Source organism: Vipera ursinii (assembly GCF_947247035.1).
Source record: "Vipera ursinii genome assembly, chromosome: 2".
Classification (NCBI taxonomy): Eukaryota; Metazoa; Chordata; class Lepidosauria; order Squamata; family Viperidae; genus Vipera; species Vipera ursinii.
Genome location: NC_139513.1, coordinates 95,611,170 through 95,726,371, shown reverse-complemented (window position 1 = coordinate 95,726,371; position 115,202 = coordinate 95,611,170). Strand labels below are relative to the sequence as shown.

The 115,202-nt window shown below is 37.4% G+C and overlaps 1 protein-coding gene across 1 annotated transcript; it reads left to right on the top strand.

The window, feature by feature from the left end:
* Positions 1-44,702: 44,702 nt before the first annotated feature.
* On the top strand, positions 44,703-100,263 carry NSG2 (neuronal vesicle trafficking associated 2; the record flags this gene model as incomplete). Its single annotated transcript, XM_083351574.1, has 4 exons — positions 44,703-45,200; positions 65,157-65,276; positions 98,850-98,960; positions 100,072-100,263. Exons 1-4 carry the CDS (start codon positions 45,072-45,074, stop codon positions 100,261-100,263), a joined length of 552 nt encoding a protein of 183 aa, XP_083207700.1. The 5' UTR covers positions 44,703-45,071.
* Between the last annotated feature and the right edge of the window lie 14,939 nt (positions 100,264-115,202).

Here is a 115,202-nt window from a genome sequence, read left to right as displayed (position 1 = left end):
ATGTGAGGAAAAAGAATGAGACACTGACATTTCTCCCTGTTTTCTTCTCAGTCTTGTAATTCTTGCTACACTAAACAGAGTTCCTTCTGTGCTATATAGCATAAGGAAAAAGACTCTTCGGCAAGAGCTGCTTTTCCAGTTTGAGCTGGGAAATATAAAACTATGGGCTTAAAGCAGTGGGCCCCAACCTCTTGAGTGCCTGGGACTGGTTCTGTGGAGAAAGGTTTTTCCATGGACCAGTGTGGTTTCACATGCTACCTGCCTCCCCCACATGCGTGGATGGGGCTTCTCTCATTTGCATGGCCGAGTTTCTGGTGCGCTGTGGACCGTTATCATTCCACGGCCCAGGAGTTGGAGACCCCTGGCTTAAAGTATCAGATGAGATCTTTCTGTACATCCTAAGGCCTTTAAAGATACAACTGGTGATATATAACAGGAAATCTTTGGGGAACAAAAAGACCGAAAAATTTCTGTGTAGGAAGTCAGGTTATATTCTAATGTTTACCTTTTCCACGAGGCCTTTTATTTTATTTTATTTTGCTACTTTAATTATTCTTGGGTTTTTAGCTGATATTTTATTCGTTATCACATTGGATTTTAGGTATATTTTGATTAAGCACACAGGTATTTTCAAATAATATCCTCTGTAAGCCGCCCAGAGTCAATGTGAGTTAGTTGAGCAGTTGTATGAATTTTCTTAATAAAATATAAATATTACAACTTATTATTATGCAATTGAACCATAACAGGCCTGAACTGAAGGTAGCTGCAGCTTTTTCTGTACACCCCTGCATTTCTTTTCTAAGATGATTTTAAATAAAGCATGAAAGCACAAGGTAGAAAGATTACAGGTGTCCTGGTAACCGTTTAAATTTCTTGACAAATTTATAACAAGAGTGATTTTTAGAAAGCCGATCTAGAGATGCTATCTAAAGTATGCAACACATAATTTGTATGCACCATTTATTTGATATGAAAGCCTTGATATTTTTACTGTTAAATGTCTTTATAAAACAAGCTTGGCTAGTTTTGAAAGCACAATTGGTGTATTCCAATAATAAAATATAAGGGGAAAAACTATCATGGCCAAAGTTCACTCTGATTTTGAAAATACCAGTAGTTTAAAAGTATCATTGATTTGTGGGGCTGTTTGCATTGGGTTTTAGCATTCATCTTTTAAGACTTAACAGGGATTTCAAAGTTGTTGTTTAATTTTCTAAAAGATTAAGGTGGCTGGAAGCTGATGTGACAACACAGAGGTGTTTTTATCTGATCTCACTGGTCCTTGGCTCTGTGTGAAAAATACTCCAGTCTAGCTGAATACAGACTTAAAAATATTCCATTTAGTGACCATTCAAATTTACAATGGCACTGAAAAATGTGACTTATGACTGTTTTTCGCAGTTACATGTGTCACAGTTTCACAGTCCCATGATCATGTGATCAAAACTCAGATGCTTGTCAACTGGTTCATATTTATGACCGTTGCTGTGTCCCAAGGTCATGTGTTCACCTTTTGGTACTTTCTGACAAGGAAAGTCAATGGGGACACCACATTCACTTAACAACTGGCTCAGTTAACATAATTTTGGGGTTCAATTGTGGTTGTAAGTCAAGGACTACCTGTAATAAGTTTGAACAAAATACTGTTGTTTGCTTTAACAAACCCCCTCCTCTTTGGTTACTATGAACTGACATGCACAAATAAGTATATCTACATATAGGATTTATTTTTAAAAAAATTAATCAGCTCAGAATAATTAAAACATAACCATTTTTCACATAATTTTTATTATAATTATGAATGAAAAGAATAAAAGTCAATACAAACTACAAAAAATACAAATCAAAAAGGGCAGAGCTCTTTTGTATATCCAAAAGAAATAAAAAAATAACCACATCAGTTTCCTGTTTTAATATCTGTTCATTTCCTTTAGGGAATGTCATCCATCAAATCGATTTGTATTACATTTAAATCCTTCTTCAAATTAACTTCATAGACATCCATTGCAGCTCGTTCTTGTTTTACAACTTTATTAAAACATATTCTGTCAATTTGATCAAGCATTTAATCCATTCTCTCCCCAAAAACGACTGAGAGGTATTCAAATATTTGCACTAAGGTTTTCTACTCCATTGTCCTCATCCTCTGGTTCAAGTATTGAATTTTCAAAGTCTCTGCTGAAAAATATTTTTCCATGAAAAATAATAATAATTCAAAACTATAATTTCACTCTGTCACTCCACATGATGTTAAAACAGCATTCTGCAGTTTACTCATGATGAGCAGCTGTATGAAGCTACATGGATTATCTCAAGGACCTCTCCCTTAGGCCAAAGAGTTACTCCAGCTCAAATCCAGCATCCATTGGCAATTCCCCTTGCAAAAGCCATCTTGCTAGTCAACAAAAGCCAACAAGACATCAGCTCTCCTTGGTGCTTACAGGAAGTACAGTTAAAAATTATATTCCAAAATACAGACCTGGTTAATCTACGCTTAATGATATAGTTAGAGAGTGGATGCTCTCTGGTGAGAGAGCTGTGACACAGTGGTTCAAGTGCAGAACAGGAGCTCACGTTAAGACTTGGAATATTTGTTCTTGTTCAAACATACCTGGGATGGTGGTGGTGGAGTCAGTACCCTTGTCTCCCCTCTGGGAAGGTGGGAAAGCTCAAAACTGTACTTCTACTCAGTCCTGATCCAGATTTAATTTTAAACTTAAAATTCTCCAAAATTTATTAAGAGTTTTGTGAAATGCGCAAGGACCCATTAAGTAATGTTCTCAGGCGAAAAGATCCTCCCGAATGTACTACAGACAAGTTTATACAGTCAATTTCACAGAAGGAATTTCAGATGGTGAGATCTTTGATCATTTATATATTTCTGAGCAAGTGGAACATCCTTCCAAAGGTTACCTTTGCACATGCATGTCGTAATACTGCCATTTTTGTAGTACTATTTTCTTATAGGGTTAGCCACATTATCTATAGCAGCTGTTCTGCAGTTGGTATGCAGTTCCATCGCACCTGAGCTATGTAAGCAAAGCGCTCTATTCAGTGCTGTTTCAATTGCCTTTCCATCTTAAGAATAAAGTCTCTCTGGCTAGGGTTTCATCCTTTTTATTAGAACTACCCTCCTCATGAATTCCACAAATCCCTCTGGGTTCATCCATCTCTTAAACTCTGTCTCAATGTACAAAAGGACCCTGTCAGTGGTGGGATTCAGCCAGTTTGCACCAGTTTGGCAGAACCGGTAGCTAATTTTTTGTTGCCCAGGCTCAGAATGGACTTCCGGAAGCGGCATCCACACGGAGAACTGGTTGTTCACATATTTGAATCCCACCACTGAGCCCTTTGTAACTACAGTGACCATACATCCTTTATTATAAGGGACTGTCCTTGATTTCAGAAAGCTGTCCTTTAGATTTATCTTTCACAATTCACATTTGTCCTTTATTTTGATCATTTAACGTTTATTGTACAGATTGTTCCATTAATTCGCATCTATTCATATCCATGTGAAATTGTTCTGTTCCAGCCTATGACCGGCCCTGTTTGAATGTCAGGGACAACCTCTTTTTATAGTCAACAGGCTGGAAAAAACCCAACCAAATTTATTTACAAATAGTTCAAACAAAAGTTAAATGAAAAGTTCAAACAAGACTTAAACCAAAAAGGTTAAACAAGAGTTAAACAAGAATAACAGACCAGGACTCTAGCAGAAGATCTTCAAACCGTTGCCTTCAGCAACCAGCACCTCCCACACATTCCCCTTTTATCAGCAGTCTCAAGGCGTGGCTTCTCATTGCCTTCTCCCGAGTTGCCTCATTGCTTTCCTCTGTTCTATTCTGCTAGATTGCCTCCTGCTCCTAGCGTCCCTGAACAGAGCCAGATGTGGATCGTCTTCTTCCAATCCCTCATGCTCACACAACTGAGTCTGAGGAGGAACAAGATGGGAGGGGCCAGGCTGAAAATTCTGCAGTGCATCAGACCCTTCCTCTGACACCAAAGGCTCTCCAAACCCCTCCTCCTCCCCCTCTTCAAAATTATCTGACTCAGCTGCCGGAACCACAAGCTGACGCTGAAACAACAGAAATATATAGAAATTGAATAGTCTTTTTAAAATACATTTACACAATCTAAGAAAAATCTAAGAGCAAAACCAAAATAAATTTCACAAAAATATTCTAATAATAATATTTAAAATCAATTAAATATTATTATTAGAATATTTTTGTGAAATTTATTTTGGTTTTGCTCTTAGATTTTTCTTTGTAAAACAAAGTTAAAACATAAACTGTTTTATTTTACCCTTATGGACCTCTTTCAGATTTATCCCTTTTTTAGGTTTGTTCTTTATTTTTTCCAGAAAAATATGGTCACCATAACTATAATTCAACTTATATTATCAGGGATAAGGCATGATACAAATACTGTAATATGCAAATAATGCAAATGTGAATTAGATCTGTTATTTGGAAATTGTCTAAAACATGAGTACAACTTTTGTGGTATAAACCAAAGTAGTTGATGTAGTCATTATATTGAATTGAAATAGGCCTGCTCTGATTGGTGCGCATATAAGAGATTAGCATGGTCATTAGCAAGGAATGCTGGGAAGTGTAGTTCAGAAATATCTAGTGAGCTACCTGAGCTACATTCCTCAGTTACTGCTTTGATGAGGAACTATCTGAAAATACGATGAATATTAGTTGCAAAGGATATTGCACTACTTAAACATTTTAAATTTATGCGTATAATCTTTATAACATTTTCTATTAGGTTAGACCAGGGGTAGGCAACCTCGTCTCTTTTATGACTCATGGACTTCAACTCCCAGAATTCCTGAGCCAGCTAGTTGAAGTCCATGAGTTTAAGACCATGAGTCATAAAAGAGCCGAGGTTGCCTACCCCTGGGTTAGACTATTTGTATTTTTTTTCCACAAAGGGAGCCTTCCCCTTTAAAATGCCATTTTGTACTAGTGGTTATGGTGCATGAAAACCATCCATTTTCTTTGATTTTTTTTAAGGGTATCCATGTCAGTACAAACACACACATGCACATGTACATACACACACATGCACACATACACAAATGTACACAGAGATCTCCTTTTGGAAATGAAATGGGAGTAGATCTCCACAAAATAGTATCTCTTCTCATTGCTTTAGAACAGATTGCTCAGAAGGAATTGCTAGCCAATAAATGCTTATGAAGCTATGCCTTAACTGCTCTTTATTCAGCATCCTGAAAGCTAACTCTGACAACAGTCCCAAAGGCCCATTGCCTGCCTACAGGAAATCTGAGACAAATAATGGCCGCAGAAAAAGAGAGCCAACCAGAAAACATTGCCTTCTTTTCTTCAGAGTAAAATAAGCCAATTCAGTTTGTCTTTATGAAAAAGAGGGCCTGCAATGAGGCTGCGTATTCAGCTGCCTTTAAAGACATAAAATGACATTAAGTAATCTCGCCATATCAATGGATTAGGGAAATACCATTCATCATGCATTTCCACAATGTGATATAATGGATCTCTGCATAATCAAAGGTGTTATTGCTTTTAAGTGGGTGTGTGTGTGTGTGTGTGTGTCATTTTTTTTAATCTATTGGTTTTTTATATTCAAAAGGAGCCAACCTATCTGAATATATGAAATTAATGGCATTATACTCCCTCTGCTGGGCTTACTATACAATTCTACTATTATATATATTTTTTTCTCCAGACATATGTTAAAGGTAGGATTAATTTTTTTTATAACTGAAAATATTCTCCTCTGTGAATATTGATTAAATACTGATTTCTAAAGGAATGTAAAATAATGCAAAAAAGTACAAAGTTGAGAAGGACAGTTGCAGAGTTTTGTTTCTTGCTTTACTTTATGGGGTATTGTTGATTTCCCTGGTTTTTTTCTTGTAAAGATTTCGCAAAGGACTCACTAAGGTTTAATTTTTAGGTGACTAAAGCAGAGAGAACTGCAGTGCTCAAGGCCCCAGGTTAGAAACTGGGAGACTGGGAGATCTAGTGCCTCTTTAGGCTTGAAAGTCAGATGGGTCATTTGGGGGCAGCCATTCTTTTTCAACCCAATTCACCAAACAGGGTTACTGTTGTGGGGAAAACAATTAGGAGAAGCTTATTTACAAAAACAAAACAAAAAAACCCAATAAAGGTGGAATGAAAATAAGTAAATAAATAAATAACCCCAGGGAAATATTTCAAGACTACCAATTCTTTGAAGCCCAAAACTGGAGCAGAACAGTTGAGATAGGCCAAGCAGAATTATTCATATCAGTTCTTTCACATTAGTTTTTATTTAATTTGACAGCAGGGGCTTGGCTTCATTGAGGACTGAATTGAAATACAGGTAGAAGGAAAACCTTTCTCTTCTCTCTAACGATGAGAAAGTGCTTAACATATATGGCAGCCTAGGCTTATAGCGTTCTGAAAATGGAAACTACAATGTGGGTGAAGACAGGCATATTCATTGAGACTTTCAGGAGGTAGTCATTTTGGATTGCCCATCTGTGAATTAAATCCAACCACCCTATGCTGAGAGTCCAAAATGTATTTTGCTTCAAATTCCTACTCACTATTTACTGAGATGGAAGTAGGTGATAGACCAGAGATGTACAAGAAGCTGGGTAAAAAATGAATGGATTTAAGGTGGTATGAAATTGAAGTGGAAGGTATCAGATTGATGGTAGTTAAAAGGACCAATAAATATGGCAGCTGGCTTCTTAGGTGACTACTTGAAGCAAGAAACTTGGTGGAAAACCAGGTGAGATCCTCCACAGTGATGTGGGGTCAAACAGCATAGGTGGAGGACTTTGTCCCAAATTAGATGCACAGTCAGGAGTTCTATCTATGTTATCATTTCTTATTGATGTAGCATGGTTGATTGACAGTTGTAGCATCTAGGATATTAAATCATGGATTCAGATTTTCCTAATCATTACATGGGTGATTGAATAATTCTCACTGGTAAGGAAATAAGGGACAAATTGCCAAGTTGTCAGATTCCCACTGAGACAAGAATAAATGTGGCTAGAATATCTTTATTATATTATGGGAAATGATAGCCATATAAGACAGTTGTCCATTTCTAAGTGAGCCAGAAAGATAATTCAGAGTTTATATCTGGCCAGTTTTCAAACCCTTCATGTTCCCTTGCAATCTTGCCTCTCAGAAAAGGAAAGCTGGAGTTATTCTTATTTTGGATAAGTGATGCTTGTTTATATTCTCTACATTCCATCCAAAAGAATGGAAGAAAAATTAGACTGGAATCTTTCAACTATTAATGAGCGTTGGTGTGATTTACACATTAGGTGATGTCAATATATTGAGGCACATGGTTGAGATCTGGCTCTAAGAGCTATATATGTTAATTACGACTTCAAATTGCAGCAAAGGGGCCACCATGAAAAGGACAGCCTATCAGCTTTATCATTTATCAATTGCACCTCATTATGTGGGATAGCATCAGGGCAAAGATCTTCCCACCAAACACTGCATACCATTGTCCTCTTGTGGATAAATGTCATAAAACAATCTCTGCTGACGTATGGAGTGGAAATATTTGATCAATATCAAGTTCAGCTTGTCCTGCCCTTGTTCCTGATCCATGAAGATGTCCTCACCTGGTAGAATTTTATCCACCCGCTGAACAAGCAGCTTCTTCAACATGAAATACTTATTAAGCATTACAAAGCAAGGGAGACACACAGCTGAGCCTATTCCTTTGTGGATGCTGTTTTTTGCAATGAACCAATTCAATGCAAAGAAATCTGCACAAAATCAGAATCTGTCGGTAAACCCTGGTGGAATTTAACTTCTGAGAACATTAGAGCCCAGTGTAGACTTCCTTTTGCAAAGGTGACTAAAGCAGAGAAAGCCACAAAGTGGATTATGTTGTTCAATGATTACTCTACCCAAGTAGCACCAAGCTTTAAAATCCCCTATAAAGGAAATTTAATAGGTGCAGTCACAGTTTGGCTTCTATAGGCTCCTTAAATTCTCTATATTGCCAGCATTTTATTACTGTAAACTAGATGAGCATGTGTGCTCATTCCAAGGCTGCTGCATTAATTAATTACAATTAATTAAAATAATTCTTCCTGTAACATGGAAGGGACTGTGATTTAATCACAAACTATGCAAACAGAACCACATCTGTAATGGCTAACATCTTCAGATTCATTTGCTCAGCCTTTCTATTCATGCTAAATTTGTAGCAATCCCTTTGCCTCCAATTTCATCCTATCCATTTTACACAAGTCATATACTACCACACCTGTTTATAATTTCCATTTCTGTATCCTTTTCAGTTACAAAATTGTAGAAACTAACTTCAGTCTTCCTTCTGCTATATTTTTGCAATACTAGCAAAGTCTTCACTGAGCTATTCAAGCCTCCTCTTTCTCATATGTCTACTGCAGATGAATTTTGTCTCCTACACAACTCATTGTTTGTAGCTAATTTGCTTGTCCCAGATATTTTACTTATATGAAACCAGTAAACAAGCTGCTTTCAGCTTTGTGCCCATGATATTAAACATACACAATGCACAATGTTGTGTGCATTGGCAAAAAGTGGCAGCCATGGCATTTTTTTTAAAAAAAATCCATTTATATCCCGCCCTTCTCCGAAGACTCAGGACGGCTTACAATCTAAAGCACAATGTGCTTAGCAATAGCCTTCATTCAATGTATATACCTACTTATTAGGGCTTTTGGGGGGGCCCCCAAGCGGCATTATTACAAAGTCAGCTTATTGCCCCCAACAATCTGGGTCCTCATTTTACCTACCTCGGAAGGATGGAAGGCTGAGTCAACCTTGAGCCTGGTGGGATGCGAACCTGCACTAATTGCAGGCAGCTGGTGTTACTTCAGGAGGCATTAGCCCACTGCTCCACCAAGTGCTTTGCTCATTCAAGAAACAACAACAACAACAAAATCCACAACATGACTATGATTAGAAGAAGGTAGTCACAGGCACTAATTCATCAGAAATCTGACTGTCATCCTTTGCAGTTCCCTCAGATGAACTCTATACATCTCACTCCAAAAGATCGAATATCGTATTTTATTTTTTTAAGCAATGCTTGTATTGGTCACATCCTTATAATGTTGGAGACAGTTAATCTACAACTAACATACTAGACTTTTTTTTTAGTTAAAATGAAAATGGAGAAAGAGAGAGAGGAGAGAAGAAAGAGGAAGAGACAGAGAGAAACAGTCAGGTAAAAAACAGGCATTAAAGAGATTTGTTTTCTGAAGAGAATAACATATTTCATGGGATACTTATGAAAGTTAATTGGATCACTAGGGGAAGGCATGAAATATTTTTTGTCTGACTATCTAGAATATAAAAGTCAATCAGAGCTAATACAAACATCTTGATTCTATTTTAGGGTTTAAAGGGAGAAATGTGATAAACTGTATATACTCAAACATATAGTTTGGCCTGGGCCGGCTTTGAGTCTCTCTCTCTCTCTCTCTCTCTCTCTCTCTCTCTCTCTCTCTCTCTCTCTCTCTCTCTCTCTCTCTCTCTCTCTCTCTCTCTCTCTCTCTCTCTCTGTGTGTGTGTGTGTGTGTGTTGCTATGGAGAGAGACAGATGCAGAATTTCCAGTGACAAATATAAAGCGATTTCAAATATTTAAATATTTAAATTCCCAGATTGGATTTTCATGCATTGTTCCTTTTTTTCCAAACAGCAATCAGTTAAAGAATGTAATTGCTGGTGTTTTCTTACCAGGATGACAAGTTTGCATTTCATAAGGGAAAAATATGAACACCTGGTTCCTTGGGCAGAATTACCTGTTTGTCAACATACTAAAAGACAGATAGCAAGCCAGCCCTACCTACTTGTTTCACCCCACTCCCTTTTCCTGGAGGGAAAAGGTTGTCCTCTGTTAGTTTACACATTATTAAAATGATATTTTTTTCTGTTCTTTTGGTCATCTCTGCATCTCTGGCTGCAAATGTCTCCTGACATTGGGTAGCATTAGTATGACAGAAGGACAACATTATTAAATAATGAAGGATACAGTAATTACTTTATATTTAATCTTCTTAATTGACATTTACAATATAAATTAAACCAAATTTAGGGTTTTTTATTTCTCATGGACTCTCCCACTTGTTGGAATGTGACCTCTGGAATGCCCTTCAGAATCCAAGCATGGTCTTCAGTCTAAAAAAGGTTGCACACTTCTGTGCTACATGATCTCATTTTAATGGAATGAATTTCTTCTGTGCTGCGAAAAACAAATCCCTATCACTCATAGCGAACCATCCTGCTATGTTTTTAACAAGCTGAGTTCATGCCAGCAAACCATTTTACCTGCAATACATTTGCCATCCAGGAATCCCTTTGGGATGGATTTGTTACAATGATCTCTCTTCAATTGCAAGACTGCAGTGAGATCTCTTGCTACAATTCTCTCTGGTTTCACAGTTAAGAGTGCCATCTCATGGTCTGTTCTTAAACAACAGTTTGTATTCTATTAGTTATGCTTTTTATTTATTTTTGTAATTTTTTTTTAAAAAAGAGTACATTCTATTTTAGGGAACTTAAACAAAACAAAACTTGTGCATGTAACTGTTATGTTTTAAATATCTCAGTAGACAAATCAAGGCATTGGTTAACATGGAATGCACCATCAAATATGCAATAAATATCCACTTTTGACTTTTATTACAAAAATAAATGATGGCTCTGCAGCTGAATAATTTACATTCATGTGAAAAAAGCAAACATGTGATAGGTAGATGGCTGAGAAAAAAAATAGATTTGCTTACGTCTACTATGCTGTTCTGTGTGTTTGACAGATAACTATCTATCCTCTGCTTAAATCAGTGCAGCAGAGAAGAACCCAAAAACCTCAAAAGGCAGACAGTTCCAAATATGGACAGATATTATCAGGGAATTTCTCCTTGGTTTTAGCCCAAATCTGATTCACTTCAGTTTTCACAGGGCATAGTTTGTGAGGCTAGCAAAGCTCTATTTGAGTGAAAAAGCTGTCTACTGGATTATTCACCGGTCTCCTCCTAAAAGTCTTTTTGGTTGGGAATACTGACAACTGTGATCTCATCCCTCTCAACAGTTGACATCGCATCAGACATGGCATCAGTGGTGGGATTCAGCTGGTTCGCACCACTTCGGCAGAACAGGTAGCTAATTTTTTGTTGCTCAGGCCCAGAATGGACTTCTGGAAGTGGCACCCACACAGAGAACCGGTTGTTTACTTATTTGAATCCCACCACTGCATGGCATCAGACATTTGGTGAAGTGTGTGGACTTTGTACTTCAGCAGTGTTTCTCAATTTTGCAACTTTAATTGTGTGGACTTCAACTCCATGCTGGCTAGGGAATTTGGGAATTGAAGTCCATGCACCTTAAAAGCTGCCAAGGTTGAGAAAGACTAACCTAAATGGGAGCTGGCAGTTTCACTATGCTTCTCTTAAGCCCTACTTGCATACGGAGTAATCATATTCAGCCCTTTTATTTTGCTCTTTCATTAACATCCTTTTATAAACCTGGACATTGTATGTACAAAATTGTGAAGCTTTAAGAAACATTTAAAACAATTAAGAGTTTATTGTCCCTTCTATGTTGGCAGCAGAATAAAAGTGTTAAAGCATCTGTTTTTCTGTGATTGGTTTTTGGCAGCCAGGTTCTCCATGAATATCATAAGTAGCCTAATATTCCTGTGTTTCCCAATCCATATCAGTTATTGGTCCCTGTAATGCGCTTTATTCCCTGAGTTAGACATGCTATTAAGGCTATTATTAAGTCCTAAATGTTTTAATTTCCAATATAATTTATTAGATGAGCGAATGGGGGATCAGAAAAAACCTATCTTGTTCTATTATGGATTAGCATACAGTCTTTTTATCTTATTCAGATATCTTCTGTTTGAAACTCTGACTCCTGGAGGATATTCTAAATGTCAGCTAAAAAAAATGTGGATGTTAAATGCTCTCCCTCTCATTTTTTCAGATACTGTAAGTTGCTTACTCATTGCTACTGCAGTATGAGTCATTCAGGCTTCCTGTTATTGAAGGAGTGTATTATTTCTCCTCTCTCTCATGCTGCAGGCTTTGCAACTTTTGCTCCCCCTGCTCCCTTCATGGCCTCACCCTGAGTCACCCCCATTCCTGGTTTATTGGTTCAGACCAGACTCTCCTGGTTGACCTTGTGAGTGAGCAGGCGGGAGAATGTGCCTCAGAGCTTGCTAGTCTCATATCAGTATGAAGCCCAGTTCTAGGCCTCGCTTTGGCCGGCAGCATTTTCCAGTAGTTTATGTCACCCATTTTGGTAAACACCACTGTGGCACAAAGATTCGTTCTGGTGGCAAAAGCCCTCAAAAAGTGGCCCAGGAGGATTTCCATTCCTGCCTTTCTGACAAAGCTTCTTCTGCCACTTTGGACAAAATAGATCCAGTGGGTGCCGCCCCTCAGAGACAAAGGAGGCACCCAAGCTTGAGAGCTGGAACAATACAAGTCCAAGGAAACCAAAAAAGAGATCAGCAACCACAGAGTGAAGGCCAGAACATCAGTATGGCCGAGCTCCCAGGCCAAGAAGCTCCTAAGCTGCCCCACTCAAGGAAAAAAGGCCTGGGAAGCAAAAGGAGGGTAGCAAATTCTACCATCTCTGGTACTCAGAATTGCATGGGTATTAGTACAACCTAACATTTATCTGATATAACACCCTTTCCCAAATTGCTGCTTTCCAGATGTAAATAGTTCTTAGGCAGCAGAAGCCAGTACAGTGGGGGACTGACAGATTAAGCTTATATACTCTGTTCTTTCTGTGAATAAGAACCATTATTTTAAAATACACGTATTCTCCACTCCAAATGGTTCACCCTTGTAGTGGCCAGTCAGTCCAGTTATTTATTTACTTAGTGTATGGCATGTCATACATGGACCAGCAGAATATATTAACATTTCACCTAGATTAGTAAAACACAATAAAATATAAGTGTTAAAAAGATCTATATTCAAATACCAAAGTCGACACCATCTAATCATTGAAGCACAGCATTGTTTATATTAAAAAAAAAATCAGACACTAGACTGGTTTATGCCCTCTGCTTGCAGTCAGTCATGATGTGATCTACAGACACACTGAAGGGAGGGTACTATGCCCCATTTATACAAAGAGTCCCAGCAGACACCGTGTGAGGTGTAAATCCTATTCAGGATTGTCCATTGCTGATGTGGTAGTTCAAAGCCTGGCATCTTTTTTTGTGGGGTAATAATAATAATAATAATAATAATAATAATAATAATAATAATAATAATAATAATAATAATAATATAATAATAATAATAATAATAATAATAATAATAATAATAATAATAATAATAATAATAATAATAATAATAATAAGTTGGAAGGGACCTTGGAGGTCATCTAGTCCAACCCCCTGCTAAGGCAGGAAACCCTATACCATTTCAGACAAATGGCTGTCCAGTCTCTTCTTAAAAACTTCCAGTGTTGGAGCATTCACCACTTCTGGAGGCAGGTTGTTCCACTGGTTAGTTGTTCTAACTGTCAGGAAGTTTCTCCTTAGTTCTAGGTTGCTTCTCTCCTTGACTAGTTTCCATCCATTGTTTCTTGTCCTGCTTTCAGGTGCTTTGGAGAATAGCTTGGCTCCCTCTTCTTTGTGGCATCCCGAGATATTGGAACACTGCTATCATGTCACCCCTCACCCTTCTCTTCATTAAACTAGACATACCCAATTCCAGCAACCGTTCCCTATATGTTTTAGCTTCCAGTCCCCCAATCATCTTTGTTGCTCTTCTCTGTACTCTTTCTAGAGTCTCGACATCTTTTTTACATCGTGGTGACCAAAACTGTATGCAGTATTCCAGGTGTGGGCTTACCAAGGCATTGTAAAGTGGTATTAGTACTTCACGTGATCTTGATTCTATCCCTGTGTTAATGCAGCCTAGCACTGTGTTGTTTTTTTTGGCAGCTGCAGCACACTGCTGGCTCATATTTAAGTGATTGTCCACTAGGACTCCAAGGTCTCTCTTACAGTTACTACTGTCGAGCAAGGTACCACCTATACTATACCTGTGCATTTGATTTTTCCTGCCTAAATGTAGAACCTTACTTTTTTCACAATTGAATTTCTTTTTGTTAGATAGTGCCCAGTGTTCAAGTCTGTCCAGATCCTCCTGTATCTTAAGCCTATCTTCTGGAGTATTGGCTATTCCTGCCAGCTTGGTGTCATCTGCAAATTTGATGAGTTCCCCATCTATCCCCTCATCCAAATCGTTGATGAAGATGTTGAAGAGCACTGGGCCCAGAACAGAGCCCTGGGGCACCCCACTACACACTTCTTTCCATGCAGTTCCATTGAGGACCACACGCTGAGTACGGTCTGTCAGCCAGCTACGAATCCATCTGGTGGTGATGCTATCTAACCCACATTTTTCTATCTTATCAAGTCGTAGGTTGTGATCTACTTTATCAAATGCCTTACTGAAGTCCAAGTAAATTATATCTACAGCATTCCTCTGGTCCACTAGTTTTGTCACTTGGTCAAAGAATGCAATAAGGTTTGTCTGGCATGATCTGTTTTTGACAAACCCTTGGCTTTTAGTGATAACTTTGTTCGCATACTTACAGTATGTCTGGGTGTTCAATCTGGTGATTTTACATATATGGTGAGCAAGGATGGGTTTGCAAGGAAATTTTGCATTAGCAAGTGAATTTTCCTTTTCCTTCTTGGTTATTACTGAAGCCTCAATAAGTGTTTCTCAACCTTGGCCACTTTAAGATGTCTATACTTCAACTCCCAGAATTCCACAGTCAGTGTGCTGATTGGGGAATTGTGGGAGTTGAGGTCCACACATCTTAAAGTAGTTAAGGCTGAGAAACTCTGACACAGAAAATATTGCCTACTTTGTTACAAAGAGCATATCCTCTTTACATTCTCAAACTTCTGTCCTGTGCTCATGCTAACTTGACTCTGAACTGGTTTAAGAAAATCCTGTCCAGATTGAGATACTTTGGCAACAGCTTGCATAGTAATTCAGTCCAGACTGCAGGTTACTGTATCCGACACTGCACAATTCCCTTCTTGCTTTTCCCTCACAGTTTGATGTTCCAATAAAGCAGTTGCCAGTAGCTTTCCTTCCTGTGAGTGAGTTTTAGGAAAAATATATATTTTATAGATATACAGTATATCTCATCTGTATTTTATTTCTATATATACACGAGGTTAAATTGAATTTATATATATAAATATAAAACAACAAAATGCACTCCCATGTGGCACAACAACCAGCTCTAAAATGAAAATTCTTTTTTTATAGCCCTGGTTATCTCTAATGTTTTCTAAAATACCTTTATTAGGAATGCCATTGTAACATTATGGTTAAAACACATTTTTAAATAGAAAGTTGCTAGTTGCTAATACCCAGCAGATTTTTTTTTTCTTTTAACAAGTATGATTTCTGTCGCTCTGCATGCAATAGCTATTTTCCCCTCAGTTTTTTTTAAAAAAAATTAACTATAGAGCACTGGAAAAAAAATATGAAATTTTGATTTTTTAAGCCTACAGAAAAGTAGCTACTTTGGAAAAGAAAAATAATAATTTAAACCACATTATTCATGAAATTATCTCATTTTTTCAAATATTCTTTTTCTAGGAAGATTTGTAAGGCTATGTGTCAGCTTAAAAAAAGACAAACTATAAAGTTGGATGATACTAGCTGAACTTATTCTATTTTATTTTATTCTATTTTTATTCTGTTTTATGTATAATAAAGAAATTCTCAGCTGACACTTTCCAGATCTGTTGAACTTCAATTTTGTTAGGTAAAGCTTAAACATCTAGTAGGATCAAGGTATAGATGATGGATAATAGTATAGCTAGCAACAGAAACAATATTTATTGATATTATTAATACCTTAGAAGTTCTGAAATCCAGCCAAACACACACCAAACCTTGCAAATTTAAAATTTATTTTAAAAATGATGTCAGTTACTGTTATTGATGAGTTTGGGACAATTGAAGGAGGAAACAATACACAAATTACTTATTCAGAATATAATACAATGGTCAGATGCTTCATGAAAGTAGAAAATATTCATAATTTAAAAGCTGAATAAGTTTCTTCTTTTTCAAATTAACTTCTAATATACTAAATAACAGAGACATACAACCTAACATTATATAAGCTGTCATATCAATCACTAGTTATAATCTAGGATGCAGGCATAAACAACAACCCTCCCCCTTAATTTTTAGCATATCTAAAAATAGAAATGAGCTGTTAAAAACTAATTTGCTCTAGAAAGTCAAAAGGTTATTGCCTTAGGCAACATAGTGAATCCCTCCCTCCATTTTACCTCATTTTGATTTTCATCTTCATTTTAGTTTCAGCTGCTATAGGAACAAAAAGCTGAGCAATATAAGAAAACTATACTGTCTCCTCTGGAAGGCATATAGTTGTGCTTTCAAATGATATGAAGTATTGATTTTTCAAAATAATTTTTTAAGATCAACACCTAAACATGCACCTCAATCATAATGAAAGAAGAAAATATATATTTTATACCCACACAATCACAGTAGCTTAAATTGAATGACAAAATAAATACCATTAAATTATTTTAATAGGGGAAGAGAATGGAGCAGATGTGTATGAATTCCCTACATCCAACGAAAACACTAATGAAACGATCAGGGAACAAAAGAAAAAGGTAGAACATCAGAATAATAGCAATAGTAATATGTTGAAAAATGCTTTGACTAGTACACTGGGTCTTAGTAATGGCTGAAAATGGTTTTCTGTGCAGAACTGAATTTGTTCATTGTATGCTGCTTTAGTATGTAAATAACATGTTAAAGTAATAGTGACAATTTAGTTGTGATAAATTTAAAATGCTGCCTACTGAAGATGGAAATGCTGATTTCAAAGTTAAGTTCCTTCCTCCAATAAGGCTACAGATCTATATGTGTTCTCCAGCCTCATTTTTATAATTTGAGGCACAATTTCCAAATATTTGGAGGCAGGTTATACACATAAATTGTGGAGTAAGTCCTGACTAAGTTTAACATAGTTAAACAATAACTTTTCTCTACCTAAACTTTAATAATAGGAAGGCATATTTTATTTTTCATCATAACTGTTTTTCTAGGTTCTTAGAAAAGTTTAATAAAAGTGCAAAAACTTTTTATTTGTTTTATTACAAATAAATCAACTCAAATTTCATATAGTCAAATGTTAGAAATACTTATTTTGAAATAAGAACAATTAGCCTTAGAAGAATGTTTTAAAAGCTTCTTATGTGGGATAAAAAAAAGAAGCAGGATAATGCCTCATACTTCACTATTAAAGGTAAAAGGTAAAGGTTCCCCCGCACATGCGTGCTAGTTGTTTCCAACTCTAGGGGCCAGTGCTCATCTCCGTTTCAAAGCCGAAGAGCCAGCGCTTGTCCGAGGACGTCTCCGTGGTCATGTGGCCGGCATGACTAGACGCCAAAGGCACACGGAACGCTGTTACCTTCCCACCTGAGTGGTCCCTATTTTTCTACTTGCATTTTTATGTGCTTTCGAACTGCTAGGTTGGCAGAAGCTGGGACGAGTAACAGGTGCTCACTCTGTTATGCGGCACTCGGGATTCGACCCACCAAACTGCCAACCTTCTGATCGACAAGCTCAGCATCCTAACCCACTGAGCCACCATGTCCCTTCACTATTAAAACTACAGCTCAATTCTCAAAGAGTTCATTTATTTTCCTTGGTGGTGATGTAATTGATAACCCATACAAACAGTGGTGGCTTTGAACATGTCCTTATCCTCGCTTAAAATGAATGTGAATTAAATATTTGATGTCATTGCAAGTTAACACATTAAAGTTAGTATATTACTATTAAAATGCTGAGGGATAATTTTTGAGTTACATTGTTAACACAGACCCAAACTGCATATTTAAAATTTGCTTATGAGGGAAACAAACCTTTTGAGATGAGCATAGACATAATTAGGTTTCTTTGCCAAGTATACATTTTTTTTTAAAATGGGCGAAAGATGGCTAAAAGGGATTCAGGTATGGTTCATAGGAAATGATGTAGAACTGGAAAATTCTTGATACATGAAGCAGTATGGTTCTGTCCATGTTTTTCACATATCTTTTTTCCCCTAGTCTGCAGTGTGGCTTGAAGTATTTGAAGTAATTTCTAAAATGGTAGAAGAAAATGGATACTTTAGAAACAGATTGATGTCTAATTTTCATTTTTCAGGTGAAGGTAAGTAGCAAGTAAACTCTTCACAAGGAGAACTTGCTGGATAACTGAGCATAATTTTTACAAAAAAAAACAAAACATTTGTTAAGAAGGACTTTCCAAATTAATTTTTATCTTACAAACTGAAAACAACACCCCCTTTTTCCTCCTTTAGACCAAAAAGCTGTGGTCCAGTTCAACTAAAGTTAAGCTTTATTACCTAACACAATTCTGTATCCTGTACTCTGAAACAGTAGAAACAACCTTGGTTTTCTATGTGATAACCTTTTAGTGTGCATAAAAGTGAACAGGTCAAATTAACTTTCATTGATCTGAGTGGAAGCCAACATATAGAGAAATTTAGATGGATTGTGTATTAACCTGAATTATTCCATAATGGCTTCCCAATAAAAATATCACAAGGCTACAGTGCACTTGATACAGAATCCTATGGATTTATTTTTCAAAGTAGGTTTCCCATGTCGTCCAGAACACTGGTTCTAAGTTGCTCAGGGAATTATCAAAACAATCTTTCACTAGAAATTATCCCTCCAGAAAATGGACAGCTGCAAGAATAAATGCCTGCTTTATTTGCTTAACTGAAAGTCTGCCTTTTCTCTGAATCTGAAAGTGATCTACTTAGAACTCCCTCCTTCATTCCTTCCCCCAACTTGTGGGGAATAGTGGGAATAAGAAATAATCACTGGCCCCAAATCTTCACTAGGAACTTTAGTTGCTAAGAATAATTATGTATCTGGATTTCTCAGGTTCAAGCCCAATACTTTAATAATTTTACTGCAGTGAGATGGATAGATCTTGAATTATGCCCACATTAATAGCATTAACATTTATTATCTCTTATCTAAATAAATACTGCAAAAAATGTTCAGCAACATTTGACCAAACAAGGTAGGATAGGGATGTTAAACTAGCTTCTTATTTAGATTACTATACTGTAATGGATTGATGATGGTTTAGAATTCCTGTTGGTACTAAGTATGGGAGCAAGAGTGCTGACAAGAAGTGAGTGATATAAATACATTTTAATAATCTTCCCTCATATGCTGTTAATTTCCAGTCCTAATTTAATATGTTTGCGCAGTAAAGTCCTTCATGGCTTGGAACTGTTATATCTGAAAGAGTGCTGCTTCCTGTATATCAATCAGAACAGAGCTGGAAGAGACCCTGGTCTTGTAGTCCAACTCAAGCAGGAGATCCTATACTATTTCAGACAAGTGATTGTCCGGTCTCTTCTTAAAAACCTCCAATGATGAAGCACCCATAACTTCTGACGGCAAACTGTTCCACTGGTTAATTGTCCTCACTGTTAGGAAGTTTTTCCTTAGTTCTAGGTTGCTTCTCTCCTTGATTAGTTTCCATCCATTGTTTCTTGTGCTGCCCTCTGGTGCTTTGGAGAATAATTTGACTCCCTCCTTTTGTGGCAACCTCTCAAACACTAGAATATCATGTCCCCCCTAGTCCTTCTTTTCTGTAGACTAGCCAAACCCAAATCCTGTAACCATTCTTCATATGTTTTAGTTTCCAGGCCTTTAATCAACTTAGTTGCTCTTCTCCTTCTCCTTCTCCTTCTCCTTTTTTTTTTTTTTGGTGACCAAAACTGGACGCAGTATTCCAGGTGTGGTCTTACTAAGGATTTATAAAGCAGTACTAATACTTCATGTGATTTTGATTCTATGCCTCTGTTTATACAACCATGGATTGTATTAGCTTTATTGGCTGCTGCTGCACACTGCTAGCTCATATTTAAGTGATTGTCCACTAGGACTCCAAGTTCCCTCTCAGTTACTGTTTTTGAGCCAGGTTTCACCCAATCTGTACTTGTACCTTTGGTTTGTTCTGACTAGGTGTAAAACTTTGCTTTTCTCTACATTAAATTTCATATTGTTGGATGGGGCCCATTGTTCAAGATCTTTTTAAATCTTGAACTTGTCTTCTGGGGTGTTGTCTATTCCTCCCAGCTCAGTGTCATCTGCAAATTTGATGAGTTCCCCTTCTATTCCCTCATCAAAGTCATTTATGAAGATATTGAAGATTACTGGGCCTAAGACAGAACCTTGTGGTACCACACTTCTTACTTCCCTCCACGTAGATGTAGTACTATTAAGGACGACTCGTTGAGTATGACTTGTCAGCCAGTTACAAATCCATTTGGTGGTGATGCTTCTATCCCACATTTTTCTAGCTTACCAAGAAGTAGGTTGTGGTCTACTTTGTTGAATGTCTTGCTAAAATCTAAGTATATTATGTCCACAGCATTTCACTGGTCTACAAGTTTAGTCACTTTGTCAAAGAATCAAATAAGATTGGTTTGGCATGATCTATTTTTAACAAACCTTTGCTTGCTTTTAGTTATAACTTTCGCAGATCTGTTTCTTGATTATCTTTTTCAGTATCTTTCCAGGTATTGATGTTAGGCTGATTGGTCTGTGGTTTCCTAGGTCTGTTTTTTCCCCTTTTTTGAAATGGGAACCAGATCAGCTCTTTTCCAATCCTCAGGTAATTCTCCCATGTTCTAGGATTTTTGACAGATATGTTATAATGGTTTTGAAATAATATCTGCCAGCTCCTTCAGAACTCTGGGATATAATCCATCAGGTCCCGGTGATTTATATTTATCAAGATCAGATAGGTGTTCTCTAACCATTTTCTTGCTTATTTTAATTTTTATTTCTAGTCTGTCTTTTACAGTTAGGTTTTGGGTAGGTTGGGCTATAGTTTCTTTTTGCATGAAGACCGATGCAAAGAATTAGTTAAGCAGCTCTGCTTTCTCTCTACTGTCTATTACTTCCTTGCCACCTTCTCTCTTAAATGATCCTACTGTTTCTTTAATTTGTTGTTCTTATTTTTCTTTATATGTTGAAATAAACTTTTTTTATTATCTTTAACTTTTGTTGCAAGTCTTTGTTCATTCTGAGCCTTTGCTTTCCTGAGTTCATCTTTGTAGATTCGGGCTATTTGCAGATACTCTGCCTTAGTTATGTGTTCCTCTTTCCATTTTTTTGTACTTGTCCTTTTTGTCTTTCAGTTTATCAGAAAGATAGTTGTGCAACCAGGCTGGTTTCTTCTTGGATTTCTTGTTTTTCTTTTTCAGTGGTATTGTGCTGGATGAGGCTTTTGTGATCATATTTTTTAGAGTTTCCCATGCTTCTTGAGTTATTTTCCCCTTTAGGATTTTCATCCATGGAATTTTTCTTAAGCTTTCTCTCAGTTTGTTAAAATCAGCTCTTTTAAAGCTTAAGACACTGGCTGGATTATATTCTTTTTTTTAAGCAATGCAACACACAAATTTATTAGCAGAAAATTTGACCCAGCAAAGTAGTTTCTTCTCCTTACAGCTGTTTCTTGAGTTATTTCTACTCCTTGCTCTTACCCAATCTTTCGTGGTCTTCAGCATTATGGATGGAACAACAGATTTTCTGGTTTGCAGAGAAACCTTTGAAGCTGCCAAGACTGTGAAAATGACAGGCAAATGGAATGCCAAGTGTTCTCTGAAGTCTGAAGATGCGGTGTGGGGTTTTTGCTGTAGGTTTTTTATATATATAAATAGATATTTTATTCGTTTTTAACTATAACAATCTCCAGTGCCTAGTGTACTGCATGTTGTCTTGGTTTATATTTTAACAAGAAAAAAGGACAATAATAATTAATTAATAATCAATAAACATTAAATTTGATAATTCCATAATTAATATATTAATTAATGATACATTTCTTTGATCTTCCCTTCTCCTGTTTGTATTCTTCTTCTTCAACCTTAGCCAAAATATAATTCTTAATATTTTCAATATATAAATGATTAGATATAGGCATTTTTTATATTTATACAAATAATAATAATCTCTCTATATAACATTTTTTTCAGCTTATATTATTCTCATAACCATCATCTCATTAATTCAGCATACATCCTATTTTTATAATTTTTGTTTGCTTAAATTCCCTTATATTCAATCCAATTCTTATCAGTCATAATTTCTTCATATTAGTCATCTAACTGCCCAAATTTTCCCATTTGGGTACATGCTCCCAATATTTTTTTATCATGATTATAAAAACACTATACTTTTTATCTATCTTATAATATCTAGATATAACATCCCTTTTAATCAGTTTATATTTTACTTATATATTAATAAAAGTTACATCAACCTGCTATTTTAACATTTCATATATTATAAAACATACTATATTTGTTGTGTTGTTAGCTGCGAAGTCGTGTCCGACCCATCGCGACCCTATGGACAACATTCCTCCAGGCCTTCCTGTCCTCTACCATCTTCTGGAGTCCATTTAAGCGCACGCCTACTGCTTCAGTGACTCCACCCAGCCACCTCATTCTCTGTCGTCCCCTTCTTCTCTTGCCCTCAATCTTTCCCAGCATTAGGCTCTTCTCCAGTGAGTCCTTCCTTCTCATTAGGTGGCCAAAGTACTTGAGTTTTAGCTTCAGGATCTGGCCTTCTAAAGAGCAGTCAGGATTGATCTCCTCTAGGACTGACCGGTTTGATCGCCTTGCGGTCCAAGGGACTCGCAGGAGTCTTCTCCAGCACCACAGTTCAAAGGCCTCAATTCTTTGGCGCTCAGCCTTTCTTATGGTCCAACTTTCACTGCCATACATTGCAACTGGGAAGACCATAGCCTTGACTATACGCACTTTTGTTGACAGGGTGATGTCTCTGCTTTTTAGTGTGCTGTCTAGATTTGCCATGGCTTTCCTCCCCAGGAGCAAGCGTCTTTTAATTTCTTGGCTACAGTCCCCATCTGCAGTGATCTTGGAGCCCAGGAAAATAAAATCTGTCACTACCTCCATTTCTTCCCCATCTATTTGCCAGGAGTTGAGAGGGCCAGATGCCATGATCTTGGTTTTCTTAATGTTAAGTTTCAACCCAAGTTTTGCACTCTCCTTCTTCAACTGCAACAAGAGGCTCTTTAGTTCTTCTTCACTTTCTGCCATTAGAGTGGTATCATCTGCGTATCTTAGGTTGTTGATATTTCTTCCGGCAATCTTAATTCCAACTTTTGATTCATCTAGCCCTGCCTTTCTCATGATGTGCTCTGCATATAAGTTAAATAGGCAGGGCGACAGTATACAGCCTTGCTGGACTCCTTTCCCAATTTTGAACCAATCAGTGGTTCCGTGTCCAGTTCTCACTGTTGCTTCTTGACCCGCATATAGGTTTCTCAAGAGACAAATAAGATGGTCTGGTACTCCCATCTCTTTAAGAACTTGCCACAGTTTGTTATGATCCACACAATCAAAGGCTTTAGCATAGTCAATGAAGCAGAAGTAGATGTTTTTCTGGAACTCCCTAGCTTTCTCCATGATCCAGCGTATGTTGGCAATTTGATCTCTAGTTCCTCTGCCTCTTCGAAATCCTGCCTGCACTTCTGGTAGTTCTCGATCCACATACTGCTGAAGTCTAGCTTGTAGGATTTTAAGCATGACTTTACTAGCATGAGAAATGAGTGCAATGGTGCGATAGTTTGAACATTCTTTGGCACTGCCTTTCTTTGGAATTGGAATGTAAACTGATCTTTTCCAATCCTGTGGCCATTGTTGAGTTTTCCAAATTTGCTGGCAAATTGAGTGTAGCACTTTTACTGCATTGTCTTTTAAGATTTTGATTAGCTCAACTGGAATACTGTCACTTCCACTAGCTTTGTTGTTGCTCAGCTTTTCTAAGGCCCACTTCATTTCACATTCTAGGATGTCTGCCTCGAGGTCAGTGACCACCTCATTGTGATTATCAGGGACATTAAGCTCATTCTTGTATAGTTCTTCTGTGTAATTTTGCCACCTCTTCTTAATCTCTTCTGCCTCTGTTAGGTCCCTGCCATTTTGGTCCTTTATCATGCCCATTTTTGCATTAAACGTTCCCTTCATTTCTCCAATTTTCTTGAAAAGATCTCTGGTCCTCCCTATTCTATTGTTTTCTTCTATTTCTTTGCACTGTTCATTTAAGAAGGCATTCTTATCTCTTCTAGCTATTCTTTGGAATTCTGCATTCAATTGGGTGTATCTTTCTTTTTCTCCCTTGCCTTTCGCTTCCCTTCTTCCCTCAGCTATTTGCAAAGCTTCCTCAGACAGCCATTTTGCTTTCTTGCATTTCTTTTTCTTTGGGATGGTTTTGGTTGCTACCTGTTGTACAATGTCGCGAACCTCTGTCCATAGTTCTTCAGGCACTCTGTCTATCAGATCTAATTCCTTAAATCTATTTGTCACCTCTACTGTATATTCAACAGGGATATGATTTAATTCATACCTGACTGGCCTAGTGCTTTTCCCTACTTTCTTCAGTTTAAGCCTAAACTTTGCAAGGAGAAGCTCATGGTCTGAGCCACAGTCAGCTCCTGGTCTTGTTTTTACTGACTGTATAGAGCTTCTCCATCTTTGGCTGCAGAGCATATAGTCAATCTGATTTCTGTGTTGACCATCTGGTGATGTCCATGTGTAGAGCCGTCTCTTGGGTTGTTGGAAAAGAGTGTTTGCTATGACCATCATATTCTCTTGACAGAATTCTATCAGCCTGTGCCCTGCTTCATTTTGCACTCCAAGGCCAAACTTGCCTGTTATTCCAGTTATCCTTTGGCTTCCTACTTTAGCATTCCAATGCCCCATGATGATAAGAACATCATTTTTTGGTGTTAGTTCTATAAGGTGCTGTAGTGCTTCATAGAACTGGTCAATTTCATCCTCTTCAGCACTGGTGGTTGGGGCATAGACTTGGACTACTGTGATATTGAATGGTTTGCCTTGGATTCGAACTGAGATCATTCTGTCATTTTGAGGATTGTATCCCAGTATTGCTTTTCCTACTCTTTTATTGACTATGAAGGCTACTCCATTTCTTCTGAAGGATTCTTGCCCACAGTAGTATACCTGATGGCCATCTGAATTAAATTCACCCATTCCTGTCCATTTTAGGGTTAGGGTTAGGGTTGACCTAAGATGTCAATGTTCAGTCTTGTCATCTCTTGTTTGACCACATCTAGATTTCCTTGATTCATGGATCTTACATTCCAGGTTCCTATGGAGAAAAAATCTTTACAGCATCGGACTTTCCTTTCACCACCAGACACATCCACAGCTGAGCGTCCTTTCGGCTTTGGCCCAGTCACTTCATTCTTTCTGGCGCTACTAGTACTAGCCCTCTGCTCTTCCCCAGTAGCATATTGGACGCCTTCCGACCTGAGTGGCTCATCTTCCAGCGTCATATCGTTTTGCCTTTTGGTACTGTCCATAGGGTTTTCATGGCAAAGATACTGGAGTGGGTTGCCATTTCCTTCTCCAGTGGATCACATTTTGTCAGAACTCTCTGCTATGACCTGTCCGTCTTGGGTGGCCCTGCACGGCATAGCTCATAGCTTCATTGAATTACGCAAGCCCCTTCGCCACGACAAGGCAGTAATCCATGAAGGGGATACTATATTACTTAAATTTCTTATCCTTGTTATAAGGCCCCTTTGTGTTCAAAATTCTCTGTTCTTTCAGTCATATTCAAACAAATGTTTATTCACATAATAGTACATCTGGTAGGGTGAGTCAAATCTCTTGTATCTGTCTCTGGTCTTCTTCTTTTGCTGAGTAATTTTCCAAGTTGATATAATCCACTTACCCAGCAGTTCCTGTATTTTTTACAAATGTTGAGAATACAAAAGATGAAGTAAGTAAGATAGATACTTTCTGTCTCCCAAACTTTGATGGTTCTCCTGATAATTCCATTTTTCTTGTTGTATCAGAACCTTGAAGATTTTTTCCTGTTTGTGTCAAATTGTAATTCTTTTCCTTTGTTGTTTCATCAATTTGATCATACTCTTCTAATTTGTAGTCTGCTATCTGATTTATTTGTGCCTTTGTTGTTATTTCCTGGGTATTTTTAATTGTAAATTTAGATTGGAAATATGCTTATTTAAATCATCAAAGTTGTTTCGGATTTCCTTGTGGTTTGAGTCTATTGTCATTTGTATTTGTCCTAACATTACATATATTTCCTCCTGGAAAGTATTTATCTTGCCTTGAAGTATTGCTTCTGGAGGCCCTTGATTTTCCAGGCTACATCCTTCAGGAGAAAATATTGAATGTAGCATCCTGTCATTTTTTGATAAGTATGTGGTACCAATGTTGTCTCCCCACTTCAAATAATCTTTCATCAATGTTTTAATTCAAAAGTCAATTTATCAGTCAGTCAAAATTACAGTTCGGTATGTTAAGCCACTTTAAATCCTTCCTACAGATTCTCCTCTAAAAGATTAGCCAAAAAGCCAAGGTTTTTCTTTTCCATAAACAGTTAGATTTAAGTTACAGTCCAGGTGTTTTTTTTCTTTCAAACACTTTTTAATCTTATAGCTGGCTCTTCCTTTGTTCCCAGCTGTCTTCAAGGTTATTTGCAATTCAAAGGAACAACTTTTTCTTTGTTTCTAGGCACTCTCTCAATATCTGAGTCCTTATTTTGTTAGTGACCTATTCTCTGAGTCTCCACTAGATGTCAGCAGTTATTTCTTTTTTCAGTTTTTCTTTCAATCAAAAAGTTATTTTTGTTATATATTTTTATAATTCTATTTAAAACATTTTAGGGTATAATCTTGACAGTTTTTTAGTTCCCAAATTTGTCCAGACTGAAGTATTTTAAATCAAATTTTAATATATTCCTTCCCTCCTTTAATATTAATTTGCTGCTTCTGTCTGTAAGGGAATGTGATACAGTCCCCTCCCTTCTCTTTTAGGGGTTTTCTTGCTTTGGAAATTTTTCAAGGATTTAGAGAGTAGATAGAAGAAAGAAGATCAGTAGTCTCACCAATTCCAAGCACGCTGTTCACCGATGTTTAGGTTTGTGCTCTGTGACTTCGGCTGCAAGCAGCTTGGGCTAGATGCTGATCTCATGCTAGCCTTTCTCCTGTCAGGTTTGGAGCACTTTCCCCAGATCAAATGAAGTGATTGCCATCACTTCGTGATCAACAGGGTACCCCTCCTTCATGGTCACCTTTCCGGGGCAACTTTGGACCCATCTAGGGTCCCCCAAGCAGGAAGAACCTAGCCGTGGGGAGCGGAGGACAAAACCGGAAGTCCTGGATTATATTCAGTTGCTTGTGTTTGCATTATATTGAATTCCAATATGATGTGGTCACTCTCAGCCAAAGTTCCAGCAATTTCAACTCCCTCCATCACTTGTTCTCTATTAGTAAGAATTAGGTCTAGCATAGTTTTTTCTCGAGTTCCCTCCTCTATCTTTTGGATGACAAAGTTGTCAGCTAGATTGATTGGGAATCTACTTGATCTCCCACTTGCTGCAGAGTTTTTCTCCCAGGTGATATCAAGGTAGTTAAAGTCTCCCATTACTACTGTGGTATATTTCCTACATACATTTGTTAGTTGTTTAGCAAAAAGGTTATCTATTTCTTCAGTTTGGTTGGGTGGCCTATAGTATATGCCTATAGCAATGGGACTCTTTTCCCCTTTTATATTGACCCATATGGGTTCTAGGAGGTTTTCAACCTTGGTTTTGTGGATTTCTGTAGAGACCTAGTGACCTTTTATATATAATGCAACTACACATCCTCTTTTGTTAGGTCTGCTTCTTTTGAACAATTTGTATCCTTCCATCAGGACATTCCAGTCATGTGTTTTATCCCACCATGTTTCAGTAATGGCAACTGGATCATATTTACCTTCATGTATTAGTATTTCAAGTTTACCCTGTTTGTTCCCTAAACTTTGAGCGTTCATGTATAGACATTTGAGTCCTTTATGGGTCTTGGGTATGTTTCTTATAACTCCTACTTTGTATCTGGGTTTTCCATCCTTTCCTTCACTCTCTTCTTCACTGTGTTGTTCCTTTTTGTTCTTTTTCTTTCTCTTTACTCCCTACCTCCTTAGTTATGTAGTGGTTTTTGCTTGGAATCAAGTTGTAAAGGTCTTGAAGATTGTCCCCCCCCCTCAATTTTCATTTAAAAACCTTCTGATAAGATGAGCCAGTAATTTTCCAAATATATTATTTCCAGTTCTTGTGAGGTTCACTCCATCCCTTGCCAGTAGCCCTTCATGTAGGTTATGCAGGTAATTCCATGGTGTAGGAAACCAAAGTTCTCTTGATAACACCAGTTTTTAAGCCAGTGGTTTGTTTCTAAAATCCTTTGCTCCCTCATTGGATTTATATTGGTTATTGAATATCATTGGATATCATTATATTAGATATCATTGGATATTCCTACCTATATCCTAAGGCCATTTCAAATGGCCTACTTTAGCCCTCCCTGACTGTCATGTGGGCGGAGTAGGCAACTAGCAGGAACTAGTCTGGAAAATATTGCCAGAAAGGCAATATTTTGGCTGTACCTTCCATGCTTTCAACTGGCAAGGGTTTAGAGAGAGAGGAACAAAGAAAATCAGTGTGGAACAGTTGGCTTGCAGAGCAGCTTCTGGCCTGGTCCTTGATGTTAGATTCAAAATCAGCTGCCTAGGGATTTGGCCATTCCAAATGCTCTTTTCCAGCTAGAAAGCCTGTGATTTAAAATAGAAAAGCCTAGATCACAAAGCGGACAGAAAAGATTTCTGTTGTCAACTGCCATTGCCTTGCCTATTTGACAAAGGCAGATTTTTTTTAAAAAAAAATCCCAAGCTTCTTAATGTGTTTATATCATGGTGACATTTTTAACTTTTAGTTGCTGCTTTTACTCTCTGTTATTGTACGCTTTACGGCATGATTTAATTTGTAAATTTTTGCAGTTTTTTGACATAGGCTGTTATCATTTTGTTAGCTTTTATTAACCTGAATTTTAAACTACTCAGATTTTTAAATAGCAAATAATGTACAAATACATTAAATAAATAAAAAGTAATTTCTTTAAAATTAAATGAGAGATGCACAGGAAATCTGCATCATAATGAGTGTTTGATACAGACTATAATAATAAAGTATCTCCAGCTGTAAAATTAGAACAAAGATGATTCCATATAACATATGTGTGATTTATTGATAAGCTGTTTGATTATGTATGCTGATTCTGACTTAGAAAAATGTAATTTTAGAAAATGTTTCATCTAAAAGTGGCCTGGATGCAGAATTTCATTATATGAAAACGAAGCAAAGATTAAAACTGACATTCTATTGATGTAGTTTCCATTAAAACTTTGTTGCTGCTGCACAATTCAAAGTAACACAATATTAAGCTTACCAACTTAATTGGAATTTCTAGCTTCAAAGTTTAATTAGTTTTAGGAAACTGATTTACCAATCCATTAAGTGTTAGCTGATTAAATTTATACTAACATATTCCCTCCCTCAATTTGTCTTTGCTCAAAGTAACATTTAAGTTTGTAAGCTATGTGAGAGCAGAATATTTATCAGAATATTGTAAATGAATGCTGATAGGTTGGAATGCTTCATATTTCCTTGAATTATTAACATGCTAAACAATACCAGCTAGCCACATTACAATTCTTTAATTACTTTATTGTATATGAAGTGCTTTAGAATGACTTTTATTCGTACTAGTACCCAGTTTTTAAAAAAAATAAATTTAAATTAATTGACAATTTTTATTATACATTGTAGAAATATATTAATACTACATTATGCCAATTATTATGCAAATATTTATCATAAGATCCTATTCATTTTGAGTTATAAGTAGTTTTCTGTTTGTTCAACAGGTTTACGTCAAGGTAAGAGTGAGGATCATTTTGGGCTCCAGATCCCTCCAAGGGGATTGTACTAGATACCCTACATTATGTGGTTTTTGTAGAAAAATGCCCAGTTTTGAAGGTTTTTGTTATCTCATTTAGAAATATCATGAGATGTTGGCTATTATTATTAATAATAATTTTAATAGTTTTAATTATTATTATTTACTGGTGAATAGTCTGGTCACCAAAGATACTGTGAAACAGACCAGTGTTATATATAGCTATATACTTTAGATTAACCCATGTATTAACCCATGTAACCCATCTAAATTCCTCAGCTATGCACAATTAAGTAAGCAAATAGTGATTAAACTGCATCAAAATTAATTTTAAATAAATTCTACTAAAATTCATGGGATTTTGTAACCCACCAAATTATTTGCATGTTTGAAAGTGTGTCGTTGATTTCAGTGAGATTTATTTACGATTAATTATGATTAGGACTCTTACTCTTCTATTGATTTTAGTTCTACCACCTACAATCCTTGTAGGATTGCAGCTTTTTTGCTGAATAACACTTAAAATTGGTTTCATTTGATTTTATCTTATGAAGACAGTGCATCATTCACTGCAGAACAAAGATTTTGCTTTCTGATATCTCATAGATTTTTGGCTACTAGTCATGATCTGTAATTTAACCCATCATGTTCCATTTTATAGAAATCTTCCGTTTCTGTAATTTCAAAATTTCAGTACCTATTGGCTATGCTGCACAGATGAAAGAAGCATATGAGAACATGGAACCTGTTGAAGCATATCCAGTACACTAAGTACAACTGGAATATCTGTGGAAATAAAAAAAATAGTGGCTTTGCTGCTTGGGAGACATATCAGATATACCAAGTACTGTTGTTACATACGTGAATGGAACAGTCGTGCAAGAGAGGCACATTACATTTTTTTTAAAAATGGCCACTTTGGTTCCAAGGCAGAAACACATGTCACGTGACATGCTTCTTGATCCATCAAAGATATTTTTGCCTCTTCACATAAAACTCAGACTGATGAAAATTTTTGTGAAAGTAATGAACATGGATAGGAAAGTTTTCATTATTTGAGCAGATGTTTCCAAGAATAACTGATGTCAAGATTAAGGAAAACATTTTTGTTGGTCTAGAGATCATCATCAATGACAAGTGATTTGAAAATCTGCTGGGGGGGGGCAGAGAAAATCTCCTGGAAAACATTCAAAGATCTTGTTGAGAATTTTCTTGTCAACTACTGTACTGTATAGAGCAGCAAACTACATTCAGCTGGTTGACAAACTTCGTACAGCATATAAAACCATGAAGTGCAACATGTCACTGAAGATTCATTTTCTGCATTCACACTTGGACTTCTTTCCCAAATATTTAGGTGCTGTCAGTGACAAACATGGTGAAAGATTTCACCAGGACATTGCCACAATGAAAAAATAGTATCAGGGCAACTGGAATCCATCAATGCTGATTGACTATTGTTGGATACTGCAGTGACATGCATCAGACACTAAGTACAAATGAAAATTAGCAGCAAAACACTTTTAGCCTCATGCAGCATGTCAGAAATGTTATGTGATTAAATACATTACAGTCATTAAAAGTTAATTTCATATTTCTCAAGATTCCTACATGATACAGACATTCTGAAATTATAGCTGCGTTCAATTTAAGGGGGTTCATCATAATCACCAAAGCTTTTTCAGGAAGCAAAACCTTTTGGAAAAAAAATTGTCATCCAGTGAACTAACATTTAACTAATTAATGTTAATTCAATTTGTGCATGATGAATATATTTACTAGTGTTTGATCTTTATTGTAATCCTGTTTACCTACAATATAGGTGCTATATAAATTCTGTGCAAGAGTCAAACCTCTTGAAATAGGGTCCCTTGTAGTTTCTCCTGCATTGCTTTCTTACAATAAGAATTATACTCTTTGAATGCATTTCTATATTTTTAAACTAAAAATTGATTTTATAGACATACAGTACTTCCACTTAAAACATGTTTTCATACATTGGTCGTGAAAGTAATAAGAACTGTTTTGTCAAAAATCTGTTTATACCTCTGTAGGAAAGAACAGATATGAGTAATTCCCCCTTCCTCTCCTCATTTCTCATCATTCTTTAGAAATTACATATTGGCAATTATCTTTGGCTATAATTTGCATTTTTTTAAAAAGGCACTATTATGTTACTCTCATTGCTAATTGTAGCTCCTTTTTTCCCCCAGAGCTTTAATTGTGGCTCATTTATTAAACTCTATTTAACTGAAAGCTCTTGATTCTAATGCCTTTTTCTAATTACTAGATTTTGCACAATATTGCACCAAAGAGATAAGTTTCCTATTGACCTGAATTTTTTATCAGCTACATTGTGAAAATAGATGGAGTAGTCCAAGTAGGACTGCAAGATACAGAATAACAAATCTGAAGATCTGTGCAGTTTTATGTGCAAAGTGTAAAGTGTTTTCTTATTTTTATCTAACATAATTTTAATAGCATACATTGTTTAATGGGGGTTATGAGAGTCATTTTCCACATAAAACAAAGTACTGTTCACTGTAGTGACTAAAGTGCTGGGCTAGAAACCAGAAATATGTGAGTTCTAATCTCAGGCATGGAAGCAGTTTGGGCGGCTTTGGGCCAGTCTTTCTCTTTTAGCCCAATCCACCTGATAGACACAAGGGATTAGGTATGTACACTGGCTTGAATTGAGCAAAAATGCAAGGCAGGAAAAGAAATCTAATCTATTCTTTTATATTTTCTCATCTGAAATTCTTCTATAGGTACGGATATAAATCAGAATTTGCAAAGTGAAATTCCTTTTACTGAGACAGTAAGTAAAAATTTTTTTGTTTCAATGACAAAATAGGATTAAGAAATTATTAGAAAAGGAATGACACATAATAAATCTTTTCCAATTTTGTTAGACAATATGGACTCCATTTGTTGTAGACTAATGAATTCATAGTATCCTGGACAGGGTCACTTTGAACAACTCATCTATTTATTTATTAGATTTTTATCCCACCTTTATTTTTTAAAAAAATAACTCAAAATGGCAAAATATATAATACTCCATCCTCCTACTATTTTCCCTATAACAAAAATTCTGTGAGGTGGGATGAGGTGAGAGTGAGTGAGTAGCCCAAAGTCACCCAGATGGCTTTCATGCCTAGGGCAGGACTAGAATTCACAGTTCCCCAGTTTCTATGCCAGCAGTTGAACCACTACACCAAAAGAGGAGGAGGAGGAGGAGGAGGAGGAGGAGAAGGAGAAAAAAGGCCTGTCTGAAAACTTTTTCTCATATGACTGCCTTAGAATCTAGGGATACTAAAAAGGTAAAGGTTCCCTCGCACATGGGTGCTAGTCGTTTCTGACTCTAGGGGCCAGTGCTCATCTCTGTTTCAAAGCTGAAGAGCCAGCGCTTGTCCGAGGACGTCTCCGTGGTCATGTGGCTGGCATGACTAGATGCCAAAGGCGCACGGAACGCTGTTACCTTCCCACCATAGTGGTCCCTATTTTTCTACTTGCATTTTTACATGCTTTCGAACTGCTAGGTTGGCAGAAGCTGGGACGAGTAATAGGCGCTCACTCTGTTATGCGGCACTCGGGATTCGACCCGCCAAACTGCCGGCCTTCTGATCGACAAGCTCAGCGTCCTAACCCACAATAGTAATATAATAGTATAGAAAAGAGTTGCTTTTGCTAGATCACTTATGTACATGAGAGATGCTAGTCTTCTCATTTTATTCCCAATCTAGCTCTTTAAATTGGCCTGGAGTTGGGGTGGGGAAACAAACACCACCCTTATGCATCCCTACAGGAGAGCAGATTGGACAATGGCATGGAATGTTGCTGACTGTGGCATTCTTAAGCCTACTTTCCCCCATTCATTCAGATCAAGTGTTCCAGGGCTTATTGCTGTTACGCTCTTTGTGCTTTCTCTACCTTGTTTAAAATATATGCAAATGTTGCATTTATACACTTTGGCCCATTCATTACATTTACTTGAAGAAATACAGTTACATTATTGTTTTTTTATATATAGTTCTAATTTTTAACTTATATTTTATATCTTCTAACATTCTATTATTCTCCACTGTAATTTTCACTCCACTTTTGGTACATCATGTTAGATCCTTTGTGCTCCTTTTTAATAACTGTACCACCCCCTTATTTTATAACAATAATAAAAAAATGGTTTGGTGGGAAACACTTCTTTTTGGCCAACCACATTTATTTATATTGGTCAGACCTACTTTCAGAGACAAATAAGTGTCTGTAATAGAGTCAATAATGACATTGGAATGCTATGCCAGTAGGAAAGTTGATATTATGGTAGAAAAGATTACATTATTGAACAGCTAGGTGATTTTTTTAAGCTGTTACAAAATGCTATGAGTTTGCCTTTTCATCCAAGGTGATATATACACTTTTATTTCAAATAAACTAAAGAGACTTTGGTTGATGCAATTTTTCATAATGGTTTCCTCAAGACATATTATTTATTAATTAGAAAGACATTATTATCTTTTATAATCAACCCAAGACATGGATATGTCTATTATGAAACTATAGATTCCAAACATGTATAATTTGAAATAATATTGTTTGTCATATTTCATTTTTTAATGGCTAACAGAAGGAGACTATCTAGTTAAATAGTTTCTCATTATTTGAATTTGTAGAATATAGTATTAATATTTGCTGAGTGCAAATCCCAAGGAATAAATTTGTTAGCTTATGGTAATTTTTCCTACTATACTTTAAGGGAGGAGTCTCTGCTAGTATCAAATATTACCATTTAGGGAATCCAAGATACATAGGCAAGATCAATTTTATTCCACACCTATTGGCCCTTTGAGGCAGATAAACTCAGGAAACAGATTCCATAAAAACGTTAGAAATCTACTTTATTGTTGTAGACTATATAGCAGAAACTTGAAAGCCAGAGTGTGTTTTCCTTTCCTTCTCTTTATAATCCAGGGATTTAAGGGGAAGTCCGCTTGAGTTTCTTTTTAATGGTCCTTCATTTCTAAGGCTTAAAACATTATTATTTTTCATTTCATTCAAAAAGCTCCTTTTCATTTCACCACTCTATGCAGTGGGTTGGGATGAGAAGTAGGATGAGCTTTTCCACAATATGTGCAGAATATTCTGCAGATATATGTTCTGCCATATATATCTGCACACATCAACGACTTTTAATAAATTAAGATTTGCAGACAGATAAGTTAAAGTCTTTCAACTTGACATATGTTGAAAAGAAAATACTTGGTGCATTTATTTGTTGTAACAAGATGTTCCTAACCAAGATATTTAACCTTTTTCTTTTAGGACGAAGCAATTTTTGGATGGGTATAGAAGAAAAAAGAAATAAGGAAAAGAAGATTTATTTATTGTTCTTATTTTCATTGTTATATACAATTAGCATCTAACCATTCAAGAGAAAAACAAAAGAAAGTACTGGAACATAAGTGCCATATAGTTTATACAAAACATGTACAATATAAAGTACAAAGTATGCATTTGTGATTATTGCACTTTTGATTACATTAAACTGTTATAAATTTTTGTTTAAATTCTAAGCAATGCTCTTTGTTAGTATTTTGTATAAATTCTTATATAAGGATACAATATAATATGGTTCTAACACTACTGAAAGAACATTTAGAATTTCAGAAAAAATAAGTCTGTGTGAAATAAATATATAAATTGAAACATCTGAAGTTTTGAATTAATTTTATTCCCATGCAATTAAGATTACATACTTGAATCTTTGTACGTTGAAAAATTTAAGTTGCAGTCAGTCATCAGTCTCAGCTTGCCATAAGTAAAGTTCAAGGTAAGTGAAGCAGCAAAGTGTGAATTCATAAAGGTGATGAAGTTGGGATGCAGTGGCAGTATTTTATTATTGCAGTTAGGCATCCCAATGTTATTCAACCATGTAACCTACTTAGTGTTAAAAGGAAGGGTCATTCTCCTTCCAATATTCACTGTCATGATATAACTTTTCATTGCTTCCTTGCTTCTATGGATTATTGCCTGGAAACCTCATGAGTCATAGTGCAAAATATATTACCTAAGAGTAATATGTTTCTTGAAAAACCAAATAAAAATGATCCTTTCCTGAAAAAGAGAACATTGTTACATTTCTATCCCTATCTATATCTTCATGTCTTCATCTTCAAGTTCGTGCCTTGAACGTAGAGAATGTTGTCAAAGACTTGATATTCAGCATCCATGAACAAAATACAGTTTAGATAGAGGTAATGCATTTCCATGGAATTCCCTGTTCTCCAGTAGTAATATATAAACCTTCTTCTGCATGAAATTTCTCTAAAATAGAGATGTGGTAGTTTGGTATTTTATAGTGCAGAAACTTAGCACACAATAAGGCCTAAAATAGCTGCCTGCAATATATAAACTGAACAAATAGGAAAAGCAAAAATAACCCATTTTTTAAAAAACAAGTTTGATTTCTTTACTCTTGCCCTTTTCATTTGGAATTTACTGTAATATTAGTTAAAAGTAGCGGGTGACTCCATAGTTAATTGACTAAATGCAAGATGTACTGTACTTAATTTCTAATTCCTGCTTTCAGATTATCAGATATTAAACTTCACCTTCTCTGAGAACTCCAAAATAATCAACCAAAAATAAACAAAATAGAGACACAAAATCCAGGATTTTCCATAAGGTCACTGAGCTTTCCTGAAAGACAACTTATCCCATTCAGTGCAGATTTTTAAAAGGTTATACTTGGATTTGAAGAAAACATCTACATTATAGTCACCTAGTTACTGTTACAAACTTGGGCCTTGGTCCAACCTAAAAGTGGAAAATCTATAGCTGTTAAATTGCTGTTTCCTGCACTCTGCAAGGGTAAAAATGTTGGAAGCTACCATTCAATAAGACCTTCTCATAAGAAAATATATTTGTGCAAGACTTCTGTGATTGAATTATAACTCATGTACAGCTTGGTGTTAGGAGAATTGAATGTAGCAACAGACCAGTGGTGGGATTCAGCCAGTTCGCACCACTTTGGCAGAATAGGGAGCTAATTTTTTGTTGCCCAGGCCCAGGATCGATGTCTGGAAGAGGCATCCACACAAAGAACAGGTTGTTCACATTTTTGAATCCCACCACTGCAACAGACAGTATATAGACTTAAATTTTCATTAGGGAACCCTACGAGATATTATTATTTATTACAAGATAAAAGTCTTTTTAAAAGATGTTGATTGCTTTAATCTGTCCTTGATATTAGCATCCCTCAGGATTTAAGCCTTGTATTAATTATGTCTAGTATATACTGTATTGTATGCAAACTAGGTTGTATGTGCTTAGATTCTATATTTTAAAACTGAATGTGGAAAAAAAACCCAACAATATTTTTATTTTCTGAACTGAAGTTTTTTTGAGTTCATGATGAATAGGTCTGATTAATAAGGTAAGAGTGATTTGGGAGAGAATTAATTGTTTTTATTTTACAAAGGTATCTTTGAACAACAAGAGGAGAAAACATTCATCTAAAATGATAGGTCCAAGTAAAAATTGCACCCAATCAACACTTGAGGTGCTTAATTTTATTAAATCCATACAGCCTCAGGCAATATATCTTCCTGTGGTATCTATGGCTATGGGAAGATTTTTTTCTACCAGAATGAGCTGCAATGGAGTAGAGGCTTTGAGTTGCAGACACAGGCAAAGTAAAATAGAGCCTAGTCCACTGCTACTCTGATTGTTAACAACTTTATCTTCCTCTAATGTCATTCACTGAACGAAATTTCCATACGTCTACCCACTTCAGAGGGATGCGGTGGCTTAGTGGGTTAAGATGCTGAGCTTGTCGATCAGAAGGTCGACAGTTTGGCGGATCGAATCCCGAGTGCTGCGTAACAGAGTGAGCGCCTGTTACTCGTCCCAGCTTCTGACAACCTAGCAGTTTGAAGGCACGTAAAAATGCAAGTAGAAAAATAGGGACCACTACATGGGAAGGTAACAGCGTTCTGTGCGCCTCTGGCATCTAGTCATGCCGGCCACATGACCACGGAGACATCCTCAGACAAGCACTGGCTCTTCGGCTTTGAAATGGAGATGAGTCGGAAACGACTAGCACATATGTGCGGGGGAACCTTTACCTTTACCTTTTACCCACTTCAAGAAAGCACATGGATTTTGATACCTTGTTTTGAGAAGCCTCCAAAAGGAAGCATCAAGGTCATAGATGTTTTGGATTGCACCCAGGGCATTATAAGTACTGTCTTTGCTTTATTTTGCCACAGCCATTCTTCTTCTACTTGCAGGTCTTTGTAATTTGTGATTTTTCTCCATTTATTTCTCTTCTATAGTATTCTGCTGTCTCCAGGTACTGCAATAATCACTATTCATATTTTTTTTTCTAGACAATTGTTAAGTCTGGGGTAGTCAAGTGCTTGTCTGCTTGAATTCTACAGTCTCTGAGCACTTTAATTTCTTCATTTGTATTATTTTGTCTATTTTGTGGTCCCATCAATTAGTGTTTGTAGGCAAATGGTATTTGTTGCAGATATTACAATGAACCAAATTTTCTAATTTGCCATTCCATTGTTTATGTTCAGTCTGAATGATTTTCTTGCAGCAGCTAACTAGGGGTCCACAATTTCTTCTGCTTCTTTGTACAGGTGGAATTTGTTGTCTGTTGCTGTCTTCTTAATTCAGACTTTATATGCATTTGTTCTTAAGGCTTGGTCTTGTGCAACCAGAATTAGTCCCTTGGTCTCTTTTTTCAATTTTCCCACTCTTAGCCATTGCCAGAACTTGTTATTATCTAGTTGTGTGTGTGTGTGTGTGCGCGCGCACTGGCCATTTAATACTCTTCCTTGTCATGTCTCTTTTCTATTTTTCCTTTGTTTTTTCTTGTAAAACAGTTTGGTCTCTTTTGTATTTAGTAGGCCTCCATGGTGTACTAACTTCAGTGCATCTTCTTCATTGTCCTTTAGATATTCTTCCAGTGTCCTCTTTATTCTTCCATTTTCTATTTGCAATATTCCGAACCCATCTGTGCTCCTTAGTGAGTAGTCAGTGTTGCTGAATGGATAAAGGACATGATTCGTTGTCATTATTTTTCTGATCCTCCTATCCAGCGCTTTTAGTTCAGCTTGAGTCCAGTCCACTATTCCGGCTGAGTATCTAATGATTGGATTTGCCTAGGTGTTAATTGCTATTAGTATTATTTTACATTTATTATAGATTCAACTCCAGTGGATACTGGGTGGCATATAAAATCAAAAAATCCATAAAAACAGATAAGACATAAAACCAAACAGATAACCTGGACTAAAACAATCTGAAAGGCAACACAAATCAAACAGAACAGCCCCATCCCAAAATATAATAATAACATCAGTAAAACTAGATAAGGTTCAATGGCATTTGTGTGTGTGTGTATGATGGACTTCACTGTCTTATGACTACCTAGAGACTCTAAACTTTTCCCCCACTTTACTCTTCCCCCTGGCTCTGCCAGTCTTTCTCCAACAGGACCTGAGGACTTCCACTTCTTCAGGTAAACTTATCTTTGGGTGAGTATGCCCCTTGAATTAGTTTGCCCTTGGCTTTAATTGGAAAACTTGGGGTTCTAGTAATAAAATCCAACAACAGAGAAGATCCTATAAACCTAAAATCTGCCACTATTCTTGATTGAAACCATGTGGAAGGAGGCTATTGGAAATACTTGCTGTGTTGAGCTGCATAATGTCAGCAGGTTTATTTTTATATTTCCTACAACCAGTGCTTTTTTTTCTAAAAAAAAAAAAAGAGGTGCCAGAACTCTCATCTTGGTAACCTTTTATTTATATAATTTTATTTATATATTTATTTATTTCTTAATTGGCTTATACTCTTTGATTGCGCTGTGCCCTGTTTGCAACTCTGCTACTTACTGAGAGAAAGTTGGTGAAATCGCTTCCTGGGGGCACAAAATTTTATTTTATTTTATTTTAATTCCATCTATATCCCGCCCTTCTCCGAAGACTCAGGGCGGCTTACAAGCTTAGCAGGAGGAAAGATTGACGAGAAGTCCACTTACCTGTATACTGGCATTGTGAAGATTCTGGATTTCCCTCTCAGCCTTCCTATCCTAGGAAGATCCAGCAGAGATTGACCAAAAAGTTCATCTCGGGTCTGAATTCCTACGCAGTGAAAAGGAGAGGACTTGCAACTTCTGGTTGTACTTATCCACGTTTCTGCACATGGTCAATCTCTGCTGGATCTTCCTAGGATAGGAAGGCTAAGAGGGAAATCCAGAATCTTCACAATGAACAGTCGTAAATGTGAAAAATGGTCATAATTCACTTTTTTCAGTCCCATTGTAACTTTGAACAGTCACTAAATGAACTGTTGTAAGTCAAAAATTACCTATAGATCTTGTATAGATATTTCAATTTTTAGCTGCATATTTGCTATATTTAATAAAAGCTTTATTTTAAGTAATATGCAGAATAAATAGAAAAAAAACCTTATTTAAAGTCTTTTTTTATTAAAGAGTTTTACAAAAACAAAATTTTACAATATATCCCCGAATCCCCCCCACCCCAAACCCGCCCACTTCCCCCCCCCACTTCCCAGAGCTAAATACAGGATTATAGTTATAATAATCATATTCTAAATAAAAATTATGCATAATATACAATTAACCAAATTCATAATGTGCTTTAACTCCCCTTTGACATAACTACATACAAAGTACCAATATCCCACTAAAATCTACTCATAAGCTAAATGGAACTTTTTGGTCCCATATTTGTTCTGAATATAATCTATCCATCTCCTCCAAACTGAAATATATCTTTCCTGTGAATGATCTTTCAAGTAAGCAGAAATCTTAGACATTTCTGCAAGATTCGAAACTTTAAACACCCATTCTTCTACAGTAGGCAAACTATCCTTCTTCCAATATTGTCCCACCAGTAACCTTATTTAAAGTCTTAAATACATTTACAAGAAGAGAGAAAATATGATTGGTTATCTATGGAGATTTTCAGTCATCCAGGTCATGGTTGTCCCAAAGGTGCTTTTTTTCAAAAGGCACCTGGACTTTGTTTTTCCTTGAAGATGTTTCATTTCTCATCCAAGAAGTTTCTTCAGTTTAACTAAATGGTGGAGAATGGAAGGATTTATATTCCTTGCAGCCATCTGGTTGTTAGCACTCTTTTAGAAAGTCACTGAGGCCACTTGGAGGTTTATCTGTGCCCTCAGGGTCAGTGTAGATGGGTGTGGAGCCTTCTTGGAACTGCTGAAAGGACTGTGTTGTAGACTGTGTTGCACAGGTTCAAGGAATAAGAAAGTCTAGTTGCCTTAAAAAAACACCTTTGTGATCGGTTATTCATATTTCACACATGCTAGTAAAACTGTAGAGCCAGTTTTAATAACTCAGTAATATAAAGATGAACAGTGCTTATGTTGGACTACTCTGGCACTTTGTTCATGGGCATTGTAATCCTGTTTTCCAAAGTACATTTGAAATGGATAGTTTTGGACTCTTAAACTTAACAGATCATCAAAGATAATTGTAAAAAAATAACAACTTGATTTGCTTAGATCAGAATAGATATATCTCCCCCATCCTTGAGACCCAGTTTGGTCTAGTGATCAAGGCACCAGACTAGAAACCAGAAGACTGTGAGTTCTAATCCTGTCTTAGGCATGAAAGCTGCTGGGTGATTCATTCTTTCCCAGCCCACAATGTCAGGCTTGAGTGATAAGCTAGTTGGTCCATTTCTATCAACCTTTGACTGACATTTGGAGGGAAAAAATATTGTCCCATTCTATGGGATTCTTAATCACAACATAAAACAAGGATACAAGATTCTCTGACACTATGCAGCATTTAGTGCTTTCATTATCTTTTATTGCATATAGTATATTGGTTCTGTTTGGATAGCTGTTAGTTCATATATAATATGCAATATAATATCTAAATTTCTCTTTGATTTACTGCTTCCAGGTTAATTATTTGTTTGCTTTCTTAATGGTGTTCATACCGAGATTTAACTTGCTCTTTCTCTAGGCAAAGCTGATAGCTTCAAACATAAAATGCCAAGTTTATATAAATTCATTACTGTTACTTGATATAAATGTATGAATAATTGATTTGGCAAGTTGTAATGCAAAGGCATTTCAAACTTAAAACCAGCCTTTTGAACTTTCTAAAACAGCCACGAGGGCTTCCACAGCTTTCAGGAGATAGTACAAGTTTTTCTTCTCATAGTTTTTTATTTCTAGAAATAACAAAGAAACAGAACTTTATATATTCTCCAAATGTGGTTCTGACCAACAAAATAAAAAGACAGTTCAGATAGTTTCTTTTCAATTGCTATGATGAACTTAACTATCATATTTGATTTAATGGCAATTTATCCTCATGAGAATTAGTCACAAGTAATTAGATTCAACTTAGTCTTCTTATCACTACATATTACTAATATTCAGATAACATTATAGTGAAAGAGCAGTATTTATCTGTCACTTCTTTCCTTCCTCATTGACTCAATCTTTTATTTCCTGCTATATTTCTAATTTATTACCAAATGTATACAAAAGACCGTAACTTGAGACATGAAAAATGGAAATCACTGTTTTTTCAGTTGTGCTCCTGCACACGGTGTGCATATTGTACATTCTCTATACATGGAGTATTCATCCTAGCTTTGGCTATTGGTTGGAATAAAGATCTTCAGAATGTCAGTTCTTCTTTGGGATCAATTTGAGAGTTATTATGTGTCTGTGCATGGATTATTCACTATCTGCACTTAACTGACTCCTTCTCCTCTTCTCACCTCACCTCATCTCACCTCTCCTACCTTCCAATGAAGAGTTGAGCAATGTAGTATTATCATTTGTGAGTGTGTGGTACTGTTTATAACCTTAATTCTCCCTCTCTCCCCTATTAATATTATTACCATCATTATCATCACTAACATTATCGTTATAACTATAATTATCATTATCAATATTAAATTTTGATGCCACCCAACTCCAGAGCAACAACTACTATTAATTTCAAGTTTATATAATTACACACATCCATATTTTTATTCTGTTCATTAGTTTAGCATAATAACAATGTACACCATGTGACTCCGTCAAACGTCAAGTGGACTTGGATCATTTATACCCACATGGCAGTGAGTCCTCAGTCTGACAACAAAGGCTATGTTTTCTATACCGTACAATAACATCTGGGAGGGGGGAGCATTCCAAATCACTGTAAATATTGGCAACAATATGCAAAGTACCTATTTCCCATATTCTATCTTCCTTTGAGAGAATTCTGAACCGTACAAATAAAGAGCATAATTGTGTCAGCTCTCTGGAATTCTGTGCTGCTAAATGGAAGAGCAGGAGGCTCTTTCCCACTAAAAGTTGGAAATAAAACTTGCTGCCTTTGCCAAATGTTTCCCTCAATTTAACAGTGACCACCGATCAATGATTAAGCTGGAATTAAGGAGAAATGCAACTCAGCAAGATACGTGGATAGCTAGAATGAATATAACACCAGAGGAAATATAATCCATGACATTCTTGTGTCTATTCCACTTTACACATAGGCTTTACAGGAGGCTTTTTCTTGTTTTAAAGACAAGCTAATCTTAATGTGTTATGGTCTGGTCTTAAGCCTGTATATTGCTTGAGATTGACTTGAATTCAATAGGTGGCTATTTAGAAGGGTATTAGTATACGCATTACATTAATTTAACATTTATCCATATTTGGATGCACATGCTTAGAATCATATTGTTTCCATGGTCCTCAGCTTCCAGAGGATGCTTTTTCTCAAGAATTGAAAAGTGAGCCTTTGGAAAATTCCGGCTTAATGATTCCTTGGTAACATGGCTCTGCCTGCTGTAGCTACTCTACATCTGCTCCAATCCCTGAAATCGTCACCTGTCCGTCAATGACATCAGAGCAGATGGGAGATGGACCTGGTGCAGCCTTAACACTCTGAGCATGCTGCTGGAAACGGGAAGGCCAGGCTGAGCTGGCCTACCGTGCTGCTCTGTGCAGACTGTAGGTGGCGTTGTAGATAAGCACCGTCTCCTTTTCTCCTTGCTAGCTCTTGTGGCCGCCCTGGGCGACGGCAGGTGGTGCCAGATCCCGCACGGAAGCCGCCGCCCCAGCTTGGGAGTGTTTGCCTGCCGCAGACTCGAGCGGCTGTCTCTGCGCTCACTCCTTCATCCTCTTTCAGTAGCGTTTGGAACCAGCCAGCTGAGGAGCGAGGCGCTGTCCATTCAGCACCACCGGGGGGTTTAAAAAAAAAGCCAGCTTTTTTGCGCAATTTCGTCGTGAACCTCCTTCCAAGAGCGAGGTGTGCCCTGCAGTAAGTAAATAGTGGGAGGATGATGGGGGTGGGGGGCGGGAGGAGGATTCCCCCCCCTCTCGATCGTCTGATTCTGAGGCATGTATTTGTGACCCGCCCCTGATTACTGGCGCAGATGCATCATGGCTAAGAAAGAAAGAAAAATGAGGACGAAAAGGGGCTCTCTTGAATATCCTTGACACTGTGTTTCGTTTGTTAATTTGTTCGTAGATTATAATTCATTCTGGAATGCATCAGTTGCCAGAGAAGAAGGGGTTGTTAAAGAATGATTGTTATTACGCATCACTTTTGAAAGGTTTTGTGTAGTTGCTATGCTTTTTTTAATTTTTTATTTAAAAAAATAATAGATGTAATATACAGATAAAAACCTGGGCCAAATGCATCCCTGGTTTAGATATTTTTCTGTTAGCAACAAAGGAGCTAAGCTAGGTTCACTCCTACAACCTGATCTTGAAATAAAACAATCCTTGTCTGGAGCTAAACCAACAGAAGCTTAGCTGAACTCTCTGGTGGGTGGTTTATACCTGATGATATATTCTTTAAAGCAAGAAATAAAGGTAAAATGCTTCTCCCTCTTCCCCCTCCCTCTTTCCCTCCCTTCCAATTTAACAGAGATATGCAAGTGGGAACCATATGACCTGCAGGGTGATTGAAATATGGCAAGCTGACATATTCTGTCCTTAATTTCCCCTCCTTTCTGTTCCATCCTCCTTCTTACCCCTTTAATACTGATCACCTCAATATGTTTTAGGTCTGGAAAGTGAGATCTAAGGATGGTGAAGCTGGGAAGCAATTTGAATGAAAAGAACAAGCAGCAGCCGTCCAATGAGGATGGTTTTCAGACGGTTCCTTTGATAACACCCTTGGAAGTCAATCATTTACAGTTCCCTGCTCCAGAAAAGGTAATTGAAAAACAAAACAAAATCTAAAGCAAAACAAAACAAACAGACAAACAAAAAGGAGAATAGGTAATATAGGCTTTCCAACGATTCTCTTCTATTGCCTTTCAGAAGCACAGAAAAGACCCATTGTTCTCTTTAAAGGGGTTGACTTTTGCTGTGTGCACCTGTCTGTTTTCAAAAGCGGAGCAGACCAGCATACAATAGAAATCTATCATGGCTAAAGCCTGAAAAATGGCAGAGTCTATTTATCCTTTTATCCAATAAAATAGACTGGGAAAAATAAACCTATTAAACAACTACAAAGAATTTGTGTATTTTAAAATCAGCTTTACAACTGCAATCCTAGTTGCTTATCTGACATGAATGTAACTTGCTGCAACAAATTCTTTTGATAAAGTATTGCAGGGAGATGTTTCATGCCTACATTTCTACACCCACCTCCTCTATTAGCTTATGGGAAGAGAATGCTTTTCTCAAGCAAGTGGAAGATTAGATTTTGAATGGGATCCTTAAAAGTCAGTATCACCGTTTACTTCTTGCTGAGCCATTATTTGAATACGGTCTGTTATCATCTAATCTGTACACATTATCTTATCCTTTATTATTATTATTATTATTGGAAGAGATAATGTAAGAACTTAAATGTTTCTCAAATTCATTTAATCTGTGTTTTATGTGGATAGAAAATCACTGCAGTGCATCTGTCTATTCAGTTCTCAACCCCAAAATTAGAAAACATACTACGTGAACTGAAGGCACAAACACAAAGATGAAAAGAGCAAATTAAGCAAGTTATGCTTAATTCGTCCCAATAATGTCGCTCTCCTGACCAAACATTAAAAGTTCTCTCTTTAATACATTATAATAAGTCATAATATCTTTTCCTATATAGAGGAATTCTACTAAGTAATTTGGTGACGCAGTGATTGAGAGAGAAAATGATAGAAAAGATTAACAATCCATAAAATTGCATTTATGATTGCAAGGAGTTGTAATGCAAATCAGTTCTTAGATTTTTTTAAAAAAAAGATTACTTTGAATGTTGAAATGTTTATGTGTTTCTCTCCAATAATTTTAAAAACGTATTTATCCAATTTATATGGACACCCGTCTATCCAAGAGCCTCTAGCCAGCAAGCCAAAAAGAATTACATTAAAATAGACCAAAGAAACAAATAAAAACATCTAAAATGACATTGAGGTCCAATAAAAACCCCAAACTACAAGACACATATTCCCATGCCATAGATCCCATTCTAATGTCCCAGTCCCAAAGCCAGGAGGAAAAGCCAAGTCTTCATGGCCTTGCCAAAGGCCAATAAAGGAGAGACTGCCCATGTTTTGGGGGAGTTTGTTCTAAACACTACAAAAATAATAATCTTAAGAATATAGAAAAGGTAAACAAGTCTGCTAATGATTATTACTCTTGATCATTATATAAAATTTGCAGAATCAGAACAATGGGCTTCTCAGTACTTTGCTGTGGAACACCTTCAGAAGCGTGTTGGTGCCTTTATGTCCTGCTTGTGGCCTTCATGATTGGCTACAATAGAGGTAGAATATTTTACTAGATAAGCCTCTTATCTGATTCAACAAAGTCTGCCTTGTTTTAAAATAAAAACATTTACACTGAATTTAAGAATAGTACATATTATAGACAAGAGTATTTTTTTTATTATTTTAATTCCATTTATATCACGCCCTTCTCCGAAGACTCAGGGCGGCTTACAAGCTTAGCAATTGTAGTATTGTTTATCGGATACACAGAATTTCTAATAAAACAGATGTAAGCTGTTGATCCAGTGGATAACATATTTTCCTTGGGTCATGGAGATCTGGGCCCATACCCTTCTTCAACCACACAATTAATTTAGGCAAATATTTATCAGTTTCAGGTTGGAATAAAGGGCGATATTAGTTTCATTTTATTTAGGCAAGGAACTCAGTTCACATGAATGAGAAGCTGGGGCAAATAAGTTATTATCAATGCAATACAAATCCTGAAAAGCCTTGGAAAAAACCCCATGTGGCATGTGCTATATCTGGTGATGCAGATGTTTTCGATAACAATTTCTACAATCTCTTAATGATGTTGGTCATAACTGAGCATTTTTAGAGTCTCAAATATCTGGTGTACTATGGATTATTTGAGCCTGTCTAGGGTGACAGAACAATTTCACAATCACTATCACTTTTGTTTCCTTTATCCAGACTTATATTACAGTACAGTATTTAAGCCAAGCACTGGGGCTTGGATTACTTATGATGAATAAAGACATGAGCAAAACTGAATTATACTGTCATTTCCCAACAGTTGCTTTTGTGAATGTGTCTGATTCTATTTGGCCTTTGGTCATGACTTGTAAGTCATATTATCCCTGGTTTGTAGAATAGGGGGTGCTAACTGAGAAATACATAGAGGTATATACCACAATGTATATAATTATCATAATTTTAAAATCAACACTTGCTAAAGGAGATGCACAAATATGGTAGATGTTCCAAGAAAAGAGCCTTGCAGGATATTAGGAAATGATTAACAAATCAACTTTATCTCACAATATTTTTATGAGAATCAAGCAACCTCAATTTCCTATATGGAAGCTTTGGAAATTAACAGTAATTTCCTACATGCAGTGTAGATGATTATTTTTTCCCCAAAGCAATAGTTAAAATTCTGTTACTCACACTTTTGCTATCTTCAAAGCATAAAAAAAAATCCATATATGCAAAGATAACTTATAATAAATACTGGCAGAGCATAAACTATATATATATATTCGATGATAACTCATCTAACCTGATATAGAAGAAACTTATATTTACCTACAAGTTTTTTGTGCACCCTGAGTTATATTTATTTATTTTTTTATTTTAATTCCATTTATATCCCACCCTTCTCCGAAGACTCAGGGCGGCTTACAAGCTTAGCAGTAGCCTTCATTCTATGTATATGCCTGCTTGTTAGGGCTTGTTAGGGCTTTCACATATCTGCAACTTTAACATTTCATCTATATTCAAGATCAAATTAGGCTTTTCTAAGAAGCTTTTAGTGAAGGAAAGCAAGCTCACTGATGGTGCTGGAAAGAAAAATTTAAATATTGTTATGTTATAATCTATTTTTTTAAGAAAACAAATGGGAGAAAATATCCTTCTGAATACTTTATTTATTCCTCTTGGAAAAGGCAATATCTTCTCAAAATCATTAAAAAATAGGGATATCTCAATTCCAAATTTGCCATTCTTTTGTCAATTGTTCCATGCATATATATAGTATTTCATACTATCTGTTTGAATATATCTGTGCTATCTCTATACGTGTTTATAGAGTACTCCAACTAAGACCATACAGAAGTTTATTTTCTAGCATACTGCCTAAAACAACAATAGTGTGGATGATGCCCTGTCTCTTAATGTAACATAACTAAAAATAATTAACCTGCTGAAACCCAACCAGCTCTTCTCCTTCTTTGTTCACAAGAGAATCTTAAAGATGGGGAATTTAGATTGTGGCACTGAAATAGTCAGACTAATGTTCATGAAAACACATTGCCCTTTGCCAAATCAAGAATTACCTTGTAGACAATGAGGCATCCACTGCTATGGTCTAGAAACAAATATGGTGCTATATCGGTATTTTAGTATTATATAGAAGAGAACCAGCTTGTTGCGGTAGTTAAAGGCATTGGACTAGAAACCAGGAGACTGTGAGTTCTAGTCCTTCCTAGGCGTGAAGTCAACTAGGTGATTTAGTCATTTTCTTTCTGGGCAATTTCAAACCAGCTCTGAGAAATGTTGCCAAGAAAAGTACATGGCCTCGTCCATGTAATCACCAGAAGCCCAGACCGACTTGAAGGCAAAAAGTCACCAGCATCATATAAAATCAGAATCTAGCATAAGGAAAGGAATCAGGTCTTGTCTGCCTTTGGAAATGTTTGATTATATCGGTGAAGTTTCTGGTATGGTGTAAAAAAAATGGAGGTAGTTTAAATGACATTGGACTAGAAACCAGGAGACTGTGAGTTCTAGTCCTTCCTAGGCATGAAGTCAACTAGGTGATTTAGTCATTTTCTTTCTGGGCAATTTCAAACCAGCTCTGAGAAATGTTGCCAAGAAAAGTACATGGCCTCGTCCATGTAATCACCAGAAGCCCAGACCGACTTGAAGGCAAAAAGTCACCAGCATCAAATAAAATCAGAATCTAGCATAAGGAAAGGAATCAGGTCTTGTCTGCCTTTGGAAATGTTTGATTATATCGGTGAAGTTTCTGGTATGGTGTAAAAAAATGGAGGTAGTTTAAATGACATTGGACTAGAAACCAGGAGACTGTGAGTTCTAGTCCTTCCTAGGCATGAAGTCAACTAGGTGATTTAGTCATTTTCTTTCTGGGCAATTTCAAACCAGCTCTGAGAAATGTTGCCAAGAAAAGTACATGGCCTCGTCCATGTAATCACCAGAAGCCCAGACCGACTTGAAGGCAAAAAGTCACCAGCATCAAATAAAATCAGAATCTAGCATAAGGAAAGGAATCAGGTCTTGTCTGCCTTTGGAAATGTTTGATTATATCGGTGAAGTTTCTGGTATGGTGTAAAAAAATGGAGGTAGTTTAAATGACATTGGACTAGAAACCAGGAGACTGTGAGTTCTAGTCCTTCCTAGGCATGAAGTCAACTAGGTGATTTAGTCATTTTCTTTCTGGGCAATTTCAAACCAGCTCTGAGAAATGTTGCCAAGAAAAGTACATGGCCTCGTCCATGTAATCACCAGAAGCCCAGACCGACTTGAAAGCAAAAAGTCACCAGCATCATATAGAATCAGAATCTAGCATAAGGAAAGGAATCAGGTCTTGTCTGCCTTTGGAAATGTTTGATTATATCGGTGAAGTTTCTGGTATGGTGTAAAAAAAATGGAGGTAGTTTAAATGACTCCATACTTTCTTCAGTGAAGCTCCTCTTTTGACTACAAAGCATTCCAGATTCAGTCCTTGTGATCTATGAAAGAGGCTAGGTTTGTCATGAAAAGGCCTCAGGCTATTTTGTGTTCAATGGGATATGACATAAGACCTTATCTAATGTCTCATCCTCCTCCAGTGCATTACTATATCTGAGTGAAGTCAGAGTCCGTTAGTACGTATAGCTGAAAGGTATTTTGCAGCTCAAGTTCTGATCACTATTTATTTTTGTCTTTTAATTTTCTTAGTTGACTGAAATATACATTTTGCATTTCTGGGAACTTCAGTGGCTAAGAATGCAAAGTAGAAAAAAATAGGTCACCCTGAATATCCACAGGGGTCAAAAAGTCAAGATGGCAGAACAACCATGCAATCAAAACCCTGACCATTTTTTTTAACATGCACTGCATGTACAAACCAAAGTAAAAAAATAAAGGTGGAGTTTCAACTGACAAACACAGCCATCATCTTGACTTTTTAAAACCTTCCCTGTAGATGCCCCAACATATCACAAATTTTTCCCTGGGATGTGGAGTTAGTTTATTTTTTCTTTGTTTTTCAAATAATAAGCCAAATTAAGTAAGTAAGCCATATTTAGAGGTGGGTTTTTTTGGCATCTTAGGTCTTGAGAACAGAATAAATTAGTTACCGATAAGCAGAAGTGTGGGTATTTCTTTTTTTTTTTCTTTTCTATCAAATTCCTGCTATGATTATTTTTTTAAAAGAAGTGAGGTACAAGCATGTGGCCTACTCCTAGGCCTGCTTTTAAACAATGTGATTCAGACAACTCTATACTATTTTTAACCAAGCAATTTTAGGTAGACATTTTGTTCTTTGTGAGAGAATAAATAATAATGCAGTCAATGAAGGAGAAATGAAAAGAAATGCACAACACTTTTGCTTTTTCCATGCAAGCTCTTAAAAGGAAGGGCTAAACTTTTATTGAATTTAGAGAGGGATAGAGTAGATTTGTATAAACCTGCCCTCTTAAAAATGACTGCTATGACTTTGAAATTGCATGTGTTGTTCTTCATTGACTATCTATACCTTAAGTCTGTTTGTTGTCTTCAGGAAACCTTAGAATTTATTTAAGCTATGAGGGGCAACATTTACAAGAGATTGGTTGCCTATTACCTTCAGGAGATTTTAAAATTAAATATGAAATTCATTTTTCAATTTTAATGGAAAAAATCTCTATATTCTTACTATTTCTTCAAAATATTCAATTCAAATAAAGACTTCACAAACCTTTGTGATCAGTTCAGTAATACCTTATTCCTTTTAATGTAGGGATATTGCCTTTATTATTCCCTTTTATGTCCTTTTAACCTAAAAAGATGGGAAATTAATCTTCCTGAAGTTAATCAAACAAAAGGAGAGCTAGAGGCACTACCAGTTCAAAATGTTTGTTTCCATTAAGTTTCACATTTCTATATTAAGAAATGTGAAGCTTGCTTAGTTTCAGTATTTGTTTGCACTTGTTATTTATTTGCAGGCTTATTCTAATTGGAATACCCCCAAGAGTAGAAATATAAAACTATACAAAGTAATACATGAACTCTAAATACTGAGTGAACTAGAGCTTTTGGCTGTTTTTCAGAATGTCATGGGGGAGAGAGATGCACAAATTATGGGAACAGAAAGGATCTACCATTTGGTCACCAACCTGTTAAGCTCCAGCATACTGGAGGAATGGGGACCTTAATAAGCCTTATCAAGATAGTCATATGAGATGGGCAAATTCAGTCCTGGTGAGGTGGTGTTTGAGGTGCTTTGTGTATGCTATGTGGGACTGTAGAGGTGGTGTTCAATATTTTGCACTGACCTTGGAAGCCTACTGGTATAATTCAGCAATTTTAGAGATATTACCTTGCAATGGTGAGGTTGGTTTACAAGTACATCCACACTCTGGGCCAACTGCAGGTTTTAGGACATCTCCAAATGATACCTCATATAGAATAGAACACATTAATCAAGCTGATCATGAATTAGCATTACTAAAAAATTCTGGTCTGGGTATGGTTGCAAGTGGAGCACTAGCGATGGCCTTTGGCCCTGATGTTGAAGCTGTATCTGTAAGCCCAAGAGGACTCTTAGATCACGAACCAATTCCTTCAGAAGGAACAGCAGACTATCCAAAGACCAAAGTTCTTGGACGTACAGAAAGTTTGGAATTTAACCTAAATTTAATTTGCCCCATCCAGACATTAGTTCAGACTTTTTGTTGCATTCCCAACTTAGCTTAAGATGACAAAAAGTATCATCATCACAAGTCTGATAGCATCTCACCCCAAACTGTTGAGTGTCTTTACTTAGAAGCTTCATATACATATTAAATAACACAGGGGGAGAGCCCTGTTTCCCCTCACATTGGAGCAACTATGGCTTCAAATACTGTGATAAAAAACTAGAACTGTCCATTATGGAAGATGCAGAACCATTGAAGAACTGTGCCTACAACCTCCAATCCCCATAACTCATTCGTATTGAAAGTCCTTGAAAGAAACAGAAGAAACTTTGCCGCAATGAAGTCCTGACAAGGGTCATGCAACAATGCTGTTTAGGTCCCCTGATCAGATCTTACTACTCTTTGATAGCAATTCACATACACATCTGAAGGGAAGCTGCCACCATCTTCTTCTCAAAGGGTCTCTGTGTGTTTGTGTATCTATATGTGTTAGAGAGAGAAAACAACCCTCTTCATATTTGACAATCTTCCTAATCCAACAACTCACATCCTATTTGGTTGCCTATGGGAACTAGCAAGTTCAAACTTGTAGGTGGCACAGTTCATCTCAAAGAGAACTGTATTTATTTGCTTGAGTGTAATAAGCTCAAAATAAACTTATCAAAAGAAACTCATATATAGAAGATTCTACTTGTATCCCACAGTATTCTGGTTTTAGCCTATTTAATTCATTTACTTAATATTTAATATTTGTACTTCTATTTTTTTGATGCTTGTAAGCCAACTAGAGTTGCTTGACAGTGAGATGGGTGGTATATAAATTTAATCAGTAAATGAATAAAATAAATAAACCCAGAAACAGCCTAAGACTCTGCCTTGTTCACCTTGCTGGATTCCATACAACTGGCATCCAAACCAGAGTACATGCAAGCAATTTCATTGATAAAAAAATCACACACATAATCCAGCACCCTTACAGGCATTTTATCATGCCCAATTTTTCACAAAAAGAGTCGAGGTAAATCTGCCAGTTGAAAGTAGTGCATAATGCAAAGAAGAATTGACATTTTACTGCTCTTATCACAAAAGTTGAAGCTCAGAGATGAACTCTTATTAAACTTTATCACATCTGCTTGTCCTCCACTTATTACATGACACTTTCACATAACGTATTTCAGTGAAATAAAACAAACTGCAGTATCTTACTGACATTAGTCATAAACATAAGGGCAGCATATCTGTCAGTTTTAGTGCATTTTGCACAATATGGCACAAGCATAAAGAAAGCCCAGTTTTATTCCAAATATATTTATGCTATTCTACACATAATAATATCTCCAGGCTACTCTTGCTCACATCTGTCCAACTTGGAGGTACATGCATGATCTGGTCATACTCGGGATATGGCTATACTCAGAGAATAAGGAGAAGACCAAGACAGTTAGGATGAGATGGAGTTAAGGAGATCCTTTATCTTTGCTTCTCTAACAACAGCAAGCCATGATCAGGAGATGTCAGGGATTAGCTGTAAGACTTCTATTGAGACATGGACCCATTAATTGCTGGTGGTAATTGCTGATTACCTACACTTGCTTAATAAAAGATATATTTTACAGTTGAAGCAAGCAAATATATAACCAATTATCAAATTCAGCATGAAAAGCAATGAAAACTAAACAAAACGAATCACAAGTATGCAAGAATTCAAAAGCATAGTAAAGAAATACACTAGTAAAACCAGCCAACCATGGCTATTTTGGGCAGGGGTTACAGCAATTATCCTGCAACATCTGGAGGCTGCTGGTTCCTTGTCTCTAATTGGTCCTTGGTTCCCTTATTTAAGAAGAGTAAAATAGTGCAGCCTGAGATAGAGCAGGAAAGATCCTCTCTCCATTCCTCAGCCCTCCAACCCCAGTTATTATATGTAATGTTTAGCAATTGGCTGCCTATGTGATAATATGACCAGAACTGGCATTCTATATCCAGTTTTGGCCACTAAATTACAAAAAAGATGTTGAGACTCTAGGAAAAAGTGCAAAGAAGAGCAACGAAGATGATTAAAGGCCTGGAGACTAAAACATATGAAGAATGGTTGCAGGAACTGGGTATGGCCAGTCTAGAGAAAAGAAGGACTAGGGGTGACATGATAGCAGTATTCCAGTATTTGAGGAGCTGCCAGAAAATTGAGGGGGTCAACTTATTTCCCAAAGCACCAGAAGGCAAGACAAAGTAACAATGGATGGAACTAATCACGGAGAGAAGCAACCTAGAACTAAGGAGAAACTTCCTAACAGCGAGAACAATTAATCAGTGGAACAACCTGCCTCCAGAAGTCGTGTTGCTCCATCACTTGAGGATTTTAAGTAGACAGCCACCTATCTGAAATGGTATAGGGTCTCCTGCTTGAACAGGGGGTCGGACTAGAAGACCCCCAAGGTCCCTTCCAGCTCTATTCTGATGGATTGATAGGTATTAAATTGGGTGGAAAAAAATATGCTTAGCAACTTCACTACAGAGCTTTGTGCAGAGATAATATTTTGTTATTCAGTTGGAATTCCCCTGAAGGAGATGGGATTTCTTTGGCTTTATACTCATTATGACAATATAAATTATGGGAAAAGGTACACCTTCAGATATTTGTCTTTGATGCAACTTTATGTCAGACCAAAAGGCATCTTCAGAGGAGTTTTGCTTTTAGGTTTTTTTTTTTGTCTTTAAGGAACAGTGTTTCTATTATAGGAGAATATACCCACAGGGATTCAGCTGTAAAGGCCATCACTTCAAAATGTCAAACATATTAGTTGGCAACTTTCTTCATAATAGAATAAAGAAAAAGGATGGAAGAACACGAGTGAAGACAACTCCCTCTCCTCCCACAGGTCCTTTATCACCAACTGCTTAGTGGGAAGAATGGCAGAGTTTTCATTTGTGTTTTCAAAGATATAATTTGCTGGGCTTTTAATTAGGATTGTTGATTATGCTTAATAGCCTTTGTACTCTGGAAAGTGTGATATAAAATAATGGCAATCAATATAAGAGAAAACAAGTGAGAACTGTATGCATTTTCAGTCCGAGGACAAGGAGATATTTACTTATTTGTCAAATTTAGATACCGCCCATCTCACTCACAGAGTGACTCTGAGCGATGTACAGTTAATAACACCAAAGGTTAAATCAAAGGTTAAAAGCCATATAAAAATACCGTGCATCAATAAGAAGAACCAGATAAAAACAAAAATAGAATAAGTTAAAAAAACCCACCCAGAATTGTTCCAATAGTGAGATAGATAGGTATACAGTTAATAAATAAATAAAATTTATTTATTTAAGAAAATTTATACGGCCATCCAACTCACTCTCAGTGACACTGGTGGTCTTACAAAGATAAAAACCTAACATAGAAACAATAGGAAAGCAATAAGCCTCTTGGTGATGAAATAAAAGTTAAATGGTGGGGCAAGGGCCATCAAGGCACTAACCATCCTCAGGGTGTGGGCTGCCCAGAGAGCCCCATGTAAGTTGTCAGAGCCAGGTCTTCAAATATCTTTGAAAGGCCAGGGAGTGGATGCCTGCCTCGCCTATGAAGAGAGAATATTCCAGAGAGCAAGGGCAATGGCAGAGAAGACATTTTTCCTGACTAACTGACAGGATCCATAACGTATCTTTCTTACTTGATTGGGTGAGGCAGACTGAGGTGATGGGGATGAGTCAGTTCCTCAGGTAACCTCAGGCCCAGGCCATGTATTTGTGTATTTCTCGGAAGCAAGATATTTTCCAACATAGGGTCAAGCCAGGTGCTAACTACTCTCAGAATTCTTTACCTTCCAGAAGTCCCTGGTTAGGGATGGTTATGATTCCACATTCTCTGAATGGCCAGAAGGAGATTTCAGTAAGCTGAATCCCTCTCTCCTGGACCTTTAAGAAGGTGCACAGAAACTAATCTTGCTGAAGGCCAATCAGCATGGATTCTGCAAAGGTAAACCCTATGTTACTAAACTAGAAAAAAAATTTTAGACTGTTAGGCACATGGATAGAAGTGACAGGTTGACACTGTATTCTTGGACTTTCAAAATGTCTTAAGTAGAGTTCCTCATCAAAGGATTCTGAGTAAGCTTAATAATTATGAGAGGGACCTATCTGTTATTTTATGGGTTACTAATGAGTTAAAAAATATAAAGCTAAGGATAAGAATTTGTGGGCAATTTTGTCAATGAGTGAAGATAAGAAGAATTTCTTCAAAGCTCCTTATTCTGATCAGTGTCCTTCAACTTCTTTGTACATAACCTTATAGTAGAGTTAAGCAGTGAGCTATCCTAGTTTGCAGATAATAGAAAACTGTTCAAGGTAGTAAGAACCGAAAGCAGTGGTGGTGAACCTTTTTGAGACTGAGTGCCCAAACTGCAACCCAAAACCCACTTATGCATCACTGGGTGCCGGGAGCATGGCCACCGAGAGGGTGATGCTCCAGCGACCTGATCCAGGCATCGGAGGCCTGTAAAATCAGCCAGGGATGGAGTGAAATCACTCTGCAGCCCTAGATATGGGCAGCAGAAGCATTTAGCAGGCCTCGGATGCCCGGATTGGGCCTCTGGAGCATCATAAAATCACCCCACGACCATGGATGCGAAGTCCAGAAGCTTTGAAAATGTTTCTGCTGCCCAACAAAAAATTAGCTAGCAGTTCTACCAAACTGGTGCAAACTGGCTGAATCCCAGCACTGGTTAAAATGCATCATAACTATTTCCAATAATGGGTCTGTTATAATTAAGATCCATCCTGATTTGTTAGAATTGTGATTCTTACCTCTGATTTTTCATTATTCAAAAGAAATTTGTAATATTTTCTAGCATGTCAGAAATTACACTGATTGTGGAGTCTTTATTGATCCATAACTGTTAGTTTGTCTAAGGTTTTCCTTTATTGAGTGATTATTATTTTAGCTGCTAAAATTAAGTAGGTGATAAATTGCTTATTTTTAAGCTTAACAATTTGACTCCATAAATAAATGCAATGGCCATAGTTGGGGTAGTGTTCAGTCCAATTCTCTGCCTGATAATAATATAATTAACACTTTTTGAGGATGTAATGCTTTATCACATAATCATCACTTCTTTTTAAAAAGAACCCCATATCATGCTGATGGTAATACAACCTAGGGAGGAAAACTAATGGTTGAAGGGTGGGTCCTTCCTTCCTTCCTTCCTTCCTTCCTTCCTTCCTTCCTTCCTTCCTTCCTTCCTTCCTTCCTTCCTCCCTCCCTCCCTCCCTCCCTCCCTCCCTCCCTCCCTCCCTCCCTCCCTCTAAACATTTACTCTTGATTGCTCTATGATTCTACCAAGATCATTCTGCAAATTATTTTAAAGAGGTTATATTATAATGTAAATGCCAAGTATGTATATCTCAGCAGGTCCTGTGAAATAGTATTAAAGCCGGAGCTTTCCTTCTCTTTAGCATGTAGCAGGAACAAAGAGGCTAAGAGAGTAACAGACCTATGGAATTATGAATCATTTTAAAAAGTGAGAAAATCAGAGGATACAATCTTTTTTAGCTGTTTTGTTGCACCCAGTTTGTTACAGTATACATGTCTTCTGCTATGAGCTGGGACACACATTTACATTAATTCATCATAACTCTTTCATTATACATGAAAAATTCATGCTGGATGCTTGACTATAATTGGGGGCTGCTTGTACTGATCTTAGCTTCACTTCTCATCTCCTTCTATAAGTTTCCTTTGGTCTTATTTTTATCAGATTTTTCCCCCACTTAGCTTTTAAATAATAATTTCACCTTCGTTCAGATTTCTGTTTTAAGAGTTCTGGGTAGTTAAATGCATCATCCCTGTTGCTTATTCTAGGAAATATTTTAAAGAAATAACCTGTGTGTTGTGAGTATCCATCCATCCATCCATCCATTTATCCACCCACTTCTTTAAATCCCATTACAGGACTGTGAAACTGACAAACATCTGCAGTATCAAGTGCAGATACCAATGGCACATTGGGATGATAAGTATTCTATGTATAAAAACCTATTTTTAGGGTCATGAGGGAGATCTTTATGTTATGTTTTAATGACTAATCTTTTAGTCAGGGTCTATAGAGTCTATCCAATGCAATTTAGGGACTGGATCCAATAGAATCTGGAGAAAGAAGTTTTTAACAGGGCAGTTATAATATTAGACTAAGAGTGGAAAGACTTAGAATCCCATCACCCTCACACCCACAGAATTTCATTGGGTATTGGGGCCAGCCTCTCTCAGCCCAACCCCCCTCACAGTTGTAGGGGAAATAGGCAAAACAAATGGCATAGATTATTTTTGGAATACAGTGGCCACAGTATCCTGAGTATTGAGAGCTGAATGGTTGTTATTTGGCCTTTGGTGACATTCAAAGTCTTGGCTGTCACCTTTAAAGCCCTTTGTGGCTGAATGTTTGGAGATCAGAGGGACCAGCAACTCTTCATAGTATTCATCTGTTCAATATCCTTTGTTAAGGTGGGGCTGCCTCCTCATTCTTTTGCTCAGAGAATGCCATCTTCAAGGATCATGGAAATGAGCCTTCAAGATTGTTACCACCTTCTGTAGAGAAACATTCTCCCAGATATCAGAATGGTCCCATTTTCTGCTAGTTGCCAAGAAGGCCATTAAAATGCCAGGCTTGTAAGTCAGAAGATGAGATATACTGTAGTTGCAACTATATCTTCCTGCAAAATTAATACCCAGGCACTAGAGTGTGTGTTGCTATAAAACAGGGGTGGGCTATTAATTTCCCAATGGACCACATGAGAAATTGGGACTGTTGTGGAGGGCCACTGCCATGTCTCCCACCAACACTGTTTTGTGCCTGCTGAAGACGCCCCGCTCCCTGCCAATGTCAAACCATTGCAGGCCAGATAGGGATAGTCTAGATGCAGACTGTAAAATGAAAAGGTCTTCTATGAAATATTTTTTGGAAGTTTTTTAATATAAGTAAAGTCTTGCCCTGCTTTCTGGAAGTCAACAATGCAGTAATATGAATTCAACAGAGAAAACATATTGAAAGAGAGAGAGACAAAGGAAATAAATTTGAAAATGAATCAGAGATTGCAGAGAGGTCGTTCTGATATAATGCTTTCTTTGCATTTTATGATTAGAGAAGGAGGAAGGTATATCCAAGGACTGCAGATGTGCAGAGTCGAAAGGGAATGAATGCTGTGCTTGACTTGTTTATAAAAAGAACACAGATGCATTTGCAGAGCATTACTGAGCTTAGTGCTAATGATCAATTTTCTTTAATTAATGATCCAGGCTTTACAAAGCATGGAGAAAGTAAGTATCAAGGTCCAATCAAGAAAATAAATGGAGAACAGGAAAGGAAAGAGAGATGTCACCGCACTTAATGGAAGCAGAGCTTTTTCAGTTTAGTGAGACAGTACTTGTTGATACAAAACAGCAGGGGGCCACCTTAAGAGGATCACATTTCATTTATGCCAAGAACTTTCAATATAAACAGGAAGACCAATCAGGCCAAACTCTTAATTAGAAGTGCTTAGTTCCATGTTGTCTAGCCAATGATTGGAATTAATAACATTTTGTCACCTTATTAGCATAATTTGATACTTTCTTTAACAAGCTTCCCAAACCTCTCCTCTACTGAGAAGTCCAACGGTTTTTATTTTAAAAATACTTGTCATTACTTTATCCTGTTGCACCTGTGTTGCTTCTATACTGTATTATGTAATATTTATTGCTTCATTGGTGAAGTCTCAGTCTCTTTAGTCACATGTGCTGTTAAAACTGAAGAGTTATTTATACATACCGATAACTTGTTATTGTTAGTGTGATGAGTCCTTCGGGAAAGGGCGGTATATAAATATAATATAATAAAATAAATAAATAAATGTGGATTAGCAAAGTGGAGCAGCCCAGATAGCTTGCAAATGCACCTCATGGCATTTGAAACAGACACACCTTTATTTCTGAGATGATTTATGGGAGGAAAAAACCAATCTGAAACCTCAAAGAGGAAGATTGGAGAAGCCAGTGATTTATTGATGTGTGGCATCTCCCAAAATTGTCCCATTTTTACATCCGAAAACCTGTTCTATACTATAAATGAGGTAGGAGGATCTGATATCCTGCGTCTACAGGATCTGATGCTTTCATCAAAATGATAAAAACACCATTGTGCTGTTGACATGCAAACTCCACCCTTTGTGTGCATGCTCATTATGGCAATGCAAAAAGCAAAGCACAAGTTGGACTCCATTTCCCAGAACTCATCGGCTTTTGGGGGGCTTTATTTCTCAGATCTCCCCAGAAAACCAAGATGTATCTTGGAACTATGTGGGGAGAAAGGCTGCATAGCAGCATTCCAGTCTAAGGCCCCCAGCCAGGTGCCTATTCAGAATAACAAAATAACAGAGTTGGAAGGGATTTTGGAGGTCTTCTAGTCCAACCCCTTGCTCAATCAGGAGACCCTATACCATTTCAGACAAAGTGATGGAGGCTTTTCCAAACTGTGGGTAGGGCCCCAGCCAAACTACTCAGCAGATCCTTGTGGAAAACTCTGAGCTGTCTTGAAACCCAACGGGGTCCATCAATTACCTTGTGCTGGCGATCTAATATGTTCTCCCAACATTTCTCAGATAAAAATGGTTTGCTACTCTGCAGGATCTGATGGATTATAGAAACTAGAAGGGTTCTTCAAAAAATGAAACAAATCAACAGTGATAATAACAGTAAGTCTGAAGGTTATGTTCTGGGTGCCACATCTCTTTCAGAAAATAAATCTATTTCCAAAGACCTTCTGCAATAACCAACTCTTCATAAACCTCCAGAAGGCCATAAGGGTTGGTGGAGCAAGGCCATAAGCCTTGGTGGAGCAGTGGGCTAATGCCTCCTTAAGTAACACCAGCTGCCTGCAATTAGTGCAGGTTCGCGTCCCACCAGGCTCAAGGTTGACTCAGCCTTCCATCCTTCCAAGGTAGGTAAAATGAGGACCCAGATTGTTGGGGGCAATAAGCTGACTTTGTAATAATGCCACTTGGGGGGGGGGCGAAAGCCCTAACAAGCAGGCATATACATAGAATGAAGGCTACTGCTAAGCTTGTAAGCCACCCTGAGTCTTCGGAGAAGGGCGGGATATAAATGGAATTAAAATAAAAACAAAATAAAAATAAAATAAATCTTACAAATGGTTCTTTAGAAAGGGAGGCCCCCACAGAGAATATTTATTTATTTCCATGTCTCCTTACACCAAATAAGTTGGGAGCTTTAGCAGGCATTATCTGCTTGCCTGTTTTGTTCAGGCAGTTTCTATCCAGGCCCAACACCATATAAGGACTTAGAGGTAATAATTAAGATTTTGTGTTATATGCAGAAACAATGTATTGCTAGTAAAGATGGGCAATCAAACTTCATGCTCCCAGATACCAGAAAGTAGGAAAATAAATTCACATGGCATTCAAGGTGCTGGTTATCACCTATAAAGCCCTACATGGCCTGGGTCCGGGATATCTGAGGGAACACCTGCTGCCGGCATCAAATGCCCTTCGCCCAGTGCGCTCCCACAGGGAGGGTCTGCTCAGGGTCCCGCCGGTAAGAGACTGCCGGCGGGTGACACCCAGGGATAGGGCCTTCTCGGTGGGAGCGCCTGCCCTCTGGAACCAGCTGCCGGTGGAGCTGAGAACTGCCCCCGACCTTCGATCATTCCGCCGGGGCCTGAAGACCTGGCTCTTCGAGCTCTCGGGCCCAGACTGAGGAGAAATTTTTAATTTGGGGTTCTTTTTAACTGACTACAGGGTTAATTTAATATTTTTTAATTTGGTTCTTAATTTTTGTATTTTGGATTTTTTAATTTCCTGTAAACCGCCCTGAGTCCTCAGGGAATAGGGCGGTATATAAATATAACTAAATAAAATAAATAAATAAATTTCTTTTACTATTTACAGGACAGTGTTTCCATTTTATGAACTGAAACTGTGGTCAATGAATCTATATCAAGGAATTTTGAAGCAAATACTTTTTTTTTACAAATAGAGCATCTTATAACAAAGCACGCAACTTTCTCCTCTTTATATTGTTCATCTTCTCTTCCATATATTTATGAAACTAGTGTGCATCTGAGAATTCAAGGAGTGTGTTCCATTTTCTACTCAAACTTCATCTCCCTAAGAAGCAGAATTTACATTAATGGTATACTACACAGATACTGTAATGCCTCTCTGTTTTGAAATTAAACATTAAGGCATCTTCTTGTAAATATTCAACAAATAGAAAAGTATTGATTTTTAAAATAGTACACATTTTGTCCTTGTTACAAAGCTAGGTAATTTGGCCCATGGTTCTCTCTTCATCCTTGTTATAGGCATCACACCCTTCTTATACTCAAGTTGCACCAAGATTTTCTAGGATTAAAACCATTGTTATTTTGGGGAAGAATTTAAACTTGCTTCTATTCAAACTTATCTAGGAGTAAGTCACATTGATCTCAATGGATTTTCTTTCTGAGGTAATGGCCTAGGATGGTGCTGCCAATAAAACAATGACTTTTGAGAGCAAATGGATTAAAGGGGAGTAGTGAAAAGCAGAGTCATTTACAAGAAATAATTAGCAGTCTATTCTGCTTAGAATTTCCAGCAGAAAAGTTCTTTGTCCTGAGATATTTATTATTAAGGGCAATGACTATAATCTTTCTTTCTTTCTTTCTTTCTTTCTTTCTTTCTTTCTTTCTTTCTTTCTTTCTTTCTTTCTTTCTTTCTTTCTTTCTTTCTTTCTTTCTTTCTTTCTCAAAGCAAAACAGTTGAGACCTGCCTTCTTTCATGTGTAACTCTTGGAAGTAAATATCAAACATATCATTTCCAGTTCTATTTTGAAGGAACACACATATATTAAGATGTAAAGTATGGATTCTGAATTATCAATGACTTTGCCAGCTGTTAAAAATAAGACAATGCATAAAAGATAGTCTATAATTATTCAGATATGTGGGCTGATGTGAAAATGGCAGCTTTCCAAATTTTGTAGCCTCTGGAACAAAACCATCTGACTTGGCACCTAAATTCTGGATTAAATTCCAACTTTTGTTTCATTATCCACATATAATTCTGTTATTTCTTCTATATCTCATTTTCTCAGCCAAAAATAGCTTCCAAAGTAGCTAACTGTCTAAAGCCAATGCAAAATATAATACAGTATTGGGAAATGTGTGCGTGTGTATATACACACAAACACTTTCCAATGCAGTATATATATATAAAATGTGTTTGTGTGTGTGTATAGCAACAGTTCTTAAAAATCTGTAGGACTATCAGAATTCCCAGGTTAGACACTATGTTCTAAACATAGAAATGGGAGAAGGATATTTATGGAATGTGGTGAAAATTTAAAGCAGATCATAGTGGCATCCTAAAATGAAATGTTCTTGCTTCAGTGATATAGTTGAGTCATTTTAGACACAGGAGTATATAGCTTTGTCGTCTGTTCATCCTCCTTTTAGGTAATTTCACTGTCCAACATGTACCAACTGTTGCATGTTTTAGAACTACTTCAACATTTGTTGTAGATTAGATGGAGAAAATTTTGTACTTATGCAAATTTTGAATGTGCAAATTCTGAGCATGTGTCAACCTGTGCTTTAGATTTATAAAAAAAGAGTGTTGGAGTACACACAGGCATGTACATTGCTTCTCAAATCAAATGCATGTTTTCCTGATAATATTTATTCATTGAATTAGTTTCTATAGGTGCCCATCTCTATCCAATTGAGTGTATACTAGGCTAGTCAGATTTCAGCAGCACCTAGTATGGCCTCAGCCCTCTTCCATGTCATTGGATGTCCCTGAAGAAGGTGGACAAAGAAATAGAAATTCTATACAAAATTCAGTATCATTTGAAGTGCATCATTCCCATTCAGTTGATTTATGGATGATTAATTGGCAACACTGGCAGAAAATATGTTGAACAAAATATTTATTATGAGAAAAACATGTAGTTTTAGATAAGCCAAAGAAGATATCATATGGCTAAGTAAGATGTACTCTATCAAATTAGGGACTCTTATTACATGTTGTCTTTGCAGAATGGGCCCTCCAAATTCCATACCATCCAAATTAGTCAAGGATAAGGCTCAGGCCTTTAATCTGTGATTCCCAGAGCATCTCTGCTGAAATTCAGGGCCAGAATGGCTAGTGTTCAGTTAAAAAAGGTAAAAGTAAAGGTTCCCCCGCACATGCGTGGGTTAGGACACTGAGCTTGTCGATCAGATGGTCGGCAGTTTGGCGGATCAAATCCCGAGTTCCGCGTAACAGAGTGAGCGCCTGTTACTCATCCCAGCTTCTGCCAACCTAGCAGTTCGAAAGCACGTAAAAATGCAAGTAGAAAAATAGAGACCACTACGGTGTTCAGTTACATAGTATTTAATAGTCCTAAAGCTTGTCCCATGTAATTTGTGTCACTCTGAAGCATTTGATGACTAAAATAATAACTTTGAAAATACAGATGTCAGGAGGAAGATGTTATCTGTATTTTTTTATGAAAGAAATGATTTTTTTTCACCTTTCCTTATCCCCAGATGTGAAGTGCAGGACACTAGTAGGTTTAAGGAGGGTGACTTAGTTTAGTCTCTCACTATCATGGAAAATTTTGTCAGTTCATTTATTTAACCTTCATTGTTTCTCTCTCTCTCTGTGTGTGTGTATATTTTTTATATCTTACAACAATGACTTCTGCATATATGAAGATATTCACAGAGATGACTTATTGGAAACCAATTCTTTAATGAAACTATATATATATTTGGCTGGCGAAAACTGAAGATGTCAATTTTTGTTTCTAGGTGATTGTGAAAACAAGAACAGAATATCAACCAGACCAGAAGAACAAAGGAAAACTTAGAGTGCCCAAAATTGCTGAATTCACAGTCAGTTTCACTGATGGTGTAACAGAAAGGTTAAAGGTAAGAAATGCAGAGGTTTGGTAATTTTCATAAGAATAATTAATAGAGAGCAGCTTTCCTATTCTGATTTAAAAATGGCATACTACTGAAAATCATGGACTTAAGCAGGGCTTTTTTTTGTCAAAGAATGCATAGTTCCGGCACCTTTTTTTGATGGATTTTCCAGAGTTGCGTTCTTTTCCTATTGTTGCCCTTCCTATCCTTGTTTGCTTTTGAAAATGCCTGGCTGGCAGTAAAGTGCGAGCAGGGTACCCTCCAGTGCTGTCTGCCTCCTCTAGGAGGAGCCATGAGGCACCAGAGCACCACAGTCAGAGGTGGCTTGATTGGCTGGGTCGGACCATGTGGTATGGAAGCCGATGATGGCGGTGAGAAACACATAAACATGGAGGCCATCTTGCATGAGAGGGTGAGCGAGCCTTTTGCCTTCTCTTACAGAAGGTGATGTGTGAGGTTAAAAAGAGGCGAAGCAAGAGGAAAGAAAGGCGGCTGGCGTGGAAGCTTGCCCAACAGTGAAACTTTGCTGTCTCGGTTCATTGGATAGTTCAAAGGCTGGGATGTCTATGAAAATCTCTTTTAAGTCTTTTATACTTTATAGTCAAATTGCAGAGGGGAAGAATAAGAATAAAGCCAATGTCTTGAGATTTGGAGGTATTATTATTAATAATATATATTAATTATGTATGAGGTTTAATCAGATCTATTTATTAAATTGGGTTTAACTTAAAGGTAAATTAAAAGTAATCTGTTCACTGACAAAATTTCAACCTTAATTTGTTTCAAGTCAATATCCATATTAAACTCCAAATGTAAATTTTTCCACCTTGTTTGACCACTTCTTAAAAATAATTCAATCTTTTACAAGCAACCACATTTTGTTTTATTGGGCCAGTTTCATTCCACGCAGAAAGCTGACATTTCCACTCATTAAACTAAATGGGTATGCCAGTGGTAAATGTCCCAAAAGATTAATAAAATGCCTTCTTGTAATTTAAAGCCACACAGTGCATGATAACATTAATAGTATTAACTTACCTTGAACAAAATCCTAGTCTTTTAGATACACTAAAAATTGAAGGGTTTTTTTTTCAACTACAAAGGTAAACCTTATAGGGTAGGCAAGGCAGGTTGTATGATGTGTGTGAGTTCTGGCACTTAACAGAAGAAGCACTTGACTTAAGAATTCCTGAGTTGGAAACTACAGCTTAAGTTTATTCTTTCCAATGCATGGTAATGCATCTGCATTAGGGGTGACCTGAAGAAGAAGAGGGATTCAGCCAGGCCGAGCCTAGCTCTTCCAAGCTGCTATTACTCATGAGAAACCTACAGTTATAGTCAGAATTCAGAGGGGGAAATCAAACTTCTTGCCTTCATTATAACCATGATTTAAATGTTTCCTCCTGGCCTTCCAAAGTTGCTTTTTTTGGGAGGGGAGGGGGGGAAATGGCATTGAAACAGAAGTTGAAGATAATTCAACCTGTTAGATTTCACAATTATTTCTAACCATATGAACAAACCTACTTTTCACAAGAAAGGCACTACATTATATTATTTTATGCTATGATTTACTATTACCTTAATTATCTGAATTCTGGGTAAAGTTTGGTCTCAAATCACAAGATCCTTCCAGATTCTAAAGGTAAATGATTCTTCATCTTTTTGTAAAAAGCATATATTATATTAAGTCTATGTTCTACTCCATCTATTTCTTATTGGCATGATTTCACAATGGAGAAGCAAACCTGATTATGCAACAGATTGAGCTTGTGCTCAGTTGCAAATTTTTACACTGTTGCAAAAAATCCCAGATTAAAAGGATGTCCACCTCCATGACTAAAGATGATTACTGGTAATATTGCCACTGCTGGGTGGACATAATAAAAAAACACCCAGAAATTGTATTTGAACATGAAACTCATGCCTGCAAACTATTTCTATCAAGCCCTGTTTATTGGCAAGTATTATCTATTGTCTTTGATCTCTGTTTGCTCTAAAGGATGAGATGACAACTAAAAGCTTTATTTATCAATAATGAGGAATCATTAATTTTGGTATGAGAATGAGCCACACCAAATTTTAGGGTAATATACACCTGCTCCTGTCATTTTTTTTCCTGGTTATCATGAGATTTTTGTCCAAATTACATCTTAATGTGAATTTATTTAATGCACAGCTTTCCAAAAAATGTGCAGAGTGTGAAAAATATATACAATTATATATTTTAAAGAAAAGTGTGCAGAAAATGTCTATATTTTTGCATATGAGTATATATATATGAAATTTTAATATCGAACTGGAAATAAAAGAATTGTAGTCTGATTCTGTAAAGATTTAATTCTAAAAAAAAAAATAGGGCCTGAAATGGAAACATCCTATTTTCTGTAGAAAACTAGCAGCTTCTGCTTTTGGTATTAAATTAATATCAAATGCAGAAGACTTTCCTGTAATCTCAAATCTTCAGCAGCCATGAGTTATTTAAAACGTGGAATAAAACAAACTTAGAAAAGATTGTTTGATCCCAATGCAGTGCTCATTCCATAAAAATCATAAACAAAATCCCCATTTATTAAGAATAAGTCAGAATTGCATGCATAATTGACAAGCCTTCTATAGTTATAGATGTGGGAAATCCAGCTTGTATATTTCTATGTTGCCATATGGATGGTACCCGCATCGAAAAGTGATCTTACGGTATACTATACACTGATCTTATGACATATGAAGTTGCAGAGTAATTCTGTTGACTGGAGTATTGCTCTGTATACTGCTGAATTCTGTTCCAACATAAGATCTATAAGAGTTAGTTTGAAATGAACTATGGGCCTGGGAAGCAAAAATCTGCCAACAGTGAATATCAAATGTAAAAAGTAAAGGCAGTTGGGCTTAAATCAATGCAAGGGCGAAACATTTCATGCTTTGAAAAGTTCTGAGAATCCTTTGAAATCAGTATCTTATGCTTTCTTAAACCAGGAAAACTGTTTTTTCATATGGAGTCTATAGCCTGAAATTTGGAGGCATATTTATTTACAAAACATTATTGGCAACATAGTTCCCTATCACTTTTATTTCTCTTTAAAGGTAAAGGTAAAGGTTCCCCCACACATGCGTGCTAGTCATTTCCAACTCTAGGGGCCGGTGCTCATCTCCGTTTCAAAGCCGAAGAGCCAGCGCTTGTCCGAGCACGTCTCCGTGGTCATGTGGCCGGCATGACTAGACGCCAAAGGCGCATAGAACGCCGTTACCTTCCCACCGGAGTGGTCCCTATTTTTCTACTTGCATTTTTACGTGCTTTTGAACTGCTAGGTTGGCAGAAGCTGGGACAAGTAACAGGCGCTCACTCTGTTACGCGGCACTCGGGATTCGACCCGCCAAACTGCCGACCTTCCGATCAACAAGCTCAGCATCCTAACCCACTGAGCCACCGCGTCCCTGTTATTTCTCTTTACTTTTCTTTAATTGATCTCCCAAACTACTTCTATTGCTCTCTTTCCCTTCCCAAGCATTCTTCTCACACTGGTTGTTATCTGGGTCAGCAAATAAACCCAGCGATCTGTCATTCAATGGAAAATGACAGTGCTATTTTCTGACTCTTGATCTGATTTTTATTTTGTCTATATCACCTGTTAATCACTTATCATTGTAAGAGATCAGGCAGTAAACCTCTGCCTGCTTTTCATAGGTACTTCACGTTCCATATTAACTTGATTGACTATGCTGAATTATTTCCTAATCAAAATGAGCTGAGCTAATAGATCATTTTTATGATTTTCTATACGGCTTTAAAAATTGTTCTTCATTTTTATTCTAGTGCATATTGTAAGGAGGTTATTAAAAATACTACCTTCTGATTACATACCTATCTTTTACCTTGTGCTGGAAACGTATCTTTCATTCGCGCTTATGGACAAGGGACATGGCATAAATGTTTTAAGGTTTATCAGTTTTGATTCTGGTACATTTTAAAAATAAAAGAAAGGAAGGAAAGGAAAGGGCTGAAGGAAATAAAGTCTAACAGATCTTGTAAATGAGATAATCATGTTTTCTTTTTCTTAGATAACTCTCCAGTGAACAATGTGCTAGAAATTTCATTTTCACCTTTCTGGAAGAGTAAAAAAAAATGACTTTACCATACATATAAGCCATATTTTCATATTTTCTAAATCTTCGTGTGATTGCTTATTAAGAAGCAATTATTACTATGCTCAGAGGGATTTGCTCTTAAATTGGATGTGAGGAACTGCAGCCTCCTTTGTCCTTCCACCCAACGTTTATTCATGGGGCTTTTCTGTAACAGATTCGTAATGTCCAAATATAAGGAAGGAGCAAGTGATTTGACTAATATCTATGGGATTGACATAGCTGTTTGAGAAGCCTTCATTTTGCAAAATGACCATTTTCTCAGCTTTGCTTCTCCCATTTTACTAATTCTGATTAACATTTACTTTTGAGTAAACTCATTTGAACTTGATGGGGACCCTCCCTGATATCGTTGATCTACAGCAGGAGTCTTCAAAATTGGTCCTTTTCTGACTTGTGGAATTCTGGGAGTTGAAGTTCACAAGTCATTCATAAAAGGGCCAAGTTTGAAGACCCCTGATCCACAGGATTTCTTTCCTAAAATGTAATGCGATGCTTCTTGAAACATTTGAGTCTGTTTTTCAAATATAGATTGATTAAGGATTTTTTTTAATTGTTTGTTTTTGGTAAGATAGTCTTATGAGAAAAAAATGTAACTTTGCAGATATTTTCTTAGTGGTTGAAGTTTATAAATACAGTTATATGGGTGGCCCATTGTAAATTTATATTTTAACAAACTTGCATTAATTGCTGTTATTAGGAAAGTTATGTAATCTTTTGTATTTTTAGATAAAACCAGAACAATCCATTTACTTTGAAAAAAAGATATATGTTCTTATTTAGATATTTAATTGCTGTTATTTCCTTTCCTCCCATGTGAGTGAAAATTATATTTTGGCAGCAGCCATATTTAATTTCCTCAAACTTAAAAATGACTTCAAAATAACAATTTTAGGGCCAAAATTAATATTGTCTGCTATGCCTCCTTCCCTTCCAAGGAATGTTGCCCTACCTTCAAAATATTAAAAAAGAGCAAAATCTAATATTTAAAAAGCGATCCTTCTCAATTATTATTATTATTATTATTATTTATTGCATTTATATACCGCCCTTTCCCTGAGGACTCAGGGCGGTTTACAGTGAGTTAAAAATCAAACATACAAAAGTTAAAAAACCAATTTAAAAAAGATTAAACCAACCCTGTACAATTAAAAACCCCAATTAAAATAAATTTCTCCTCAGCCTGGGCCCGAGAGCTCAAAGAGCCAGGTCTTCAGGCCCCGGCGGAATGATCGGAGGTCAGGGGCAGTCCTCAGCTCCACTGGCAGCTGGTTCCAGAGGGCAGGCGCCCCCACTGAGAAGGCCCTATCCCTGGGTGTCACCCGCCGGCAATCTCTTACCGGCGGGACCCTGAGCAGACCCTCCCTGTGGGAGCGCACTGGGCGAAGGGCATTTGATGCCGGCAGCAGTAATGTCCTACATTACTTCTAGCTTTTCCTTCCATCTCATTCTTGTAAAAACAACTTTGTGTTTCTGCTGAAAATAGGTTGCGATCACATGCCTAATGTAGAACTGTCTAAATTATGCAAATTAAACCAGTGTGCTGTTTTTGCACCGTATATTCTGACTTTTCCTATTAGAGTACAGAAATAGAAATTCCCAAGGATATTGATGTTCCTTTGACTTCCAGAAATCTTCTTACCTATGTCCTTGACATAGAAATTTCTGCATTATCAAACATCAATTTCCACTTTTGCTAAAGGGTGAAAACTTGTTTTAAAATAATGAAAATTGAGAGTGAGCTTTTCCTTCCAGCATTGAATTCTGCTTACTTTGTGTATTCTCTGTCACATTAAGTTTATCGTAAATAAATTCCTTCCCCCCCCCACAAAAAAACCCTCCAAAAAAATAAAAATGATATGCTTCCTATAGGGGCCCAGAATGCAAGGAGACCTCTCCTTTATATCTTATTCAGGAGATTTTATTTGGTGGGCTGATGGGACATTGCAGAAACTGAGATCCATGGAATTACCAGACTATACATTGAGAATACCTGTGTGAAAAGGTAGAGAAGCCTGCAGAACTTGTAGAATCCTTTTGAGGGCCTTCATAATATCTTTGTTCCACATCACATGACTTGAAAGGAGGAAGTTTGGAACAGAGGATCAGCAACATCGCAACCTTGATGCCCAACTATCTTTTTTTTTACAGGTAAATATTTTTAGTGACCCTTCCTCTTTCTCCTCCCCCAAAAAATAGCTCTAGCTGAATTGAACCTCTTTTTGAATTTAGTCTTTATTTTCTTGTTCATTCTCTTAGGGCCAAATGTGGTCCAGTTCTCATCAGTTTTCAAACAGTTATCCCTACACATTGAGAGAGACAGTCAGACTCCCGATCCCAGGCATATAATTTTTTTCCCGGTTGGATAAAAAGATATACAGAAGATTAAAGGCCTGCTATATCCTTCATTATCCATTAAGAATGGGCCACAGATTAGCCATAACCATGTTAATTCCATAGATTAATTCATATGAACAAAAGATACTTAGTGGGTGGCTTCAGTTTTCAGTCAGTACTGAAAAAGAAAGTCAATAAATCTTCTGCCCATCTTCTATAGCTTTAGAAATCTAGTGTTTTTCATTGATGATAATGTGTGACTTGGTCGTCTGTTTCATCTGTTTAGCTCATTTGGTAGATCTGGACTTAAAATCAATTGGAGGGGAGGGATAATTCTATAATGGAAGGGGGAGAGTTTTAGATGCATGCTAGACATCAAGGGTGCACTTCTTTTTATTTTGCTTTACTTTTATCAGTGTCTGGTAACCTATGTAATTGGTGTAAGATTGATAACATATGTTTTAATGACTGTCCTTTGTTGTTGTTGTTAGTTGTGAAGTCATGTCCCACCCATCGCGACCCCATGGACAACGTTCCTCCATGCCTTCCTGTCCTCTACCATCTTCTGGAGTCCATTTAGGCTCATGCCTACTGCTTCAGTGACTCCATCCAGCCACCTCATTCTCTGTCGTCCCCTTCTTCTCTTGCCCTCAACCTTTCCCAGCATTAGGCTCTTCTCCAGTGAGTCCTTCCTTCTCATTAGGTGGCCAAAGTATTTGAGTTTTAGCTTCAGGATCTGGCCTTCTAAAGAGCAGTCAGGGTTGATATCCTTTAGGACTGATCAGTTTGATCGCCTTGCAGTCCAAGGGACTCGCAGGAGTCTTCTCCAGCACCATAGTTCAAAGGCCTCAATTCTTTGGTGCTCAGCCTTTTTTATGGTCCAACTTTCGCAGCCATACATTGCAACTGGGAAGACCATAGCCTTGACTATACGCACTTTTATTGGCAGGGTGATGTCTCTGCTTTTTAGTGTGCTGTCTAGATTTGCCATAGCTTTCCTCCCCAGGAGCAAGCGTCTTTTAATTTCTTGGCTGAAGTCTCCATCTGCGGTAATCTTGGAGCCCAGGAAAATAAAATCTGTCACTACTTCCATTTCTTAATTTAATTTAATTTATTAATATTTCTATACTGCCCTTCTCCCGAAGGACTCAGGGTGGTGTACTTGCCAGGAACTGAGAGGGCCAGATGCCATGATCTTGGTTTTCTTAATGTCCTAGTAGGTGCATTGAGTGTACCTCAGTGATGGTTTCTGAACTGTCTTTAAAGCAGCTCCTGCTCTTGCATGGACTCACACAAACTACATCTAACTATGGCCCCAATAAACATTAAACACTGGATTCAAATAGGCAACTCTAATAATACCATCCCATCTTCTTTCTATTTGCTGTTCAGTAATGTCTTTTGCTACATGTTCGTGTCTTCTCAATTACTTGTTTACTGTGTAGTTGATGGAAATATTTTTTTTCACAGTTCAAATGTTCTGTGTTGGAGTGTACAAAAACCCCACAGGAGTTACAAATGTTATCACTGATACTTTGTGTGCAAAACCAACCATGTTGATGTTGCAACATAATATGCAGTATTTGATATTCCAGTTGGTTTTGCAACTTCTTGCAATTCTTTAGCAATATTATTCCAGGACAGTCTTTGTTCAGATGATGGAAGATCACAGTGAAGTTGTAGTTATCAGGATTCATCAGTGAGTTTCCATCTCTTTATTTGGTAAATGTTTTCCAAAAATTCACTTGATATTCTGGCTGGGGTGAGTTTGCAGGGGTCATGGAAAGTGACTTGAAGCATTTCTTTGCAGTTATTGCAAAAGACATGCAGCTTCCTTAATGTTTTCTTATTCTAAAAGCATTGCAAAAACAGTTGCAAGTAACTGCTGGAACTCCTGCTTGGGTTGGTCAAAAACACTCCATATGGTGGCAATGTTTGGCCTTAGGAGCCAATCTCTTCAATCAGAGATGCACAATTGCATGTGCAAGATGGAAACTGCATGTACAAGACAGGAAATATGTATTAGGGCAATAGATGTTATGAGGAGGGAGAAAAGAATTAAAAACACATAACTATTTTCAATGTTTCTTGTCTCTTATAGACTACAATTCTACCCTCACCCTTGTGAGTAACATCAAGTAGAACATTTTGTTTTCAGGAAAGTCACTTCACCTTTGTAGGAAATATCAGAACTCCTTGTACATGTTAAGTAATTCTAAATGAATCCTTCATTCTGAGCCAATTGAATAAACTAACCTGTTAATAGTATTGAACTTAGATCATGGACAAAATAGAGTTTCTTTAGAAGAGAAACTTTTATAGTAGACCCATCATCCACCTTGGCAAGAATATTGGTGGGCGGGTGGGGCAGGAAGATTCAAGATGTAGACTGTGATTAAATCCTTTCTCTTTTTTTTGTATGAATCACAATCACTAGCTTGTTTTATCCCACACCTGTGTTACAAGAATAGGGTTCAAGTGGGCAGGAGAGACAGATTGCTCTACTATAAAAAACTGAAGCCATGCTCACAATGCCTCTGTTTGTCTGTAGAAACCTTAGACAGAATATGCTTATAGCCATACCCATATATGTACAGTATCATGTCAGCACATACTCCATTGTGCTTTTGTTTGTTTTAGATGCAGATACCTCTACAGGGCTCTGGGATAATTCCCCAAAGGAGTTGTTGCCCCTGCACAACTGTTCTTATTTCTTTTCTTTTTCTTATTGAAAACATATGCTATTTCAGGAGTTTCTCATTTCTGAAACATGATATTGCATTTCTGTGTTGCTCAGCTCAGTTATGGAGCATTCTGGCAGCTTGACCAATTATTCTTCAACTTCATGACTCATCCTGCACATACATTATGACAAATGTCTTCGCCCACTCTGTGTAGGTGGAATACAGGAAAATAGTGTTAAAACTACATTAAGACCTAGCCACCAAAGTCCCAAAGTAATTTCAGTTCTGTTCTGTTCTCAGAGAAGACCTGTCAGAATTTCTTTATATAGAAGTTTTATCATTTTGCTGTGGAAATGTACTGAAACAGAAGCCCATAGAAGATTTTATTTCTCAACAATGTTCTATATTCTCTGTCAGGACTCTAGAAATCATGATGCACAAAGTGGCTGAATATGTAAAGTAAGCATTGTATGAATTTCCCTTTACTGAATGAGGTAGGCTTTGGTGATCCCTATGAAACCTGTCCCCCCCCCCCCCACGAGCTTCTGACAAGGAACCTGTGAGATCTCTTGGTGAAAGAGCAGCTGAATTTGCCCCAGGTGACAAATCTTTCTTGTCCCACAGATGACATTCTTGATTGTATCAAAGAGTCTTTGGTCATCAAAACCAACCTTCAGTGGTCTTGTTTGTGGATGTTGACAATCTTTTTTAAATATTAAGTTATCTGCTGAGTTTTTCTTTAAGTATATTGATATTCAAAAAAGTACAAAAGATACAGAATTATTATAATATATGTGGATTGATTTACCTCATTACAGCCTCTCTGCCTAAAATGAAGTAGAATTGTCTACTAATCAAGCTAGACCTAGATACAATTCATGATCAGTATTTTGAAAATAAAAATTTCAAAGCAAATATTATTTGTATTTCCTCCTCTGTTGAGATGAATTTGGTCACAGGTATTTACTAAAGTATCCTGAATTTTAACAAATATTGGAAGCATGATTTTTAGCTTAATGAGTATTCCAAAGAGTTGAACTTTTCTTTAACTTCTCATAGGTTGCTATTTTTATTTTTCAGTTTATATTCTGTATTCAGGATCTGATAAAATACTAACTTCTCACTGATAAAGATGAAATCTTGTCTCTTGATCTTCTATTTACCATATATATCCCACAGGCATTAGAGAAAGTAAAAGTTGTACTTGACATCAACAAATTAGACATCAACAAATTAAATGAACATCTATAATCTAGCTATATTTTATTAATTTTGAGAATTTTATAATGTATTAACTTATTTTTTTATTACAAATAAAGGATAAAAGCATAGCAATTAGCTACAGTGACACATGATTGATTCTCTCCATCTTGCTCTTTAATACTATATGATGTCACTAGGAGAGAATAACTATTTGGTTTGGGGTGCCATATCTTCAGTATAAGATTGAGACTCAATTGTTTATTGTCATCTTGAGCCACTCCAGAGTCACTGTTGAGGGTTTAGTGTCTGAAGGTAGTTAGGGTCTGGATCAGTCAATGTAGGCTAAAGTTAAATCCAAGCAAAATAGATTTTGTGACAGCATCAGTCTTGACTCTCAAGGAGAAGGCTTGAGAGTCCACAATTTGAGGACCTGTTGGACTTACCATGGGTATTTCTGGGTGGGCAGGTGGAGGCTGTGGTCATAAGGCCCTTTGATCAGATTTAGTACCAGTTGCAACCTTACTTGGGCCCGACTACAATGGCCCATTCTGTCAACACCACTTGGCTAGACTACTGCAACATCACCTACATGGGGGCTTTCCTTAAAGACTACTCAGAAACTTCAGATGGTGCAAAATGCAGTGGACTGGGTGTTTGCGGAAGTTGCCCATTGCAGTAGTTGATCACACTTGATTTATGAAACCTGTATCAGCTTTCTATTAGCTTCTAAGTATGATTTACAGTGATGGCATCTAACTATAAAGCCCTTTATGCATTGGCACCTGATTATTTGCAAGACTGCCTCTCTTCATTAGAATCAGGCTGACCATATTGGTCATTTCCTAAGGAAATAGTTGTCTCCTATTTTGGGGGAGGTTGAAGAGTGAAAAAGTGCTGTTTTGGGTGATGACATGACCACTCATTGGAGATCTGTTCATCTGTGAACCTATACCTATAACTTTTGGGCCCTGATAAGTTATGTGGATTCTGTTTGTCTTATTTGTTTTATTTTTTGTATCCCTTCCAGTTCTGTTATTCTATTCTATTCTATTCTATTCTATTCTATTCTATTCTATTCTATTCTATTCTATTCTATTCTATTCTATTCTATTCTATTCTATTCTATTCTATTCTACTCTACTCTACTCTACTCTACTCTACTCTACTCTACTGTATATCTTCTTGGCCACTGAGAGTCTTGAGAATTTAGCAGTGTACACATCTGATAAATAGTCTTTAATTTTCTCAGAAAGCTTTAGAATCTACCAAACTTCAATATAAACAATTCAATTTCACATCTTAGCTTTGCTATGTTTCATATTCTTTTTATTCCTTCTACTGCCCTGAAGATTGTTGAAATGATGTTGTATCCAGTGGCTTCTTTCAATTATCTGTGATAGCCATCCACTCATAAGATGAAACATTCCTTGCTTTTTCCCCTTTCAGTAATATGTATGCATGTGTGGGTGAGTATGTCTCTAAATTAGTTCAAGAGAGTCTTCTTCCAGTCTGGTAGAGCAACCTTGGATCACAGAAAGAGCTGCATTCCACCAACGGTTTCTGTTCTACTGATAAACAATACTAGCCTTTAGTTCCTCTATTCAGAAATAATGTCATGGGAATGTATAGTAAATAGTAAAGCTGTGCAGCACTTTTTCAGTAAAAAAGAAGATGCTTCAGGGAGGTCAGAGATGCTCAATCTATCTTCAGCTGCTTCAGGCAGATTATCATTTCCTAGCTGTTCTTCGTGTATCTAGAAAAAGGCATCTTTGGTTAAAGAAGTTGCAAACAGGGGCTTTGTATACAATCCTATGTGCTCTAAACTGCCCATCTTCCTCAGATTTAAAGTGTTGCACAGCGATGCCGTTGTGTCACTGAATTTCTTCTAAATTTGCCATAGGAAACATAGTTTCTGTGGGATCAATAAGCACATTACTTTAAAGTTACTCAGAGATATTGGTAAGTAGGCAGCATGCAAGTTTAATAATAATTTTAAAAAATATGTTCCCTGAGTAAGAGGATGCTATTGCATTCCTTCCACTTTCACAACACTCTGCAAAATCTATTTTCATGGTTCTTCTGGTCAAACTGAAGTTAATGTGAAATCACCAGAAGTCATTCAATCCCTTCTCTGGAAGAAAAGCATTAATGTCAATCATTTCTAAATCCCACCAGGGATATTTCTTCAGCCTTGGTCTGCTCAGCTAAGCATTTCTTACACCACTTAAAATGACAGTTGTACAGTTTTTCTTATTTTGCCACATGATCAGCCCTGATCTATTCATTTCTTGTTTTGGATTTTTTATGTGATAAAAAATAAATAATTAACTGTTCGTCTGACCTTGACATAAATGGGTCATATAAATGGTGAGAAAGAAATTGAGATAATTCCAGTAATGAAAATCAATCAGATCACTCCAAGTATATATTTTATATATTTTCTCTTTTATAAAACTCATATTTAACGTTGTTCCTTACATTAGCTTTTCTGTTTTCATCAAGGTCATCATTTTCAAACAAACCTATTTTAAATACATTTTTTCCAAGTACATGTAGTAGGAGAGGAACATTTATAAGCCTAAATGACTATAAGTATGATAGAAACAGAATCTAAAGTTAGATTTTTTTCTTTTAACCCCCCAGTAATCCCTTTTATCAGGGTGGAGTTGGGATGACTGAATGGAGCTGAGCATTTTCTGACTGGATGGCCTTCCTGATGCCTATGTGGAATTCACAACAGATATTTTCTCTTTGTGCGTGATAGAGAAACATCTGTCACTGCCTAGGATTGAACTCTCAACCTCCTGAGTGTGAGGCTAGTGTCTGCACCTCTAGGCCGCCATGCTAATCAGAATCTAAGAGTTAGATAAATATCTAGTGGGCCTTATTCAAGATGACAATGAGGGTGCTTACTGCAAGGAGGTTGAGGGTTTGGTGAACTGGTGTAAGGACAACAGCCTAGTTTTAAACATTGGAAAAACCAAAGAGATCATTGTCGATTTTGGAAAAGGCAGGGCACAGCCACACTCCTCTGTGCATTAATAATAATAATAAACCTTTATTGTCAAAGTACAACATGTGTACATTGAGATTAGCTGAGCCTCCCCCTGTGCTCTCTCCCCCCAACACACAGTGACAACAAACCCTCCATCCCACCACACTATGTGAACCAACTACACCACACACCGGCCTCCCAAGTCAATTCTGCATAAGATTATGTCCCATTTAAAAGCCTAACAGCCCACGGATAAAAGCTATTTTTCAGCCTGTTGGTACGGCTGGCTATGTTCCTATATCTCCTACCGGATGGTAGGAGAGTAAAGAGATACCGTCCAGGGTGTGAGTCATCCCTGAGAATCTTCCTCACTCTTAATGATTAATGATTCACCTGTGGAGATGTTTACCAGCATCAAATTCCTGGGTGTGCAGTTAACAAGTAGGCTGGCTTGGTCGCTCAAAAGCAAGACACTGGTGATGTGGGCACAGCACTGCCTGCATTTTCTGCATTGCATGAGAAAAGCATATCTTCTTTCCCCTGTCCTTGCCACTTTCTACAGAGGGACGATTGAGAACATCCTGTCATACAGCTTCATAGTCTGATTTGGAAGCATCACTGCTTCAGACAGGAAGGTGGTGCAGAGAGTGGTGAGGATGGCTGAAAAGATTATTAACAGTTCCCTCCCTTCCATCCTGGACATAGCATATAAGCATTGCTTGAGCAGGGTCCATAAGATTGTCTGGGATACTACACATTCTCTTCACAACCTGTTTTCTTTGTTGCCTTCTGGGAGGAAGCTCTGTGGTATCTGAAGCACAACATCCAGATTCAGTCACAATTTTGTTCCATACAGTTGTAACATTGTGAACTCTAAAGCTTCCTCCTTCTGTTTTGTATTCAAGATGGACAGTGATTGATATTTATATGTTACTTATATGTAAGTGTGTAGGTCTATACATATGTTGTATATGGTATGTTTAAATGTGTGTTGTATATGTGTACACTTCAAGAGCAAGCAACTAAATTTCATTTTTAATACACACACTCACTGGAGAAGAGCCTAATGCTGGGAAAGATTGAGGGCAATAGAAGAAGGGGATGACAGAGAATGAGGTGGAGTGAATGGAGTCACTGAAGCAGTATGCGTGAGCTTAAATGGACTCCAGAAGATGGTAGAGGACAGGAAGGCCTGGAGGAACATAGTCCATGGGGTCATGTGTGTGTGTGTGTATACACACACACACACACACACACACAAACACATATTCAGAGAATTTTATGATTTCCTTATCTGTCTTTAAGAAGGCATTTTAAGGAGAAAGTAGTCCTGTTCCAAAATGTATTTTCATTTAATCTGTTCAGCACAACTGATTTTAAAAAATTGCTAACAGATTAGTGACAACTCACTATTGGTTATAAAAGATATTATAAAATGCTATATAATCACTGTGTGATGCTTGGTATCACAGAGGGAAGTATCTGAAGAACCAGGGGTTGACTCAGAAAGAGGATACCAAATATTATGATGAATATGGATTTTTTTTTCTTTCTAGATCTGAAAAACCTTGGTCAAGGCAGCTGAGTTTCTTAAGGACAGGATTTAGTGTGGTGTTAAAATGTTTATGTATTCCAGGAAAGCTGGAAACAAACTGAAGTCAATATGAGTATGGTTAGAGTGGTATTGAAAGGGTACTAAATGAACAAGGATACACATGTGATGGGTGAAAAGACATCCTGACAGCACTGACAGAAACAATGGAGCAAAAATCCTTTGGGTCATCAGGACCCACTTGCCCTAGATTTTATTTGTAGCTGTTAGGAATGGATTTGGTAGAGGTGTATGTGAAAAAAGAGAGTTGCGTATATATTCCACTGATGGATTCTATGTCTTCAGGTTGAATGCCTTCACTGGATATAGACTTATATTTAAAGGTATCCTCTATAGCAGGGGTGTCAAACTCAATTTCATTGAGGGCCGCATCAGCATTGCGGTTGCCCTCAGGGGGCCGGGTGGGTATGGCCAGGGTGGGCGTGGCCTACTGGGTGGGTGTGGCTAGAGTGCATATGGCCTACTGGGTGGGCGTGGCCAGCTCTACATCGTTCACATGAAGGGGGCCTAGGGGGGGCCTGGGCAGGAGTGGGACAGATCTGAGGGTCTTTGGCAGGAGGAGGGTCTCTGGGCCAGGGCCAAGGCAGAGGGGGCCGTTCCCCCACTGTTTCCAGGATGGCTTCGCGGGCCGCATGAAACCACTTCGCGGGCCGAATCCGGCCCCCGGGCCTTGTGTTTGACATGTCTGCTCTATAGAACCAGTATAAGAAAATGCTGTAAATTATGTCACATTCTAACTTTTCATGGTATATCTGCAATTGAGACATTTAATGGTCTAAATGTGAAAATTAGTCTTGCTGAATGTGTGATGAACACAACAGCAGTTGCTATGACAATACAAAGGGTTGGACTGGATAATTATTGGGGCCTTCCAAATCCATAACAATAATAGTTTCTGATCAAGTAATGGACTATGTATGAATGCTAATAATAGTTTTGTTTCTTGATCTACAGGGGTCCATCAGCATTCTGAAACAGAACTAAAATGCTAGAACCTAGCAATAAATATGCTATAGCTGCTTTTCATTTCATCTCACATGAAAAGGTCACTGCATCTGAGGTAGAGAAATTATTTCTCTGCATTTATATGTAAACTCATTTCTTTGTAGGGCCCTTGCAACTGAAGCTCAATTTTGAGGAATATTACATTAAATGCCACTAGAACACTGAAATATGAAAAAAAAATGATCTGAGAATAGAGAACAGAATACAAAACCCAAACTCCAGAAAATTAACCTTTGTTTGCCCTCAGCTGTTCAATCTACGTTTATAACAGCGAAGCAGCAATGCCTATTTAGATGCTTTAATAAATTTGCCTTTTTTAAAAAAAAATTACCTCTCATAGCTAAATGACAGAGGAGGTAAGCTGGGCAATGGTGACTTAGGATAACATTTACTCCTTTGTTGTACTTAAAGTGTTTATGGAAATGCAATTTCTTTTCTAAGCTTTTCTGGATTTTAGGTGAAATCTATTGTATGTGCTGCTTTTAGTTGCCTTGAACTTGTATTTGATTTGTATTTTGTATTTTTGAACTTGTATTTCATTTTATTTGTTAAATGTGTTAAATTGTCCAGATAATTTTTGTTTACAAGGTAGCCTGTTACTAAAAAAAATGAGGTACTGGGAAATTTCTCTGTCCATACTTGAAAAAAACCCTATATTTTTCAATAGACATTAACTGCTACCCTACCCTAATGCCGGTACCATCACAATCCCTTATTGCTAGGAATAGTAAATAGGATGCCATTTTGAAAGTTCAGATGTGCATCTCAGAAGGATTTCTGGGAATAAAAATATTTCTGGATGTCTTTATCATGAATTTTTCCTGGAAAAATTGACTATGCAAAACAGATCATTTGAAACGGAAGAGTTTGGTGGAATTCTATAATTTCACTTGAAATTGAAGGTTATAACCCATCTGCTTCATTTGTATCCATAAATGTTCTTTTCCCCCCCAAAATCTTTATTAAATTTCAAAAAAAATGTAACATACAAAAAGGAAAAAATGAAGAGTTAAAAAGAAGGGAAAAGGGTAATGGAAAAAGCAAACAAAAACTATAGAAGAACGATAACTTCCAACTCTCTTTGATACAGATAACACCCTCAAAAATCAATTATCCCTTGAACTAAAATAAACCATAAACCACAACAGACAGTTTTTCTATCATCATAAACAACCTAATCATCAAAGTCCAAGGTTAAAATTTCATTTCTTTCAGCTTCAGACAAAATAATAATAATAATAATAAGCCAAGAGTGGTTTCCAAGTAGAAAGGAAGCTAGATAAAGATTGCTTTAATCACAACAATCAATTTGACCATCTCTGTCAACTTCATTAATTTCACCATGAATTCTTCCATTGTGGGAATATGTGACTCCTTCCATCTCTGTGCGTATAGAAGCCTTGCACCTGTTGTTATATATAAAAACAAAGTTCCATGGTTTTTTCCCCCAATCTGTTTGTCCGTCAAACCTAAGAAAAAAGGCTCTGGCTTTACTTGCACATTTTGTCCATCAGAAATGATAAAAAAGTGCCTTCCAATTGTTTACATTTGCAATATACTTTTGAGACACCCTTCTACTATACATCTTCAACAATTTATCAGTTGTTATATGCCAGTGGTACATCATCTTGTAAGATTTCCCTTTGAAGTTATAATTCAGTGTAAATTTCACTTCTTTACTCCACATATCATCACATCATAAAACCTTTAACATACCATCCTCCATATTCATTTTCAACAGTGAGTTTGTACATCTTAGCAATCACGTTTGCTATTAAAGTCATTAGTCATGAATCCAACTCAAAATCAATTTTCTCATTAGTAAGAAGAAAATTCTTATCCAGTTTTAATCATTTTGTTAACTGAGTATAGGCAAACCAATGACAAATTCCGTTATCCATAAATGTTGTAACGTCTTCGATAATTTCAGCGCTGAATTGTATTTGGTCTTGCATTTGAAAATGTCCTTGAAGCTCTGGGACTTCCATTAATGCGAAATACCATGTTAATAGTTTGGTGAAGTGCCCTAGATGAAACATAATGCAACGTGATATCACCTATAAAAGCTGGCAGCTAGGGGACAAGCTGTTATACAGGAGCTCTATTACTTGAATCAATTGCTCAATTTACTGATTTGAAAGACAAGTCAGTCCCAATTTTTTTCGTCACAAACTTTCCTTTTCATAAGGGTCATTTTAGAAAGGCTGCTCTGAAAAATAGTCATTGACTGAGAACACCCACTGGAAAGTTAAAGTATAATCTGGAAAAGCAATAATCATGTTTCTGAATCTCAATCTCAATATCAGAAAATTTAAGCATCCTATCTAATCCATGTATTAATAGTTTATCATTCATTTTTATTTTCCCTTAAATATTACAAATGTTTGGCTCATGTCTTTCCAATATACACTGTAAAGATCTTCTACAATTATTCCATTGTAGGCTTGTAGGACAGAACCAACCATGACAGGAGTGAAAATAATTGGAATACTAGGGGTGGAAACACTGGTTGTGGATTCTCACAATCTTACAAAAGATATCATTTTCACCAGATGAAATGGACTGTCTGAGAATTACAAGAACTGAAATCTAACACACTGGATCACTTAAACATGAGTCATCAGTGTGTAGTAGCAGCCAAAAAAGCTAATAAAACCCTTGGTTATACAAACAGAGGAATAGAATCAAAATCATGTGAAGTATTAGTAAAAAGGTAAAGGTAAAGGTTCCCCCGCACATGCGTGCTAGTCGTTTCCAACTCTAGGGGCCGGTGCTCATCTCCGTTTCAAAGCCGAAGAGCCAGCGCTTGTCCGAGGACGTCTCCGTGGTCATGTGGCCGGCATGACTAGACGCCAAAGGCGCACAGAGCGCTGTTACCTTCCCACCGTAGTGGTCCCTATTTTTCTACTTGCAATTTTACGTGCTTTCAAACTGCTAGGTTGGCAGAAGCTGGGACGAGTAACAGGCGCTCACTCTGTTATGCGGCACTCGGGATTCGACTCACCAAACTGCAGACCTTCTGATCGACAAGCTCAGCGTCCTTACCCACTGAGCCACCGCGTCCCCTGAAGTATTAGTACTGCTTTATAAAACCCTAGTAAGGCCACATCTGGAATATTGCATCCAGTTTTGATCACCACATTACAAAAATGATGTTGAGACTTTGGGAAAAGAGCAAAGAAGAGCAACTAATATGATTAAAGTCCTGGAGACTAAAATGTGAAGAACAATTGCAGGATTTGGGAATGGCCAGTCTAGAGAAAAGAAGGACTAGTGGGGACTTGATAGTATTCCAGTATTTGAGGGGCTGTCACAAAGAGGAGAGGGTCAATTTATTTTCCAAACCACCAGAGGGCAGGACAAGAAACAACAGATGGAAACTGATCACAGAGAGAAGCAACCTGGAATTAAGGAGAAACTTTCTAACAGTGAGAACAATTATTCAGTAGACCAGCTTGCCTTCAGACATTGTGGGTGCTTCATCACTTGAGATTTTTAAGAAGAGACTGGACAGCCACTTGTCTGAAATGATATAGGGACTCCTGCATGAATAGGGGGCTGGACTTGAAGAACTCCAAGATCCCTTCCAGCTCTATTCAGATTGAAATCAAATTAGAGAAGAAAAAGGTTCAAAACTACTTCCTAGCTATATTTATTAATGAAACTTTAAATCAGTTCAGTACGTTAGACAATGTCATGCACTTCGTATTAACAATGTTCTATTTGTAAAAAAGGAGATTTGTAAGCTACCTTGAACATTATTTTGACATTGGAAGAATAGGCTATAAATACTCATAATAATACCTTTAGAAACAAACAAACAATCATAAGGAAACTGTCAAGCCACATCTCCCAGTACCAAAATTTGATATTTAATATTCAGTGCATGATGAAATCAATTGTTTTACAGATATTGGCTTTTATATCCTTTTATAGTAAATTCTTAACTAATCAGTAGTGAAATGTTTCCTGTATTACAGTTATTCTTTGGACTAAGAGAGAAAAATAATGTGCCGATAAAGGAGAATATTTGTAGCCCAGGGTTGAAATGACAGATCCTTAATGCCCTCTGAGCTTGGTTGTTTTCTTGCCAATGTTTCATTACCCAAACTAGGTAATATCAGGGCTTTTTTTCTCATAGAACGCTCAGAACGGAGTTCCGGCACCTTTTTTGGATAGAACCTTGTAGGGTAGGCAAGGCGGGTTGTATGACATGTGTGAGTTCCGGCACCTTTTTCTTTTACAAAAAAAGCACTGGGTAATATCATCAGTGTATTAGCACTGATGATGTTACCTGGTTTGGGAAACAAAATGTCAGCACAAAAACAGTCAAGCTCAGAGAGCACCAAGGACCTCTCAGAAAAACAATGTATTTGTCAGACATTTCACTGGGATTTTAGGGCAGAATAACAGAATAACAGTTGGAAGGGACCTTGGAGTCTTTTAGTCCACCCAAGCAGGAAACCCTATACTATACAATCATTTCAGACTACTGATTGTCCAATCTCTTCTTAAAATCCTCCCGTGATGGAGCACCCACAACTTCTCGAGGCAAGTCCTTCCACTGATAGTTCTGACATTGTTTTTTCTTTTGCTTGTGTGACTTCTCCATTCCAGAGTATTATGATGTTGGTGATTCATTCATTTATAGAAGAAAACTGAATGAATGATATCATTATGTGTGGGATAACCAATTATGAAAATTTAAGATTAGGAAAACAGATTAATCTGAAGTAGAAATTCCTTCATGGAATAATAAGATAGTTGCTACTGCATTTATTTTCTCCAAGCTTAATACACACACACACACACACACACACACACACACACACACACAAACACACTCCCCACTGTGCAATCTTGTGGGTTTGTATTCTGGCTTAACTATGGGGATTCGTTGTGAAGCATGCAATCAAAATGTGCCTTCCTTCACAAATGACTTAGCAGACTGGATGGAGTTAGCTCAGTTTTGTAGATTTGAATAAATCAAGTTTTTTTTTCTTTTTGCAGTTTGCTAAAAAAAGCTAAGCTCTAATACAGACATTCAGTAATCAACCATTTTTCTTTGACTGATAATGTTTCTGTATAACTGTATGATTATATATGGCTATACAATCTGAAGTTACTATAATCTGACTGATTATATTGTGAATAAAATTGTTCATATCTGCTCTGAATTGGAAGCTGGATGGGCAGGATATGATGAAATGGTGGATGTAGTTTCTTTCATAGTTACTGGGATGTTTCTGAGAACATGGGCAAAAGGGTTCTTTGTAGCTTTATCTCCAGTACTTAACCCCTGACCTTCCTGGCTAGTTAATTGTCTGGAGACAAATGTGCATTTAGGTAACTATCACTGTTTCCTCTGTCCCCCCCCTTCCCCACCTCTCCTCTCTTTCTGTGTTGATGCTGGTAACTTTGAAAGAAGCAATGATCTGCCCCTTACTGGATTAACTTATTTTGGGAAACCATCATCCTACATCCAATTTCTATTATATTCAGCAAGTGGTGGGATAAGAGTTGCAGAGCCCTGGATGAAACAGATTGTACAGATCCATTGAAACTGGGATGCAGACATGAGCATAGGACTACACCTAATTGGTCATGCTCATATGTGATTTGTGGCTGAACTTGGATGAAGAAAGTATGGCTATCCATCCTTGTTTTGTTATAACTTTTGCCATTTGTCTATGGAGATTCTCAGTCATCCAGGTCATGGTTGTCCCAAAGGTGCTTTTTCAAGAGGCAACTGGACTTTCTTGTTTTTCTTTGAAGAAGTTTCACTTCTCATCCAAGAAGCTTCTTCAGCTCTGACTGGATGGTAGGGAATGGAAGGATTTATATTCCTTGCAGACAGCAGGTCATTTGCATTCTTTTAGCGAGTCATTGGGGTCTCTTGGAGGTTTATCTGTAACCTAAAGGTCACCTGAGTAGTGCAAATGGTGTGGAGCCTTCTTGGAACTGCTGAAAAGACTGTGTTGTAGACTGGAGATAGATGATGCCGTATCCCTCCCCCTCTGTTGAGACAGGGCTGTTCATTTTTGACATAGATGGCCTTTTTGACCCCTCTTTCAAACCAGCCGTCCTCTGTCCAAAATGTGGACTTTGCTGTTTTCAAAAGAGTGGCCTTTGTCTTTTACATGCAGATGGATTGCTGAATTGTGTCCTGATGAGTTTGTTCTCCTATGTTGTGCCATGTATTTTGCCATTTGTATAGTCCTGCTTAATTGTTATGTCAGAGGTGTCAAACTGCCGGACGTGGGCCACTTGCATCATGCGGAGGCTGCACCCACCCCAGCTCCGGCAATGCGAAAAAAGTCACAATATGTCACATGTCACATGACGTGGTGAGTTTGACACCCGTGGTTCATGTAGTTGGGATTTGGAGGCCTCATATTAAAATGATTCCATTCCTTCTTGTGAAATAGAGTTCAATTGGCTATCAAAGAGTATGGTGAGAATGACCAGGTTGTTGGTCATTCCCTCAAGGGATGCCAGTCCTTGATCCTCTCCCCTCTCTGATTTAACATGAATTTGAAGCTGCTGGGAGAGGCAGTTCACTAGTTTAGGTGAGATATCATCATCGATATACAGATTATATCCAGTTGTACTGAGAATCACTAATCCTATCCCAAGGAGAGCAGATCTACAATTTGGAAGTCCGCCTCAACTTACAGATCCTGCAAGTGAAAGCCAGGGCAGGAATAGTCTTACCTAGAACAGGAAGCAATAAATATTGAGCCTTTGTCATCTCCAGTATTGATTACTTTACATGGAACTGCCTTTGAAGACCACCAAAAACCTTAGTTGATGCAAAGCATAGCAGTCAATATCCTAACTGGACAGACTTGATACCGCCATATAATACTGTTGCAATGGGACTTTCACTGGATATTTTTCCAAGTACAATTCAAAGTGCTAGTTATCACTTATAAAAGGGGTCCACAGCATGGGTATCTTTGAGATTGCCTATCCCATGGGCTCAGAGAATGCCTACTATAAACTATAAAGACATCAGAAGGGAGGGGGCATGAAAAGAGATATTCTCTGTGGGGACTGCCCTATTTTGGAACAGCTTGTCTCTGATCCAAAGGCAGCTTCTGCTCCCATGGTGCATGTTCTTGCACAATATTTAGAGCAGGGGTTTCAAACTGCCGGCCCACAGCCCTGATATGTCATACCAAAACCACACCCGTCCCATTGCTAGCAATGGAAAAAAAGTCACGATACGTCACAACACGTCACATGACGTTGTGAGTTTGACACCCCTGATTTAGAGTCAATTGACTGATCAGGCTATAGATTAATTAAAACATTTCTCTATGGATCATATTATGCTCACTCCATGTCCTCCATGAGTGAGAAGAAACCGAATAACAGAATATTTTAACAGAGAATCTTATCACATCTAAGTTGCGCATGACCCAAAAGCTGCTACCATTTTGGTCCCATTAACCTTCTTCTATGCAAATCTCCCACCCAAGTGTAAAACATTTATCATTTTAGTGCATCTGCTTAGGAAAAAAAAAACACAATTTATAACTCACCCAGTGCTTGTTAAGCACACTGTACTTGTTATTCTCTCACTGGAAGTTTGGCACTTGGCAATGAAATATGTCTCCTAACTGCAACCTGGCTCCACAAACACTTAAGACATCAAATCCATTAGGATCCAAACAACCTCCAAAAATGATATTATGTGATGGAGTTTAGCCAGTCTAATTGAGCCAGCTGCTTAATTTAATTATTTGACAAATTACTTGGAAATATGATGTACTTGTTTGTTCTGTCATCTCATTGCTCTCTCAAAATAGCAGTGCAGGGAGAATTAATGGCAGAGATATCATCTCAGTAGGCAGGCTTTTGGTGACAAGATGTGTAAAGCAAACTAAGCAATGGTAACATTAGAGATTCCCAAAAGAAAAAAAATGGAATAGACAACAGGGTTTGTTTGTTTTTTTGGAATGAAAAAACTCTTTTTAATAATAAGTCTAATTTAATTTAATTCTATCTGTGTTGTGCTTTTATTAAAGAAACATCAAACATCAACCATTTGTTCCCACCTTTAAGCTCTCCTAAATATTATGCACAACATATTTTGAAATAATATTCCCTAGTCTAAGGATAAAAACTTTCCAAACAGTGGCGGGATCTCTCCATGGAATGTGTAGAGCTGTTCTCTCCAGTTGCACTGAACTCTGATTCCATACGCCATATATTATGGCTGTAAGAGCAGGGATTTCCAAACTCAGCAACTTTAAGACTTGTGGACTTCAAGAGCCTTGGTGGAGCAGTGGGCTAATGCCTCCTTAAATAACACCAGTTGCCTGCAATTAGTGCAGGTTCAAGTCCCACCAGGCTCAAGGTTGACTCAGCCTTCCATCCTTCCGAGGTAGGTAAAATGAGGACCCAGATTGTTGGGGGCAATAAGCTGACTTTGTAATGATGCTGCTTGGGGGGGGGGGCGAAAGCCCTAATAAGCAGGCATATACATAGAATGAAGGCTATTGCTAAGCACATTGATTTGTGCTTAGATTGTAAGCTGCCCTGAGTCTTCGGAGAAGGGTGGGATATAAATGGGATTAAAAAAAAAACCTACCAGAATTCCTCAGCCAGTCATGCTTTTTTTTAAGCATAGGAAGACCAGCTTATCTTGATATAGGGAAAATATCACTTATAGTAGAATGGGGCCACCATTGTTCCACAGTAAGATTATGATAGGATGGGATGGGTGATAGTGAAAAGAGAAGAACTGTAATACCACAGAAAGGATGAACATTACATGCAGTCCATCTCATTTAGAGGCAACATAAAGATTTTTCCTTTATATTATAAGGACCTACAGGATGTATCTTGCTTGTCTCTTCTGCTAAACCTGCACGGCAGCTACACAGTATATGAAGTTTCAACCAAATACTAAATCCTTCAATTTGTCCAAAAGGGAAATTCATTAAGTGTATGCATTCATTACTCAGCTTCAAATAGAGCCAAAGTGTTTGTCTAGTATTTGCCTCCGTCTTCTATTTTTAAACTTTATCTTTGTGAGAAGTACTCTTAATACATGACTCACTTCTCTAAGGCATGGACATTCAATTATTCTTACAAGCATGAAAAAATGTTTCCTGAGTTTTCTAAAACCAGCAGAGATGTTAAGTACTTTGAAATATATTTCTATTGCTTCTTATTTTAATGAAAATTGCTGTGGACAAATCTCTGTAGGGTCATCTAAGAAAAAGAGGAAGAATGGGATTAGAAGATGTAGTGCCTCTTGGAGAACTGCATCATTTTTTTAAAATCCCATTTATATCCCGCCCTTCTCCGAAGACTCAGGGTGGCTTACAATCTAAGAAGCACAAATCAATGTGCTTAGCAATAGCCTTCATTCTATGTATATGCCTGCTTATTAGGGCTTTCGCCCACCCCCAAGCGGCATTTTTACAAAGTCAGCTTATTGCCCCCAACAATCTGGGTCCTCATTTTACCTACCTTGGAAGGATGGAAGGATGAGTCAAACTTGAGCCTGGTGGGACTCGAACCTGCACTAATTGCAGGCAGCTGGTGTTACTTAAGGAGGTATTAGTCCACTGCTCCACCAAGGCTCTTCAAAGGATCTTGCTGCCATTTCCCTTTCCTACTTCCTTCCCTCTCTCCAGATTGCACCTGCATGTACATAACAAATAATTCTGACTATATAGGTTGATTTGGAATCAGCTCTGAACTAAAATAAGGTTATTTGAACTGCCCAGGTAAGCTGCATTTGTTTGTTCCTTACTTAGGACCATCCAATGAGTAAATCAGATCATGGAGTTATGATAATAGTAACTATTAAAGGAATTAAAGGAATTAACTATGTGGCTTCCACTTTCAATTATGCATTGATTTTATCATGCAGTTGAGTCTAAGAACTAAAAATTAGAATATGAAGTCCCATGTGAACATGAGATATCTGGTTTTGAGAAGAAGGTGAAATGATGTTTTCACACGAAGGTGCTAGAATTCAAGTGCCATAAGAGGGGGCATTAGGGAAAATGAGTGCTAAAACATAAATTATTATAAAAAAAACAACTTCTCCTCCCACTGTGGATTAAGGATCTTTTATGGAAGGTTCCTTCTGGTCAACTATTCCCCTAAGATTGGATAAGGACAAGGCTTTGTTTAAATGGAAAACAATGGAAATAAGGCATATAAGGAAGGATGGTGAATATCATGTTATCATCAATGTCTCATAAAACCTTACTTGATTGATGGATTTAGTCCATTTGAATGGAGTCATAGTGCTATAAAAGAATACAAGTTTTAAAAAAGTCCAATAAACTGCAGAAAATAATATTAAACAGAATATAAGCTAAAATCTAGGAAGTACGTATTTTAAGTGTGGTCATAAATTAATTGTATTTCAGCCAAAAGATATATAAAGTTAGAATAGATTTAATGCTAGAAGTGCCATCCATCAACTTCAGAAAATTAATTGCCATAACAGTAGAATATTGTACTAGCTGTTTTATATCTATTTTATTCCGTTCCGTTCCGTTCCACTGCACTGCACTGCACTGCACTGCACTGCACTGCACTGCACTGCACTCCACTCCACTCCACTCCATTCCATTCCATTCCATTCCATTCCATTCCATTCTATTCTATTCTATTCTATTCTATTCTATTCTATTCTATTCTATTCTATTCTATTCTATTCTATTCTATTCTATTCTATTCATTACAAAATGACATGCTCACGTACTGAACTTTATATTCTGTAAAAGAATCCATGAAATTATAATAACAGTTGCAAACTTGAAGCATAGCTTTAAAATTGGGGTCTTTGATGGCCCCAATCTGTTTGTCATAATAAGAGTTTTTAAGCTAATTCAAATGTTAATTGTGGGTAACTGGGTATAGGCATGCACACTCAAATTGACACAGATACATATTTATTGTGCTGGCTTTGAAATTGTATTGGCTGAGAACATCAATAGATTGCAACCTGATGATGGAAGACCCAGACAAGGTGAACTGAAAAACAGGTGGAAGTTAATACATATAACATTAAAAAAGGAAGAGCTTGAATTGAGAACATCACTAAATACACAAGTTCTTAGGATAGTTTTAACTTCTGTACTGCTGGTTCTTCTTTCCATCTGATTGATTTATTGTTTATATTTTATAGCATATTTTAGTTGCTTGAATTGTACTGTGATCCATTTTGAGTTTTTTAAACAAGAAGAGACATATAAATGTGTATACAAAAAAAAAACCACCAAAAAAATCCCAGCCCCAAGTGGAAGTGGTTTCAATTTTGTAGGTTGTGGTGGAAGTATCTAAGAGGAGATAGGAGTAGGGTTGGGTGGATAGAGTAACTACTATGACAAACTTCCTGAATATTGAGTCTGAAGAGGGAGTCAAGCTATTCTCCAAAAGCGCCTGAAGGCAGGACAAGAAGCAACAGATGGAAACTAGTCAAGGAGAGAAGCAACCTAGAACTAAGGAGAAACTTCCTGACAGTTAGAACAATTAACCAGTGGAACAACCTGCCTCCAGAAGTGGTGAATGCTCCAATACTGGAAGTTTTTAAGAAGAGACTGGACAGCCATTTGTCTGAAATGGTATAGGGCAGGGGTGTCAAACTGCTGGCCCATGGGCCGGATGCGTCATGCGGAAGCCATGCCCACCACATTTCCAGCAATGGCAAAACCGTCCTGATATGTTGTCCGACATCACGTGACATCGCGAGTTTGACATGTCTGGGATAGGGTTTCCTGCCTGAGCAGGGGGTTGGACTAGATGACCTCCAAGGTCCCTTCCAACATTATTATTATTATTATTATTATTATTATTATTATTATTATTATTATTATTATTATTATTATTATTGTTGTTGTTGTTGTTGTTGTTATAAGATATAGAGTCAATGTAGCTACTGAGGACACTTTGCTTCTACAGAATTTTAATGAGATATCCCTCTGAAGCTCTGCTAAAAGCAAAGCAGCGGTCTACCATATATTTTTCCATTGTGTGACACAGCAGCATTGCTTCACAAAATTTACAGGCAAGAAACATCTGATTGAGGCAGATCAGCACTGTTTCAGCACTTTGTTAGGACAGAACTCCTAGTCAGATTTTTGCATTATTGAGACAGGGGAGCAGAACCGGGGATTATTTGAGACAGATTGCACTCAGTATGCCTTAGTTTACACAGCAAAAATATTGGAGGCTCTAAGAAAGAAGAACAGTGACGCTTTGACCATAATATAGATTGGCTGCCCTTGGACAGAGGTGTACCTAGGCAGCTTTCTGGTTTTTAAAGATTTTATGGAAGACAAAGGTCATAATATCATATCTTCAGTGGTGAAACTCAAGTAATGTTTTGTTTCCGGTCATACTGTCTTCCCAGATTTTATGAATTCCTGATATATTGTAGCAAACAAACTTTTTGTTCTTCCTAATAAAAATGATTATCAGTTTTGTCTAAACAGATATCTGCAAAAAGGCTTTCTTTTCATTATGCCCCAAACCTGGTTCATCTAAAGCAATCAAATCACTCTGAAGAAATGGCCTAATTTTATTTGCATGCAATTGATCAATAGCATATTCTGGACTCCCAGCAAAGCATTGACACTTCACTGAAGAGCCATGAGCCAAAGAAAAATAAGAGTTTAGCTAAGCTTTGGTCAACTACGTTACAAGGGCAAAACAAAGAAAAAGGCAGACACAGTGGAAATTACAGCATGATGTTGGGCAGTGCTTTTTTTGTAAATGAAAAAGGTGCCGGAACTCACACATGTTATACAACCTGCCTTGCCTACCCTACAAGGTTCCATCCAAAAAAAGGTGCCGGAACTCCGTTCTGAGCATTCTATGAGAAAAAAAGCCCTGATGTTGGGAATATTTTAGATAAACACATTTGTGTGACCTTCTTACTATTTATCCCTCTCTACTCGGTCAGCCTACTAGCTGTGCTCTCTTAGGTTTAGGTTTAGGTTTTATTTAATTTGTATACCGCCCTTCTCCCTAGGGACTCAGGGCGGTTCACAGGGCATATATAAATAACGATACAAAAGTTAAAAAAAGATTAAACCAATGCCCAGTTAAAAAACAATAATACAATACTAAGAACAACAATTTAAAAACCCATATTCCCCCATGAGGCCAGACCAGCTAATTCAAATAAGTGGGTCTTCAGGCCGCGACGGAAGGTTCGGAGGTCTGATGTCATCCGGAGCTCCACCGGCAGTTGATTCCATAATGCCGGAGCGCCCACAGAGAAGGCCCTCCCCCTGGGGGCCACCAGTCGGCATTCCCTGACTGGAGGCACCCTGAGGAGGCCCTCTCTGTGGGAACGCACAGGGTGGAGGGGAGTTGACGCCGGCAGCAGGTGGTCCCTGAGGTAACCCGGACCCATGCCATGTAAGGACTTAAAGATCATAACCAAGACCTTGAACCTCACCCAGAAGACAACTGGTAGCCAATGCAGCTCGCGGAGCAATGGTGTAACATGGGAGTACCGGGAAACTCCCAAGACGACTCTCGCGGCCGCATTCTGTACCAGTTGGAGCCTCCGAGTGGTCTTCAAGGGAAGCCCCATGTAGAGAGCAATAGAAATATAGTCAATGAATAAAACCATTTGGTTTACTGGGCCACAGGTTCCTGATTGATTTACCTTGACAAGGACACCACAAGCACTTGGTATGCATTGGGGAGGGGCATTTCATAAGTTTGGTAATGAATCCAGCCTACTTCTATATTGAAGTGCATACCATTACATTTACACTTACCTTTTGCCGCTACATTTTCTTGAAGATAAACAGTACATTTTGAAAGTGAAAATAATAACATACTCAGTGTTGAAAACATGCACGCCCCACCACTTGCCCCAGTTATACTGTAATGCATTTTTAAAAATGAAAAAGAGGGAGCCAGATTCAGTGAGAATTACTGTTTATGGCTTCTTCAAACCAGGTACAGAGGCTGGACCTATTTCCTGCTTGTTCCCTCCTTCCTTCATCTCCTATTCTCTGGGTGTTGGTTGAGCAAGTGGGTTAGGGCAGCACCAATGTATTCAAAATCAGCATTTATACTTGGAGGACATTGCCGCCAGTAACATCTCTGTCATTTTCCTCCAGAAAATGGTTTCACCTTGAGCTGTTCCCAGATCAATCTCAGTGGGAAACTATGTTACTTTGACCCTTGGCTTCATAGGTGTTCCTGTGCTCTCACTGCCAGATGGAAACACACTTGGTGATATTTAGCATTGCTTTGTTTTATGTTTTTCTGCCTAGATATTAGATTCCAGTCCAAATGACCTTGTTTACATTGTATACGCTAGAAATTCATAGCTTCAGATGTTAATATTTATTGTAATTATTGTGACTGGCCACATAGTCAGCCAGATGTTCAGATGAATCTTTGTTTTCTTTTGCCATAGTCATTCTACTTTTACTTGCAGATCTTTGTATTATGTGATTTTCTCCAGTTCTTTTTCTTCTGTTCTTCTGACTTCAAGTACCGCACCCTCCAGACATATTTTTTTCTTTCTTATCAACAATTGTTAAGTCTGAGGTGTTGTGGCAGGTGCTTGCTTGTCTGTTTGAATTCTAAAGTTCAGAACACTTTAGCTTCTTCATTTTCTATCACTTTGTCTATTTTGTGGTTTTACCAGCTCTTGCTTGCATGCAAGTGATGTTTCTTGCAGATATTGCAATACACCCTTGTTGTTACGTTGCTATGCTGTTGTTATTATTGTAATTGTTGTATTGTAATTCCATTTATATCCCGCCCTTCTCCGAAGACTCAGGGCGGCTTACAAGCTTAGCAGTAGCCTTCATTCTATGTATATGCCTGCTTATTAGGGCTTTCACACACACCCCAAGCGGTATTATTACAAAGTCAGCTTAATTGCCCCCAACAATCTGGGTCCTCATTTTACCCACCTCGGAAGGATGGAAGGCTGAGTCAACCTTGAGCCTGGTGGGATGGGAACCTGCACTAATTGCAGGCAGCCGGTGTTACTTAAGGAGGCATTAGCCCACTGCTCCACCAAGGCTCAATTAATGAGACTGTGTGATTTTTTCAGCAGCTAACTAGGTGCTCCACTGTTTTGTTGTCTGTGCTGTCTTCTCAATTTTGGCTTTATGTGCATTTGTTCTTAAGAATTGATTTTGTTCAGAATTAGCCCTTCTGTCTCTTTTTTCAACTTTCCATGGCCAGGTTTTCTTGTTTTCTGCTTTACCTGCTAGTTTTTCATAATGTACTGGCCATGTAATACTTTGTCTTGCCATATCTCTTTTCTATTTTTTATTTGATCTTTCTTGTAGGCCAGGTTTGTTTTGTTATTCAATTATTATCTCTTCATAACAATGTGAAGACACAGCTGCAAGTTCTTTAGCTGGTGTTGGCCTTCATATGCATCATTTCTTTCCCCAAGAGCCCAGGATGTCATAATGTATCAGTATAGTATATGTGCATGCCAAGTTATGTGGCCTTTACCAATTGATGGACGGAAATGTCAATGCACAGATTTTTAAAGTGCTATACAAGATTTTTTGGTCTGGCACCCATGTGCTGATAATCCCTGGGACTGCTGCAGATGGCTTGTGCCCTAATCTTTCAATTTCAGTTTTTCAGATCTTGATACTTTATGATCCTCTCCAATTCTTTGTCTTCTATTCTACAATCACCAATTCTTTGTCTTCTATTCTACTATCGTCAATTATCCACACTTTCTTCTTTTCAACCACAGTTATATCGTGTTATGAGTCGAGATTTTATGACTCTATATTCAGAATTCCACAAAACTGAATCCTGCTTATTTTCAACTACTTTTTCAACTATATGTTCCCACTAATTCATTACTGGTACATGATAATTTTTACAGATGTTCCAGTTAATTATTTTGATGACTGTGTTATGTTGTCATTTTTCATAATCAGTTTGCGTGACCATCTATCACAACCTGAATATATGATATATATATATATATTTCATCTGCTTCTTTGCCCAAGCTGCACTTTGAATTATGTGATGATTTTTCAATTCTGACCTTGATTGTATTAGTTCAAATACCTTGCTCTTGTGCAACAGAAACCAAATCTTAAGTTTCTTTTTTTTAATGTTCCTGTTGTAAACCATTGCAAGGTTTTACTTTTATCCACTTTCTTCATGATCATTTGTAAAAAATGACCATGTAATCCTTTTTCCTTGTCAACATTCTGTTCATGTTTTTAACACTTTTTTTCAGTATTCACTTTTTGTTTCCTATACATTTAATACTTTCTCATTTTTAAACATCAATGCTTGTCCTTGACAAGCATTAATGTTTGTCCTTGACATTCTTTTACATAATAAATCAATGCACACTTTTCTTCTTCAACAGTTTGTCTGACCTGAAGTAAACCTTTGCTCCAATTTCTGTGGGGCAGGTATAGTCCATCAATATCACTAGAGGGATGTAATGCATAGTGAATAGTGGGCAATTTTCTTGTTTTTTCAGTCTAAACTGTCTAGTTCAGCTTGTGTCCAGTTAATAATTGTAGCAGTGTATCATATCATAGGCATGACCCAGGTATTGATGGCATTTCCAACATTCAGTTTTGTCCTTGGTAATATTCTCTTTGGATGTCTTGTTTATTAATCACACTTTTAACTTATCTATGCTTGATGTTATTCAACTGTATAATGCCCAGATACCTATAGGCTTCATCCTGATGGCTCTTGATAGTTTGGCCATTTGACATTACTGCTTGTGATTTTATCCTAATGTATTGCTACAGAGGGATATTTCCTTGGGCCAAATCCCATTACTATAACTGTGCTAAAAATTCTTATAGAGTTTGTCAATGATTGGATTTCAATTTCTGACTTTCTATAAAGCTTTAGATGATGATGATGATTTAGGTTTATCACAATTATCTCTCTATCTCTATGATCTCTTATCTCTATCTCATCTATAATTTATCTATTATCTATCTTACATGTATGTAAGTATGTAATTCAAGGCAGCAAAGATACCTAATATTCTTGCTTTCTATTTTCTTTACAACAGCATCCCTGTTAGGTGGGTTGGGTTGGGTTGGGTTGAGAGAATTACTGGCTTAAAGTCACCCAGTGGCTTTTATGCCTAAGGCAGGCCTAGAAACAGTCTCCTGATTTCAGAGCCAGCACCTTAACCACTACATCACACTAATATCTCTGACATCTCTTCGTAAATATTTGTTGCAGTTTAGCTTTTTGTCTTCAGCAGTGCTTTTTTTGTAAAAGAAAAAGGTGCCGGAACTCACACATGTCATACAACCCGCCTTGCCTACCCTACAAGGTTCCATCCAAAAAAGGTGCCGGAACTCCGTTCTGAGCGTTCTATGACAAAAAAAGCCCTGGTCTTCAGTATAGCTCCTCCATAGTTATTAATTGGCTTTCCTAATGTTAATATCCCCTCTCAGAAAATGTACTGGTATTCATTTTAATATCTGTGATGATGAGAGGTAAGTGCTGCATGTTGTGCTAAAAAAACAATCACAGCCCCAATTCTGTTAAGCTCACTATAAATACAAATGATTTCCTAGGGAGCTAACATTCATTACAAGAGATTAATTTAACTGTTAATTGTTTTGCAGGTCACTATTCTCATAAGCCTGGCTCTTGCATTCCTTGCCTGCATAGTCTTTCTTGTGGTATACAAAGCTTTTACCTATGACCACAGTTGCCCAGATGGATTTGTTTATAAGGTAAGAAGTTTGGGATGAATGAACTGTCTCAGCCAGTGATAGAATCTAGTTCGCTGCATGACTACCATTTAATACTGCCTTTTTCAGTCAGGACTGAAGATATAATTTGTCAACAACATGCTGAAAAGTGGCTAGTGCTTTAGGAAATAAAGGTCTGCAATACTCTCCAACAGCCTCAATTATTCTGAATCTGACAGGTATAAATCTTCAAGCAGACTGCAGCCAGTCACCCCCATCTATTTTTGAACAGGCTGACAAAACTAGGTTTTTGACTCAGCTTAGTCTCAGCATCAGATTAAAAATGTAAGAGGCATACAGTTACACACTATGCATTTTGAAAGTTTTAGGAACTCTTTATTGATCCTCAGTTTATTGTCACAGAATAAAAGGAGGAGCAGGGGTAATAAAACTGAGGAAAAATTACCTATTGGCAAGCATGATTCACTGTCTTGTTGAATTTCATGTCTGTGTCTTTACATCCAAGGATACGGTTCTGTTCGTTAGCCTATCCAGGGGTAGCCAATCTTGGCTCTTTTATGACTTGTAGACTTCAACTCCCAGAATTCCTGAGTCAGCAGGAAGTCCACAACTCATAAAAAAAAGCCAAAGTTCCCTACCCCTGGCCTATACTATACAAAACATTGGATTGAGAATACATGTACTTGCAATTTTACTGAGGTTTGCAGGGCTATCCTAAGAAGAAATTGCATATAGGAAAGTAATTTTTGTTTTGAGTGAAAGTCAACTGCTGGTGGTTTTTGTTCCATGGACAGATCCATGCAATGATTTTAGCAACAATGCAGAATGGTGTCCCATTGCTTTTTTCTTCTTTTTCTACTTTCTTATTTCCTAGTTTAAACTACAGCCCTGGGGGTTTTTGGCACTCACCCCTGCAAATAATAGCCAGGCCCAATACTAGTTTTAACTTTTTGAGATCAGCCAAAAGTCAACTGCCATAGAACTGGGATTGGTGGCTAGAATTGTACTCAAAATATTTAAACTTTTGCAAGGAGTTCAGAGTGAGCTAAGTTGATGGCAAATAGATAATTAAATAAAAAAGTGCTTTTGCTTAATTAGTGTTCATGGTTCTTGTTTTTTCCTTGCTCTCCAGCATAAGAGGTGCATTCCCGCTTCTCTCGATGCTTACTATTCAGCTCAGGATTCCAACTCCCGGGGCAGATTCTACACTGTCATCAGCCACTACAGCATGGCTAAGCAAACCAGCTCCCGGTCTGTATCTCCCTGGCTTTCTTCAGGATCGGTAAATCATGAAAATAAGGCCACTAAGACAGAAGGCCATTAAAGCCATGCAATGGCCTGTGGATGGAGGGAGTGGGAAAACCACATCATGTCTCTAAATCATTGCTCTAGTTCACAGAGGGCACCTTGCTAATCAGTGTGATAAGAATACACTAATTCCAAGTGCAGGTGTCATCTTAATGGATAGTTTCTCTCTTTCATTCATTCTCACCCTCCCCTTTAGTGCATTGTTCTCGTTAATTTGTAACTAAGTCAGGATCTTGTACAAAGGCATGTTAGGTGTTGACTATATCTCACAATGTACAAATATTTTTAAAACCATTGCTAAGTATTTGTTAAGAAAATAAAAATGAAACAAAAAAAGCAAACCCAGAAAACATTGACAAGAAGGTAAAAGAAATAGTAAACATAATTTAATAGGTCTTTCTTGGCTGAAAATATAGCCTTGAAACTTGGCAAACAAAGGTGTGGAATTTATTTATCACAATGTGACCTGAAAGGAAAGTTCAGATGGAGAAACTTTATTGTGCACAACTATCATATACAAATAAAATACATAATTGTCTGGGCAAAAATCAATCTCAAAGAGTTTTGAAGGAATGGTGATGTTATATGGATGCTTTTAAAGCAATTTAGCACCATTGGTGCTCCAATGTGCATTATTCTGTCCCTAACATTAAAACGAATAGGAAAGACCTTACATACAAGGAAATTCCTGTCTCTTTACCAAAACACCCACACATGCATTAAACTATTCAATTGTGGCTACTAATCTTTGGTTTTTTCTTAAGAGGGAAATATTACCCATGAGAGTGAATGCAAGCAGGTTCCTATGTGTCTCCTGACTGTCGACACAATTTTGAATACAACAATTCTGCCCTCCCACAAACCAAAGCTGAATGCCAAAGTTCAAAAACAACAGATCAAAATTGGACCTAGTGAAAAAGGATGAACTGTTATCTCAGAAGGGCCCAGGGTTTTTTTGGGGTGGTGGTGGTGAATTTGAGATAGAGAGAAAAAGTTGTAGAAGTGAAAGAGATTTTAATTGATTCTTCAAGGAGTATGAGAGGCTTATATCCCCTTGATATAAGCCTCTCATACTCCTTGAGGAATCAAAATAAAATCTCTTTCACTTCTACAACTGGGAATCTTGCTGAGTAGGACAACAGACAGATGCCACCGCAAATGTCCCATCACATGGCTAGCCACCCTTTGAACAGAGAGATTCAAAGTAACACATAGATAGCCTGTTTTCTGTATCCTCGTCAAAATACATTAAAAATATATTTTAAAAAAATGGTTAGCCAAGCAGGTATGTTATCGCACAAATGAAATGTTGCTAGACATGCATAATAAGAGGAATTAGCACTGGTATCCGGAATTAGCTATTAACCACCATGACCCAAAAATGATGAAATAATGCATTATGACATCACGAGGCATATGACTGCCTTTTCATATCCGAAGATTAGATACAAGTACAAAAGCTATAGGTTTTGCCTGGTGATATTATGACAACATTTAAACACTTGTACTACCTATGCCAATGGGTACCAATTAGCTTCAGGAAATTCTTATCCTCATTGGCAAAGTCCATTTTCTTTCCTGAGAATCTGAAAGAGTTGAATAATAATGTACTCTCCTCAAAATGTAAAAGACAGAAAAAAACAAAAGAAAACACAACCTACCAACCAGCCAAACAAACAAACAAACAAACAAACAAACTTTCAAGCAGCAAATAATTTTTTAAAGTGGAAATTAGATTAGAAGTAGCACAAGCTGAAACAGTGACATTGGCTGTCCACTTCAAATTTTCTGCAATAGGAGGAGGTACTGGTTCTCCTGTGTACTGGACAGTATTTGAAATATCAAATTAAATTAGCACATTGTGTAGATGATGAGTAGGTTACAAAAGGATTTTATGAGTATAACCTTGCTGTTTTATACCACATTTGCATGCTGGCATTTTAAAATTCTTCCCTCTTCGATTGTCCTTCACCCTATACAATGACTAAACATTTTTTTAAAGAAATGCAAAATAATTTTAAAAGTCACCTGTGACATAAAGTCAGAGCAGCTGTGGAATAAACCACTACCACCACCAAAAACCCATGTGCATTTCCATACGCTCTCATGTAGCCATGCCATGCACCTATGGCAGATCACAGCTTCACTCTTTAGGAAGATTCTCCTACCTGACTGTGGGTTCATTTTTACTAATGAAACCAACCTCTACTATTGCTGTCAGTATGCAGATGGTGAAGAGATATGGAGCTACTCATTGGAAGCCATTTTTTCCTCACAGGAAAAGAATCCACATGTGTTTCAAAAATCAAGCATATACATTACTCTTAATGGAAATATAATGTCTGTGTTCGTTTGCACCAAGTGCTTGGCATCATCTAAGAAACTATTTTATACAAATTGTGTTATACAAATATACAGGCTACTAGTGCAGCTGGATTAGTACTAGTGACCTTGTCAGGCAATGGCACTTCGTAGTCTTCTAAACAGTACTGATTAAGGCCACATAAGGCAACCACTTCAAGATCTGATCAGTGCTTAGATGGAAGACTCCAATAACATGAGTCCAATCATAGACCTAAATGTGCTACATAGATTTATATTATAGCTAGAGTGAGTTCATCTTCAGTAAATAAAACATGCTGATTTTTTAACCCCACATGAAATCAGAGGAGCCATTTAGAATGATAAGAATTGATGAATAAATGCACAGGAGGAAACAGTTCAAGAAGGTGTTTGATCTAAGACATTATATTAGGAAATGCTGTAATCTCATATAAGTTTCTGCTTTATTATATACACACACACACACACACACACACACACACACACACACACACACACACAAAGGTTTGAATGAATTATTTAAATATTGTTGGTTTTGCAGAGCTGGTTTGTGTCAAATTAACCTTCAGTTTCATGAAGAAAAAAGAAACCAAGGGTGTGATCCACCAAAATCTTAACTTGTATTATTAATAGGGGTTGCTTGGGAGTGGTCAGTGGGGGAATTCTTGGCTGTATATGCCCAAATTATGCAAATTAAATTACACCTGAATGTAGAGAAAAACTAAGTAAACAATAGCGGTTTTAAAATTAATCAAATTGTCACTAAGAGTCCTAAAGATGGGCTCTCAAATCAGATTCCTGATTTATATTTTACCTGCAAGAAAAAAGAAAGCACACTCTACTGGAGATGGAAAACAAAAGAAATAATGATAAATGGTTGTATAATGTAGCCAAAACTGTAGTGCCAAATTTCATTGTCTTTTTAGCCCTGTCTTTATCTCTTTCTTCATACTACATCTGTAAATCCATTTCTCATCTAAAAATGTAAAAAATCATTGAAAAAAAAAGTAAACAATTTCCAGAACACCTACTGGATAATTTATAATTTTGTGGTTGTTGTATGTTAGTAGGTAGAAGAGACTGAAGTATTTTTGGTGTATTTCTTGACTTTTTCTGACAGGACAAATAAAATTAGATGTGTCTGAGAGTCTCAACTATTGTGGTACCATTGTTTCCTTCCATTTTCTCTAAGAATTCTCTAATAATTTAGATGGATATGATGAACATGTTAGGAATGACAAAATATGAATTTTGCACATTTATTTCATACACCCCCACAAAATATAATTGATTACCCTTACATTTTTTTAACACACATGTATCTTTTAGAAAAATATATAGGTGACTGGCTTATCTCAGATCAACTTTACTTCAGATCAACTCAGTTCACAGGTTGATCTGGTTTATACTGATCCCAACTGTCAGTTTCAGGACTCAGCTGGCATCTGCCAGTCCAGTATATTAAAGATTGCATGATTGCAATGAGTTACAGTTCAAAATGGGTGGGTCCTTCACAGTTCACATCTGCAGTTCCTGAAAACCTTTCTTAGACATCAGCCACCCACATACATGTGCAATGACACTAGATGCTTGGCACATACATTTTTCTTATGTGAACATTTTGCAGCCCTTGCTTATTTTAAGATGCAAGGTGAACGTATTCTGCAGAAACTCATACTTTTCTGGGAGGAGGAAAGTACTAGAAAATTGTTCCTGAAAACTATTCAAACCCTGACAAAATTCAACAAAACTATGATTTAATCAACATCATAGCAGAAATAGAGATTATAATCAGAGTATCCTCAGTATCACCTAAGGTAAGTGAGATGTATTAATTGAAGCCTGGCCCATGCTGCTCAATAATATTTTCTGTGTATCTAAAAAATACTTGCTTTTAATAAAAAATGAATCACATAAAAAGAGACTTGTATGTAAGATTGCATCACACAGCTCCAGAAATTAGGGAGGACAAAGATAAATGATTAAGTGAGCAAAAATATGTGCAAATACATTTACTGCCAATTAGGGGTGAATGAGCATGCATATGCAGCATTACGTATAAGAACATACATGCATTACACATTCTGTTTATTCACTGCTTCTTATAGGATGAGCTTTATATGAGGACCTGCCTCAATCCCTCTTCCCAAGAAAATAGAACTTCTAGAATAGCTTCATCCCAAAAGGAACTTTTATTAGGAGAAGTTGACAGCAGGCATTAAAGGCAGGATCTGAGGGTTTCCCATGTGAATCAATAGGTTAAAGGAGCAACTGGCAAACCCCACCCCAATAGTCCATCTGGTCAGTTCAAGTGAGCCAATCTCCAAGTGTGAACCCACTGTGGGAACGGGGTTGATAAGAGGCCAGTTCCCAAGGTTGGTAGGTTTTCACACCTGTTCTTCTGCAGCTAGAGATAAGCCAGATGGCCAGAGACACATTCCATTCTCACCCCAGGCAGGCAGTAAGGGAAATAGATCAAAGAGCAGGCAGATAGAGGAAAGCGGAGAGGATATATTGTAGCAGTTATAGGAAACCAGAGAGGATACATTGTAGCACCCATTACTTCCCCCCCTCCCCCCAGGAAGATAGAATAAAGAAATCACACCCCACCCAACAAGTGGGTTCTGACACTTTACTTATAAGAACTTTGCCACTGCTTGAATGTACCAAACCATAATAATTACATACTTAAAGATCTGTGATTAAAGTTCTAGTTCATAGGGAAGCTTTTGTATTTTTGCAGTCTCTCTGCTACAGAAAATTATGTTGCAAATGCAGACATCACAGTGTGACCTGGAGAGAGGAAGACACTACTCTCCAGGTGTTGAATCTTCTTCATGCAAGCCATCCTTTGACAGGACATGGGATGGTTTAAACATGAAATAAAATGAGTTCATGGAAATTAAGGCTATCGAGCAAAATTAGTCACAGTGTCTATTGCAGCCTTTCAATGCTAATTGTTGCAGTACATTATTGAGAAGCATCAGTTTTGAGACCATCTCTTGGGCTTTATTTACCAATGGAAAAAATGCATACAAGGTGGAAACAATGCATAGTTCTTTGATCTTTATACAAAGAAGGAAAGCTTTACTAGTGGCAGGATTCATTGTGACTTTACTTAACCCTATCACCTTTTTCCAATGCCCAACATATTAACAGCATGTTGTTTTTAAGTCAGCTAACAGCAGAATTCAATGTTATATTAAAATAAGTGCAAAATTGATCTTAAGAAACACAAATAATTGATATTCCAAAGCAGGTATAGACCTATTCTTCATCATGAAACTTCTAACTTTGGAAAAGTTTGGTCTGATCCCACATTAGTCTCTTTTACAAATTAAAGCACTGACTGGGAATGCAGATAAATCAAGGCTGTAGATTACAAATAATTTTGCCCGCCAATGAATTATGTAATCACAACAAAGATATCTTTGAAATTATTCTGTCTGATATTCATGTAACAGAGTTGTTGATTAATAAAAGTTTGCACAAGCTGCCTAAGTGATTTTTTCTCCCATTGGGCAAAAGCTTTTGGGACATGAGATTTTATCACTAGTGGCAGGCAAAAAATGACCAAGACCAAAATACAAATATACGGTATATGACATTACTCTGATAATGCTCAGATTAAATGTGTATGTTCAAGAAGAGACTTAACAGTCCAATTTTTTACATGTATGTGAAACCTGACTTTGTTACTATACTGTGCTTTGTTACTTTACTTTACTGTAAATCATTCACTTGATTAGAGCCTAAATAAGCATGCATTTAGAGGTGCATTCAGGTGTACTGTCTCACTGAGCTTGATGGAACTATTTAATGTGGCCGAAACTGTCAAATCCCTTATCTTGAGTTGTACACAAATGTCAAATGAAAGATACTCAGAACTGCAGCCGTTAATTAACTTCAATTAGCCGTTCAGACTAAATTACAAGGAACCTCCATTTCTCACATTGTAAGCACAGAATTATAGATATAAAAGTAAAAGAGAGCAGAAGTCTTATATTGAGCCATTTAAATTGCCTCTATAGAAAAAAAATACCTGATGTCAGTATTTTCTGTTGCATTTTTCCTGTGGACTCTGCTTCCAATCCCTTCATCTCCACCAGAAAATCTCTTTGGCTCAATTGTGATTCTCTCTGATACTTTTAAGAGGAACATTTTTCTATTTTCAGCCACCCTTGGGATTTTGTCAGTGCGATGCTGATAGTGCGTATTAATAATATTTTGAAGGGAAAAAAAAGAGCCAGAAATTGGTGCAGCAGAGACATTTAGGATCTTGCTGTAACTGATGCAACTTGTCAGGAGTTTCTCTGATAGGTTTAATCCACTTAAAATTTAGAATAATTGGCATCCTTGAGTCCAAGCAAAGGTGGTTGATTTTTTTATTTGGTAGCAGAAAACTGCCAGAATTATTAATCAATTGGCCTTGGATAAACATTAGAGAGAGAGAGAGAGAGAGAGAGAGAGAAGAGAGAGATTAAATGTTCTCATTTTATGGGGCTAAGGAAATGAACCTTCTCTGTCACTAGACTCCACAATAAATTAGAGGTCTAGCATTTATTATGTTGTCTGTTTCCTGAGCTGCCTACTCAAAGGCCCATAAGGGAGGGTAACAGCTCCATATGAAAATTGAAATGGCATCTTTCAGCCTCTCTCCAGACATTAGGACAAACCCATCTCCCCTGGAGTTCCAAAAGGCACTGAGACTATTGTGCCCTCAAACCTTAGGTTAATGTGTTTGTGGGGCCCTATTTTGTTTCATTTTTTAGATTTTTTTAAAAATTTCATTTATTTATTTTTTATTTTAATTCCATTTATATCCCGCCCTTCTCCGAAGACTCAGGGCGGCTTACAAGCTTAGCAGTAGCCTTCATTCTATGTATATGCCTGCTTATTAGGGCTTTCACACCCCCCCCAAGCGGCATTATTACAAAGTCAGCTTAATTGCCCCCAACAAATTACTGTTATTAATGTTATGATTGTTTTATTCTGCTGCCTATGGTGTTGTTTGTTTTCAGTTGCTTTTAGCAACAGAAATAGTACTTAGACGTATATAACCCCCACCCCTATAGTGCTTTGCAGTATTCTCTAAGCTATTTACACATGCCAACATATTGCCCCCAACAATCTGGGCCCTCATTTTACTGATCTCAGCAAGATGAAAGGCTGAGTCAACCTTGCTTTTGGTTTTTTTTTTTGTTGGTTTATATTTATATTTGTAAGCTGTCCAGAATCTTTAAGAATGGGAGGCTATAATAGTTTTAATGGTACCTGTGGATAGTATTAAAAATTCATTGTTAAATGCTCATTAGAAATATTTCACATGATATCATCAAAGATACACATCGAGTCACACCACATTAACTTTTTATCTTTCAAAGTCCATGATCCAATGCAATGGACTCTTCAGCCACGTGAATGGCAGCAGTGAGTGGACTTTGCAGCTAGCCATTGTTCTTGGTTAGAAAAGTAAGTCGACCAATATGTAAAATCAATATATGTTTCTGAACAATGCACTTGAAACATGCATTCTTGGAATGAGTTCTATATGCATACTGACATAATTTATACTGGAAAACGCACAGATTGAGACAATAAAATATCTGTATGAGAGCAACTCATTGATTTTGCAGATATTTCTATATAAATGGATTTTCCAGGAAATAAATGGAACAGAACAATAAGTACATAGATGTGGCAGTGGCACAAATTGAATTTCCACTTCTCTTTATGTTCCTAATAATTGATGTCTGTGCTATCACATAAAGAGATTTCATCTGGTTAAAAATACTTGGCTCAGTTTTTTTTGTTGTTGTTTCTCTGGAACATCATTGTTGTTATTTAAAGCTCTCACTATATTTTTGTGTTAAGTACATATGCAAATAGCAGCCCTTTTTTTAAAAAAAAAAATCCATTCTTCTGAATTAATTTAAATTCTGCTTGTCAACGTTCAGGAACAGAAAACAAATTCAGAGCAAAGGGAAATGGCCAAGCAAAGCTTGCTATTATATATGATAATCCCTGAAATGCACCCTAGCATTAGAACTTGTCATGAGTGACTAAACTGCAACCAGGAGGAAGAAACCAAATAATACTGCTATATTCTCACTTTACATGGTCCAACTCTATCAGAAAATGCAGAAGATAATTAATTAGCTGTAAACATTTGCCTAGGTTCATGAAACTAAACCAATAATAGAATAACCATGGAGAACATTAATTAGTTCTGAGTCATAGGGTATTGGCTAGATATACTGTATGTGATCATTTGCCAGTGAAACATAATTTGTATAGATGGTGCTCTACTTCTGAGAGAAGATTCTTTGGGAACACCCAACCAGCACCCTCAGATATCAAATTCAGGGAGGAAAAAAAAGGATTAAGCCTGAAGGTCCTTAGATCTGCTTTATGAGCAAAATCAGAAGAAAAATGTCAACTGTGGCTGTTAGAATCTGCTAACTTAAGAACCTGTAGTCAGGTCAGCCATTTTCTGTATCAGCTGGGTAAAATAAGTAGCAATAGCAACAGCACTTAGACTTATATACCTCTTCACTGTGCTTTACAGCCCTCTCTAAGTGGTTTACAGTGCCAGCATATGGCCCCCAACAATGTGGATCCTCATTTTACCGGAAGGATGGATGGCTGAGTCAACATTGAGCCAGAGACAATTGAACTGCCGAACTGCTGACAGCCGGCAGTCAGCAGAAGTAGCCTGCAGTACTGCATTCTAACCACTCTGCCACCACAGCTCTTAACACAGTATGAGATGAATTCCAACTTATTTGGGGGGACTGAATCATACTGTTCAGTTATTTCAGGAACTCCAAAAGACAAAAACCAAACAAACAAACCCCCAAACCCACAAATCAAAAGAGAGACATTACTTAAACTAATCTTTAAATTATTATTATTATTATTATTATTATTATTATTATTATTATTATTATTATTATTATTATTATTATTTAATTTATATACCACCCTTCTCCCGAAGGACTCAGGGCGGTGAACAGGGCAATACATAATAAAAAGCCAGATACAAAAATTAAAAAGTAATTAAATAGCAATGCCCGTAATAAATTAATACAGATTAAAAGGTTAAGATCAGTTTATAAAACCCGACCCCATCCCATCAGGCCAGGCCAGCTTGTTCAAAGAGGTAGGTTTTAAGATCGTGCCGGAAGGAGCGGAGATCAGGCGCCATCCGGAGCTCGACCGGAAGATGGTTCCATAAATCCGGCGTGCCCACAGAGAACGCCCTCCCCCTGGGGGCCACCAGTCGGCATTCTTTGACTGGTGGCACCCTGAGGAGGCCCTCTCTGTGGGAGCGTACTGGGCGGAGGGAAGTTGACCAGGAATTATGGCCAGGAATCTATGGTCTATAATACCACAGCATCCCTCACCTTGTTCCATGTAGGTCCAGACAACTGGAAGCCTCACTTCTTTCATAATGGCTGTGTGAAACAAATGGAAAATGTAAGCAACTTCATAAGCATCTGACACAACACAGTCATGAGTCTGCAAATAAATGTCTCTCTTCTTCTTCTTTTACCCTTTTCATAAGTTGTGATCCTGAGAACAGGCTTGGGGCAATGTAGAGGAAGATTTATTGTTAAGCTGAAAGCTGTGGAGTGAATTTACCAGTAACTCTGGTCAAACTCCTGTTTCCTAGAGGACGTTAAGGTATCACTCTGCAAGTCCAAGGGCAGGAATGACATTTCCTGATGCTTCATAATGATGTCATTAAGTTATCCCAGGTTGGAGACCTGCGATGGAAATTTTCACTCATCAATGTGATTTATTACTATTGTCCAATAGTTGCCCCTTGGGGCAACAGAATATTTCAGGGAATGCAACAGAAACAATTGCCCCAATAGCTTCTTGTTTGCCATCTGCTGGCTTCCCCACGTATGTCTGTTGCTTCATTCTCCATAGTAGTAAAGCAGGACCTAAAGCCTTGATTATCCAGCAGTGTTTGATGAGTTTGACTTACATTTTTAGCTTGCAGAAAAACATTTTTCAAAGCCAGCTTGGGGAATTGGTTTGCAGCTTTATATTTTGACTTAAAACCCCCTCTTGCAAGTGGCAGAAACTTCTTAAGATATATACTATAACTTAATTCAGGATTTCTAGAATAGCAAAATGCCTTAATATTCAGTCAGCTAGCACAAGGAGAGGATTCTATAACTTTACCACCCCTATATTTAAAAAAAAAACATTCTCGGATCTCTTGATCTGAGGCAGCTTTGTTGAGGTGTGTGAGTGCATGCATATGTTTACTGTGTGCTTGTAGCAATAGATAAATATGATTCTTCAGGATTCAGAATAGGTTATAGATTATCACTTGATTGAAATTGCTGGTGACCAGTCCTTGGGCGAAGTTGGCTTTCCTATATATGAGTCTCTCTCTCTCTCTCTCTCTCTCTCTCTCTCTCTCTCTCTCTCTCTCTCTCTCTCTCTCTCTCTGTGTGTGTGTGTGTGTGTGTGTGTGTGTGTGTGTGCGTGTGCGTGCATGCGTGCCGGACAAGATCTCTTACAGCAATCAAACTGGAATTATTCCAAAGTCTGTCATCTGAAAATGGGTCAAAATTATTCTTTCACCCCAGCAGCTTCCAAATATATCCTGCTGTCCTTAGTGCTGAAAATACAACAGAACTGAGGTTAAACATGAAGACAAGTCTATGCCGTGATGTTGGAGGAGCCACAAAATGACCTCCTAGTTGTACTCACAGTGTTTTGTGGGGGTTTTGTTGTTGTTGTTTGATAACTTGCATTCCACAAAGAAATGGAAGAACAAGCTTTGAATGATTACAATCTGGCTGGTTGTTTGCTACCTTCAGAATCAGAAATAGCATAAATCTCAGGGCTTTGGAACAACAATAAAAGAGGACTTCTTCTTTATGCTTCTGAACTTCTGGGATACATTTGGTTGTCCTCAGAATGGCGTGGAAGGATAGAATAGCTGGTCCTGGACTGGATCCAGCGGAGCTCTTCTTATATCTCCAACAGATTCCAGGTGAACATTGAGATGGCATAATTCTTCTTGTAAATCTATCAGTTCCACTTCAGGATTTTCCAGATTCATTGCTACCTCTGCATTAGACCCATCAGGATATTTCTAATTTAACTGGGTTGCATGAATTAATTTATTAATGTCAGAGCTCTGAAAGTGATATTAAAATACCTGTTTCAAGCCTTAACTGCCAGTATATACAACTAGTGTCCTTAAAGAGAAAAGTACCTTACTCTTAAAGGTTTTCTCAAATAATGTAATGTAATATACTATGCTATGCTATGCTATGCTATGCTATGCTATGCTATGCTATGCTATGCTATGCTATGCTATGCTATGCTATAATACTAAACAAATAAATAATATAACTAACACACCAAAATTAAGAAATAGAGGCTTGGATCTTATTATCCATCATATTTCATGCCATGAATAAAACAAAGCTTGCTTAGTTATAGTTTATAGTTTATTTGATTTCTATACCGCCCTTCTCCCGAGGGACTCAGGGTGGTTCACAGGGCATATATAAATAGCAGTACAAAAATTAAAAAGAAATTAAACCAATGCCCAATTAAAATACAACAACAATAAAATGATAAAAAACCAATTAAAAAACCCGTATTCCCCCATCAGGCCAGACCAGCTAATTCAAATAAGTGGGTCTTCAGCCCGCGGCGGAAGGAGCGAAGGTCCGAGGCCATCTGGAGCTCAACCAGCAGTTGGTTCCATAATGCCAGAGCGCCCACAGAGAAGGCCCTCCCCCTGGGGGCCACCAGTCGACATTCCCTGACCGGAGGCACCCTGAGGAGGCCCTCTCTGTGGGCACGCACAGGGCGGAGGGGAGTTGACGCCAGCAGCAGGTGGTCCTCGAGGTATCCCGGACCCATGCCATGTAAGGACTTAAAGATCATAACCAAGACCTTGAACCTCACCCGGAAGACAACTGGTAACCAATGCAGCTCGCGGAGCAAAGGTGTAACATGGGAGTACCGGGAAACTCCCAAGACAACTCTCGCGGCCGCATTCTGTACCAGTTGGAGCCTCCAAGTGGTCTTCAAGGGAAGCCCCATGTAGAGAGCAGTTATGTAAAAGATTTGTCTGATTGCCTATCTTAGAGCATAACTTTTGGTAGGTCATAACAAATATATGACCAAGAAACAACAAAAAACATAAAAAATGGCATCTCAACTGTCCTTCTTGGAAGCATCTAACAGAAATGTCCACAGGACCCCTGTGGGAAGAGTCAGCAGATATTTATCACCATTAGCCATATGACAAGAAGAAAAAGAAGGTCAATAAGCAGAGACTGTAGCCAACCTTCCTTGCAATGTGGCACTTTTCAAGTCCTTGGGCCTTGTTGTCAAGAAAAGCTCCTGAAATCCTCATGATACTAATGCTCTGCTAGATCAGGGGTCGGCAACCTCGGCTCTTTTATGACTCGTGGACTTCAACTCCCAGAATTCCTGAGCCAGCATAGCCAAGGCTCAGGAATTCTGGGAGTTGAAGTCCACGAGTCATAAAAGAGCCGAGGTTGCTGACCCCTGTGCTAGATGAAAAGACTTTTTCCTACACAGAGACCTTACTTGCTGGTTGATCTGTCTCCTATTCTTAGTTAAAGTTGGATTGTTGCACTTAAGGTAGTCCTGGACATACGACCACAATTGAGCCCAAAATTTATATTGCTAAGTGAAACACTTGTTAAGGGAATGTTATGCCCCATTTTATGACCTTTCTTGCCAAGTTGTTAAGTGAATCACTGCAGTTGTCAAGTTAGTAACAACGTTTCCCATCAACTTGGCTTGTTCAGAAAGTTGCAAAAGGTGATCACTTGACCCTGGGACACTGCAAGCATCTTAAATATGAATCTTTATTCCTATTAAACAGTTGCCAAGCATCCAATTTTTGATCACATGACCATGGGGATGCTGAAATGGCTGTAAACGTGAAAAAAACCCAGTCATGAGTTACTTTTTTCAGTGCCATTATAACTTTGCATGATCACTAAATGAACTGTTGTAAGTCGAGGATTACCTATAGAGACCTTTTGGAAATTCACAGACTTTTTGTATATTTCTTGTTTGAAATGGCAGAGTTGTACTGAAGGATCTCTGATCATGAAGGAAAAAGGGATGGCACTTTGAATGGGCCATTGCTGATTAAAGGAAAATAGACTGAAATGCTTTCTACATCACACTAACAATCCATAGGCTTAGGGTACATAATCCACATAAGGGAGATTTTAAGAACACAACCACTTTACATGACATTTGACTTTCAAGGTAGTAGCTTTGAAATACGTTTTTGATTAATGTATTCATTATGGATTGCATGTCTTAACTTTTTCCTCTAAATTCTTTTGGACAGGACAATCTGTCCTGAAAAGTAGTTTAGAAATATATTTAATACATTAATAATCAAGTTTTCAGCTGCTAGATCTCCTTACCTGTTAATGCATTTCCTGGTTTATCCACTTCAGTGCATTTTGGATGAAGAGGGAGATAAATTATAATCTATATTGTTATAGGGTCCTTTGGCTTGGGTGGCCCAGTTATAATTTTCCTGGCAATAGGGGAGTGATTTACCATTGACCTCTGGAATTATTTTACTTCCCAGTCTAGCTTAGAGAAGATTCCCACCTGTGTATTAACCAGGATTGTTCCTGCTTAGCTATTGGGCAGCAACCAAATTCGACTGGCTGCTGCCATGAAATCACCAAGAGCTTAGTCTGAATTGGGAAAAAAGAAATTATAGAAATTATTTTTTTTATTGAAAAGTTTTAACATACATTTTGTCTTTAACAGTCCCCCCTCCCCCTCCCCTACCCCTCCCTCCCTGCCCCTCCCCCCCTCCCCTCCCCCCCCCGACTTCCCAGAGCTAAGTACAAGGTATAAAAAACAAGAAAACAATCATGAACATCCATATGCTAACAACCATAAACTCTAAAATCTATCACTCTCTAGCTCATATAGGATAACTACAAACACTATTAATATTAAATATAAAAAAAGGAAAAAAGAAAAAAGAAAGGAAGACTTATTCAAATGCTACATGAAACTTTTTAGTCCCATATTTGTTCTGTATATACTCAATCCATTTTCTCCACTCCATAATATAACGTTCTTGCGAGTGATCTTTCAAATAAGCCGAGATCTTTGCCATCTCTGCCAGGTCAGAAACCTTTAAAGTCCATTCTTCTATAGTCGGCAGTTCCTCCTTCTTCCAATATTGACCTATTAAGAGTCTTGCTGCCGTAATTAAATTCAACATCAGCTTAGTGTCCACAACCGTAGCATCTGTAGTTATACCCAACAAAAAAAGTTGCGGACAAAACTTTATCCTTTGCTTGAAAATCTTCTGCATGTTCCACCATATTTTTATCCAAAAGGCCTTAACCTTTTTACAAGTCCACCATATGTGAAAATATGTTGCATCTTCATCGCCACACCTCCAGCATTTGGGCTGATAATTCGGATACATACTTGCAAGTTTTTTAGGATCTAGATGCCATCTATAAAACATTTTTTAAAAGTTCTCTCTTAAGTTTTGAGCTTGTGTAAATTTTACGTTCCTCACCCAAATCTTTTCCCACGTGTCCA